At 45.1% G+C, this 124,208-nt stretch overlaps 3 protein-coding genes, 2 non-coding genes and 2 pseudogenes across 14 annotated transcripts; 3 read left to right on the top strand and 4 right to left on the bottom strand.

The window, feature by feature from the left end:
* The first annotated feature begins 2,323 nt into the window (after positions 1-2,323).
* Positions 2,324-116,439, top strand: LOC147340426 (uncharacterized). 8 transcript variants are annotated; one of them, XM_086389038.1, is made up of 5 exons: positions 2,324-2,595; positions 12,574-12,660; positions 37,757-37,865; positions 48,221-48,281; positions 113,226-116,439. In XM_086389038.1, the coding sequence occupies exons 1-5, from the start codon at positions 2,467-2,469 to the stop codon at positions 113,269-113,271; spliced, it is 432 nt and encodes a 143-aa protein (XP_086245164.1). In that variant the 5' UTR covers positions 2,324-2,466; the 3' UTR covers positions 113,272-116,439. The 8 variants fall into 8 exon arrangements, 1 of the variants encoding a protein (XP_086245164.1); XR_015159561.1 differs by lacking the exons at positions 2,324-2,595; positions 12,574-12,660; positions 37,757-37,865; positions 113,226-116,439 and adding exons at positions 38,230-38,445; positions 43,753-43,918; positions 48,568-49,407; XR_015159562.1 differs by lacking the exons at positions 2,324-2,595; positions 12,574-12,660; positions 37,757-37,865; positions 113,226-116,439 and adding exons at positions 38,230-38,445; positions 43,753-43,918; positions 49,097-49,407.
* LOC147340427 (E3 ubiquitin-protein ligase SIAH1-like) lies at positions 16,389-17,248 on the bottom strand (annotated as a pseudogene).
* Positions 66,408-79,282, bottom strand: SUV39H1 (SUV39H1 histone lysine methyltransferase). The gene is made up of 6 exons (XM_086389032.1): positions 79,240-79,282; positions 77,034-77,179; positions 75,017-75,679; positions 69,021-69,167; positions 68,805-68,934; positions 66,408-68,074 (listed from the first exon to the last, which is right to left on the bottom strand). Exons 1-6 carry the CDS (start codon positions 79,256-79,258, stop codon positions 67,941-67,943), a joined length of 1,239 nt encoding a protein of 412 aa, XP_086245158.1. The 5' UTR covers positions 79,259-79,282; the 3' UTR covers positions 66,408-67,940.
* WAS (WASP actin nucleation promoting factor) lies at positions 83,835-96,060 on the bottom strand. Of its 2 annotated transcripts, none has more exons than XR_015159558.1 (12): positions 95,945-96,060; positions 90,936-91,101; positions 90,442-90,582; positions 89,221-89,307; positions 89,016-89,118; positions 88,870-88,911; positions 88,723-88,776; positions 87,751-87,925; positions 86,362-86,760; positions 85,741-86,153; positions 85,367-85,481; positions 83,835-84,143 (listed from the first exon to the last, which is right to left on the bottom strand). XR_015159558.1 is itself a non-coding variant. In XM_086389029.1 (12 exons), the coding sequence occupies exons 1-12, from the start codon at positions 91,065-91,067 to the stop codon at positions 84,088-84,090; spliced, it is 1,515 nt and encodes a 504-aa protein (XP_086245155.1). In that variant the 5' UTR covers positions 91,068-91,101; the 3' UTR covers positions 83,835-84,087. The 2 variants fall into 2 exon arrangements, 1 of the variants encoding a protein (XP_086245155.1); XM_086389029.1 differs by lacking the exon at positions 95,945-96,060 and having other exon boundaries at positions 86,362-86,515; positions 86,718-86,760.
* On the bottom strand, positions 99,381-99,453 carry TRNAE-UUC (transfer RNA glutamic acid (anticodon UUC)). The gene has a single exon. It is a non-coding gene; the product is annotated as a tRNA-Glu (tRNA).
* LOC147340431 (single-stranded DNA-binding protein, mitochondrial pseudogene) lies at positions 107,609-108,240 on the top strand (annotated as a pseudogene). The gene has a single exon (XR_015159559.1). The product of XR_015159559.1 is annotated as a single-stranded DNA-binding protein, mitochondrial pseudogene (transcript).
* LOC147340432 (U6 spliceosomal RNA) lies at positions 114,766-114,872 on the top strand. The gene has a single exon (XR_015160029.1). It is a non-coding gene; the product is annotated as a U6 spliceosomal RNA (small nuclear RNA).
* Positions 116,440-124,208: the final 7,769 nt, after the last annotated feature.

Below are 124,208 nucleotides of genomic sequence, written 5' to 3' on the forward strand. Positions count from 1 at the left end.
AGTCTCTAATGTATTAGGATTCTGTGTGACAGGATGTGAGATCTCTGCTTTGGATTTTCTCTGAATTTGTGAGGTCTGTGAGGTTGGCAGGAGTAGGGGGTGGAGTGAGTGGACCCGGTCCAAAGCTTAAGGCCTCAGAATTGTTTTCTGCTTTGCCCACAGTGTAAGACAAATGAGCTCCTTGGGAATCTGTGTCTCAGGGTGTGAGGTCTCTGCAGTGTTTCTGAATCATTGTCCCAGCCTATGAAATCTCTGAGTTTCTTGGGAATCACTGTCCAAGGCCTCAGAATCATGTTCTGTGTCCAAGTGTGTGAGGTCTTCATGCTTGAATAGTGCGGTACCACAGAATGAGATTGTTGAGGTGTTCATAGTTCTTTTTATTGCAGTGTAAGTTTTCTGAGTTGTTGGAGTGTATTTTCTGCATGCGAGTGAGGATTTGTGCTTTGCGGGGGGATGTGGGTCCAGAGTTTAAGGTTTCTTAACTTTGCGGAAGTCTCTGTCAAAGATATGGGAACTCATAACTCTTATGGGTCTAAATATTACCACATGAAATCTTTGAGCTATTTGGCAGACGTTTTCATGTGTGAGGTCTTTGATGTTTGTGTGGGTCTCAGCTATAGGACAGAGAAGGCAATGGCACCCCACTCCAATATTCTTGCCTGGAAAATCCCATGGATGGAGGAGCCTGGAAGGCTGTGGTCCATGGGCTCTCTGAGGGTTGGACAAGACTGAGCGACTTCACTTTCACTTTTCACGCATTGGAGAAGGAAATGGCAACCCACTCCAGTGTTTTGGCTGGAGAATCCCAGGGACTGGGGAGCCTGGTGGGCTGCCATCTATGGGGTCGCACAGAGTCGGACATGACTGAAGTGACTTAGCAGCAGCAGCAGCAGCTAAGTCACAGCTAAGACACAGCTATCTTTTTTTTGTAAAAAAAAGTTATTGGATTATAGTTGTTTATCATGAGCTTATGGGCTTCCCTGCTGGCTCAGCTGGTAAAGAATCCACTCGCAATACGGGAGATCTGTGTTCGATCCATGGGTTGGGATGATCCCCTGGAGAAGGGAGCGGCTACCAACTCCAGTATTCTGACCTGGAGAATTCCATGGACTGTACAATCCATGGGGTCACAAAGAATCAGACACAACTGAGCAACTATAACTTTCATGTGCTTTTACAGAGCCTCAGCAGAGTGAAGCCACAGTGTACAAGGAGCCTGGGGTCCTCTGCCACTACTTGGAAATCCACCTGTCAACCAGGAACACAGGTATTGGTCTGTGATGTTTATTATTGTGTTGCACCACTGACATTGGGGTGTTGGTTTGTTACTGCAGGAGAAGGCATTCCTGAACACACACACAGTGCTGTGTGGATTGAATCCTCTGTGGAAATGGGCTCTGCAAGCTGAGGAGCTCAAGGACAGGGCAGCCTTCTTCTGGGAGGGCCTCCTAGCTTCTAGGATTTGCTTTTCCTTCCTTAATAGCAGACACAGCTCTGGCCAGGGGGTGGGGATGGGAGAACATTTGCATCTCCAAGTTGGACACCGGCTCTGGGAAACACTGCCAGGGGCAGAGTGACCCTGGACACAGAATGCTGTTCTTCAGAGACGCAGAGGTGAATGAGGCACTGGTGTTCCATAACCATGTTCGGCTTTAATAATGGGTTTCAGGGTCCATCTAGAGTTGGGAGAATTCAGCCACAACTTTCTGTACATACATTAAAGGTAGCTTTGATTTCACTAAATGGCTCCAACAGTGGATTTCTTCTCCTTAGAATGAAGGCACTTTCTGTTGTAAATGAGACCCATCATGCTCCTTTCCAACCCCACCATTGGGCACAGTGCTTCTCCTAGGACAAAGCCCCTGGGGCTAGTGGGGCAGCAGGCATTGTTTCCCCAACTATCAGGGCCATTTGATTGTTATGACACAGGGCCACACAGTTTGCTGTGACAGTTCTTGTTTAGAGATGTCAACTACAAATTGGCATTTACCAAGAGCATTGCCAATGACTGAACAGCAAAGGCATTTGCCATCTGCCTCTATGGAGATTGAACCCCATGCTGCTATAGCTGTTGACCTTCAACAATCCCAGAGGGAGTTCAGGGTGGAGTGAGGCACTCTCTGCTCCAGGGAATCTGGTGGGACAGGTCTTTTGATGGATGTTTTTAGGAACAGATTTTATTATCTCAATCCTTGCATCTCCTCATATCTAGAGAAGCACTAAATCCCTTCATGGTGACATCAGATCCTCATGACTAACAAAAACCCTTTTGTAAAATGAGTGCTCCATGGTATTGAACTCCCCCTTCACCAAAACCTTATATATTGACTTTCCCAACATCTGCCGCTTTGGAGCAGTCTCTCAGAGCTATCTGAGATGCTGCCTCCCGGGCTGCAGTTCTCATTTTGCCCCAAATAAAACTTAACTCACAACTGTCAAGTTGTATATCTTTTTTAGTCAACAGTTATGGCAACCATGAAGGGACCCAGAGTGGACTTCCTTCCTTTGACTGGACTCCACGAGGAACTGGAGCTTTGGTACCAGCAGCGGCCCCTTGCACCCGTCTGCCTCCTCAGGGGGTGCAGACGAATTTGGGTAAGTCTCTCCTGGTTCTTGAATCTACCATATCAGTTGAGATTCTCAGTTTTATTTGGCAGTGGAGCAGGTTACCTGCCCCCTCCCAGTAGGAAAGATACTGGGGCGGGAGCCCAGGTGAAACATCCGGGACATACCCACTCGTGGTCTAGACACTGAGTGGTGCCCTGTTGAAAGATACCAAGGAATTCCCACCCAGTCAAAAGATTCCGGGTGAGGGGCTGGCTGAAAGATGCCAGGAGAATTGCCCACACAGTGAAAAGGTACTGGGTAGAGGGGGCTCGATTGTGAAAAAATTGAGGAATACCCAGGGCTCTGCTGAAAGATACTGAGGTCGCGCCATTGTAGGGGACTGAATGGTCTTGACTGAGTGGTTAAGTAAGAGGCTGATCTGACACTTTTCTTCAACTTGACTGCCTTTATAGAATTTGTCAGGATAAAAGTGAGGAAAATACATGAGAGTTTTGCTCTGAAAAAAAGGGACAAGACTCCTCCCGGCCAGTTTCAGTTTTCTCAGGTGACTGAGAAATTTACAGGAGTGGTGGAGGCCTAGTCCTCATACTGTGCAGTGGTCCCATAGGGAAACCCACTCATTAATTAAAATACTTGCTCATCTGGGGGTCACACCTAAGAACTGGCCATTCATCGACCTGAGCAGCCATGGTGGTCTTAGATTGCTGGAGGCAGGATCCGAGACCTGTAAGACAAGCTGAAACAACTCTGGGGCGACTCCTGGCGGAGTTAAGCTCACAAGAAGCACATGGGTCCACTACACAAGTTCACTAGTGACTTTTCTCCCTGACAAATTCAGCTTAAAACGGGAAACAGAATTTCTCAAAAACAGAAACAAAGGGGTGTTAGAAAGCCAGCATCTTGAGTTACACTCTAGCCAGATTCATGTACAATATGCATGGAACTCATACCTCCAAGTACCTAGTTAATTGGAGAAATTATACTAAAAGAGATCTCAACCTGAAATGGCCAAATTGGGGTTCTTTTGATATTCTAAAAGTGATATTTTTTGCATGCACAATTAGAAAAGGCCGGCCATGCTTTGGTATCTAAAACTTCTAAAACAGGAAATGATAGAGTAACTTCTTCGCAGAAAATCAACAAGAAATTGCTTGAAACTATATCAAAACTGAAAAAAGGCTGTTAGCACTGACTTTGCCAGGTTGCAGGTCTAGTCGAACTGGGAAGTCATGTTTGACATTTATGCCATTTGGTTTTTTATTTCTGGGCATCACTTAACCATGTTTTGGGGGCACTCTTGCCACTTGGCTTTTGATTTCTGGGCATCTCTTTGCCTTTTGTTTCATTTGGAGTGTGACTCCTGCCTGGTGAAGTTCTGGTTTGGTTTTGTTTTGTTGGTTTGGTTTGAGTGCACAGACATCTGGTACAAACTGTTTGAGCTAATGTGGGAATTGCTCACTATAAGGTTCCACACTCCCCCTGGGAACCCCTTGGGGAAAAAAAATTTTTTTTGACTGGCCAATCTATAGCTATGATCCAATGATAAGAAAAATAGCCTAAAATATTAGATCTTTATTGACATAGGATAGGAAAATGGGCTGAAGTTCCCTTATGTCCAAGACTTCCTCCTGTAATCAACAGGCTGGGGCTGATCAAACTAAGACCCCTACTTCCCCAGAGGGACAATCCCTGCTGGGACCAATCTGCCCTTGTTATCAGGGCCAAGGTAAGCACTATCTGGTCTAAATTTTGGCTATAAAACTATGGTCACACACACAAAAAATACAATTTTTGACAATGTGGTCACTATATTATTTAGACTCCAGATGAAGCCTGAAGAAAAAATTCTCTGTTTAAGAATTCTTACCCTGAGGAAGTAACTCCTCCTATACCTTTAGACCAGAGCTCTCTGGATCACTTATCTAGACCATATCTAATTCCTGAAACCAAAAGGAAAAAAGCCTTTTAAAAGGGGGGAACAAAGCCTTTTAAAATCTTGTTCCAACCATTTTTTATTCATAACTAAGTTTGGAAAACAAAGCTATAGGATCTCTTGTGTCTATTTGGATATATGTATGTCTCAGTGTGTGTCTTTGTTTTTTTTTTTTTGATAATATTGCTGATTGCTGAGATCAGTTTGTAAATGAGTTCTAATCTAATTGGCCTTTAAAAAGTAAGCACTTACAAATCAAATAATTCTAAATGCAAGAGAAATTAACTTAAATGAATTTCAGGTTCATGTGAACTGAGAAATATTCAGTATTAAATACCTGATATTAATGTTTATTTGTTGATCTAAATAATGTAGACATGTCTAAGAGTAATTTTCATTAAGCAGAATATTTTCATTGTACCTAGGTTAATATAAGTTAAATATTATTATATCTGTTACAAGTTTGTCAGCAAGGAAATTACCTTGAGTGAAGAAACTTCTAAAAAATATAAATGTAATATGAGCCTTTAGATAAACTTTATTAAGAATAATTATGCTTTAGGAATGTCTGTCTAAAATAGTCTCTCCAGACTGAGGTAACTTTAACTTCTAAGGGTTGTGCTAAACTAAGTGTTGGAAGTCTATTGAATAGCTAAGTCATTTCCAAATAAAATAAGATTTTGAAACATTTACTACTAAACACTTATTACCTCTTACAGAGAAACTAAAGAGATTTGGGATTAAAAATGATGTTTGGTGCCATCCTAAAATGTTCTAAGAAAACAAAGATTTTAGAAATAATCACTGATATTTATGCTCACCAATCTATAAAATGCTAACATAAAAGTCAGTTCTTGGTTGCTTAAGGGAAGTAGGAAGTGTGTTTTGGGTAAAGAAGGTATGAGGAATGGAATTGCATTTTGTGAATGGAAAAGGAGGTAAGCCTGACTTACAGGTGCCTTTTTAGGATGGAAGAACATAATAATGGGTACAGAAAGTGATAAGGTTTGTGAAAAGTGAACCATGAGGAAAGAGTTTTGTATATGGTTAGGACTAAGAAAAACATCTATTTCTGCTTTATTGACTATGCCAAAGCCTTTGACTGTGTGGATCATAATAAACTGTGGACAATTCTGAAAGAGATGGGAATACCAGACCACCTGATCTGCCTCTTGAGAAACCTGTATGCAGGTCAGGAAGCAACAGTTAGAACTGGACATGGAACAACAGACTGGTTCCAAATAGGAAAAGGAGTACGTCAAGGCTGTATATTGTCACCCTGTTTATTTAACTTATATGCAGAGTACATCATGAGAAATGCTGGGATGGAAGAAGCACAAGCTGGAATCAAGATTGCTGGGAGAAATATCAGTAACCACAGATATGCAGATGACACCACCCTTATGGCAGAAGTGAAGAGGAACTAAAAAGCCTCTTGATGAAAGTGAAAGTGGAGAGTGAAAAAGTTGGCTTAAAGCTCAACATTCAGAAAACGAAGATCATGGCATCTGGTCCCATCACTTCATGGGAAATAGATGGGGAAACAGTGGAAACAGTGTCAGACTTTACTTTTTGGGGGTCAAAAATCACTGCAGATGGTGGCTGCAGCCATGAAATTAAAAGACGCTTACTCCTTGGAAGGAAACTTATGACCAACCTAGACAGCATATTCAAAAGCAGAGACATTACATTGCCAACAAAGGTCCATCTAGTCAAGGCTATGGTTTTTCCAGTGGTCATGTATGGATGTGAGGGTTGGACTGTGAACAAGGCTGAGCACCGAAGAATTGATGCTTTTGAACTGTGGTGTTGGAGAAGACTCTTGAGAGTCCCTTGGACTGCAAGGAAATCCAACCAGTCCATCCTAAAGGAGATCAGTCCTGGGTGTTCTTTGGAAGGAATGATGCTAAAGCTGAAACTCCAATACTTTGGCCACCTCACGCAAAGAGGTGACTCATTGGAAAAGACTCTGACGCTGGGAGGGATTGGGGATAGGAGGAGAAGGGGACGACAGAGGATGAGATGGCTGGATGGCATCACGGACTCGATGGACATGAGTTTGAGTGAACTCTGGGAGTTGGTGATGGACAGGGAGGCCTGGTGTGCTGCGATTCATGGGGTTGCAAAGAGTTGGACACGACTGAGCAACTGAGCTGAACTGAACTTAGGACTAAGTTTAAAATAAAGTTAATTAAGTTTACCTTTTAAGTAAAGTAAGATGGTGCAAAAACTTGAATTTAGCTTTTCTTTCTGTTAAGAAGACACCTTTTCTTCAGATATTGAACTGCCTATGATCGTAGATTTAAGTTTCTTTATCTTTTAAATGACATGTTCTGAAATCCCTTATTGTTATTTTGGCTAAGTGAATAGCTGTTGTTTCACAATGACCTATAATCCTATCTGACTGAGTGTTCTAAACCTTTTGATACTTGTTGAAAAAACTTCCTAAATCATTCTAATGTAGATTTCTAGCTAACTTTGTGGTCCACTGAAGAAGGGAATGGCAAACCACTTCTTGCCTTGAGAACCCCATGAACAGTATGAAAAGGCAAAATGATAGGATACTGAAAGAGAAACTCCCCAGGTCAGTAGGTGCCCAATATGGTACTGGAGATCAGTGGAGAAATAACTCCAGAAAGAATGAAGGGATGGAGCCAAAGCAAAAACAATACCCAGATGTGGATGTGACTGGTGATAGAAGCAAGGTCTGATGCTATAAAGAGCAATATTGCATAGGAACTTGGAATGTCAGGTCCACGAATCAAGGCAAATTGGAAGTGGTCAAACAAGAGATGGCAAGAGTGAATGTCAACATTCTAGGAATCAGCGAACTGAAATGGACTGGAATGGGTGAATTTAACTCAGATGACCATTATATCTACTACTGCGGGCAGGAATCCTTCAGAAGAAAGGAGTAGCCATCATGGTCAACAAAAGAGTCCGAAATGCAGTACTTGGATGCAATCTCAAAAATGACAGAATGATCTCTGAAGGCAAACCATTCAGTATCACAGTAATCCAAGTCTATGCCCCAACCAGTAATGCTGAACAAGCTGAAGTTGAACGGTTCTATGAAGACCTACAAGACCTTTTAGAACTAACACCCAAAAGAGATGTCCTTTTCATTATAGGGGACTGGAATGCAAAAGTAGGAAGTCAAGAAACACCTGGAGTAACAGGCAAATTTGGCATTGGAATACGGAATGAAGCAGGGCAAAGACTAATAGAGTTTTGCCAAGAAAATGCACTGGTCATAACAAACACCCTCTTCCAACAACACAAGAGAAGACTCTATACATGGACATCACCAGATGGTCAACACCGAAATCAGATTGATTATATTCTTTGCAGCCAAAGATGGAGAAGCTCTATACAGTCAGCAAAAACAAGACCAGGAGCTGACTGTGGCTCAGACCATGAACTCCTTATTGCCAAATTCAGACTGAAATTGAAGAAAGTAGGGAAAACCACTAGACCATTCAGGTATGACCTAAATCAAATCCCTTATGATTATACAGTGGAAGTGAGAAATAGATTTAAGGGCCTAGATCTGATAGATAGAGTGCCTGATGAACTATGGAATGAGGTTCATGACATTGTACAGGAGACAGGGATCAAGACCATCCCCATGGAAAAGAAACGCAAAAAAGCAAAATGGCTGTCTGGGGAGGCCTTACAAATAGCTGAGAAAAGAAGAGAAGCAAAAAGCAAAGGAGAAAAGGAAAGATATAAACATCTGAATGCAGAGTTCCAAAGAATAGCAAGGAGAGATAAGAAAGCCTTCTTCAGTGAACAATGCAAAGAAATAGAGGAAAACAACAGAATGGGAAAGACTAGAGATCTCTTCAAGAAAATCAGAGATACCAAAGGAACATTTCATGCAAAGATGAGCTCAATAAAGGACAGAAATGGTATGGACCTAACAGAAGCAGAAGATATTAAGAGATGGCAAGAATACACAGAAGAACTGTACAAAAAAGATCTTCACGACCCAGATAATCACGATGGTGTGATCACTGACCTAGAGCCAGACACCCTGGAACGTGAAGTCAAGTGGGCCTTAGAAAGCATCACTACGAACAAAGCTAGTGGAGATGATGGAATTCCAGTTGAGCTATTCCAAATCCTGAAAGATGATGCTGTGAAAGTGCCACACTCAATATGCCAGCAAATTTGGAAAACTCAGCAGTGGCCATGGAACTGGAAAATGTCAGTTTTCATTCCAATCCCAAAGAAAGGCAATGCCAAAGAATGCTCAAACTACCGCACAATTGCACTCATCTCACATGCTAGTAAAGTAATACTCAAAATTCTCCAAGCCAGGCTTCAGCAATATGTGAACCGTGAACTTCCTGATGTTCAAGCTGGTTTTAGAAAAGGCAGAGGAACCAGAGATCAAATTGCAAACATCCGCTGGATCACAGAAAAAGCAAGAGAGTTCCAGAAAAACATCTATTTCTGCTTTATTGACTATGCCCAAAGCCTTTGACTGTGTGGATCACAATAAACTGTGGACAATTCTGAAAGAGATGGGAATACCAGACCACCTGATCTGCCTCTTGAGAAACCTATATGCAGGTCAGGAAGCAACAGTGAGAACTGGACATGGAACAACAAACTGGTTCCAAATAGGAAAAAGAGTTTGTCAAGGCTGTATATTGTCACCCTGTTTATTTAACTTATATGCAGAGTACATCATGAGAAACGCTGGACTGGAAGACACACAAACTGGAATCAAGATTGCTGGGAGAAATATCAATAACCTCAGATATGCAGATGATACCACGCTTATGGCAGAAAGTGAAGAGGAACTAAAAAGCCTGTTGATGAAAGTGAAAGCAGAGAGTGAAAAAGTTGGCTTAAAGCTCAACATTCAGAAAACGAAGATCATGGCATCTGGTCCCACCACTTCATGGGAAATAGATGGAGAAACAGTGGAAACAGTGCCAGACTTTATTTTTCTGGGCTCCAAAATCACTGTAGATGGTGACTGCAGCCATGAAATTAAAAGATGCTTACTCCTTGGAAGGAAAGTTATGACCAACCTAGACAGCATATTAAAAAGCAGAGACATTACTTTGCCAACAAAGGTCCGTCTAGTCAAGGCTATGGTTTTTCCAGTGGTCATGTATGGATGTGAGAGTTGGACTGTGAAGAAAGCTGAGTGCTGAAGAATTGATGCTTTTGAACTGTGGTGTTGAAGACTCTTGAGAGTCCCTTGGACTGCAAGGAGATCCAACCAGTCCATTCTGAAGGAGATCTGCCCTGGGATTTCTTTGGAAGGAATGATGCTGAAGCTGAAACTCCAGTATTTTGGCCACCTCACGCAAAGAGTTGACTCATTGGAAAAGACTCTGATGCTGGGAGGGATTGGGGCCAAGAGGAGAAGGGGACGACAGAGGATGAGATGGCTGGATGGCATCACGGACTCGACGGACGTGAGTCTGAGTGAAGTCTAGGAGTTGGTGATGGACAGGGAGGCCTGGCGTGCTGCGATTCATGGGGTCGCAAAGAGTCGGACACGACTGAGCGACTGATCTGATCTGATCTGATCTGAGAGGGCCCCTGAAATATCCCAAAGAGAGAGATTACACTAATTAGGTTCATATTGTATACAGAATTACATGAGATGTATTGTCAAGTGAGTAATAAGTCTCAGGTTATGTTGTATAGTAAATTTTATTAATCTAGATATCCTAGAAACTGTATGAAGTTCCTAAAATCTGGTATGTTTGGGTAAAATTTTATCAGGCATAATTCTAGTTACTATCTCAAAATATTCTCATAGCATTAAACAAGTTTCGCCTCTTCAAGAAGATTTATAAAAAGGACTTTTGGATAAATACCAGTTTCTGAATTGGGTAAAAGATTCTAATAGAAAACCTAATGACTTCACAAAGGTTAACAAATGGACTGAAGTAAGTGGTGAATATGCTTATAACTTTTATGGTTTCTATCTGAAAAATTACTGATTTGAATCTGTGCTTTCCAGGTGTAAGGAAAAAAACCCTTCCCCTCAAACTAATTATGACAGTAATTTGGTAAAATTGTATTTTATAAACAAATTGAAACATTTATCTTTTCTCTATATCTGAACCCTCCAGAGACTGGAAGCTCTTAGTTTCCAGTAACTTTCAGATCAGATCAGATCAGACACGACTGAGTGACTTCACTTTCACTTTTCACTTTCATGCATTGGAGGAGGAAATGGCAACCCACTCCAGTGTTCTTGCCTGGAGAATCCCAGGGACGGCAGGGCCTGGTGGGCTGCTGTCTATGGGGTTGCCCAGAGTCGGACACGACTGAAGCAACTTAGCAGCAGCAGCAACAACAGCTGTTTGAGGATATGAGCTGCTTGAAGGGTATGAGGCATCTGAGTTCTTTTAGGTGTGTGTTCCATGACATAAAACCACTGTGTCACTTGGGGTATACTCACAGATTTGGTGGTTTCTGTGTAAGGGTGTGATGCCTCTGACTAATAATTGGTGTGTTAGAATTTGATCAGGTTTATGTTTCAAGTTGGAGTTGTCTTGGCCAGTTGGTTTCCATGAAGTCTGTGAGTCTGTTTGAAATCTGTTCCCAATTTAGGAGTTTTCTGAACAGTTGTTTTTTTTTTTTTTTTTTTTGGTGGTGGTCTGTGTCCAAGGTGTGATATATCTGAACACTCTAGGTGAATTTAGACTCTCTGGTGACTATGTCTAGGCTGCAAGAACTCTCTAGGGGACCTGTACCCCATAGTGTGAAATCTCTGGGATATTTTGGATCCTGGTCCCAACACAGGAGGTCTGTGAACTCATGGGCATCTGTGTTCATGGCCTAATGTCTCCAAATTGTTTTCTGGCCTGTGTCCAAGAGTGCGAGTTCTCTGAGCTCTGTGGGGTCTGGGTCCCAGGATGTGAACTTTCTGCAATTTGGGGATCTATGTTCAGTGTATGAAGTCTGTGTTTTTTTGGGTGGGAGGTCCTGTGTCACATGACGGGACTTCTGAGCCATTTGGGATATGTTCCCAGGTGTGAAGAGTCTCTTCCGATGGACAATCACTGATAAGGGTATGATGTCTCTGACCTCTGTTCCATTTCTAAGGGGTGGCGTCTGTTTAGTCATCTGTGTAACTGTGTGGTATCACTGTCCATGGATTGGGGTTCCAGAGTGTGAGTCATCTGAGCTATTTGGGGTTTTGTGTCATGTCCTCTGAACTGTTTTGGAGAGCTGAATCTCAAGGAAATGAGATCGCTGAGGTACTTACCACCAATGCCCCTGAGTGAATAGTTTGAGCCCTTAGGGGGTTGTGCATTCCTAGGGTGTGAATTGCCAGAGCTGTCTGAGGTATGTGTTCAGGTCTGAAGGTCTCCAACGTATTAAGATTCTATGTGATAGGATGTGAGGTCTCTGCTTTAGATTTTCTCTGAACTCGTGAGGTCTGTGAGGTTGGTGAGGAGTAAGGGGTGGAGAGAATGGACCCAGTCCAAAGCTTAAGGCCTCAGAATTGTTTTCTGCTGTGCCCACAGTGTAAGATTGCTGAGCTCTTTGGGACTGTGTCTCAGGATGTGAAGTCTCTGCAGTGTTTCCCAGTCATTGTCTCAGTCTATGAAATCTCTGAGATTCTTGGGAATCATTGTCCATGGCCTCAGAATTGTGTTGTGTCCAAGTGTGTGAGGTCTTCTGAACTTAGCAGAAGTCTCTGTCAAAGATGTGGGAACTCATAACTTTTAATGCTCTAAATCTTATCACATGAAATCTTTGAGCTATTTGGCAGACGTTTTCATGTGTGAGGTCTTTGATGTTTGTGTGGGTCTCAGCTATAGGAAAGAGATTTTTTTGTAAAAAAAAGTTATTGGATTATAGTTGTTTATCATGAGCTTATGGGCTTCCCTGCTGGCTCAGCTGGTAAAGAATCCACTCGCAATACGGGAGATCTGTGTTCGATCCATGGGTTGGGATGATCCCCTGGAGAAGGGAGCGGCTACCAACTCCAGTATTCTGACCTGGAGAATTCCATGGACTGTACAATCCATGGGGTCACAAAGAATCAGACACAACTGAGCAACTATAACTTTCATGTGCTTTTACAGAGCCTCAGCAGAGTGAAGCCACAGTGTACAAGGAGCCTGGGGTCCTCTGCCACTACTTGGAAATCCACCTGTCAACCAGGAACACAGGTATTGGTCTGTGATGTTTATTATTGTGTTGCACCACTGACATTGGGGTGTTGGTTTGTTACTGCAGGAGAAGGCATTCCTGAACACACACACAGTGCTGTGTGGATTGAATCCTCTGTGGAAATGGGCTCTGCAAGCTGAGGAGCTCAAGGACAGGGCAGCCTTCTTCTGGGAGGGCCTCCTAGCTTCTAGGATTTGCTTTTCCTTCCTTAATAGCAGACACAGCTCTGGCCAGGGGGTGGGGATGGGAGAGCATTTGCATCTCCAAGCTGGACACTGCTCTGGGAAACACTGCCAGGGGCAGAGTGACCCTGGACACGGAATGCTGTTCTTCAGAGACTAGAGATGAATGACGTGCTGGTGTTCTATAGCCTGTTTGGCTTTAAAAATGGGTTTCAGGGTCCATCTAGAGTTGGGAGAATTCAGCCACAACTTTCTGTACATACATTAAAGATAGCTTTGATTTCACTAAGTGCCTCCAGCAGTGGATTTCTTCTTCTCCTTAGAATGAAGGCACTTTCTGTTGTAAATGAGACCCATCATGCTCCTTCCCACCCCCACCACTGGATCCAGTGCTTCTCCTAGGACAAAGCCCCTGGGGCTAGTGGGTCAGTGGGCAGGGGTTCCCCAACTGGGCCACCTTCAGGGCCATTTGATGTTCTTATGATACAGGCCCACACAATATGCTGCGATAGTTCTTGTTTAGACAGTATTATTTCTACACCAAAGGAAATGCCTGCCAGAATTCCTAGGCAGTTCCGTGGTTGGGACTCTGCTTTTTCACTGGCAAGGGCTGTGGTTCAATCCCTGATCAGGGAACGAAGATCCCTGAAGCCTTGCAGCAACACCAAAAAAAGAAAAGAAAAATGCTCTTTCCACCAGGTCCAGACATTTAAACCACATAGGCTCTGCAGTTCTGTTTCCTTGTTTATAAAATGGACATGCTAGAACCTAGCCTGGCCATTTCAAAGGGATAGTTAAGAGATTATCTGAAAGGGTTTTCTTTTTTTCAGTAAAGCATTCTTCTCCCTGCAAGTAACAGAAAGTTCTATTAGACAGCCTTCAAGTGGGAAGGCTTTATTTTCTCCCATTACCAGAACATTTGAGGTTGGCAGTCACAGGCTCAATGATACTGTAAACAGATTCGAATATTCTCTCCATCGTTCATCTTGATCATCTTTAAGCACACTGACTTTTATGTTTTCATGTTTATGTCTTGTGGTCCCAAGATGGCTACTGTACCTCCAGCCTTCACATCTATATCCAATCCTGGAAAAAGGCTTTCTAATGAAGACTCAGAAGCTGAGTCTTCCAGCTTCTGGTGGCTGCTAGCAGTTTTTGGCTTTGGCCACATCACTCCAGTCTCTTCCTCCATGGTCATAATGCCACCTCCTCTGTGTGTGCATCTCCTCTACTATCTATCACAAATCTCCCTCAGGCTCCCTCTTATAAGGACACTTGTGGTTACATTTCAGTTCAGTTCAGTTCAGTTGCTCAGTTGTGTCCGACTCTTTGCGACCCCATGAATCACAGCATGCCAGACCTCCCTGTCCATCACTAACTCTCGGAGTTCACCCAAACTCATGTCCATCGAGTCGGTGATGACATCCAGCCATCTCATCCTCTGTCGTCCCCTTCTCCTCCTGCCCCCAATCCCTCCCAACATCAGGGTCTTTTCCAATAAGTCAACTCTTTGCATGAGGTGGTCAAAGTATTAGAGTTTCAGCTTCAGAATCAGTCCTTCCAATGAACACCCAGGACTGATCTCCTTTAGGATGGACTGGTTGGATCTCCTTGCAGTCCAAGGGACTCTCAAGAGGCTTCTCCAACACCACAGTTCAAAAGCATCAATTCTTCAGCACTCAGCTTTCTTCACAGTCCAACTCTCACATCCATACATGGCCACTGGAAAAACCATAGCCTTGACTAGATGGACCTTTGTTGGCAAAGTAATGTCTCTGCTTTTGAATATGCTATCCAGGTTGGTCATAACTTTCCTTCCAAGGAGTAAGCGTCTTTTAATTTCATGGCTGCAATCACCATCTGCAGTGATTTTGGAGCCCCCAAAAATAAAGTCTGACACTGTTTTCACTGTTTCCCCATCTACTTCCCATGAAGTGATGGGACCAGATGCCATGATCTTCGTTTTCTGACTGTTGAGCTTTAAGCCAACTTTTTCACTCTCCGCTTTCACTTTCATCAGGAGGCTTTTTAGTTCCTCTTCACTTTCTGCCATAAGGGTGGTGTCATCTGCATATCTGAGGTTATTGATATTTCTCCTGGCAATCTTGATTCCAGCTTGTGCTTCTTCCAGCCCAGCATTTCTCATGATGTACTCTGCATATAAGTTAAATAAGCAAGGTGACAATATACAACCTTGATGTACTCCTTTTCCTATTTGGAACCAGTCTGTTGTTCCATGCCCAGTTCTAACTGTTGCTTCCTGACCTGCATACAGGTTTCTCAAGAGGCAGGTCAGGTGGTCTGGTATTCCCATCTCTTTCAGAATTTTCCACAGTTTCTTGTGATGCACACAGTCCAAGGCTTTGGCATAGTCAATAAAGCAGAAATAGATGTTTTTCTGGAACTCTCTTGCTTTTTTGATGATCCAGCAGATCTAAATGTAGTTACATTTAGAGCCCGTCAGATAATCAAGATAATCTCCCTGTCTACAGACCCTTCACTTAATCACATCTACAAAGTCTTTTTTTGACATATAAATGAACAGTCACAGGTTTCAAGGATTAGGAGGTGGATAATTTTGTAGGGCTGTTAGTTAGCCTGGACTTTCCAGATGGCAGTAGTCGTAAAGAACTTGTTTGCCAGTGCAGGAGACCTAAGAGATGTAGGTTGGATCCCTGGGTCAGGAAGATCCCCTGAAGAAGGACATGGTAACCCACTCCAGTACTTTTTTACCTGGAAGATCCCGTGGACAGAGGAGCCTGGTGGGCACAGTCCATAGAGTCGCAAAGAGTCAAACACAACTGAAGCGACTTAGCAGGCACACATGTGTTAATTAGCCTTCCACAGTTGAGGATGACAGGAAGGGGCCCTTGAGTAAGTGACATCTTGGTTGAAATGTAAAGGATATTAAGTTAACCAAGCAGAAGAAGGGGAGACAGAATGTGCCAGTGACATGTGTAAAAGCACTTGGAGATGAGAACAGTTAATGTTTTTTTATTTATATAAAAGAAAGTCAAATTTATTTAATGAAAACTAGAATTAATAAAATTAGCAAATACAGACACCAAAAAATCTACACAGACAGCAGCAGCACTATGTATTGCCTCACGTAGGGGAATATCAGAGGTCCAAGGGCGCTCAACACATCTTGTCAGTTAAAGGGAAAAAGTCCAAACACACACACACAGAGGCAAACAAAAAACAAAAAGAAGAACCCAGCATTTTTCAACAGTACATTCAATCTACAGCAAACACAGATTCAGCACTGCTTTACAATGCTTCCTTTTTTAATACAAAAGATGCCCATGTTGCATGTAAATATATCTATATTTTTCAGTGGTTTACTGTTGACTTATTTTTAAATATATTAATGTTATTACATGCAAATTTTCCCTGTATTTAACAGCCTTTCCTTTGATTTACCATCATGTGTCTAGCTTCCACCTAACAAAGGTTTCTGGTTGGTAGGCAGACAAGTGCCTTATTCTCTGGGAAACTGAATGCAGTGGTTTTAAATACTGGCCAGAAAATGTTTGTTTGCCATTTTAACACATGGAAATAGTTACAATGATGCATAAATTGCCATTTTCTGCAAAACGCTGGGCAATGCTGGTGTCAAAGACTAGGCAGTCACTGTTCATAATGGCTGTTGCAGTTCCCTCATGAATAGATCGAGGAGTGGCTTCCCAAGCCAATCGCCACCTATGAGCATTTAGCTCAAGTTGATAAGCAAAATTTTTAGCTTGCTCGCGTGTTCCTATCAGCTGTACAATTGCAAAGAATTGCTGGTGACCATCTTGGTTTTCCTGTTTCTCCAAGACTAGCATGAAGTCAAAGTCAAAACAGGACTGCACTATCACCCAGTCAACAGCACCAGGAAGATTAATGTCTATAGCAAGGAAAACTATTTTCTTTCCCTGTAGGGTTGTCATGGACTCATGGTGATGCATCAGATGTGGCACAACAGCATCCAAAGAGCCTTGCCATTTACAGGCAACACCAGGGAATGGACAGGAACAAGGCCTAAACTCACAGAGCTCTTCCTGGTCTGCCTTTTCTGTGTAGAGTTAGTTCACAGAGTTAGTTCATATCCAGAAGAGGAATATGTACACGGGAAAAGTACTGAATTGGCCACTTTCTCCATAGCCAAGTTGCGAGTGGACCCCAATGGGCCCTGGCAAGTCAGACAACGTGTGAGCTTTGGGCGACAGTTGAGACAAATGAGATGGCCATTCTGACAGGGAAGAATGGGTGGTAACACATAGTCAAAGCAGACTGGACACTCAAAAAGACTTGCCAGGTCATTGTTGGCCACAGCGGTGCCAGTCAGGGCAGGCACGCTCTGGGAGGATGGCATACGTGTTGAGGTTCCAGTAGGTAACGCTGGTGCAGCCTCACGGCTCATTTCTGTGGGCAGAGAGCACGCTGCAGACTCTGGTCCTGGCTCAAACGCGTTTCTTTGCCAACGCCAATCGCTGCCACTACCTCTTCCTCAGGCCACCACTGAAGTGACACTGTCAGAAGCCTTTGTTGGGCCGCAGTTTTGCACATCATCAAACCCCTCCCAGCGCTCCTGCTAAATACCGCACACTAAAGAGAGGCCCCCTTGAGGAGGCTCTACCCGTGCACTGTGCACCAGTGGCCCAGAGGTGGCAAGAACAAATGATATTTTTTTTAAGAATGTTTATTTATTTGGCTGCCCCGGGTCCAAGTTGCATGACAGGCGATCTCTGATCTTCATTGTGGTATGTGGGATCTGTTTAGTTGCATCCTGTGAAATCTAGTTCCCTGAGTAGTGATTGAACCCAGGACCTCTGCTTTAGGAGCAGAGAGTCTTAGCCACTGGACCACCAGGGAAATCCTAAGAACAAACAATTTTAACCTGGGGAAACCAAGCTGTTTAAGGTAGCAGACCAGCCTGTCGAGCAATAGGCACATTGCCAAGGCCCAGATTAGCCCAGCCAGGCAGAGGGAAGAGAAGGAAATAGGCAACCTGGCAATATCCTGGTGCAGCTCCATAGTCGTGTGTAATTGACAGGCTGAGGGCTGGCCTGTGCCTCTCACCAGACCTGGAAACTTGGGCTGCCAGCCTCTACTCACGCACTCAGGAAGGCAGGTCTCTGCACCACAGTGTCCCCACCAGCACAGGTCAGTGAGGACTGACAGTGGTTAAGATACTGGCTTCTAGAGTTGGGTGACCTGGGACCCCTGGCAGGATGGCCTTGTGCAGTTTACTTATCCTCTCTGAAGCCCTCTCCTCTTTCTTGTACTCCAGGTAATAAGTATTTGCAAATGTTAGTAATTATGAATACCAAGAGGTATTATGAGCCTTGGGATATTTCAGGGGAGAGAGGTAAGAAGAATGCGGGGCCACTAGGTCTGTATTCAGGGCGCCAGAGCTCACTTCCTCTTTTGTAAGCTGATTTAGTCTCTTATTGGTCAAGCTGGTTCAAGTTGGTTTCTGTTACTTGTAAACAAAAGCATTTTATCTGATAAAGGTTTTTCTTTTTTCATTTTTTACTTAGAGAATTAAGAAAACAATTTAAAGTGGAGGTGTTGTGATGAAAAATTTAGCTGAAGTTCAGCAGTTTTTGTTTTTGTTTTTTTACATTTTGCATTTGCAGCAAGCAGAAGGATGCCCTTACCCCCCAAAGATGTCCTGGTCCTAATTCCCAGAACCTGTGAATATATTAGGAATTCCCAGGTGGCACTAGTGCCACAGATCCCACCTGCCAGTGCAGGAGATGTAAGAGATGTGGGTTCGATCCCTGGTCGGGAAGATCTCCTGGAGGAGGCATGGCAACCCACTCCAGTATTCTTGCCTGGAGAATCCCGTAGACAGAGGAGCTGGACCGGCAACATTCCATAGGGTCGCACAGAGTCAGACACAACTGAAGGGACTGAGCATGCACGCACGTGCATATGTTACATTACGTGGCAAAAGAAAAATCAAGATTTCAGATGGAATTAAGGTTGTAAATCAAGTGACGTTAAAATAGGGAGAGTATCATGGATTGTCTGGTGGACCCAGTGTAATCACAGGGGTCCTTCAAAGTGAAGAGGGAGTCAGAATCCATAAGATGGGAGAACTCAGCTGAAGTTATTAGCTTTCAAGATGGAGGAAGTAGGTCAGGAACTGAGGAAGGCAGGGGCCTCTGAAAGCTGGAAAAGGCAAGAATACACAATTTCCCTTAGAGCATCTAGAAAGGAACGCAGGCCTGCTAACACCTTGACTGGAGGCTGGTGAGACCCGTGTCAGATTTCTGACCTCCAGAGCTGTAAGGTGTTAATTAGTGTTGCCTTGAGCCACTAGGTTTGTGCTGATTTGTTACAGCAGTGATAGGAGACTCATACAGTATCCTTTTATTTTTTTCCTCTTAATGTCATTGAAGATAAACTCAACACCTTTGACTTCAACTAAGATATGTAGTATATGCCCATTTGTGTAAATTGCTTTTCTTTCTCTCTGTCTCTGCACCCACTAATCTTGCCTTCTAACTCTACATGTGTAGAAAAACATGGTGAGAGAAAATGGTTATTTCTTGGTGGTGAGACTTAGAATAATTTTTTTTATTTCTGGAAGGTTTTTGTTTGTTTTAATTAGAGGATAATTACAATAGTATGACGGTTTTTGCCATACATCAACATGAATCAGCATTAGCTATACATATGTCCCCTCCATCTTGAGCCCCCTAGAGTGATTTTTAAAAAAATGTTTCATCTTTGTGTTTCCTGGAACTTTTGGGGGGCATTCTTTTTAATGAGCAGGCATTACTGTCATTATTTTTAACCAAAATGATAAGGTCATGATTATTTATGTTCATTGCCGAAGCTGTACCCACCATTGAGCAATCTGTGCATCCCAGATGAGGGCTCCTCAGCCAAGCAGCACAGCCCAGATCTAGCCTACTCCTTCCTCCTCTCCCCACATTGTAAACGAATAGATAAAATTTGTGCCTGGCTGTTCTGGGCTGAGCTATTTTCTTCCCAAATTCAGATGTTGAAGCCCTAGTCCCCAGTAGCTCAGAAGGTGACCATAACTGGAGATATGGCCTTTAAAGGGGTGATTAAGTTAAAATGAGGTTGAGTGGGCTCTAATCCACTCTGATTGACATCCTTTTAAGAAGGGCAAGATTAGGACAGCAATAACACAGAAAGACCAGGTGAAGACACAATGAGTAGGTGGCCATTTGCAAGCCAAGGAGAGAGGCCTCAGGGGAAACTAACCAAGCCAGCACTTAGATTTGGGGCTTTTAGCTTCTGGAACTGTGAGAAAATACATTTCTGATGTGTCAGCCACTCATCTGTGATATTCTTTTATGGCAATCTGAGAAGACTAATACACTGACATTACCTTTGCTCCAAAGAAACAACTTCTGTGTGATAGTAATTTCAAAGTATGTTCTGAGAGGGCTGATGTAATTTCTCAAAGATACTTTATTTTCACAGTGTTATAACCTTCAGAAAACCTGTCAACCTGTGACAGATCAGAATGGTGCTTATGACTCCTCATTTGACAGAAAACACAGGCCCATGGGGCACATAGGAGTTGACTGAAGTCCCATGTTATCATGTGGATCTCCAGGCACCAGCCCTGCACGTGGCATAGAAATGCTGAGATCAGGGGCCAAAAAATACATCATCCTGTCTAGAACAGAGTCCATCACATCAACAGTTTTCTTCTGGAAGTATCACATTTGATTTTGGCCCTGATCTCTAAGATGTCCTCATCCTGTTGTTCAGAGAGCCTTTTTAAATTTTATTTTTTTAAATTATTTATTTATTTTTGACTGCACTGGGTCTTTGCTGCTGTGAGGAGACTTTCTCTAGTTGTGAGTGAGGACTACTCTCTAGTTGCGGTGTGCAGGCTCCTCATTCCAGTGGCTTCTCTTGTTGCAGAGCACAGGTTTAGAGCCTGTGGGCTTCAATGGTTGTAGCACATGGGCTTAGTTGCCCAAGAGCATGTGGAATCTTCCCAGACCAGGGTTGGAATCTGTGTCTCCTGCAATGGCAGGTGGACTCTCAACCACTGGACCACCAGAGATATCCAAAAAATGTTATATTATATTGGGCTATAGTTGATTTACAATGCTGTGTTAGTTTCAGGTGTACAGGAAAGAAATTCAGTTACATATTTACATATATTGATTCTTTTTCAAATTCTTTTACCATTTAGGCTGTTAAAGAATATAGAGCAGAGGAGACAGCCTTTTATAAGTTAAAAAAACATTGAAAATCTTTTTTAATAATTTTCTAATGGTAATTTGATGGACACAAAATCAAACTGAACCCTTCCTGGCTCTCCCTCATTAATTCAAGGTATGAAATTTTCATGGATTTTTAAAGCACATTCTTATTAATTAGAATATAGAGTGACTTCACTTTGACTTTTCACTTTCATGCATTGGAGAAGGAAATGGCAACCCACTCCAGTATTCTTGCCTGGAGAATCCCAGGGATGGGGGAGCCTGGTGGGTTGCCGTCTAAGGGGTCACACAGAGTCAGATATGACTGAAGCGACTTAGCAGCAGCAGCTCAAATTTAAAATGAGGATCCAGCTGCCAATATTACTATTAGGACTTTAAGCTGAGAAAATATTCATGAATCATTCTTGAACTTTATAGCTGACTATGCAATGGTGAGGTCAGTGGGCATGCAGGTCCCTGAGGCGTTACCTAGCAAGCCAGGCAGAGAAAGCCTCCAGGACCTGCCTGAGAGCTATTGCTCCATGTTGGGCAAGAAGAACGGGGGACCTTCTAATGAGCAGAGAGCAGTAGAGTAGGGGAACCCAGGAGAACTGCTCGGCGACGTGGCAGGCAGTCTCGATTTTTATGGTGATGGGATTTGTATTTGGGTTGTCTTTAGCCAATCGTTCTGACTCAGAGTCCTTTCTGATGGTGCACGCCTTGTTTGGCCAAGATAGATGCCAGTTAGAAAGATTGTGGGAAGTGGTCGAACATGTGGTGTCTCCTTTTTGACCTTTCCCGAACTCTTCCAGTTGGTGGTGGCTTATTAGTTCTGTGTTCCTTACCAGGACCTCCAATCATAAAACAACTCATGCAAATGGTTACTATGGTGCCTGGCCAGGGTGGGCAGTTTCAGTCCATGTGCTTTCCCTAACAATTTTGTTGGTCTTTATACCACCGTGCAGTGTAAATCTGATGAATCCCATTGTGTGTGTGTAGGTGTGTGTGTGTGTGTGGTGGGGGGTCTGGTCCAACGGTAGGGAGCAGGGTTGCCAGGCATCTTATATATACAGGGCCTGTCCTGTATTTATTTTGTGCTATGTCCCTGCATTGGCTTTGTCAGGATTCCCCAAATCTTGTATTTAGCTTTTTTTCCCCTTATTGACTTACCAACACTGGACGTACATGTCTCTCAGCAAGAATACTGGAGTGGGTTGCCATTTCCAACTCCAAGGGATCTTCCCGCCCATGGATCAGACTCGCATCTCTTGTGTCTCCTGCATTAGCAGGCAGATTCTTTACCACTAGCGCCACCTGGAAAGCCCGCAAAAACTGCACAGTTGGAGCCATTTTTCTGCCACAGTAATTGGTTCTTTGTCTTTTTCCTTGTGTCCCTCAGCCTGTGGGATCTCAGTTTCCCTACCAGGGATCAAACTTGTGTTCCCTACACTGGAAGCATGGAGTCTTAACCACTGGACCACCAGGAAAATTCCAGTATTTGCTTCTTAAATTGATAAAATGGCAACACTACTGAAAATCATACCTCCCCAAATAAAGATATGGAAAACCTCTTACAGTTGCTCCTGCAGGTTTGAGGGAGGAAAGACCAAAAAGGGTGACTGAGAATGGAAAATACACACTGAAGAAAGGAAGAGGCTGTTTTGTGGGCAAAGTCTCAAGTTGTGACCAGGTAATCACCATTTAGATATAACTTCAGCTGTGTGCAGGTGCTTGGAAAATCAGCCAGTCAGGAATAGCCTCACCCCAGGGACTAAATTTATGAGACTTGGCACATCAACGACAGGCCCAAGCTTCAAAAAATGGGCAAACCATCTGAACAGGCAAATTACAGAAGACATTACAAATGTCCAATAAATGTGAAAGGCATTCAACCTCATAAATCACAGGGGAAATGCAAATTAAAACCACAATAAGGAGCATAACATAATATCAGATTGTTAAAAAAGAGAGAAAAGAAAAAAATTCAAGGTAATTCTTTGTGCACTGCTGGTGGGAATGTAAAATGATTGAAGCACTTCAGAAAACCATTTGGAATTGAAACGTTGCTGCTGAACCATGAAAGATGCCAGGAATGCTAGCCTCTGGAGAAGAGGAATTCAATCCATGGCCAGTGACAAGGCTTGATCTCAGAGCTTTTGCACAATAAAGTTTTATTAAAATATAAAAGAGATAGAGAAAGTTTCTGCCATAGACATCAGAAGTTGGCAGAATGAGTGCCCCTCTGCTAATCTTTAGAAGGAAGTTATATACCTACTGAAAGTGAAGTAGCTCAGTCATGTCCAACTCTTTGCAACCCCCGTGGACTGTAGCCTACCAGGCTCCTCCGTCCATGGGATTCTCCAGGCAAGGATACTGGAGTGGGTTGCCATTTCCTTCTCCAGGGTTCTTCCCGACTCAGGGATCGAACCTGGGTCTCCCACATTGCAGGCAGACGCTTTACCGTCTGAGCCACCAGGGAAGCCATATACCTACTAGCAAGCTTCTAATTAGAGAAAGGAAATGTCTCAAAACTCAGAGAGTGACACCAGGCCCCTCACCCACAACATGCATTTTGAGATAACATTGGCACAAGGTGAGTCATCCCAGGCCATAAAATGATTGACATGAATCTTGAAGAAAGGTGGATTTTCAAGCAAATACATAGACTCATTAACATAGAGTAGGAGAACAACTGTATGAGTCAAACATACTGATTTCTTCAGCCATTATGGGTTCTGAGTCTTAGGCAGAACCAATTTGAAGAAAGACAGAGTCTAGGGTAAATACATAGCTCATTAACATAGCTTAAGAAAAACATTTCCATAAGAAACGCATTGGTTAGCTCAAGGTTTGAGAAAAGTTCAGGTGGAACCAGGTGTCATCATGGCAACACAGAATTTTAAAAGAAACCTCCTTTTAATTTTGTATAGAGAAGGGAAAAAATCTATCACTTGTAGTTTGTTGCCTCCATTTGGGGGCCTCTAGCCTTCCTGCCTGTTACCCTCTCAGAATCATTTAAGAAAGTTGAAATATACACGTTTTCTGTGATCCAGAAATTCTGCTTCTTCAGGCACATTGGAGAAAGGATAAACAAACTGGAGTAATACACCCAATTATCCCTTAGTGACTAATGGCCAGTCCTAGAGTCAGCCCGTGGAAAAATCCTCCTGAATATCAGCCAATCAGAGACAACCCCACGCTTCTGTGGAACAGCCAGTCAGCAAGTGCTCACTCCCACAGCCTGTTCTAAAGTGGACAGTTGAGAGCAGCCTTACTCCAGCCATTGCTACAGGCTACAAGTCCACTGATGCTTCCACATTCTTGCTTCTCATGTCTGCCATCCCTAGATGCCCAACTCCTCCAAACCTTCTCAAAACTGGCTTCATTCTGGAAATCTGTGCCTTATAAAGCACAGCTTGCCCTCACAGGTAAATGTGAAGTTCACCTTATTTGAACAAAGCTAGTGTAGGTGATGGAATTCCAGGTGAGCTATTTTAAATCCTAAAAGGTGATGCTGTTAAAGTGCTGCACTCAGTATGCCCACAAATTTGGAAAACTCAGCAGTGGCCACAGGACTGGAAAAGGTCAGTTTTCATTCCAATCCCAAAGAAAAGTAATGCCAAAGAATGTTCAAATTACCGTACAATTGCACTCATTTCATGTGCTAATAAGATTATGCTCAAAAATCCTTCACGCTAGGCTTCAGCAGTACCTGACAGTACCTGAACCAAGAAGTACCAGATGTATAAGCTGGATTTATAAAAGGCAGAGGAACCAGAGATCAAATTGCCAACATGTACTAGATCCTAGAAAAACCATGGGAATTCCCCCAAAATCATCTGCTTCTGCTTCATTGACTACCCTAAAGCCTTTGACTATGTGGATCACAACAAACTGTGGAAAATTCTGAAAGAGATGGGAATACCAGACCACCTTACCTGTTTCCTGAGAAACCTGTATGCAGAAGAAGAAGCAATGGTTAGAGCCGGATGTGCAACAACGGACTGGTTCAAAAGTGTGAAAGGAGTACATCAAGGCTGTATATTGTCACCTCGCTTATTTAACTTATATGCAGAGTGAATCATGCAAAATGCTGGGCTGGATGACTCACAAGCTGGAATCAAGATTGCTGGGAGAAATATCAATAACCTCACATATGCAGATGATACCACCTTAATGGCAGAAAGCGTAAAGAAACTAAAGAGCCTCTTGATGAAAGTGAAAGAGGACATTGAAAAAGCTGGCTTAAAACTCCACACTGAAAAAAAACTAAGATCATGGCATCAGGTCCGATCACTTCCTTGCAAATAGATGAGCAAAAAATGGAAACAGTGACAGACTTTATTATCTTGGGCTCCCAAATCACTGTGGACGTTGACTGCAGCCCTGAAATTAAAACGTGCTCGCTCCTCGGAAGGAAAGCTATGAGAAAGCTAGACAGCATATTAAAAAGAAGAGACATCACTTGACTGACAAAGGTCCATATACTCAAAGAGATGGTTTTCCCAGTAGTGGTGTATGTCCATGTGAGCATTGGACCATAAAGAAGGCTGAGCACTGAAGAATTGATGCTTTCGAACTGTGGTGCTGCAGAAGACTCTTGAGCGTCCATTGGACTGCAAGGAGATCAAACCAGTCAATCTGAAAGGAAATCAATCCTGGATATCCATCATAAGGACTGATGCTGAAGCTGAAGCTCCAGTATTTGGCCACCTGATGGGAAGAGCCAACTCATTGGAAAAGACCCTGATGCTTGGAAAGATTGAGGGCAGGAGGAGAAGGGGATGACAGAGGATGAGATGGTTGCATGGTATCCTTGACTCAATGGACATGAGGTTGAGCAAAGTCCAGGAGACAGTGAAGGACAGGGAAGCCTGGTATGCTGCAGTAAATGGAGTCGCAACGAGTTTGACACAACTGAGTGACTGAAGAACAAAGAGGATTTTAGCTCTGTTTGTAATAATTTTTAGTGGTTGTTCCAGGGATTACAATGAATGTACCTAACCTTTCACAGTCTTTTTAGAGTTGATATTTTAGCACTTCAGGTAAAATGTGGAAGTTTTGCAACCAGGTAGCTCCTTTACTGGAGAAGGCAATGGCACCCCACTCCAGTACTCTTGCCTGGAAAATTCCATGGATGGAGGAGCCTGGTAGGCTGCAGTCCATAGGGTCGCTAAGAGTCAGACATGACTGAGCGACTTCACTTTCACGCATTGGAGAAGGAAATGGCAACCCACTCCAGTGTTCTTGCCTGGAGAATCCCAGGGATGGGGGAGCCTGGTGGGCTGCCGTCTATGGGGTCGCCCAGAGTCAGACATGACTGAAGTGACTTAGCAGCAGCAGCAGCAGCAGCAGCTCCTTTACCCTATGTTCTTCTGTTACATTGTCAATTGTACTACATTTGTATACTCTGAAACATCAAGAGACAATGATAACATTTTTGTTTAGAAAAGTCATTCATATTTTAAAGCATATATGAGGAGAAAAATGGTGTTCTATGTTTACCCAGATATTTACCATTTCTGTTGCTTTTCCTTCATTCCTGAAGTTCCAAGTTTCCCTCTGGTATCATTTTTCTGTATCATTTCTTGTAGAGCAGGTCTGCTGTTGACAAATTCTCATAATTTTGTCATCTGAAAATGTATTTTGTTCTCAGTTCTGAATGTAATTTTTGCTGATTGGAACTCTGGGTGACTGTTAAAATCAAGATGTTCCACTGTCTTTTGGCCATCATATTTTTGATGATAAATATGTGGAATTGTATCCTTTTCCTCCTATGAGTAATGTGTGTTTTTCTCTAATTGCTTTCAAGATACTTCATCTTTTGTTTTTGGCAATTTGACTATGATATTTCTTGATATTATTTTCTTTGAGTTTATGCTGCTTGAAGATCATTGCATTTCTCGAGTCTGTTAATTTATGTCTTTCACCCAAGTCGGAGATGATTTTCCTATTATTTCTTCAATATTTTTTCCTTACCAGTATCATCCTTGGTTTCTGAGACTCCAGTGACATGCATATTAGACCTTTTGATAATTTCCTATAGGTTCCTGAAGTTCTCACTACATTTTTCAATATTTCCTTTCTGTTCTTCAAATTGGATTATTTCTATTCACCTATCTGTAAGTTCACTGACTCCTCTGTCATACCTATTCTTCTATTGAGACTATCTAGATAATTTTAAAATTTCTAATGTTGTATTTTGGGGTTCTAAAATTTCTACATGGTTCTTTGTTATAGTTTCTCTATAGTTTTTACATACTCTGTAGAGTATTAAAAAAAAATTACAGTCTTTAAAACAGGTGCATGCATGCATGTTAAGTTGCTTCAGTCATGTCTGACTCTTTGTGACCCTGTGAACTATAGCCTGCTAGGCTCCTCTGTCCATGGGATTCTCCAGGCAAGAACACTGGAGTAGGTTGCCATTTCCTACTCCAAGGGATCTTCCCGATCCAGGGATCAAACACCCATCTCTTATATTTCCTTCATTGGTTGGGGAGTACCTTACCACAAGTGCCACTTGGGAAGCCCCTTTAAAACTTATTTCTCTCCCAAAACCTTCTAGCATACCGTTCATTTCAGGTGTCTTTTAAAAAAGTTTTGAGAATTCTAACATCTAAATTTTTACATGTTGTTATCTGGGAGGGATTGGGGGCAGGAGGAGAAGGGGACGACAGAGGATGTGATGGCTGGATGGCATCACTGACTCGATGGACGTGAGTCTCAGTGAACTCCGGGAGCTGGTGATGGACAGGGAGGCCTGGCGTGCTGCGATTCATGGGGTCGCAAAGAGTCGGATACGACTGAGCAACTGATTTGATCTGATCTGTTGTCCAGTCTCTGAGAATTGACTGCATTTTCATGGCTCTTTGTATGTATAGGAAGTTTAGGTTATATATTGGATATTTTAAAGCTTGTGTTGTTTAGACTCTAGGTCTTTTTAAGTTCCTGAAAATAATGATTTGTTTTACCAGACAATCCACTTGTTTAGGTTCAAACCACAAGTTTTATCTCGCCTTTTGTGGACTGTAGTATTCAAAGCTTTGCTGTCCTTATGCACGTATAGCTCAGGAGCAAGCCTGAGACTTGTGTCAGTTTATACATGGAATTAGGGGATTCCTTTCTCTAGCTCTCTCTTCTGTGGTATTTCCCTCCCCATTCTGCAGCCTTCAGGAGCTTGTTTCCTTGGTCCTCTGGCCAGAATGGTGTCATTTCTCTTGGGTATTTAGCTGCCTATACTGCTGCCATATGGTTCCGGAGTGCGGCCACCATTTGGGGCAAACCAAGAGAAAAAAAAGAAAAAAAATCCCCAGAGATTCCCCCCACTACTCCCCCCACAGTTTTCAGATTACAGTTTGGTACTGTGGTTCTGGGTGAAAGATCGTTATACTGTTGGAAGTTCATTCTAAAGGATATGCGGTCTCTCAGATCTTTGGGGACTTTATTTGAATTAGAATTTATTTTAACTATTTGGGCACCTATAGCAAAGAATTTGAAAACTCTGGATTATGTGTGAGTGTCTCTGTCCAGTGGGTGACATGTCTTGGAACCATTGGTTTCTATGTCCAATGACCTGAGTTCCCTAAGTTGTTTGTGGGTATATTTCCAAGTGTTAAGTCTCTGTTCCTTGCAGGGGTAGTGGTATCAGTTCCAGTGTGTGATGTTATTGATTTATTAAAGTACTATTTCCAGTAACTGAAGTCTCTAAGCCATTTATGGACCTGAATCCCAAGGAATGAGCGCTCTAAGGTATTCATAGTTCCTGTATTTGAGTGTGAGATCTCTCAGTTGTTTTGGTGTCCACATCTCAGAATGTAAATTCTCAGAACTCTTTTGGCATCTGTCTTGCATGGTACAAGGTTCCTGAACCATTTGAGGTACATTTTTAAGCACAATATATCTGTTCTTTTTGGAAAATCTCAATTCCAAGGTTGATCCTCTGTGCTTTATGGTATGTTGTATCTGAGATCTTTTGGAATGTGTGTCCAGGCTGTGAGAGATCTGAAAAATATATGTATTTTTCTTAAGAATTGAAGTCTTTGAAATGTGTGAGGTATTCTGTCCCATGGTGTGAGGTCTCTAAGGCATTGGGGTGGGGATGTGGGTGGGGGGTGAGGGCTCTGTTCCAAGAAATGAGGTCTCTGAGCTGTTTGAATTATAGTGTCCCTGGGTGTGTTCCTAGTGGCTCAGACAGTAAAGAATCTGCCTGTAATACAAGAGACCCAGGAATGATCCCTGGGTTGAGAAGATGCCCTGGAGAAGGGAATGGCCACCCATTCTGGTATTCCCGCCTGGAGAATCCACATGGACAGGGGAGCCTGGTGGGCTACAGTCCATGAGGTCACAAAGATTCAGACACGACTGAGTGACTAAAACTTTCACTTTCACATTGGGTGTGTTCCACAGTGTGATGTATTGGAGGTGGTTCTATATCTGTACCCCAAAGCTTGAGGCTTTTGAGTTTCTTTGGGATGTTTGGTAGTGGTACAATGGTTATGAATTATTTTTTAGTCAGGGTCCAGGAAATGAGGTCTTTTTTTTTTTCTTTTTTTTAAAATTTTATTTTATTTTTAAACTTTACAAATTGTATTAGTTTTGCCAAATATCAAATTGAATCCACCACAGGTATACATGTGTTCCCCATCCTGAACCCTCCTCCCTCCTCCCTCCCCATACCCTCCCTCTGGGTCGTCCCAGTGCACTAGCCCCAAGCATCCAGTATCGTGCATTGAACCTGGACTGGCAACTCGTTTCATACATGATATTATACATGTTTCAATGCCATTCTCCCAAATCTTCCCACCCTCTCCCTCTGCAACAGAGTCCATAAGACTATTCTATACATCAGTGTCTCTTTTGCTGTCTCGTACACAGGGTTATTGTTAGCATCTTTCTAAATTCCATATATATGTGTTAGTATACTGTATTGCTGTTTTTCTTTCTGGCTTACTTCACTCTGTATAATAGGCTCCAGTTTCATCCACCTCATTAGAACTGATTCAAATGTATTCTTTTTAATGGCTGAGTAATACTCCATTGTATATATGTACCACAGCTTTCTTATCCATTCATCTGCTGATGGACATCTAGGTTGCTTCCATGTCCTGGCTATTATAAACAGTGCTGCGATGAACATTGGGGTACACGTGTCTCTTTCTCTTCTGGTTTCCTCAGTGTGTATGCCTAGCAGTGGGATTGCTGGATCATAAGGCAGTTCAATTTCCAGTTTTTTAAGGAATCTCCACACTGTTCTCCGTAGTGGCTGTACTAGTTTGCATTCCCACCAACAGTGTAAGAGGGTTCCCTTTTCTCCACACCCTCTCCGAAATGAGGTCTTTTAGCTGTTTGAGGATATGAGCTGTCTGAAGGGTATGAGGCATCTGAGTTCTTTTGGGTGTGTGTTCCATGCCATAAAACTCCTGTGTCACTTAGGGTATTCTCACACTTTTGGTGGTTTCTGTGTAAGGGTGTGATACCTATGACTAATAAGTGGTCTGTTAGAAAAAGGATCAGGTTTATGTCTCAAGTTGGAGTTGTCTTTGCCATTTGGTTTCCATGAAGTTTGTGAATCTGTTCGAGATCTGTTATCAAGGTAGGAGGTTTTTGAACAGTTTTTGTTTTGTTTTGTTTTTGGTGTTCTGTGTCCAAGGTGTGAGATGTCTGAACTCTCTAGGTGAATTCACACTCTCTGGTGACTATGATTAAGCTGAAAGGACTTTCTGGGGGACCTATAACCCATAGTGTGAAATCTCTGGGATATTTTGGATCCTGGTCCCAACACAGGAGGTCTGTGAACTCATGGGCATTTGTGTTCATGGCCTGATGTCTCCATTTGTTTCCTGGCCTCTGTCCAAGGGTTCCAGTTCTCTGAGCTCTTTAGGGTCTGGGTCCCAGGATGTGAACTTTCTGCGACTTGGGGATGTATGTTCAGAGTATGAAATCTGTGTGTTTTTTCGGGGGGAGGTTCTGTGTCTCATGATGGGAATTATTAGCCATTTGGATATGTTTCCATGTGAAGTTAAGTGGGCCTTAGAAATCATCACTATGAACAAAGCTAGTGGAGGTGATGGAATTCCAGTGGAGCTATTTCAAATCCTGAAAGATGATGCTATGAAAGTACTGCACTCAATATGCCAGCAAATTTGGTAAACTCAGCAGTGGCCACAGGACTGGAAAAGGTCAGTTTTCATTCCAATCCCAAAGAAAAGCAATGCCAAAGAATGCTCAAATTACCGCACAATTGCACTCATCTCACACACTAGTAAAGTAATGCTCAAAATTCTACAAGCCAGGCTTCAGCAATATGTGAACCGTGAACTTCCAGATGTTCAAGCTGGTTTTAGAAAAGGCAGAGGAACCAGAGATCAAATTGCAAACATCTGCTGGATCATGGAAAATGTTAAGAGAGTTCCAGAAAAACATCTATTTCTTCTTTATTGACTATGCCCAAAGCCTTTGACTGTGTGGATCACAATAAACTGTGGAAAATTCTGAAAGAGATGGGAACACTAGACCGCCTGACCTGCCTCTTGAGAAACCCATATGCAGGTCAGGAAGCAACAGTTAGCACTGGACATGGAACAACAGACTGGTTCCAAATAGGAAAAGGAGTACGTCAAGGCTGTATATTGTCACCCTGCTTACTTAACTTATATGCAGAGTATATCATGAGAAACACTGGGCTGGAAGAAGCACAAGCTGGAATCAAGATTTCTGGGAGAAATATCAATAACCTCAGATATGCAGATGACACCACCCTTATGGCAGAAAGTGAAGAGGAACTAAAAAGCCTCCTGATGAAAGTGAAAGTGGAGAGTGAAAAAGTTGGCTTAAAGCTCAACATTCAGAAAACGAAGATCATGGCATCTGGTCCCATCACTTCATGGGAAATAGATGGGGAAACAGTGTCAGACTTTATTTTTTTGGGCTCCAAAATCACTGCAGATGGTGACTGCAGCCATGAAATTAAAAGATGCTTACTCCTTGGAAGAAAAGTTATGACCAACCTAGATAGCATATTGAAAAGCAGAGACATTACTTTGCCAACAAAGGTCCATCTAGTCAAGGCTATGGATTTTCCAGTGGTCATGTATGGATGTGAGAGTTGGACTGTGAAGAAAGCTGAGCACCGAAGAATTGACTCTTTTGAACTGTGGTGTTGAAGAAGACTCTTGAGAGTCCCTTGGATTACAAGGAGATCCAACCAGTCCATTCTGAAGGAGATCAGCCCTGGGATTTCTTTGGAAGGAATGATGCTAAAGCTGAAACTCCAGTACTTTGGCCACCTCATGTGAAGAGTTGACTCATTGGAAAAAACTCTGATGCTGGGAGGGATTGGGGGCAGGAGGAGAAGGGCACGACAGAGGATGAGATGGCTGGATGGCATCACTGACTCAATGGACGTGAGTCTCAGTGAACTCTGGGAGTTGGTGATGGACAGGGAGGCCTGGCGTGCTGCAATTCATGGGGTCGCGGAGTTGGACACGACTGAGCAACTGAACTGAACTGGATATGTTTCCAGGTGCGTGAAGAGTCTCTTCCGATGGACAATCACTGATAAGGGTATGATGTCTCTGACCTCTGTTCCATTTCTAAGGGGTGGAGTCTGTTAATCATCTGTGTAACTGTGTGTTATCACTGTTTGTCCATGGATTGGGGTTCCAGAGTGTGGGACCTCTGAACTGTTTGGGGTTTTGTGTCATGTCCTCTGAACTGTTTTGGAGAGCTGAATCTCAAGGAGATGAGATCTCTGAGGTACTTGTCACTGATGCCCCTGAGTGAATAGTTTGAGCCCTTAGGGGATTGTGCGTTCCTAGGGTGTGAATTGCCAGAGCTGTCTGGGGTATGTGTTCAGGTCTGAAGGTCTCTGACGTATTAGGATTCTATGTGACAGGATGTGAGGTCTCTGCTTTGGATTTTCTCTGAACTTGTGAGGTCTGTGAGGTTGGTTAGGAGTAAGGGGTGGAGAGAGTGGACCCAGTCCAAAGCTTGAGGCCTCAGAATTGTTTACTGCTGTGCCCACAGTGTAAGATTGCTGAGATCTTTGGGACACTGTGTCTCAGGGTGTGAGGTCTCTGCAGTGTTTCTGAATCATTGTCCTAGCCTATGAAATCTCTGAGTTTCTTGGGAATCACTGTCCAAGGCCTCAGAATCTTCATGCTTGAATAGTGCGGTACCACAGAATGAGATTGTTGAGGTGTTCATAGTTCTTTTTCTTGCAGTGTAAGTTTTCTGAGCTGTTGGAGTGTATTTTCTGCATTTGTGTGAGGATTTGTGCTTTGCAGAGGGATGTGGGTCCAGAGTTTAAAGTTTCTTAACTTTGTGGAAGTCTCTGTCAAAGATGTGGGAACTCATAACTCTTATGGGTCTAAATCTTACCACTTGAAATCTTTGGGCTATTTGGCAGATGTTTTCATGTGTGAGGTCTTTGATGCTTATGTGGGTCTCAGGTACAGGAATGAGGGTTTTTTTGTTAAAAAAAAATTATTGAAGTATAGGAGCCTTATCTTTAGCTCATGGGTTTCCTTGGTGGCTCAGTGGTAAAGAATCCATCTGCCAGTGCAGGAATGAGGGTTCAATCCTTGGGTCAGGATGATGCCCTGGAGAAGGAAATAGCCACCCACTCCAGTATTCTTTTCTGGGAAATCCCATGGGCAGGAGATCCTGGCAGGCTACAGCCCATGGAGTCAAAAACGTGTTGGACATCACTTAGGGACTAAAACAGTAACATCAACAAAACAACAAATAGTTGTTTTACAATGTTGTGTTAGTTTCTGCTGTACAAGAAAGTGAATCAGCTATATATATACATATATCCCCGCTTTTTTGGATTTCCTTCCCATTTGGGTCACCACAGAGCACTGAGTAGAGTTCCTTGTGCTATTCCATAGGTTCTCAAGAATAAGGCTTTTAATTTATTTCTGGGTTCTGTTTGCAGGGTCTGGGTCTCTGAGGTACTTTTGTGAGTGTGTCATGCCATGGTGTTACACCTTTAAGGTGTTTTGGGGTCTGTGTCCTGACGTGTGAGGTCTCTGAGCTGTTTAGGGTCTGTGTCCAGGGTCTCAGTTCCCAGAGCTGTTCCAGCCTTTGTGTTTCAGGGTGGGAGGTATCCAAGCTCTTTGGATTCTGTGCTCCATATGGTGATATCCTTGAGCCGTTTGGAATGTGAAATCTCTTTTCCTTTCATATATGTCAGTCCCAGGATGTGGTGTCTTTATCCTGTTAGAGATTACTTTCTTTCTTTTTTCAATTTAATTAATTTTTTTTTGGCCACTCTGCACAGCATATGGGATCTTAGTTCCCTGACCAGGGATGGAACTCTTGGCCCTGCATTGGAAGCATGGAGTCTTAACCACTGGATTGCCAGAGAAGTCCTCTTTTTAAAAAAATAATTCACTATATTAAAGTATAGTTGATTTACAATGTTGTGTTAATTTTTGCTGTACAGCAAAGTGAATCACTATATATTACTATATATAGTAATATATATATATATGTGTGTGTGTGTGTGTGTGTGTATATATATATACTTTTTCATTCTCTTTTCCATTATGGTTTATCATAGGATATTGAATGTAGTTCCCTGTGCTGTACAGTAGGACCTTGTTGTTTATCCACTGTCTATATAATAGTTTGCATCTGCTAACCCTAAACTCCCAATTCATCCCTCCCCTACCCGCCTCCTCCTTGGCAACCACAAGTCTGATCTCTAGGTCTGTGAGTTTGTTTCTGTTTCATAGACAGGTTCATTTGTGTCATATTTTAGATTCCACATATAAGTGATATCATGTGGTATTTGTCTTTTTTTCTGACTTACTTCACTTAGTATGATAATCTCTAGGTCCATCTATGTTGCTGAAAATGGCATTATTTCATTCTTTTTAACAGCTGAATAATAATCCATTATATATATATATATATATATATATATATCCATTCATCTGTCAATGGAGATTTAGGTTGCCTCCATGTCTTCCATATCTTGGCTATTGTAAATAGTACTGCTATAAACAGAGATTAGGGCTGCATGTATTTCTTTTAATTAGAGTTTTCCCCAGATATATGCCAGGAGTGGGATTGATGGATCATCTGATAACTATTTTTAGTTTTTAGAGGAATCGCCATATCATTTTTCTGTCGTGGCTGCACCAATTTACATTCCCACCAAGTGTGTAGGAGGGTAGGGATTACTTTCTTGATTATGATGTCCCTGCCCTATTTGGGGTCTGTTTCCAAAATTATTTATGGGAATGTGTCACAAAGTAGGACATCGCTATTCTCTTGGCAGGTCTCTATCCCAGAATGTGCAGCCTTGGAAATGTTTTAGAAGTCTGCGTCTAGTGTATAAAGTTTGTCAGGTGCTGGGTACCCATGTCTGGAGATCTGTGAGCGGTTTGGGATTCTTGGTTTTAATGCGCAAGTTGTTTGAGGTCATGTGCATCCTGAGTTATAGGATGTCAGATTTTTGAGTAAGCTGAGTTTTGTTTCCAGGCATGAGGTTTCTGATCGTTTTGGTGATCTCAGTTTCAGAGAGTGATGTGTCTATATTAGGGTCTACGTCCGAACAGTGAGGTCACTGAGTTGTACCAATGTCCCTTTTCCAAGGCATCTGTGTGTTTTGAGTGTCTGAGTTCTTGAGTATGAAGTCTCATACGGTATTTGTGGTTTATTTCTATGAAATCTTCTGTTTTCATTTAACTTGTGTTGTAAGGTCTCTGAACTGTTTTCAGGTCTGCGTCCAAGGTATGAGGCCTCTGTGTTGTTTTGAACTTTGTGTCTTGTGTTTTGGGGTATCTGAGATATTTGGGGGCCTTTGTAACAGAGGGTTACATCTCTGTAGTGTTTTGAAACCTCTCTTCCAGGGTGTAGGGGGTATGAATATTTGGATGTCTGTGTTCCTGAGTATAAAGTCTCATTAGCTGTTTAGAGACCTGTTTCTGGAGTCACAGGTTACTGTACTATATTTATTTATTTGGTCATGCTGCATGGCATAAGGATCTTAGTTCCCCCACTAGGTATTGAACCTGTGCCCTCTGCAGTGGAAGTGTGGAGACTTAACCACTGGACCACTGGGTAAGTCCCCACTATTCTATTTTTTGGGACAAGACACCCTGTCTTGTCCCAGGGTGTGAGAGTCTCCTGAGTTGTTTGGGAACTTATGTGCAAGATGTCACCTTTTTGAGCTCCTTGGGGTCAATATCCTAGGGAGTGTGATCACTGAAGTGATTATGATTTGGGGCACAAGATTTGTGTCTGAGTTGTTTCTCTGAGTTGTATGGCTATAAGATCTTAGAACACTTTGCAGGGCCAGTGCTCATCTCATGTCTTTGAGCATTTTTTTTTCACTTGCATTCCTACTTGCTTTTCCATTAACAGTATGTCTTGTAAATGGTCCCTCCAGCACCCTCATTCTGTTTGTGTCCAGGCCTCTGAATTGTTTTGTGGTCTATGTCAAGAGCCAGAGGTCTTTGCCTAGATTTTTAATGTAAATCTCAGTTGACAAGATCTCTGAGCTATTGGGGGGTCTGTGTTTGTGGTATGAGGTATGTGAGCTATTTGGGGTTTGTGTCCCAGTGTGATGGGTCCCTGAGGCATTTTGGTGTCCCAGGGAGTAAAATCTCTAAGATGTTTGTAGGAGTCTGTGACCAAAGGATGAGATCTATGAACTGGTTATCTATGTCTCATCATGTGAGTTCTCCAAGTTCTTTTGTGCTATGTCCAATGATGTGACATTCCTGAGCCATGTGGGGTATGTTTCCAGTGTTGAGGTCTTATTTTGTCTCACAGCTGATACTCTGTGGTATTAAAGAGGAAAAGTTAAAATTTTACATAACCTCCTGCTCCTTCTGCCTCTGTAACTCAGCTTGCTCCTTGCAAAGTCTGGATCACGTAGGTCACATAGTCTCAGAAAGTGGGGACTTACAATACTAGGAACTGGAGCTTATCTCACTCACCCTTGTACTACTCTTTGCAATCACCCAGTGCCTGCAAACCTGTAAACCCACTTAATCATGCCTGTCCATATATAAAAACTCTGTAACCCCTTTGTTCGGGGCTCAGAGTTTGGGCCCACTCAGCTTATTACTCAGGCATAATAAACCTGAGTTCCCCAATTCTCCGAGTGTGGTGCGTGGTTTCTAGATTACTGGTTTCTGCAACAGTATGACATCAATTACCCTGCGCCCCAGTTTGTGTATCTCATATTCTTGTGCACACAAACCAGTGCATGTGTATTTCCTTAGAACACATATTTAGAAGTGGAACTGCTAGGTCAAAGGACTCAATTTATTCAACAACCCCCCACTCCACTCCCCCCTTTGAGCACCTACTGTGTACAGGGCACAGTTTTAGGTGCTGTGGGGACACAGGGGAACTAGAAATCTATATACACCCTGGTAGTACTGACGTTCTAGTAGGAAGAGGTGTCTTTTTTTTTTAATTTTTATAGATGCTGGCACATAAATTCACACTTCTACCAGTGGCATCAGGGGAACGAATGCCTTTTTATGGGCCAGGGATCTGCAGCAGGGGGTTGGATCCCTCAGCATGGCTCTCAACAAGATCATTAGGCTAGGATGCTCTATTGAGGGACATTTGAGAGGGAGATGGGGGATGGAACATGGGCAAGGGGAGGAAGATATGAAAGAGAGAGAGAGTCTGTAGTTATGTCAGCGTGAATCGAAGTGTGAATGATCCTTAGAGTATTGACATAAAAGAGCTCTTTTTAGGTCACACACACAAAAATCGTGAGGTTTGGGAATGAAGTTACTGACGAGACTCTGCACCTCTGGGACACTCCGTCGCGCGACGCAGAGATGGAACAGTCCACTGTGGGAGGTACCACGGAGGTGGGTGGGTAGTGTACTTTGGAAGAAACCACTTCATGTCTGTGAACACGAAATATCCCGCGCGTGTATTGGCCCCTTCCCCAGACTGAGAATAGCGATGCCCTGACCGACCTCGGCCCTGGGGGCCAGGGTAGGGTAAACTCCACCCTCAGCCACAGCCACGATCTTATGTTTGGTCCCGCTTGAGTTGGCTACCGCTTCTAAGCAACAGCGGGGTGGGTGGAGTGGGGTGGAAGGTCGTGGAGTGGTGATTGGATCCTAGATGAGGAGGGCGGGATCAAATCTTGCCCTGAGCTTTGATTGGCCGCCGCTAGGTTGCCTACAGAAGCTCTTCCAGGGTACTGAGGTTTTCTGGAATCACTTAAAGGCTACGAGCGCGGGGTCCACCGGCTCCGGGATGCCATTGGCTGCTGGATTGGCGCAGGCGCTATGGCTCCCGGGTCGGCGTTCGGAGTTGCTGAGGCAGGGCTTTGGCTACTGGACACTGTAGGTTCGAATCCCATCTAGGAACTTCAGTTTGCGCACCTGTAAAAGAAGCTGGTATTATTGGCTGGCACAGAATGTGTTGGGTAATCTTTTATATTCTCTTCTACCTGTTGTTTCTCTTTTTAGAACAATGCATATTGCATCCCATTATATTGATTTCAGGATCCACTCACCATTCACAACAGCAACTGAGAAAAATTCTTTTCCAGGGTTCCTGACATCACTGTATTAGGCTGCCTTTGTAGGTCTGAGTCCGGCAGAGAAGGTTCAAGGCGATCTCATGATCCTCCTCCAAGCCATCCCCTCCTCCCCCGGGAGAGGATGACTTGGACGTTTCCTACCCCTTCTGGACCAGGCCTGACTCGGGGCGTGTGGCAGTGTGTGTGTGTGTGTGTGTGTGTGTGTGTGGAGGAGTAGGGTGAGGGGCTGGGTCATAAATGACTAGAGAGAGATGCATGATTTCACGCTCTAGGACAGAAGGATGTGTGACAATTAAAGGAGAATTTTGAAGGGGAGAAAGAACTCAAAGGAGTAAACTTTGATGATGGGATTTTAAGCATCAGGCAGGGAAGGTGTTTGGCTGAGTGTAAGTGAGTAGGAGGAAAATGGTTTTTAAGTCAGTCGACTTATAATTATTACATGCTGCGTGCATTTTGGAGGACTGTGTTCAGAATGTGAAATCTCATTGTTTGGAATCTCAGTTCAAGGTATGATGTCTATGGCCCTACAGTGAAGTCTCTCAGCTGTTTTGAGGCTCTTGTCACAGGGGTTGTGGTTTTACAGACGTTTGTGGATCTCTGTCCCAGGGTATAAAGTCCCTAAGCTGTTTGAGGGTCTTTGTCCTTGGGTAAGTGGGGTTTTTTACCTTAAAGTCGAATTCCTTTTTTTTTTTTTTTGGCATTTCTTTGACTACTAGAGGGACATAATGTTGTTTTCTGAGCTTGTGGAACCATGTATTTAAGGTTTATAAATTCCGTTCTATGTCCTTTGATCTTTTTTCCTTTAAAAAGCTTATTTTAAAAATCATTTTAGACTTAGAGAAAAATTGCACAAATAGTGCAGAGTTCTTGTATACCCTTTGCCCAGCTTCCCCTAATGTAAAGCACTTACATAAAGATAATACAGTTTTAGAAGCAGGAAATGAATGATACTATTGTTCTTGAGCTGTTCGCCTATTTGGTGTGTGTTCAAAGTGTGAAATATCTGAGCATTTTGGACCCAGAGCTCTCTCAGGTTTCCTGTCCCATACTTGATGTCTCTGAGCATTTGGTTTCTGTTTCTAGATGCTAGGTTTTTCATCTTCTTGGTGGTCTCTGCCCCAGAGAATAATGTTTTTGACTTATTAGGGGTCTCTTGAAGGCACATCTTCTCTGAGCTGTTTAGGCTTCTGTATTCAGGGTGTGAGGTCTTTGAGCACTTTGAGGGTCTATGTACAAAGCTGTGTGTACTCTGCTACTTTTTATTGGTCTTTATCAGAGATTCTGAGGTTAGTGAGTACTTTTGGGTTCCATGTCTAGGGCAGGATTCTTCAACCTCAGCACTGTTGACAGTTTTTATTTTTTTTTTATATTACTGAAATTTATTATGTAAATGAAAACTCAGACCATGAATCTTAAGATTATGATATTCTACATGAATTTCCCCCAAATCAAGAGTAAGTGGATATGTATAGCATAGGGAACTTTACTCAATATTCTTTAATAACCTATATAGGAAAAGAATCTGAAAAAAGAATGAATATATGTATATGTATAACTGAATCACTTTCTTGTACACTTGAAACTCACACAACATTGTAAATCAACTATACTCCAATATAAAATAAAAGTTAAATTAAAAAATAAATACAATGTGTGAAAGGAAAAAACTGTGTTTTAAGCCAATGCGAGTAGATTTCTGTTATTCATAACAGAATTAAACCAACCATTAAGCTTAAAAATAATAAAAAATAAAGAGGAATACACAGAAAAAATAATAATTGGATAAATAATACATTTTAAATTGAAATATAATTGATCTATGACATGATGTTAATTCCAAGTGCATAGCAGTGATTTGATATTTCTATACATTACAAAATGATCACCACACACTATTGACATTTTGGATTGGAAAATCCTTTATGGAAGGTGTTGTAAGATGTTGTATTCATTTGCTAGAGCTGCTGTAAAAAATAGCACCACATCAAGGGCAGGAACAGAGACACAGATGTAGAGAACCGATGTGTGGACATGGGAGTGAGGGGGAGTAGGATGAATTAGGAGAGTAGAATTGACATATATGCATTACTATGTGTAAAATAGCTAGCTAGTGGGAGCCTGCTGTATAATGCAGGGAGTTCAGCTCAGTCTGTGAGGACTTAGATGGGTGGGATGTGGGTGGGGTGGGAGGGAGGTCCAAGAGGAAGGGGATACATGTGTGTGTGTATATATATATATACACACATATAGCTGATTCACTTCATTGTACAGCAGAAACTAACACAACATTGTAAAGCAACAATAAAAATTTAAAAATAGTATAAAAAACTCGCTATCTCAAACAATTGACATTTATTTTCTCACAGTTCTGAAGGCTGGAAGTCTGAGATCAAGGTGTGAGTCCAGTTGGTTCTTTCTTGGGGATGAGAAGGAGAATTTGTTCCATGCCTCTTTCCTAGCTTCTGGTGGTTTGCTGGCAGTCTGACATTCCTTTGCTTTTGCTGCATCACCCCAATCTCTGCCTTCATCTCCACATGACATTCTCCCTGTGTGTGTCTGTGCCCAAATTTCTCTTTTTGTAAAGACACCAGTCATATTGCATTAGGGGATCACCCTACTGCAGTATGACCTTGTCTTATATTTGTAATGACCCTGTTTCCAAATAAGGTCACATTCTGAGGTCCTAGGGATTAGGACTTCAACATGTGAATTTTGAGGGACACAACTCAACTCATAACAGATGTTTAGCATGAGACAGAAAAGAAAGGAGGGAGAAAGAGAGAGAAGGAGCAGTCCCCAACATCCAGAAGTTGTTCTGACACCCACAGGTAGGCTGTTATTCTCTTATTAGACATAAAAAAATTTCATAGAATACTAACCTCAGACAAGGTTATTCTGAGACCATGCCAAAATGAGACAAAGCCAAGCCATGTTATGTTGTCTAAGCATAGGCAAAAACAAGGTCACTGTGCCATCCACACGATAGCAAACATCCTTCTCTCTTGGTTAAAATCAGTCGGCCCTTCACATCAGGTGGTCAAAGTACTGGAGCATCAGCTCCAGCATCAGTCCTTCCAGTGAATATTCAGGGTTGATTTCCTTTAGGATTGACTGGTTTGATCTCTTTGTAGTCCAAGGGACTCAAGAGTCTTCTCTAGCATCACAGTTTGAAAGTATCAATTCTTTGGTGTTCAGCCTTCTTTATGATCCAACTCTCACATCTGTACAACTACTGGAAAAACCATAGCTTTATACGGACTATATGGAAGAGCTGACTCATTGGAAAAGACCCTGATGCTGGGAAAGATTGAAGGCAAAAGGAGAAGGGGGTGACAGAGGATGAGATGGTTTGATACTACCACTGGCTCAGTGGACATGAATTTGAGCAAACTCCAGGAAATAGTAGAGGACAGAGGAGTCTGGCATGCTGCAGTCCATAAATTCACAAAGTTGGACATGACTAGGGACTGGACAACAATAACAACTTGGTTAAAATGAGTGACTGCTACTTTTATATCAATATCAGCATTATCCTTACTCTAGGCTGCCTTCCCCATAGATTTAAAGGCTTATTGAGATACCAAATAATAAATCTGCTCTCACTTTGTGACAGCATCCAATCTAGAGTGAGCCTGCAGTTCCTTAGACCCTTCCCAAAACCACTCAACTGAAGCCCAGATTCTATGATTTGTTCTCTCTAACACCCTCTTACCTAGATGTCCCACGGTTCCCCACGTTCTTCCTCACTGCAGTGAGTAATAAACCCAACTTGTTTAACTACAGGTATGTTCCTGGGGGTGGGGGGTCTTTGACTAAAGGGCAATGACAAGCAGCATCCTTGATCTCCACCCTCTAGATGCCAGTAGCACCTCTGCCCTCCCAGCTGTCCCTAGATGTTGTCACATGTGGTGGCTCAGACCCTAAAGAATCTGCCTGCAATGCTGGAGACCCATGTTTGATCCCTAGGTTGGGAAGATCCCCTGGCAAAGGAATTGCCTACCCACTCCAGTATTCTTGCCAGAAGAATCCCATGCATAGAAGAGCCTGGCAGGCTACAGTCCATGGGGTTGCAGAGTCGGACATGACGGAGCAACTAACACTTTCACTTCACTTTCAGACCCTGTTTCAGAGTCTGGAACCCCTAAGTCCTGGCTGGATGGTAGGAGAGTCTAACTTTTTGAATCATCTTTCTAAACCTTGATTTACTAAAGTTTTAGAAGACTTAGCTCTGAGTCAATAGGACAATATACAGTCCACACACCTACACTCCCTTGACTTCTGAAAGCAGAATTCAGGGGTAGGGGGAGGAATGCAATCCAGGTAAATGCCATCTCTGGTCAGGGGCCAGTGTGGGTCTGAGATTATCTCAGTTGGAATGTAGGAGTAACATGAACATATTGTTTACTATAAATGTGTGTTGGATTCAAGAAAGAGTAAATACTCGCCAGAATTGTGTCTCCATCTCTACAAAATTCACAATTGTACTTCACTTGTTCTGTTGAGCACAGACATAACAGACTGTATACCATGAGGCAGGGGTACACAATGAGGAAAAAACATTGTTCCTCTTGTGAAAACTGTAAATCTGGTTATAAGACAGACAGGTTTGTGCATTTATGCAAGAGGTATGTTCTGAGCTCTGGAGAAAGGCTTTGGGAGAGGGTGCAGAGGCTTAAGGGGCTTCCCAGGTGGCGCTAGTGGTAAAGAACCCGCCTGCCAATGCAGGAAATGTAAGAGATGCGGGCTTGATCCCTGGGTGGGGAAGATCCCCTGGAGAAGGGTATGGCAACTCACTCCAGTGTTCTTGGCTGGAGAATCCCATGGACAGAGGAACCTGGTGGGCTACAGTCCACAGAGTTGCAAAGAGTTGAATACAACTGAAGTGACTTACCACACATGCACACAGGCTCAATGAGTCAAAGAAGCCTTAAGACAAATTTTTAAAAATAGTTTGAACTAAATAAAAATGAAACTAAAACTCCCTAATTTGTGGAATGCACCAAAGCAATGCTTACTTAGTTGTTGTTCAGTCACTAAGTTCTGTCCGGCTCTGCAACCCCATGGACTGCAGCACACCAGGCTTCCCTGTCCTTCACTATCTCCTGGAGTTTGCTCAAGCTCATGTCTGTTGCTCAGACTTACATCCAGCCATCTCATCCTCTGTTGCCCCCTTCTTCTTCTGCCCTCTAGGGAAGTTTAAAAGGCATTTTGGCTTCTGCCTTGCTTTCTGGGATCTCTTGCTTTAGTGGAAGCCATCCACCATATTGTGAGGATACTCAAGCAGCCCCTTGGGGAGACACCTGTACCACATAACTGAAGTATCTCAGCCAAAAGCCAGCACTAATTCATTAGCCGGGTAAGTGATCCAACCTGCAAGTGGAGCTTCTGGCTTCACTCCAGCCTTCAGATGACTGCAGCCCAAGAGATCCAAAGCCAGAACTGTGCAGCCAAGCTTCTCCTGAGTTCCTGACTCCTCAAAACTGTGTGATATAATTAACATTTACCATTGTTTTAAGCCGCTAAATTTAGGGGAGATTTGTGGTGTTTCTGAGCTCTTTGAGAGTTTTGGTCCAGGGTTCCAGAGTCCTGAGTTTCTTGTAACCTGTATGCATATCTGCATGTTTTAAGCATTCTGTGCTTCACATCTTCAGATCTCTGATCTCTGGGTTCTCTATGTTTTAGATGTCTGAACTAATTGAGGATCTAGGTCTAGAATTATGGGAGTTCTGGGATGTTTTTCTGTTCATGTCCAGAATGTGATCATAACTATTTGGGATTTGTGACCCCAGGGTATAATGTCTCTAAAATACCTTGTATTGGGGTCCAGGATTTGAACTTTCTGAGCCCTCTGGCAGTCTGTGTTCTGGGTGTGAGGACATTGAGGCCTTTAGGAATTTGTGTCTCAGATTTCACAGCCATGAACTCTTTGGAGGATGCGTACAGGTTTTGTTTGTTCTTTGAACTATAGGGATTTTTAGGGTCCAGAAAGATATATCACTGAGGTGACTAGAGTCTGCATCCAGAGTACTGGGTGACAGAACAGTTTGGGCCACCGAGTTCCTGGATATGAAGTTTCTGTGGTGGTTGAGAGTCTGTGTTCAGATATTAATATGACTGATTTTGAGGGCAGGGGGAATCTGTATCCTAGGGTTTCAGCCCCCTAAACTGTTTAAGGGTGTTGTAATGTTCCTTTGCTGTTGTTGGATGTATGTCCCAAATGTGTGGGATCCCTGACATGACTGTGGCTGAATGTTGCAGTATACAAGGTCTCTGTTCATAGGTGTATATACCAGGGTTTGAGGTATCTGAGCTCTTTGAGTGTGTGTCTGAGATCATGAGGGCTCTCTGATATGTTTGGGTGTTGTTTCCCAGGATGAGAGACTTCTGACTTGGTTGTGGGTGTATATTCCAGGATGTGAGTTGTCTGATCTGTTTGGGTGTGAATGTCCAGAGTGTGAGGTTTCTGCTCTGTTGTGGGTATACATCCAATGATAAAAAGTTTTGATCTGCTTGTGGGTATATATCTCAGTGTATGAGTTCTCTGATCTGTTTGTCATTGTATGCTACAGAATTTGAGGTCTTTCTTCTTGGGTGTATGTCAAGAGTATGAAGTCCTTATCTATTTTGGGGGCTTATACCCTTGTTGGCTCAAGTAGTAAATAATCTGCTCACCAATGCAGGAGACACAAGAAGAGATTCAGGTTTGATCCCAGGGTCAGGAAGATCCCCTGGAGGAGGAAATGATAACCCGCTCCAGGATTTTTGTCTGGAGAATCCCATGGACAGGAGCCTAGCAGGCTACAGTGTATAGGGTCACAAAGAGTCAGACATGACTGAAGTGACTGAGCACGCACCCTTGGATATTAGAGCTCTGATCTCTTTGTAGGTGTTTGTGCCTATGTATGAGCTCTCTGATCTGTTTGTGGTATGTGTCCTAAGATATGAGGTCTCTGAGCTCTTTGTGGATATATTGCCCTGGTTATTACACTTCCCAGATTTTTTGTTGTGGTTTTCTGAGAGTATAAGTACTCTGATCTGTTTGTTGGGTGTGTGTTGCATGATGTTAGAACTATTCTATCTGAGGGTGAATGTCCCAGAGTGTGAGGTCTCTGCTTAGTTTGTGAGTGTGGGTGTGAGGTCTCTAAAATGTTTGTGGGTGTGGTTCCCAAGATGTAAGTTCCTTGAAGTCTTTGTGGGTGTATGTCCCACAGTATGAAATCTGTCATCTATTTCTGGGTGTATGTCCCAAAATGAGGTCTCACTTCTCTGTCCTTGTATATGTCTCAGTGTATGAGGTCTCTCTTGACGGGTATATGTCAAGGATATGGGTGTATGTCAAACTCCCTGATATTTTTCTGTTTGTATACCCTGGGGAATGAGGTCTCTGATCTGTGGGGTTTTATTTTGGGGGGGTTGCATAATGTGAGTTTTCAAGTATGTTTGTGACTGCATGACTTATGATGTGGGTCTCTGATCTCTTTGGACATGTGTATCCTATGGTATAAAGTGTCTGAGCTCTTTGTTGGTGTATATCCCAAGTGTGAGGTCTCTGATATGTTGGGTGGTATATTTCCAAGAATGTAAGGTCTCTGATCTCTTTGTTGCTATATACCAGTATGTGAGTCTGTTTTCCTTGGTGTATGTCGAGGCTTGTTTGTGTGTATATTTCCTGGGTTATGAGGTCTCTGATCTGTTTCTGGGTGTATGTCACAGAGTTAGAAGTCCCTGATCTGTTTGTCCACAGAAGTCTCTGTATGTAAGGTCTCTGATCTTTTCATGACTATATCAAGAGTTTGAAGTCTTTCATCTCTTATGGTTATTATTCCAAGGTGTGACGTCTGTGTTGTGTTTGTGGCTTTCTGTCTTGGAATTTTAGGTATCTGGGTTGTTTCTGCAGTATCCCAGGATGTGATGTCTGCTGTTTCATTGTGTGTGTAGGTCTCAGTTGTGAGGTCTTGATCTGTTTATGGGTATATTCATCAGAATGGGAGATCTGTGATATGTTTGTGGGTGTCTGTCCCAGCGCATGAGGTCACTCATTTGTTTGTGCACGTAGCTCCCAGGATCTGAGATCTTCATGTCACTATAATTACCAGTATGTGAGGTATCTTTCATGAGTGTATGCCAAGAATGTAAGTCCTCTGATATGTTTGTGAGTTGAATAAACCTAGTTGTAAGGTTTCTTTCTGTCCGTGGGTTAGGTCTCAGTGTGTGAGGCCCATGAGGTCTTTTGGGGTGTAGGTCCCAAGGTGTGAGGTCTCTTATCGGTTTGGGGGATTATTTAATGGTTTATGACTTTTTTAGGGTTATGATCCTTTTTGTCATTGTATGTTTAAGGGTGTGAGATCTGTGACTGTTTGTCATTGTTTGTTCCAATATGTGAGGTCTCTCACATGGGTGTATGTGAGAAAAATATAGTCTTTGATCTATTTGTGGTAGTATGTCCCTTGATGTTGTTGACGTCCCTTGATGTTCTCCTCTATTCCTTTCTCCAGAGAGAGAGGTAAGTTCTCTCATCTGAGCAACAGTATATGGCCTGTGATATGAGGCCTCAAATTTATTTGTTGGTATAGTCCCAGGATATGCGCTCTCTCCTCTATTTTGAGTGATGTATTCCAATTTGAGAGGACTCTGCTTTGCTTCTGGATGTTTTTCCCAGTATATGGGGTCTCTGATCTGTTTGTGGTGGATACTGCAGGATTTGAGTTCTTTGGTATATTATGTTTGTATGTCTCAGGTTGTGAGGTTCCTAGTCTCTCTGTGGGTGAACATCACAGAAGGGGTTGTCTGATCTGTGTTTGTCAAGGGTGTAATGCATGATCTGATTGTGCATTTATGTCCCAGGATGTAAGGACCACAGCTGTTTGCAGGCATTTGTCCCAGGATGTGAGGTTTCTGATCTGTTGGGGTATGTTTGTCCAGGGGTGAGATTTCTAATCTGTTTTAGGGTACATATTCCAGGATGTAAGGTCTCTGATCTCATTGTGGGTATAATTCCCAGGATTTGATTGAATGATTCTCTGATCATTTGTGACTTTCTCTACCTTTTAATAGGTGTACATCCCAGGCTGTCAGTTCTCTGATCTTCTAGTAGGATTATTTCCCAAGATTTAAAATTTCTTTCTTTCTTTTTGGCTGTGCTGGGTCTTCGTTGCTGCATGCAGGCTTTTCTCTAATTGTGGCAAGCAGGGAGGGGGGCTACTCTCTAGTTGCAGTGCACAAATTTTTCATTGTGGTGGCTTCCCTTGTTATGGAGCACAGGCTCTAGGGCACTCAGGCTTCAGTAGTTGCGGCTCCCAGGCTCTAGAACACAGGCTTCATAGTTGTGGCTCGTGGGCTTATTTGTTCCATGGCATGTGGGATCTTCCCAGATCAGGGATCAAACTCATGTCTCCTGCATTGGCAAATGGATTCTTCACCACTGAACCACCAGGGAAGCCCAGGATTTGAGATTTCTATTTTGTTTGTGGGTACATATGAAGTTTTAGATCTCTTAGGGTGTGTATGACTAGAGAATGGAAGGCTTGTGACCTCTCTGTGGGTGTGTTTCATGGTATGAGGTCTATTCTCTGTTCATTCCTATGTTTCAATGTGTGATGTCTGCTCTTGAATTTTGTCAAGGATGCAAGTGCTCTAATCTGTTTGTTTTATATTCCAGGACTTGAAGACTCTGATCTGCTTGGTGGTGAATATCCCAGAGTGAGGTGTCTGAGCTCTTTGTATGTATATGTCCCAGGGAGGGAGGGTCATGACGGGTTTGTGGGTGTATATTGTGAGGTTTCAGATCTGTTTAGAAGTGAATTCCAGCAGGTGATGTATCTGAACTCATTTTGAGTGTATGTGCCAGGCTTTGAGAGCTCTCACATGTTTTTCAGTATATGTGCTAGTGTGAGAATGCTAATCTGTTTCTGGGTGTACTACCCTACATGTGAGGTCTCTGAACTCTTTGTAGGCTTATGTTGCAGGATTTTAGGTCTATGATTTCTTTATGGCTATATTTTCCAGGTTTTTAGGTCCCTGATCCGTTTGTGGGTATATGAATCACATATGAGTTCCCTGATTAGTTTGTGGGTATGTGTCTCCCAGGACATCATGTCTCGACTGATCTATGCATGTACATCTCTGTTCAGCTGAATACTGGCCCTCAATAATATCCCCGTCTCAGTCCCTAGTGAAAGTGTTAGTCATTGAGTCATGTCTGACTCTGCAACCCCAGGCTCCTCTGTCCTTGGGATTCTTTAGGCAAGAATACTGGAGTGGGTTGCCATTTCCTTCTCCAGGGGATCTTTCTGACCCAGGGATCAAACCTGGGTCTCCTGCACTGCAGGCAGATTCTTTACCATCTGAGCCACCTGGGAAGCCTGTGACTATGTTAACTTTCTGGCAGAAGGGACTTTGCAGATTTGATTAAGTTAATCACCAGGAGGCTGGGAGTTTATCCTGGATTATCCATGTGGGCCCAGTGTAGTCACTAAGGTCCTTACGTGTGGGAGGCACGATGGTGAGAGTCAGAAATGACACTGTGACAATGCAGGCTGTCTAAGAAGGTGATGTAATGATGGAAGCAGAGTTGGAGAAGGAGATTTGACAGCTGAAACAGAGAGAAGAGAGATCAGAGAGACATTTGAAGATGAAACGCTGCTGGCTTTGAAGATGGAGGAAGGGACCATGAACCAAGGACTGCAGACAGCCTCTAAAACTGGAAAATGAAAGGAAGTACATTTTCCTGGAGCTTCCTGGAGGGAAGTAGCTCTGCTGACAACTTGACTTTATCTCTGTAAGACTCAATTTTAGGTCTCTGACCTATAGAAGTGTAAGATAATAAATTAGTGTTGTTTTACAATACCAAGATTTTAGTGATTTGTTATAGGAAATGAAGAGTGTCCTGGGTTGTGATGTCTGTATCTGATTGTCAGTGCCCATCCCAGGATGAGAACTCCATTATCTGTTGGTGAATGTGTGTCAGACGGTGTGAGGGTGTGCCCCCCAATTTTTGGTCTCTGAGCTGCTTGTTCCTGTATGTCTCAGAATGTGAGGTCTCCAATCTGTTTGTATGTTTGTGTCCTAGGATATGAGGTCTTTGAGCTGATTCAGGATGTGTGTCCAGTATTTGAGGTCTATTTTTTGGGGGGTGGGGGTCGTGCCACTTGTGGGATCTTAGTTCCCTGACCAGGGATTGAACCTGGGCTTACAGCAGTGAAAGCACAAAACCTATAACCATTGGACCGTCAGGGAATGCCCATAGTATATGAGCTCTTTAATAAGGTATCTGGGGTTTGCATTCCAGGTTATTAGGTCTCTGGTGTGTTTCAGAGGTATTTCTGATGTTAATGAACTTTCTGCTTTTCTCAGTGATATATCTACCATAATATGAAGTCTCGAACCTATTTTGTTATGAATATCTAGAGTGCGAGGTTTCAAAGAGCTCACTGTGAGTTTATGTCCCTTGGCCTGAATCCTCTGATCTCTTGTGAGTACCTATGCTTGGCTTTGAGCTCTCTGATCTCTTTGTGGGTATATGTCACAAGATATTCGTTCTGTCATCTGTTTCTGGATCTTTTTCATAGTATGTCTTATCTCTGATGTTCTTGTGAATATCTGTTGCAGGATTTGAGATCTCTGATCTAGTTGTGGTTGTATATGGTCTCTGAAGTGTTCTGGAGTATGTCCCATGATGTGAGTCCTCTGATCTGTTTGTTGGTATATTTCTCAGAGTATGAGGTCTCTGGTCTCTTTGAAAGTATAGACTGCAGGGTTCGAGGTCTGTGGTCTCTTTGTGGTTACGTGTCCAGGTTGTGAGGTCTCTAATCTGTTTGTTGAGGTGTACCCCAGGGTGTGAACTCTCTGATCTCTGTGTGTGTTGGGTGGGGGGAGCAGTACATGTCTAATGGTATAAAGATTCAGATCTGTTTTCTGGTAAGTGAACTGGGTTGAAAGGACTCTGATGTGTTTGAGGGTGTTTTCCCAGGACGTGAGTTCTTTGATCTGTTTCTGGACACAGATCTTAGGACGTGTGGTCTCAGAGCCCTTTGTGGATGTACATCCCAGGTGTGAGTTCCCTGAGCTGTTGGAGGGTGTATATCCCAGGGTGTTAGATATTGATACTTTTGGTATTATTTGCAAGCATATGAGATTTCTGATTTGATGCTTTTGAACTGTGGTGTTGGAGAAGACTCTTGAGAGTCCCTTAGATTGCAAGGAGATCCAACCAGTCCATCCTAAAGGAAATCAGTCCTGAGTGTTCATTGGAAGGACTGATGTTGAAGCTGAAACTCCAATACTTTGGCCACCTGATGTGAAGAGCTGACTCATTTGAAAAGACCCTGATGCTGGGAAAGATTGAAGGCAAGAGGAGAAGGGGGTGACAGAGGATGAGGTGGTTGGATGGCATTACCGACTCAATGGAGATGAGTTTGAGTAAACTCTGGGAGTTGGTGATGGACAGGGAGGCATGGCATGCTACAGTCCATGGGGTTGCAAAGTCAGACATGACTGAGTGACTGAACTGAACTGATGCTAAAACATATGATGGGATGAGAGGTGTATTATGTGTTAAAGTGTGTATATCCAAGGTATGAGGTTTCTGAGTTCCTTTTGAGTGTGTATCTCAGAGTTGAGGTCTCTGATCTGTTTGCAGGTATGTGTCCCAGGATTTGAGCTCTCTCATCTCTTTGTGGATGTATGTGCCAAGATGTAAAGTATCTTTAATCACTCTGGGAGTATGTTCCAGGAAATGAGCTCTCTGACATATTGTGGGTTCTTATTGTTGGGTTTGAGGTCTCCAAACCATTTCTGATAGTATTTCTCAGACGAGGTCTTTGATCCATTTGTATGTGTATCATGGTAACTGAAGTTTTTTTCCTAGTCTCTTCTGCTTATTAGGCAAGGGTATGAGGTCTGTTTGAGTGGGAATATGTGTCCCCAATTTGTGAGGTTCCAGACCTATTCCATACACCTGTTTGTGGGTGTATGCCCCACGATGTACATCTCTCTGCTCTCTTTAGATGTCTGTCTGAGGGTCGGAGGTCTCTGATCCCTCTCTAGATGTGTGACTCTGGATGAGGGATGTGAACTATTTCTGGTGTATGCCCCAGGATTTTAGGTCTCTGAGCTTTTTGTAGGTGTGTGTTTTGTGATATGACGTCTCTAATTTTGAATGTCTGTCTCTGCTCTGCTGACTTAAAGCCTTCTCAGTTCAGTTAAGTCGCTCAGTCGTGTCTGACTCTTTGTGACCCCATGAATCACAGCACACCAGGCCTCCCTGTCCATCACCAACTCCCGGAGTTCACTCAGACTCACGTCCATTGAGTCAGTGATGCCTTCCAGCCATCTCATCCTCTGTCGTCCCCTTCTCCTCCTGCCCCCAATCCCTCCCAGCGTCAGAGTCTTTTCCAATGAGTCAACTCTTTGCATGAGGTGGCCAAAGTACTGGAGTTTCAGCTTTAGCATCATTCCTTCCAAAGAAATCCCAGGGCTGATCTCCTTCAGAATGGACTGGTTGGATCTCCTTGCAGTCCAAGGGACTCTCAAGAGTCTTCTCCAACACCACAGTTCAAAAGCATCAATTCTTCGGCGCTCAGCCTTCTTCACAGTCCAACTCTCACATCCATACATGACCACTGGAAAAACCATAGCCTTGACTAGACGGACCTTTGTTGGCAAAGTAATGTCTCTGCTTTTCAATATGCTATCCTTGTCCAATGTCCTCAACCTTGAAAACTATGAAAATGTGACCTTACATGTTAAAAGGTACTTGGCAGATACGATTAAGTTAAGCATTTGCTTTTTAAAATGTATTTTTAATTGAAGTATAGTTGATTTACAATGTTGTGTTAATTCCTGCTGTACAGCACAGTGGCTCCGTTACACACATATATACATTCTTTTTATATTCTTTTCCATTATGATATATGCCAGGATATTGAATATAGTTCTCCATGCTATACAGTAGGACCTTGTTAAATTAACCATCTTGAGATGGGGAGATTTTCTTAGATTGTCTAGGTGGGTCCAATGTAATCGCAACATCCTGAAATGAGGGGGTTGTTGTTGTTCAGTGGCTAAGTTGTGTCCGACTCTTTGCAACCCCATGGACTGCAGCACACCAGGCCTCCCTGTCCCTTTCCATCTCCTGGAATTCACCAAAGTTCATATCCATTGAATCAGTGATGCCATCCAAGCATCTCATTCTCTATCACCCTCTTCTCTTTTTGCCTTCAATCTTTTCCTGCATCAGGGTCTTATATTCCAATGAGTTGGCTGTTTGTGTCAGGTGGCCAAAGTTTTGGAGCTTCAGCTTCAGCATCAGTCCTTCCAGTGAGTATTCAGGGTTGATTTCCCTTAGGATTGACTGGTTTGATCTCCTTGTTGTCCAAGGGACTCTCAAGAGAGGGACAGAGTGGTTATTGTCAGGAATGGAAATGACAAAAGCCAGATCAGACACAGTGATCTGACGTGAAGATGTTTGTGGGTATATGTCCCAGCTTGTGAAGTCTTTGCATTGTTGATGGGAGTCTGTCTTAGGCTGTGACATCTCTAATTGTTTGTACATGCGTCCAGGCAACTAATAGGCTCCAGCAAAGGGCATGTGCCAGGGAGCCCTAATCAAGGAGGAGATAATGAGAGAAGCAGAGACAGAGAAGGAGATGTGATGACCCAAGCAGAGATCAGAGAGATTTGAAGATAAAGTGCTTATGGCTTTGCAGGTGTAGGAAGGGGCCCAGGACCAAGAATCCAGGTGGCTCTGGAAACTGGAAAAGGCAAGGAAATGGATTCACTTTAGAGTCTCCAGAAGGAAGACAGCTCTGTTTACATCTGATTTTAGAACTGACTGGAAGACCCACTTTTGGGTTTCTGACCTACACAAATGTAGTATAATAAATAAATGTGTGTTTTTTCATGACACTAAGATTGTGGTGCTTTGTTAAAACAGCAGTAAGAAAAGGATACAGTGTCCTGGATCACGACACCTCTATCTGGCCATCTGAGGATGTGAGCTCCACGGTGTTTGTGAGTGTATGTCTGATGGCAAGGGTCTTGGATCCGTGTGTGTGAGTGTGTGAGCCCAGGTGAGTGGTCTCTGACCTGTTTGAGAGTGTGTCCCCCTAAAATTGTAGACTCTGAGGTTTTTGTGGGTGTATGTCTCAGAACATGTGGGCTCTGATCTGTTTGCGAGCGTGTGCCCCAGGACATGAGGTCTCTGTACTCATTTTATGTGTACATATATGAGGTCTCTGAGGTGTCTGTGAATTATGTTTAGGTTGCTAGGTCTTGGATGTTTCATAGGTGTTTCTGAAATAGGAGATTTCTGATTAATTTGATGACGTACGTATATATACTTACATATACACATGTACTTACATATACACATGTAGATGTATACATATATGTATGTATCTCTGATATATTTCAGTGTGTATATCCAGGTGTGGGGCTTCCCTGATGGCTCAGCAGGTAAAGAATCTGTCTGCAGTGCTGGACACACAGGAGAAGCTAGTTTGATCCCTAGGTCAGAAAGATCCCTGAAGAAGGAAATGTTAACCCATTCCAGTATTCTTTCCTGAAAAATCCTGTGGACAGAGGATCCTGGCAGGCTAAAGTCCAAAGGGTTGCAAAGAGTTGGACATGACTGAGCGACTAAGCACACAAGCACACACATCCAGGTGTGAGATTTGAAGCTCATTATGGTTGCATTTTGTATGGCTTGAGGTCTCTGATCATTTTGTGGGTCTGGGTCCCAAGATATGAATCCTTGGAACTCTTTGTGGGTGTTTTGTGAAGATGTCAGGTACATAATCAGCCTCAAGCTGGTTTTCCTAGAATGTGAGGTCTCTTCCTTGATTGTGGGTGTGTGCTGCAGGACTTGAGAGCTCTACTATGTTTGTGAGTGTATGTCTTGGGTTGCAGAGAGTCTCTCCTCTGTGTGGGTACATTTGTCAAATGAGGTCTCTGTTCTGTTTTCACCTTTCTATCACAGAATTTGTTTCTGGTTCCTTGTGTGTGTTTGTCAGGGATGTGAGATGTCTTCTATTTGTGGTTATATATTTCAGTTTGTGAGGTCCCTGCCTTGTTTGTGGGTAGATGATGTGCACAGAACATGGGCCTCACTCCTTTTTTGGATGTATGGCCAAGGGTTGGAGATCTCTGACCTCTTTGGAATTATATGGCACGGAATGTGAAGTCTTTGAGCTACTTATTGGTATGTGTCTCAGGATGGGGTGTTTTTAATTGTGTGTGGAGGTATATGTGGGGTTGTTGGAATAAAGGTCCCTAAAGATGTCCATGCCCTAATCTCTGGAACAAGTCAAAAAGTCCTTTGTAGATGTGAAGTAATCATCTTGAGATGAAGGAGGTTGTTCTGAATTTTCCGGGTGTGCACAAGGTAATCACAAGGGTCCTTATAGGAGAGAGGCAGAACAGTTGGTCAGGGAAGATGTCAGATGTAATGACAGCAGTAAAGATCAGAGAGAAAGATTTGAAGATGAAACGCTGCTGGCTTTGAAGATGGAGGAAGGAGTTAAGAGCTAAGGAATGCAGGCATCTTTAGAAACTGGAAAAGGCAAGGAAACATTTGATTCTCCCCGAGGGCCTCCAGGAGTGACACAGCTCTGCCAACAACTTGGGTTTAGCCCTTTGAAACCCATTTTTGGCTTCTATAATAAATGTGTGCTGTTTTATGACACTAAGATTGTGACTTGTTATAGCAGCAATAGGAAATGAAAACAATGTCTCAGGTTACGCTGTCTCTATCTGATTGTCAGGGCACATCCCAGGGTGTGAACTCCATGATCTGTTTGTGAATGTGTGTCTGATGGTGGGAGGTCTCTGATCTGTGGGTAGGTGTATGAACCATGTTGAGAGGTCTTTGAATGTTTGAGGGGGTGTGTCCCAGAACTTGTGGTCTTACAGCTGTTTGTGGAGATATGTCTCAGGATGTGAGGTCTCCACACATTTTTTTTGGTACATGTCCTTGTATGTGAGGTGTCTGACCTAATTTAGAGAGGACATTCCAATATCTAAGGTCTCTGCAATGTTTGTGGGTTGCATTTCAGTTTGTTGGGTCTCTGATATGCTTGGGGGGTAATTCTGGTGATACGAGGTTTTTGATTTGTTTGATCACGTGTTTACCAGAATGTTAGATCTCTGATTTGTTTAGGTTTGTATGTCCAGGGTGTGAGGGAGTCCAGAGCTCTTTGTGGGTGTACGTCCTTGACTTGAGGACTCGGATCTGTTTGCTAGTGTGTCTTAGTACATGAGCTGTCTGATCTGTTAATGGATCTATGTTGAAAGATGTCAGGTCTCTGCTGGTGTTTTCTTAACCTGTAAGGTCTCTGATTGTGGTTGTGCATTGCAGGATTTAAGGTCTCCATTTGTGGGTCTCAGGTACCTATGATCTCAACATTGTTTGTCAAACATATCCCAGGATTTGAACTTTCTGATCTGTTTGTTATATATGAACCAGGGCTTGAGGTTTCTGATCTATTTGTGGGTGTGTGTTGTAGAGTTTGAAGTCTGTGGTCTTTTTGTGACTTCGTGGGAGGGTTGTGAGGCTCTCATCTGTGTGTGGATGTACATCCTAGGATTTCAGGTCCTGGATCTATTTGATAATGTATGTCACATGTGAGGCCTCCAAACTGTGTTTGAGGTCTCTGATCTGTTTATGGCTACATGTCCAGGTGCTGATGTCTGTAATCTCTTTGTTGGTCTGTGTCCCAGGATGTGAATACCCTGATCTGTTGGTAGGTAGCATCTGATGCTATGAAATGTCTGATGTGTTCACTGGCCAGTGAACCAGAGTGTGAAGTCTCCGACCTATGCCAAGGTGTTCTTCCAGGATCTTAGTTCTCTGATCCATTTGCTTTCAGCATGCTCTAGGAAGTATGCAATCTCTGAACTCTTTATGGATATTCATTCCAAGGATATGAGTTCTCTGTGCCATTGGTGTGTGCATGTGCCAGGTTGTCAGATTTCTGAGGTTTGGGGAGGATACTTCCAAGCTTATGAGATTTCTGGTTTGTTTGCCTAGATAGATAGATGGATAGATATATGTCTGTGTCTATGATGCGAAGAGCTGACTCATTTGAAAAGACCCTGATGCTGGGAAAGATTGAGGGCAGGAGGAGGAGGGGACAACAGAGGATAAGATGGTTGGATGGCATCACCGACTCAATGGACATGGGTTTGGGTGGACTCCGGGAGTTGCTGATGGACAGGGAGGCCTGGCATGCTGCAGTTCATGGGGTCACAAAGAGTTGGACACGACTGAGTGACTGAACTGACTGACTGACTGGTGTCTATATCTATATACTGATCTGATCTGAAGGTATGTACTTCCCAGGTGGCACTAGTGGTAAAGAACCCATCCAATGCAGAAGGTGTAACACACGTGGGTTCTATCCCTGAGTCTGAGTCAGGAAGATCCCCTGGAGGAGGGTGTGGCAACCCACTCCAGTATTGTGGCCTGGAGAATCCCATGGACAGAGGAGTCTGGCGGGCTACAGTCCATAGGGTTGCAAAGAGTCAGACATGATGCAGAGTTGAACATGATTGAAGTGACTTAACACATACACACATGTCTATGTCTATGTACTTATCTGATCTAAAGGTATGTGTATCCAGGCTGTGAGGTTGCTGAGCTCTCAGTGGGTTATTTCCTTTGTTTTGAAACCTCTGACCTGTTTGGGAGGAATGTCCCAGAATATAAGCTCTCTGACCTTTTCAGTGTTATATGTTGTAAGCTCTCAGGCCTATGACTGGTTTCTGGCTCTTTTTTCCTAGCATACAAGATCTCTGGGCTTCCCTGGTGGCTCAGTGGTAAAAGAACCCACCTTCCAATGCAGGAGACACAGGTTCAATCCCTGGGTCAGGAAGATCCCCTGGAGAAGGAAATGGCAACCCACTCCGATATTCTTGCTTGGAGAATTCCATGGACAGAGGAGCCTGGCAGGCTACAGTCCATAGGGTAGCAAAGAGTCGGACACGACTGAGCAACAGAGCAAACAAGCAAATGAGGTCTCTGACTTGATGGTGGGTATATATTGCAGGATTTGAGATCTCTGATTTGTCTGTGGGTGTCTGTCTCAGGTTATGAGTTCTCTGATCTGTTTGTGGATGTGCATGTCAAGGCGCCATGTCTCTGTACTCATTCTAGTTGTATTTCCTGTATGTAAGGTAGTTTAATGCTATAGGATTTGAGGGCTCTGATCTCTTTTTGGTGATATTTCTCCCGTAAGGTCTCTGATCTGTTTGTGTTTATCACAGTATGTGAGTGCCTGAGCTCTTTGTGCAGGTTTATCAAGGGTGTGAGATCCATTTAGCTCGCTGCTACATGTCTTGTTTGTGGTTTATGTCTAAGGATGTGTTTCTCTTGACAATTTGTGTGTGTGTGTCCCAGATGGTAAGCTTAATTCCAAGTGATTGAGGACACTGAGCATTTTGGTGGGTATGTGTTCCAAAATGAGTGTCTCTCTGTTCCTGGGTGAATATTAAAGGGTGGGAGGTGTCTCATCTGTTTGGAAGTGTGTGACTCAGAGCGTGAGGTCCATGAACTATTGGTGCATGTTTGTTTTTGGTGACTGAATAACAGCCCTCTAAGAGGTCCACTTTCTAATCCCTGGAACCTATACGTATGTTACTTTATATGGAAAAGGGGGTGTTGCAGGTATGATTATGTTAGGCATCCTGAGATGAGGAAGTTATCCCCGATTACCCAGGTGGGCCCAGTGTAATCACAAGTGTCCTTATAGGAGGGACACATGAAGGTAAGAGTCAGAGAACACAATGTAGTGACAGAAGTGGAGTCAGAAAAGGCAACACGATGACATAAACAGCAATCAAAGAGACATAGAGATATAGATAGATAATAAAAAGAGAGAGAGATTTGGAGATGAAACACTGTTGACTGAAGATGGGAGGAAGGGGCCCGGAGCTTGGGAATACAGGTGGCCTGTAGGGACTAGTTTCTCCCTTCGGAACTCCAGGAGACCAGCTCTGCTGCCACCTTAACTTTGACCTTGTAAGGCTCCTTGCCAGTCTTTTGATCTGCAGAAATGTAAGATAACAAACTTGTTTTATGATAGTAGGATTGTGGTGATTTGTTACAGCAGCAAGTTCTGAGAAGACGAAAGGCCTGCATCTTCAAGAAATGGAATAGGGAATTAATTCCCTGGTGATCCAGTGGTTAGGACTCCATGCTTTCACGGCTGAGGTCCTGGATTCAGTCCCTGGTCGGGGAACTAAGATCCCCACAGGCTGCACAATGTGACCCAAAAAAATTAAAAAAAGAAATGGAGTAAATGTAGCCTTCTTTTCTGGAAGGAAAGAAAGAAGGAAGGAAGGTAGGAAGGATGAGAGGGAGGGGGGAAGAGAGGGAAAAGAGAATACAACGTCCCAGGTTGTGAGGTCTCTGGTTGTTAGTACACACCCAAGAACGTGAATGCCATGATCTGTGAGTGTGTGTCTGCTGATGGAAGGTCTCTGGTTTGTGTTCGAGTATTTGAACCAGGGTGTGAGGTCTCTGTTGTCTTTGATGTTTCATGTCCCAGAATTTGTGGGCCCAGCTGTTTTGGAGTAAGAGAGGAGGCCTCTGATCTGACTTTGTGTACAGGTCCCAGGATGTGAGTTCTCTGAACTGTTGAGGTATGCATGCTCACGGTGTAAGGATGCTGAGCTCGTTGTGGGTAGATTTCCCTTTGATTGAAACCCCAGATCTGTTTCTCGGATTATGTTCCAGGATGTGAGGATTCCTGATCTGCTTTTTGTCTCAATTTTGTGTTGAGAGGCCCCTGGTGTGTTCACTGGCGAATGAAACAGGGAGTGAATCCAGGTGTATATGCCATCATGGGAATTCTCTCATCTGTTTGTGTGTACTTGTCTGATAGTGTAAAGTGTCTGGTCTTTTTATGGGGGAATGAATAAGAGTGTGAGGTCTCTGATGTGCCTGACGGTGTTTTCACAGGAGTTGAGTTCTCTGATCTGTTTCTCAGTGCATGTCCTAGGATATGAGGTCTCCAGTGTTTTGTGAATGTATAATACATCCCAGAGTGTGAGATCTCTGAGCTGTTTGTGGGTATTTATTCCAGGTATCTGATGTCTTATGGGGATAATTTAAGCATTTTTTTACTTGTTTGATGGCATATATGCCATGAAGTGAAAGTCTTATCTATTAAAACCTATCTATATCAATATTCATATCACCATAGATAGATTAAAGTGAAAAGTGAAAGTGTTAGTCACTCAGTCATGTCCGACTCTTTGCAACCCTTTGGTCGGTAGCCCGCCAGGCTCCTCTGTCCATGGATTCTCTAGGCAAGAATACTGGAGTTGCCATTCCCTTCTCCAGGGGATCTTCCCGACCCAAGGATCGAACCTGGGTCTCCTGCATTGCGGGCAGATTTTTTACCATGTAAGCCACTAGGGAAGCCCAGATAAGACAGAGATATATCCAGGATGTGAGATTTCTGAGTTCATTCTGGTTGTGTGTTTTGGGATGTGAGGCCTCTGATCTATTTGTGGGTGCATGTCCCACATTAACAGCCCTCTGAGGTGCTTATGGGTGTATTTCCATGCACTTGTTTCGGGGAGGATCTCTGTAGGTGTGTATCCCAGGATCTGAATTCTCTGATCTCCTTGAGTCTGTGTGCCCAAAGATTTCCAGTGTTTGTATTTATCTGGGTGCATTTATCAGCACGTGAGGTTTGTAACCTGTTTGTCAGTTCATGTTGCAAGATTGAAGGTCTCTGGTGTGATTTGGGTTTTATTTCTCAGACTGAGTCTTTGATCTTTTGTGCATTTATGCCACATGCGAGTGTGTCATCTCTTTGGGTGGGTTTGTAAAAGGGTATATGCAGTCTGTTTCATTTGAGGTTATATGTCCCAGTTTATGAGATCCCTGACCTGTTTGTGTGTATATGTCAGAGAATGTGGGCTTTTTTCTGCCCTTTGTGGGTGTACATATCCCAGAGTCAGAGAGGGTCTATTTGGGTGTCCTAGAATGTGGGTCCCTCTTTGTGGGAGTTTATCCCAGGATGTCAGGTCCCTCTTTTCTTTGGGGGTGTATGTCCCAGAGAGTGCATTCTCTTATGTCTTTGTGGGTCTGATTCTCAGAGTGTGAGGACTCTAAGCATTAATTAGTGAATGTTCCAGAATATCCAGCTCTCTTATCTTTCACAAGTATGTTCCCAGGGTAGAACGTCTCTGAGGTGTGTAACTCCAGATGTGAATTCTTTGAGCATTTCCTGGGTGTATGTACTGGGATGTGAGGCCTCTTTTTGTTTGTGCATGTATATTCTCTTTGGTTGAATAATAGATCAATGTCCTCACCCCATTCCTAGAACTTTTTAATGTGTTATCTTACCTGGAAGAAGGGACTTGGCAAATATGTATTAGTAAGCATCCTGAGATTGGTGCAGTTATCCTGGATTACCTTGGAGGATCCAGTATAGTCACCATATGATCTTTATATGAGGGAGGCAGAACCTTCAGTATCAGAGAGCTTGAAGTAACTGTTTATTGAGACATGGAGGGCTATGTGATGACAGAGGAAAGTCACAAAAAGTGATGTGATGGCAGAAGCTGAGGTGAGAGAGATTTGAACCTACAAATGCTTGGATCCTCTGTCTTCTTTGTGGGTTATGCTACAAAATGTGACATCTACAATCTTGTGTATTTGCTGGATGTATTCTTCAGTACATGGAGTATCTAACTTGATGGTGGATGGGTGTTGCAGGATTTGATGTCTTTCTTTGTTTTGTATGCTCCAGGCTGTAAGGTCTCTGATATTTTTGTCAATGTACACCCCAGGACTTGAGCCCTCCAATCTATTTGTGGATGTATTCCCCCATATATAAGAACCAGTATGTTTCTGTATGTGATTTGTAGGTTTTGATGTGTCTGATCTGTTGGTGAATGTCCAAGGATGTGAAGTCTCTGAGGTGTTTGTGGGTATATTTCCCAATACATGACTTTTTGGGGAGCTCTTTGTGGATGAGTATTCTGGAATGTGTGTCTCTGTCCACTTGGTGTGTCTGTTCTGCTGAATGGAGATCTCTGATCTGTTTGTTGCTGTCTTCCCAGAATTTCAGGTCACTGATAGGTTTTGGATGTCCATCTCAGGATCTGTTATCTGTATCCTCTTTGGTTGCAGGCATCAGATGTGAGGTCTCTGACTTGTTGTATGTTCCAGGATACAAGGTTTGTGAATGGTTTGTGGGTGTGTTTTGCAGGACTTCATGTCTGTGATCTGTTTGAGTGCGTGTTCTAGGATGTAAGGTTTCTGATCTGTTTCTGTATTTCCTAGCATGTGAGGTCTGTGAACATTTTGTTACTCTATGTCCCAGGATGTGATAGCCCTTATATCTTCATGTGTATTGTCAAGCATTTGAGGTCTCTTAATTTGTTTCTTGATGTTTGTTCCAGGATGTGAAATCCCAAGCTGTTTGTGGATATGTGTCCCAGGCTGTGTGGTCTCTGATCTGTTTTGGGGTGCATGTCCCAATGTTTGAGGTTTCTAGTCTCTTTGTGGATCTGTTTCCCAAGATTTAAAGTATATTTCCTAGAATATGTGTCTCTCTCTGGCCTTTTTCAATGTATGTCCCAGGGTGGGAAGTATCTGATCCCTTTGCTGTGTATATTCCATGGTATATGCTCTGTGTGACGCTCTGTGTCTTAGGGTCTGAGGTCTCTGTTGTGATTATGGGCGTATGTCCAAAGACATGAGTTATCTGACCTCTTTGGGGGTTTATGTCCCAGGATGAGAGCTCTTTCATCTAGTTCTGTGTGTATTTCCAGCTTTCAAGGTCTCTTACTTGTCTGTGAGTATATGTCCAAGGGTGTGAAGTCTTTGATCTATGTGAGGACCCGTGTCCCCAGGTATCACATTTATTTGTGGATGTACTTCAACAACTCTAGTGGTGGTGTGTCTCAAGATGTGAGGATATATTCTAGTATATCCATCAACAGTGTGTGGTGTCTCATCTTTCTGGGGCTCTGTGTCCCAGATCACAAGGTTTTAACCTGTCTTTCTTGTCCTAGCATGTGAGGTCCCAAGGTGTTTTGGGTTTATGTTTCAGGATTTGAGTCTCTGGTCTTTTTGTGGGTGCGAATCTCTCATCCATTCTTTGGTTTATTTCCCAGGATATGAGTGCTCTGATCTGTTTGTGAGTATGTATCCCAGGGCTTCCTTGGTGGCCCAGCAGTAGAAGAATCTGCCTGCCAATGCAGGAGATGTGGGTTTGATCCCTGGGTCGGGAAAATCCCCTGGAGAAGGAAATGGCACCCACTCCAGTATTCTTGCCTGGAAAATCCCATGGACAGAGGAGCCTGGCGGGCTATAGTCCATGGGGTTGCAAAAGAGTCAGACATAACTTAGCGACTAAACACCAAATGCCAACATGTGGCATGCCTGTATGTTTATGTGCAAATGTTGCAGGGATTGTGGTCTATGATGTTTGTGGTATATGTCCCTGAATGCTGTTTCTCTGAAATACTTGTGGGTATCTCAGGCTGTGTGGTTTTTGATCTTTTTGTGAGTATGTTACAGGATGTGAGGTCTGGTCTTTCGGGGCTTGTACTTCCTAGAATTTGAATTCTCTGAGCTGTTTTTGTATGTCTGTCCCAGGGTGTGTGTTTCCTGATTTGTTTGGGTGTGTGCGTCCTGCGATTTAAGGTTATTCGATGTTCTACATCCAGCATATTTTCTTTGAATTATATTTTAGGGTCTATATCTTAAGTCTCAGAAGGATTTCTGAATTCTGGACTTGGGGGTTCTGAGCTCTTTATGGTCTACATTCCAGGGGTGAGTTCACTGTGTTTTTTGGGTGACTGTCCTAGAGTCTGTGGTTCCTGAGCTCTTTTGGTTTGAGAGGTTCTTGACTTGTTTGGAACATATTTTCAGGCCTCTTCTTTTGGGGAGGCCTCAATCCCAGGGTGTGAGCTATCTGATTCATTAGGGATTTGTTCCCGGGTCAAGTTTTCTGAACTTTTAATGGGGGAATGGGGGGTGCTGTTTAGTGAGTTTTCTGAGCTATTTGGAGGTCTTTACTAGGTGCATGAAATCTCTCAACTCTGTGGTAGTTTCTGTGCAGAGTATGACATTTCTGAACCATTGAGAAGTCTCTGTTTAGGGGTGAGGTGGCTGAGCTGTTTTGGGTGTCACCCCCTGAACTGTTTTCAGCCCATGTCCCAGGGAATGAGTTCTTGCTGATGTCGGGGGTTTTGTCTTTGGGTGTGATTTTGAGGGGCAGTTTCTGGATACGTTTCTAGAGTTTGGAGTCTTTCTAATGCCTCAGGCCTCGGAGGTGCTTCACCCTCTGTGTCCCAGAGTGTGAGATTTCTGAGCTCTGTATCCCCTTGCTGTTGAGGTCCCTAACTGTTGGGGTGTGTTTCCGAGAGTGAGGTAACTCCTGTTGGAGGAGCCTCCATCCCAGGGAATGGGATCCCTGACTTACTAGGTTTCCAGGGTTTGAGGTCTCTGAGAGGTTTGGGGTTCTTTCAACAGTTTATGGTGTCTCTTGGGTGTTTTGGGGTCCATGTCCTGGTTGTTATGTTTCTGAGTGGTGTAGGGGTCTGTGTCATAGGGCGTGATGTTCATTAATTTTGAGCATTTTGGCATTGTGTATCTGATATGTGAGGTCTCTGGCCTGTTAGCAGGTCTGCTTTCCAGGGCGTGAGGTTAATGAAGTCTGAGAGTTTTTGTCCCACAGTGTGAGTTGCTTGTTTGTGGGCACAGGGAGCCAGGATGTGCTGTGTCTGAGCCGTTTTTGTGTTTGTCTCCCAGGATAGAAGTTCTCTGATGCAAGGTCTGCAAGCTGTTGTGGGTCCATGTCCCAGTTCTGAGGTTTCTCTGCCATGTGTGGCCGACTTTGCCCAGAACGTGAGGTTTCTGGGCTGTTTGGTGATCTGTGTCCATGAGGGTCAGGTGTCTGAAGTCTTCCTGGATACAAGCACAAAGTGCAAGTTCCCTGAGTGCTTTTGAGGTCTGAGTCCAGGGTGTGCTATTTCTCAATCATTTGGCAGTCTGTGTTTTTTGTTGGGGATATTAGCCTAGGGTGTGAGGTTTCTAAGCTGTTTGGGGTCTGTGTCCAGAACATGTGACCTCGGAGTTTTTTGGGGTCTGTATCACAGGACATGAAGCCTAGAAGCTATAGAGGATCCATGTCCAGATTTTCAGGTCTCTGAGCTCTTCTGTGAACTAGAACATGAGGCCTTTGAGCTGTTTGCAGACGTGTCTCAGCGTTGAAGGCTCTGAGCTGTTTGTGGGGAATCTCTGTCCAATTTGTGACATGTCTGAACAGGAATCTGTTGAGTGCGAGGTTGCTGAGCTGGTTTAGTGCCCGTGTCTCAGCAGATGTGGTTTTGGTGTGCCCTACCATCATGTTTGGGATATGAGGTCTCTGAACTGTTTGCCCATCTTTATCCCAGTTTGGAAGTTCTCTGAGAAGTTGCTGGGTCTTTATCCTTGGTTGTGAAGTCTGTGAGTTTTGTGGGGACCTGAAGTCAGACTTTCAGGTCTCTGAGCTCTTTGGGTATGTGGGTTGCAAAGCATGAGGTCTCTTAAATGCTTCAGTATTTCCTAGAATGCCCTGACTCTGAACTGTTTAGAGGTCTGTGTCAGAAGTTGTGGAGTCTCTGAGCTGTGTATAGACGTTTCCCAGGGTCAGAATTCTCTGAACAGGGTCTGTTTCTGGGCCATGGAATCTCCGAGTTCTTTGGAGTCTGTGTCCAAGACATGAGTCTGAGTTGTTTGTGGCACTATATTCTAGGGAATAAGGCCTCTGGAATGTTTAGTGCTGTGTTCCAGGGTGTCTCAGTAACTTGGGGGTCCATGTCTAAAGCATGAGGTTTTAGAACCAGTTAGGGATCTGTGTTCTCTTGGGTGTTTGGGTGGTCCATGTCCAGGGTTTCACAGCTCTGCTGTTTGGGGTGCAGGGGTCTGTCTGGGGCTGTGAGGTCTCTGGGCGGTTTGGGAATAGATGATCAGGGGTGAAGGCTCTGAATAGATTGGGGAACAGTATCGCAGGTTGTGAGGTCTTTGAGATGTTTGTGAATCTCTATCTCCAAAATTGGATGCAGTGTAGGGGGCAGCATTTGCAGCCTCGGGGTTCTTTGGAGTCTGTGTCCTCTAGTTTCAGTGCAGCATGGGTTATATGGGGTTTGTGTCCAGGCAGGATTGCAGAGCTGTAGGGAGATGTGTCCCAAGGTGTGAGGTCCCTGAGGTCCAGGGTCAATGTCCAGGGTGTAATGTCTATGAGCTGTTCGGAGGCCTGTACTTAGATCTCTGAGCTGTTCAGGATCCTGTCGCCTGTGTGCAAGATCTCTGAAATATTTGGGTACCTATGTCACAGCATGTGTGGTCTCTGAGCAGAACCAAAGGGCATGGGTTCACGTTCAGGTTGAAGGATGATGAAGACAAGTATGTATACTTGAAACACCCTTTCTTTCTTATGTTTTATACCCTGGCACATATAGGTGCTCAATAAATATTTGCAGAAAAGCTTCCCTCAGTACATACAGACTTTTCTCTTTGAATGTAGTAAGCAGGCTTTGGGCTCAAAAGTTTGAAAAGCATGGAGGATCCAGCTAGAATTGTGTCATATGTATGGCCAGTGATAATGGTTTGTCCATTTCAACAGCAATGGATTTAGCTTGCTTGTCCAGTGTATGATAACATTTAAGTATAAAGCAAGCTTATCTTAGGTCAGCATGTATGCAGACGGTGGTGCAAGTGGTACACTGCAGGAAATGTTAAATGGCTGAGGTTGGAGGACTGCATTCCTGGGCACCCCTGCTCCCAGCCTCTCATCTCCCCAACCCCCACCTACACAAGGTCTTCAATCCCCACACCTTGGTTTTTTCAGTCAATAACCTGTTTTATTGACGCCCATTCCCAGACTGGGAGGGCCAAGGGGATATACAAGAGGAGAATCAGATTCAGTACAAGCCTGAAGGTCAGTCTGGGGGTGGGGAGCACAGACACACAAAAACAGACACACAGATCTGGCATCTGCTGGCAGGGCACACAGTCTCACGTGGGGACACTGCGCACAGGTAGTCAGGGATGGAAGGCTTCCTAGAGAAGACCTCACAGGGGAAGCAAGGGATGAGGCAGCCATCAGCGCCTTCACCTTTTATACATTTGTGGGCAGGGAACTGAGACCAGAGGACCCAAGGTGAGTGCAAAGGGCTGGAGGGCTAGGAGGCGACAGGGGCTTCCCCTCACCTCGCCACACCCTGGTGGGTAACCCAGCCCCACCCCATTCTTGGTCTGTGCTTTGCCTTCTGCCACACGGGCCCTTTCCTGGGATCCACCTCCATAGTTTTCAAGGCTTCCCTGAGACGATCCACGTGGACCAGGTGCTCAGCCCAGTGCCTGGCACCTCCTCAGCATCCCATCCATGCACATTTTGTCTAAGTGCTGTCTACAGCCTAGCTAGGTCTTGGGCCCAGCTCTGGGTGCTATCAGCAGTCCTCACGCTGCAGGTTAAGGGCTCCCAGCATCCTTTGAGCTCAAGAGCCCTGGGCACCTTCTAGCTGTTGCAAAGGCAGAGCTGAGTCCCAGCCCACCTTAGTGAAGTGAAGTCGCTTAGTCATGTCCAACTCTTTGTGACCCCATGGACTGTAGCCTACCAGGTTCCTCCGTCCATGGGATTTTTCAGGCAAGAATACTGGAGTGGGTTGCCCACCTTAAGGACAGGCAAAGTCTGGGCTGCCTCTCACTGGCCAACAGGCTGTGGGCATCCACTCTCCTCTAGTGGCATGTGGGTGTCTGCTTCTCAGAGGCACAGCTTTGAAAAGGAGACCCTACAGCTGTCAGGCCAACACCAGCCAGCATGCAAGCATGAGCAGGACCCAGCCACAGCCTGCAGCCCTTGAAGACCCCCCCCCCCCCGCCCATTTCACTAGCACATTTCTGTGGCAGGGGAGGTGAATGGACTGGGAATCCTGGGCTCTGGGGTCAGCCTGTCCTGGGAATGCTTCCTCACACCCTTGGGGCAGCAGGGAGAGGGCCTGCAGCAGACCCTTCAAGCTCTGGCCAGAAGCAGGTGCAAAAACAAACGTTTCTACTTTGGGTATGGGCTGAGGCTCAGCCCTCAGACCGCCTTGCTAGGCCATGAATCCCAACTGCAGAAAGTCCTGGTGTTGAAAAATCACTTCTGAAGGTGGGCAGGGGTTTGTAAGTGCAACCCATGGATGGGGCTGGGACAGGGAGAGGGGACTCCTGGAGTCCATCTTCCCCATGGCCATGCAGCCCTGAGCAGGGGGCAGGCGGAGGCAGGCAGGAGGCCCTGGCAGTTGTTCTTCAACAGGAGGGCAGCAGTGGGTAGGTGGGGTGGGCAGCTTTTTAGCCTCCCTTGGTCATTCTGGCCTCAGACTTCACGGGGCTAGAAGAGGTATTTGCGGCAGGATTCAGTCCCACACTTGCATTCAATGCGGACCCGCTTCTTGGGAGAGCCGGGGAGCCCAGCCAGGCCAAAGTTGGAGTCCATGCGTGTGCTCTCCATGTCCACCGGGTCCACTGTGGAGTCACAGCCGGAGGGGGGTACTTGTTAGACAGAAGGCCAAGATGGAGGGGTCCCACTGCCCTTTTTACCACAGGACCCAGGAGTCTGAGGGGCGGGGAGCAGGTCTGAGATCTGAGTCAGGTAGTGGGGCATAGGGTTGGTGGTTTCGGGCAGGGGCCAGGGCTTCCACTAGAGGGGTGTTCAGGTGTTAGGAAGATGGCCAGGAGTGAGGGTTCTCGGAGGAGGCAGGGAACTGTCGGGGTGACCGAGAGGGTTGTGTCAGACAGGGGTCAGGAATGGAGGGTCACTTGGGCATCCAGAGGGGCATCTGAACTCTCCTGCCAAAGATTCCCCTTGAGTGTCTCAGAGGTGGCTAGTTTGTCAAGAAAGGGACTGGCTGGAGGCCACAAGGGTGTCCAGAGGCTTGGAATGAGGAGGTCAAAGGGGGTTAGGAGAGTGAAGGTTGGGGGACTGGGGAAATTCAGACAAGATTGCAATCAGGAGGAGTGTCTCAACTCTTGAGCCAAACATCCTCCCCCAGGAGCCTCAGGAGAAGCTGGTATGAGGGTCTCGGGCTTGGGGTCCAGTGGTTAGGAATGAAGGGATCTGCAAAGGGTAGGCATGAATCCAGGAGTCCAGATAGGAGACTGGGAGTGAGGAAGAGCATCTTAAAGCTCCTTGGGGAGGGGTCCTCATGTCCCATGTCATTGTGTGTCCCTGCCCCCAGTCCCCTGCCACCCCCACCTTGCATGTTGTAATCAAAGGTGAGCTCCTCGCCTGCCCGGATGGTTCTGGTGGCAAAGAAAGCAATGCGGGGCAGCCGCTCATCAAGGTTGTCTATGAAGACGTTGTACACCTGGAGGTTGGGGTCACACTGGGCAAAAAACAAAAAACGGCAGGAGGGTGAGGAGGGGCCCCAGCCTGCTCCTCCCAACCCCCTGCCCACCTGCGGGTACCCACACTGTGGTTGACAAAGTGAGAGATGTTGCCGTAATAGGCGGCGTCCACAGTGTACACATCCTCCACGTAGTCCAGGTCGAAGAGGTAGGTGGCACCCTGGCGGTCATAGATCTGGCCCCGCCGCTCTGCCTCCTCTGAGGTAATGATCTGGGGAGAAGGCCACAGGGGAGAGGAGATTGGCCCAGAAGGTTCAGGAAAGCCAGCAGAGCTCCTGACCCCCATCCTGGCCCCCTGAAGAACAAGGGAGCAAGGAGGCACCCCTGTGGCTGGCTCAGTAGCGACACACAAGGGCTGGCAGCCCTTCTCAGGCCTCTGGATGGTATGGTGAGTCTCTCAATGGTAGGTGGAGGCCGGTCACAAGGTCCAGAAGTGAGAGAGAAACCTCCTTAGTGAGAGACCCACATCAAAGGTGAGGAAGAAAAAGACCCAGGGCTGAATAGAGAAGGGTGGGGAGAGTGGGAGTGAGAGGCTGATCCAGGGCAAGAGAGCCTGAGGCACTGAAGGACCAGCACAAGAGAATCAAGCCAGTGCAGGTCGGTGTGTGCACTGTGTTCTCAGTCGTGTCCAACTCTTTGCAACCCCAAGAACTATAGCCCGCCAGACTCCTCTCTCCATGGGATTCTCCAAGCAAGAATACTGGAGTGGGTTGCCATTCCCTTCTCCAGGGGGTCTTCCTGACCCAGGGATCAAACCCACGTCCCTTATGATTCCTGCACTGGCAGGTGAATTCTTTACCACTGTTCCACCTGGGAAGCCTATGCAGGGCAGTGCAGACAGCAAAAAGCACATAGTGAGCACGAGAGGCCTGGGGAAAGGGAGAATGAATGAGAAAGAGACTCAGATACCAGAGGCAGAGTTAGACACACAGAATCTTAATGCAAAGGTCCCAGGTCCAGAGAAAAGGCCAAGACCCCAGAGTCTGATAGCACAAAAAAGAGGTGGAGGCCAAAAACTCAGACAGAGAAGGAAGAGGAAAGTAAGGAGACCAGAGCACAGATGAGACCACCTCACTCAGGCCTAACACTGTGCACTGCCAACAGCTGGTATTTAAGACAGCAGGAGGCGTATCCTCCTCCCCAGCTGGGTCCCCGCCTGTCCTAGTAACCGGACCACTATCCTAGCCCAGCCTGTCCTTGCCTCCCAAGTGCTGGCGATGGACTCCTCACCCCAACCCCCACCACACACCACCCCTCCTCTCTATCCCTCATGTCACCTCTTCCTGGTCAACCACAGCCTTCTGGTAATCCCCGACCATGCTGCCTCTGGGTGAGGTCCCACCAGTAGCCAAGACTTCCCCTTCCTCAGCCTGGGTGCCCCTAGACCAGGGCCGGCCTCATTCTCCACTCCTGGGTTCTTGCTGCCTATCAGCCACAAGTGCCAGCGCAGTACGCTGCTGACACACAGTAGACACCTGTCATGTGTATTCTGCTCTCTAGCTCAGAGCCCTGACCTCCATCCAGCGGTGGCCCTAAAGGCAGCTCAGGTACTCTCTTCTTGCCATATCCCATCTTCTTCCCTCTCCCTCTGTCAGAGACCACTGCCCAACACTACCCTCCTGCCACACTGGACATAAGCCTGAGACCCACCCCAGCCTCCTTTCTTGCTCATTCTCATGCCAGCCTGTGACCAGCCTCTGTTTTCTCTTGCCTCCTCCATCACCACCTCCAGCCTCTGCTCCATGCTGAAGGCTGATTAACAGCCGATGCAGGCTTATCCCCTGGGTCACGCTGCTTACTGCCCCTTACTCCAGCTCCATTCCTTGAGGAACCTGGCTTCCCCATCGCAATTTCTGTTTGTTCGCTCATTCATTCAGTGGATTTCCATGGGGCCTACCCTGTGCCTGGCCCCAGTACTCAGGGGTCACAGCTGAGTGGGGGAGACACAGGACCAGGCTGGTACTGGCCCTTGGGGGTCACTGCTGGGAGAACACAGGGACCAGGCCCGGTCTGACCTTCATGGATCACAGTCGTTAGTGCTTAGAGCTTGAGGGGCAGTGGAAGAGAGATACCATCTAAAGGGAACTGCAGATCACAAAAGGGCTTTGACCAGATTGAAGAGTGGGGACTCTCTCCTGTGGGACAAAACAGGAGTCACAGAAGTATTCTGAGTAGGAGTACATCAAGGTCAGCTTCCCTCCACCTCCCAGAGAACAGGCTCTTCCTTCTGATGTCAGCTCCCACAGATGTCACTTATCTGTGCAGCCTTCCTGAAGCTCCCGCTCCCCACCCACTGCTGCCTCTAGAAGCCTGGGATCAAAGGGCAGCCTCTCCTGGGCTCATGAGCAGACCAGGTGGTGCCTGGGCTGGTTTTTCCCTTTGGGTCCCTCCCCAGTTTCTATTTTCCTGTCCGTTCTTCCCCTACCTGCTCCCTCAGGCTCCCCATGAGTGAGTCACACTGTAGACCCTGCAGGGCACAAAGGGTTCCTTCTGGCTTCTTTTCAGCCCCACTCTGTAAGGGTTGGTCCACCCCAAAAAAAACCTGGGAGCAAAACAGTCCATGTCCCTGCTCCCTACCAGGGTGACTAGGGAATACAGATGGGCTAGAAGCTGGCAGCTGGGAAAGGATTTTGATGGGAATGGGAACCAGAAGACTCAGAAGCCAGTTGCTGCTCTGCCCCCTCCTGGATATGGGATCCTGAATGTTCTCTCCCTGTGCCTGTTTTCTCAGCCAAATGAAACAAACAAACAAACCCAAACCACAACACTCCACCAGGTCTGGCAGGACACCAGTTTTAGACATTTGGGCCCACTTTACTAGCATGGTGACTCTGAGCACGTTACCTCTCTGTGCCTCAGTTTTCTCATCTGTAGAATGGAGATGACAATAATCCCAACTTGACAGGGGCTGTTGTAAGAATCCAACAAGTTCAGATATGTGAAAGGGGTTTCTGTTTGTTTTCGTGTTAGGAGTGGCTGAGTACTGTAGCTTGTCAAAATCTAACAGGCTCCCATCTTTTGTGTGCCCTTTCCCAAGAAAAAAAAAACTTCTGCTAATTAAATGATGATATGCCATCATTTAATTAAACTAATTAAAGTGAGGTTCACTTTCATTTCAGAGTTGAAAAAAACATGAAGAAAGTGCATGTTTCAGAATGGATAACCTAGGCTATGTTCTCTGGTGGGTTAGGGTGGTGATGTTCTGATGAACGTGGAAGCACAATGGTGTAGGGACTGACAGAGCAGAGGTGGAGAGTGAACTGGGTTCCAGAGTGGAGGGGGTCAGGGGTATGCCCCCGATTATGTAACACCCAGTAGGCCAGCACCACATAATCTAGTAAGATTTCTGCAAAATGATGAATATGCACACCAAGTGGGGTAAACAGACTGCAAATAGGCATATATCTGGTCTGGCTACAGAAATTTTTGGTTTCTGGGCATTTTGGATGTTCTGAATTTTGGACTATAATGGCTAACGTTGTCTGAAGACTTACTGTGTACTGAACACCAAATGCTTCACACATCATAACTCACTTTAGTTCTTGGAACAAGTCTATGAGGTGGGTGCTATTATCATTCCTGTTACACAGATTAGGAGACTAAGACACAAACAGGTTAAGTGACTGCTGATGAGTGGTGGAGCTGGGATTCAGCCTCAGGCACCCAGACTCCATCCTCCTGAGCCCTCTGCCATGCTGCCTTGTCAGAGTGGGATGCAGGGGGGTGGTTTTGGACCTGGCAGTGTTTGGGGGCCTGTGCTGCCATCAGGAGGCCCCATAGGTCTAAGGATGTCAGAGGTGGGCCTGGAAGTCACTGAATGTGGCAGGAGGGAAGCCAAGAAATACCTTGAAGAGAATGTGGGAAGAGTGAGGATAGGGAATGAGAGGGTCCCCAGTAACTGCCATGTTTATAGCATGGAGGAGTAAGGACGGTAAGGAAGAATGGTGTGAAAGGAGTCGGGCTCGTGGGACCTTGGGGTTGCCAATGAGCTGAAGACTCTTCCTCCTCCTCACCTGTCAGCATCTTCCTGTGCTGCTGACAACTCCTCCAGAGACAGCCAGTGCGGTGAAGCTAGGTACACCCCTGCTCTGGACTTCCTCAGGACCGCTGACTCCTGTGGGTGTGAATGCCACCTCCCCTGCATGGCTACGACCCCTCTGGGCTGTGACATCTCTTCCACACTGTTGCTCTCCCTCTAAGACCTAAATATCTCCATTGGAGTGTCAGGGCTCTGAGGGTGTGGACACTCCCTCCAGGCTGTCAGGGCCTCTTTGGTACACCTGAGCTTCTTGACTGTCACTATGCCGCTGGGGTAAGGACACTTCACTTTCCTGTCAGGGCAGCGTGAGCGTGGACACTTCTTAACTCGGACTGCCAGGGTCCTCTGGAGAGCTTGCCCTCTTCCTTGGGTCGTGCTGGGACATAGACACCTCTTCCTACAGACTATCAGGAACGCTCTGAGCTGTGGCCGCCTCCTCCTTCCTCTAGACTGTCAAGTCCTCCGACACATGGACATTTACTCCACCCGACCCCCAGGATTGTCTGGGGTGTGGCTATCTCTTCGTTCAGACTGTCAGGGTCCTCTGAAGTGTGGACTGCTCAGTCTCTAGACAGTTTCTGTTCCCCCCACCCCCTGGGGCTATGACCCTCTCTATAGTTCTCCAGGGCTTTCCAGGTGGTGCTAGTGGTTTAAAAAAAAAAAAAAAAAACCCACCTGCCAATGCAGGAGATGTTAAGAGACATGGCTTTGATCCCTGGGTCAGGAAGATTCCCTGGAGGAGGGCATGGAAACCCACTCAAGTATTCTTGCCTGGAGAATCCCGTGGACAGAGGAGCCTGGCAGGCTACAGTCCGTAGGGTCGCAAAGAGTCAGACATAACTGAAGCAATTAAGCACGCACACATAAATTCCTCAGAACAGGAGCCTCTCCTCTTCATCACTGTTATCACTATAGCCAATGCTGTCACCTCCCAGCTGTATCACACCCCAAGAGACCCACAGAAATACAGAGGTGTTTGGGGCTGTCCCTGTGACAAGGTACACTCTTGGATTTAAATGGTCACGGTCCAGGGATGTTAAATGTTCCCCAACGCATGAGACAGTCCTATGTAACAACTGTCTCACCCCAAATGCCCACCGTGACCCACTTCGGAACTTGCTGTTGCAGACACCTGCTAGTTATTCACCCAACCCCCTTTTGTGTTCCACTTGGGCATATGGCTGAATCATGCTTTGCAGCTGCCTTTGAACTGAAGTAAGGCCCATGACTTGGTTCCAGCCAATAGGTGTGGGCAGACATGATATGCACCATATCCTGGCCCGGCCCATTAGATACCTCCCCTTCTGCCCCGCTCAGCCCACCCACCAGGCAACACTGAGGATCAGAGGCAGCTCAAAGCCACGGTAAAGGCACAAGAGGGAAAGAACCTAGGCAGCCATGCCATTTGGGTGGAAGGATACCACCCAAATGCCCATGTAGACAGTTACAGGAGCAAATGGATTTAGAACATGTGAAGCCCCTAAGATGTTGTCTGGCATGCAGACAGCCTGCCTAACACAGCATCAGCTTTGCCCCAGTGTCCTGCAGTGGCTAGAGGAGGAGGTAGCCAACCCCGCCCCTGCTTCCCGCCCAAGGCAGACTGTGTTCTTTTTGTGCAGATTAGTAAAAAAAAAAAGTGCTCCTGGGCAGACACTGCCTGGTGATAAGCTGGACCCTCATGAAATGAGAAGAGGAAGTGCCTTTTCAGATGATGCAATCCTGTGCAGACCACGTGGCCTGTTAAAAGGAATGCTGCCTGGATTTCAGTTCCCACTTACCTCTTTGCTAGGTACCCTTATGAAGTAAACCCGGTTTGAAGGTATTTCAACATGCCTTTAACTACCAGCGTGGAATATGTGCCCCTGCCAGGATGTCCCTCTCACACTCAGGTTACCCCCTCAACACCTTTCCCCCAGGGAAAGCAGGGGAGCTTCGGGCATACAGCGGGGAGAGGCAGGCGCTCAGGGTGGGAACACACAGTGGGGAGAGCCATACACACCCACCAAGCCCTGTCTCCCTACCTCGCCCACGTACTCCATGACGAAACTGTTCTTGCGGATCTTCTCCAGCGTGCGGACACCCCAGCCGCGTCCATCATCCGTGCGGAAGATGCAGAGGTCGTAGCGGATGCCCTTCTGTACCACGCGGTTGGGGCAGTCATAGCCACAGCGGCAGCGGGAGTTGCACTCATAGATGGGCAGCCCAGCTCGCAGGCGCACCTGGCCCTGGTCATTGTAGGCAAACTTGTGCAGTGACGCCCCAGGGCAGCAGCCTCCGGCCGGTGCCCACAGACAGTCCTGGCACTCGCAGCCCACAGCCACCTGGTTGAGGGTGATGCCCTCACCAACACGGTACTCGTTGATGTACACGAAGGCCCGTGGGGGGCCATCCAGGTCCACTTCGTTCTCCACGGTGATGCGTCCCAGGTGGCTGCGCTTGGCATTGAGCTCCTGCTCCCAGCGCCGGAGTGCCCGCCTCTGCTTGGCCTTCTGCACCAGGTAGTTGGCCAGGCTTGGGTCCAGGTGCCGGGGTGGCTTTGACCGGTGGTGCCGCCGGAGCAGCTCCCTTTCCAAGTCCTTGTGGAACTGCTTGAGAATGCGCACACACTTGAGATTCTGCCGTGGTTCCCAAGTGCTCTCGGAGTCTGGGTACCCACGCCATTTTACCAGGTAATACTCCTGTTCCTGGGGGGGGGTGGGGAAGGGGTGGGGGCACTGTAAGTGACAGACAAGACCCTTGGGCCAGCTCTTGTGGCACTTCCATCCCAATGGCTGTGGGCAACACCCAAACCGCTCCTTTCCTAGAATGACTCTTTGCAGTGATTAAAAAACATGGGCTTTCAGAGTGAGGCTCACTAGGTTCAAATCCCTCTCTCCCCCTTACTATCTGTCTAAATCCAACTTTTAATTTTATCTCCCAAACCTATTCCCTCCTGCTAGCTGTTCAGCCTCACCTCTCAGAGTCATCTTTGACTCCTTTTTCTCACACTCCCCACATCCACCCTCAGGAAATCCTTCAAGCTACATCCAGAACCCTACACTTCAAATCTCTGTCACCACCCTCATTGCTCGCCTGGAGTGCAGCAGCAGCCTCCTCACTTGTCCCTCTGCTTCCACCCTCACCCCTAGGTCTGTTCTCCACACAGCAGCCAGAAGGATCTTTCCTTGCCGAGAGGCACTATAGGATAGAGTTTAACTACACAGATTCTACAACTAAACACGTTGGGTACACATCCTGAATCTGCCGCTCCCTAGTAGTGCAAATTTAGGCAGTTATTTAACTTCACTGGGCCTCAGTTTCCTCATCCTGTAAATAAGAAAAAAAGAGCAGATGTTTTTCTAGCATTCATTATGTAGAAGGTACTGTTCTAAGCAATTTATTTGTATTATTAGCTAATTTAACCCTTACAACTCTATATAAGGTAGATACTGCTAATTATCCCCATTTTATAGATGAGGAAAATGAAGTACAGAGAATTGGGTTAAGTTTTCCAGGGTTACACAGCCTGGATGTGAACTGAAGCATTCTGGCTCCAGGCTGTTCTCCAGTTAAAACAGTTGCCATTTTACAATGTTGCTGGTGGGATTAAATTAGTTTCTAAAAGAAAGTGCCTGGCACACAAAGTGCTCAAAACCATTCAGTTCAGTTCAGTTCAGTCGCTCAGTCGTGTTGGACTCTTTGCGACCCCATGGACTGCAGCATGCCAGGGTTCCCTGTCCATCATCATCAAAACCATTAGCTATCATTATCTCCACTCCTGGGCTCAGCATCCCAATTTTTGCAATTGGTTTGTATTCAGAGGGAGGTGGGAGGAGAGATTTATTTAGGGATTCATTCTGGCTCCTGCCCCTCTCAGAAAGCCACTTCGTTTTCCCACCTGTAAAATGGAGATGATAAGAGGGCCTACTAATCCTACATTTTTAAGATCAGAGGAGAAAACTGCTTTTGGAAACAGATGTGGGTAATGGGGGAGGAGGGGGGCAGGAAGCCAGCTTCCTTGAGTCACCTCTGCCCTGGCCACAGTCACCCCAGACTCACGCGGATCTTTTTGTAATCGCACAGGTACTCGACTTCAAAGTCATAGAGGTTCCTCTTGGAGATGCCAAGGGCAGGGCAGGAGAGCTTGGCCAGGCGGCACAGGTCCTGTAGCTGATTCCAAGAAGATTTGCAACACACACTGCAGCCTAGAACAAAGAGGGCCAGAAAGAACTATTGCTGGGCATCCTGATGAGGCCAGGGGTCAAAGAGGACCCCAAATCATCCCTGGGACTTCCAAAGGACTACCTCAGAGTCAGTGAAATTTAATCCACAGGCCTTCCCAATGCTAAGACCCTTCTACAACAAAGATGTGCCACTCCCATCTACCCCAGTGCCCACTGTCCAAGGCTTACCCTGGAGCAGCAGACTTCCAAGTGGTTTCTGATGCACGGATGGTCGTAAAGGAATCTATTCCCCACCCGGACTCCGGAGCTTTAAGCTCCATCTATACCATTCTTTAAACTGCCTGCAAACCTCCTAGGAGTTCAGGACCTAATTGTCCTTCTCCCCACTTTGCAAAAGAAAGAGCACAATCACCATCTCAGTAGGGTGCACTGTCCCAAGGTGGGTGGGTAGGGATGGGATTAAAGCCTCCAGGGCACCAGACAAAGGCATTAACTGGAAAGACTGGTCCATAATCTCATCTGTAACTCCTGGTGCCAGATGTTTTAGAATCCAAATTCCTTTTGGGGTATTTTACAAGTGAAGTTCTAGGTATATCCCCTACATTCCCTAATACAGCCCTAGTGTGGTCAAGGGCATCAACCCATAATCAAACACATTAACAGTTCTGCAGAAAAAGTGTGAATTTTCACACTGAATAAGAGAAAGATGCAAGATAGTGGCAGTGATAGCCTAATTTTGCCACTGAATGACACCAAATTTAAGGTTTCAGGGCTTTTTGGATTTTGGAATTAAGAATAAGAGACTGTGAAGTGATACTAGATTACAGGAAGCTTCCCCAAATGATTCATGTGGGTGCCTTAAATCCATAAGATATATTTTTTCAGGCTGCATTTTGATTTTCTATCTCATTCATATTTCTCTGAGGGGTAAAGCTCGCCCAAAGGAGTGTGCTCTGAATTCAAGGACAGAACAAATAGGTTGGGGGGGGGGTACCAAAATTTTTCAGGACAGATTTTTTAATTTAAAAGGCTTCTTTTGGTTCAAGGCATATTCTTAATTGCTGTGCTTTAGAAGCCATTTTATCAAATCATTTCACAAAACCCTTGTTCCAAATGTAATCAGTCAGTCCTCATCCTGTTTCATCTTTTAAAAATGTTTAATATTTTCTACCTTCCATTACAAAAACCGAAACTCATGGTTAAATACTCTAGATGTCAACCTACAAATGTACAAGAGCTCTGCAAAATTATTACGTGTGCATTTCCACCCCTCCTCTTAAGACAGGCCTAGTGGAGACTCGGCCTGTGCCCACGCCTTCCTTTCCCTATGATGCCTCTTCCCTTGCAAAGTTGCATTTGAAGCCCCAACTAATGTGATCCCAACTCACATATGTTGCTGTCTCTGCACTGACCACAGGTGGACTCTCCTACCCTCAGAGCTCCCCCTCACACCTGTGGAACCCATCCTCCCCGCAGCTTCCCTCATCCAGAGGGGCCCACCTTCCCCAACACACTGAGTCACCCGTCTTTGCCTGCGCGTGAGGGAGCCCAGCTCTCCCATTAGGGAAGTCCTCTTCCCCTCTTCCTGGGAGAGTTCTCTCTGCCTCAAATCCTTCCCCCGTCACGCTGCGAGCAGATACCCTCCCCCTGAAGAATCCCCTGTCCCCCAACTCTGAAAAGGAGGTCCGTCCCCTTCCCTCCCCTCCCCTTCCGGCGTCTCGCGTGGACACCAAGAGGGTAACGGTCACCGGCGGCCAATTTTCCCGCGCGCGGGCGCGGCCTCCCCCCAACAAGCCCCCGCGCGTGCGCGCACCGTCAGGCCGCAATCTGCGGCGCGCGCCCCCCTCTCGCGTCCCCACTTAGCCCCGCGCCCGCCGTGTTCCAAGGCACGCGCCCCCTCCCCTCAGCCCCGCCCAGCCCCGCGCGCCAGGCCCGCGCGCCTCGAGCCCCAGCCTTTTGGCGCCGACCTTCCGGCTCCCGGCCCGGTGGCCTCGGACGCCGGGGGCCCCGAGTCCGCGACGCCACCCCTCCAGCCCACCCAGCCTGCCAGCGGGCCCGCGTCGCTGCCGCCACTGCTTCACCTTTTAAATTTTCCGCCATCTTTCCCCACGGCTAACGACATTCGGGCCTAACCGGCCTCGCGAGAAGAGAGCTCGCGCGGGCGTGGCCGAGAACGCGCAGCCTATTGGCCGCGCCGCGCAGCGAGCAGCGCCTGCGCGGACCAACCGGCGAGCCGTGACGGGACCCCTCCCAGCCACTCGGCTCGGTCCCGAAGGCGGGTGCTCGCCAGTGCTTTGCGGGAGTGCGTCTGAGGGGCGGCAGCGGCAGCAAGGGCGGCTGAGGTTGCCGGAGGCCGTGCCCGTACGCCGGTCGCCCTGCCCGTACGCCGGTCTGTCTGTCACGCTGTCAGCCAATCACGTTGTCAGCTAGCCTCAAGAGGGGATTCTCCGTCCTGTCAGACCCCCAATTACCGCCGTCAGTCAGTCCGTCACCATATTTTAACCCCAAGCAGTCCGTGACTCCCCAGGTGGACTGCCGCCGCATACAGCTGCTCAGGCAGTCGCCCGACTGAAATCCATTACCACTACCACTGTCTCATCCGACCCCCGCCCGCCATTCATGCTGTCAGTCTGTCAGTAGCAGCATCCATTCTTGATTTCGGGCCAGCTGCCAGGCCCCCGAGGCAGACAAATGGCGTTGACAACAGCTATGCTGCTGTCAGCCAGCCTGCCATTCCCTTCATCACACCATCAGTCTGTCCAGTAGCCAGGCTCTCCATCTACCCTGGCCCTGGGAGCAGCTCCGAATCCCCTGGGGGAAATCATCTGACCACCGCCCAGGAAGCCAGCTTGGGCCCTCTGGCTGGCTGTGATTATGTCAGGACAGGCTGTCATTGTCAACATCGAATGTAGCCCTGTCGTGTGGGCTACACTCTCCACTGTCAGCTGGTCACTCCATAATTCTCTCAGGTTCCTCCTCATTCATGCCATGATCAGGCAGTTTATTACACCAGAGAACGTACTCACAGCAGCTAAAGCCTTCAGGCCACCTGTCAGTGGCCAGCAATCTGTCATTTCTCAGGCAAGGCATACCCTTCATTGGTAGGTCAGTCAGCATTCTCTGACCCCCAGGGCCCTTTAGGGTGGATGTGATTCTGTCTGTGGACAGCCGTGGTTTCAGGCACCTACACTGATTTTTCAGTGGGCCAGCTGGCCTGTGACTCAGTTTGCCTCTCCTATCAGTCAACCAGGTAGCCATTCTCAACATCTGACTGAGCACACGGTCTGTCAAGCGTGCTGTGATTTGTTCACAGTAGACAGTCAGTCACTAGATATAGTTGCCTATCAGGCAGCCACGGATCTGTCCATCAGTCAACCTGAAATTCCCTCAGGGTAGACCTCCTTTAGGAGCTTCCCAGGTGGCTCAGTAGTAAAGAATTTGCCTGCCAAGGCAGGAGATACAGGTTTGATCCCTGGGTTGGGGAGATCCTCTGGAGTAGGAAATGACAACCAACTCTAGTATTCTTGCCTGAAAAATTCCATGGACAGAGGAGTCTGGTGGGCTGCAGTTCATGGGGTCACAAAGAGTAGGACACGACTGAGCAACTGAGCAGATCTCCTTTACACATCCCCAGACAGTGTAACATCCAAACGCGCTCTCTGGCCAGGTGTGATTCCTAGCAATAGTCAGCCCTTCACAACATCTGGCTACCCAGGCAGGCAGCAACAGCACAGGTCATCAGTCAGTCAACCTGTAAGTCCTTCAGGAGGCTGCCTCTCTTTTGCACCATCAGGTCATCAGCCCCAGCCCGTCCCAAGCAGGCTGTAATTCAGTTAGATTTTAAGTAGCTCACAGTGTCAATAAACCACACTGTCAGTTCCTCAAATTGCCCCTCTCCCTGTCGCTCCATGCTTTATGTAGTCAACCAAATAGTTATTCTGTGCCTGCCAGTCTAACTGTGAGCCAGCTGGAGAAATGACTGGTCAGGATGAAGTTCCATTAGCCCCTGCTTGCCATGGGTGGAACAGTTAACAGTGGAAGTCTCACCGTGAATTCTTCTCTCCGTTATTACTTCTAGAACAGTCAAATGCTGGTCCTCACATGACCTCAGTCTCCCCAGGCAGGCAGGACCTTCCCACTCCTAGGAGCCAGGAGGCCTGTCCAACCCACAAAAGTAGTTTAAGGCATGAGCTCTTTCTTTTTCTTTTCTTTTTTTTTTTTTTTTGGCATGACCTCTTTCTGCCTGAATCTGGGGAAGATGTAGTGGTTTACAGGTGTTGGGGACCATCCCTCAGTCTTCCCCAAATAGGATAGTATAGTGGGTAAAGGCTTGGATTTTAGAGCCCAAATACCTGGGCACAATCCAAGCTCAACCCTTCACTAAAGTGTGGGACCTTAGGCAGTTTCTTCATCTGTAAAACCTTGGTTGAGTGACCTTGGGGTAGGTATCTCTTGCTCATCTGGAAAATGAATCTTTCTGGGCTAGCACCTTTTTAGGAGACCTCAAAGTAAGAAACGACCCTATTATTACTGTGTCCTACACCCAGCCGTTCATCTGTTCACTCAGCATTAATTTAGTGCATACTCTACTGTAGACTACATCTCCCAGTGCAGGGCCAATACAAGATTTTATCCTTTCCAAACTGCACAAGTTTGACTGGCTTTTAATATAAACCTCACAATGGAGTGTACCACACATACAGAAAAACAAGGAGACCATGGGTGGTGACCCCGTGTAATGAGTTTCACAAATGAACATACATGTGGAATTGGAATCCAGGTTAAGAAACAACATTGTCAGCCAGGGCCCTAGAAGCACTTAATTGTTTAACATATCCAAAATCAGACTGTCTTAAAAGCACTGATGGGTCATAAGTTAACTGGAAGTACTTTCTTTTGGTCTTTTTAAGTGATATAGAATAATGGTGCGTTTTATAATCAGTGATGACTCAGGATCAGCGATACCCAATAATAACAATAGTAACAACAGCAGAAACAGCATCTCATGTTTATAAATGCCTACAAGGAGCCAGGAACTTTGCACATACTATCTACTTTCATTCTTGTCACAACCCCGTGAAGTAAGCATTTGTATCTTCATTTTAAAGACTGAAGAAACTGAGGCCCAGGGAGCTCAAGCAACTTCCCCATAGTCAACTCTTTTACCCCAGATTTGTGCTTGCTCTAGCCAGTGCTCCTGGGGATTCAGAGGTTGTGTGATGTAAGGTCTTTTCCAGGACAAACCTGCCCAAAGGGTTATAGAATTCTGGGTTTGGCGGGGGTAGAAGTGATATGACAGGCCCTTCCTAGACTCAGTGCTTGCCATGGGAACCCGAGCAGGGTGGGGCGGGAAGTGGAGTAAAGGATGAAGAATAATGAAAGAATTAAAGGGAACCCAGGACTCCCTCCTTCTCCAGCTTCCATGGCTGCGGGGAAATTCTTAAGGGGCAAAGCCAGCTCCTACTCCTTACACCTCCACCCTCTTCTAACCCCTTAAGCTGCCCTTGGATGGTTCAGAAATTCTTGCACTGATCTTGAAGATGGAAGAAGTCTGCCCCCTTTGAATTCCCCCTCACCTTTATTTTCCTCCCTGCTCTCTTCCTCCTCTGAAGGTAGGAAACCTGAGATCTTGTATCCACCAGGTTTCAGAAATGGGAAGGGGTAGGCCCCTCTATTCTAGGCTTTGATGTACAAGAGTTTCTAATTACCCCCTTGAAAACAGGTTTGAACACCAGGGACAGTTTTGAGTTGTGCCTTTTTCCCCCTCTGGAGAGCAAGTTCTAGAGGAGGAGGGTGACCCAGTAGGATCCCAGTTGGAAATAGGTTACATATCTATACAACCCGCATTGTATAGATGAGGAAACTGAGGCTCAGAGGTGAGGCATCTTGCCTGGGATCTAGAGCAGATCTATGTGATTATTAAATCTTTGCCTCTTTCATTGCCATTGGCCAGGACTTAGATTGCACTGGGAACTGGGCAGACTCAAATTTTAGCATTGAGAGGGGGATCCTGCCCAGCAGGATCCTAGTGTGTGTGTTGTGTGCACGGAGAGTGGGAAGTCTGATCATTGAGTGCTCTCTTGATCTAATACTGTGTTGATTGCACTTTTTTTTTAATAAGTGTACAAATAACTCTCTCACTCATTCACCACATTCAGCCTCACACCAAGCTTTTGCCCACCTCAGGGCCTTTGCACTGGCTGTTCCCTCTGCCTGGAAGGCCCTTCCCTCTAAATATTCACCTGGTTGATTCCTTTCTCTTTAGGTCCAGCATAACTGTCACCTCCTCCAAGTAGCTTTCCCTGAACTCTCCATCTTATCATCACTTCCCCTCAGCACAACATAGCTCTTACCACGATCTGTAACTCTGTTTTTATTTAATTCCTTGTTTCTTGTCTATCTCCTGCCCTAGAATGTTGACCTCACAAGACCAAGAATTTTTGTTGTTTGTTTCCCATTGCTTTATCCCTAGCCCCCAAAGTAGTGCCTGGTAATAAATATCTGTGGAAAGAAGGAAGGGCAGAAGGAAACAAAGAAATACAGACTAAATGACTAAGGGAACAAATGAATGAATAAATATACATATGTACGGCTAAACAAATGAAATGGGAATAAAAGGGACTTTGGGGGAAAAATGACCCCAAATTCTCACATTTGGTAGGTAAAGAAACTGAGATTTAAAGAAACAAAAAGACAGTTATTTTATTTTTGTTTAAAAATCCTTGAATGAGGAGAACTGAGACATTTTATATAAAAAGGTCCCTGGCTATTGCTAGGGTGAGTGTGTGTGGGAGGAGGCCAGTCAGAGATAACAGCATTGGAGGGGTGGGTGGGAAAGAAAAGGGGCTTGGGGGCCTGGAAGTTAAGTGGAGGGTGGCGAGGAGGGCTGCCAGGGGAGCCCAGCACAGAACAGCAGAGGTGGTGGTGATTCAGTCGTCCCATTCATCATCATCATCATCATCCCCGGCCTGGTCCTCCCCTTCGTCTGGAGGGAGAGAGAAAGAGTGGAACTCAGGATGGGTAGGAGGGTTCAAAGGCCCTGGAGAGAGGAGTTACTAGGGTCTGGGAGGTTGGGATTACTAAACCCTGGGGGCTGAGATCTCCCACTTGGAAGTTATATCTGAGGTTTGTGTGTTGGATAAAGAGACCTCTTAAGAGGAAGGAGAGTTAGGGGCAAGATAGGGACTATAGCTGGGGTCTAGGTTCTAGTTGGAGGTGAGGTTAATATTATTATAAAAAATGTGTGGTTAGTTGGGATATTATTGTCACACAAAGGGTTACTGTTAACAGGCTTGTCACTCAGTGGAGCTGATTTAAATATTAGCAAAGGTGGAGGAAGTTACAATGTTGTTTTTTCATAGTGTGTTAATGTTAACATTGTTGACACAGAATGGGGTTAGTGATGTCATGGTCAAAAGATGAGGTTTGTTATAATTCTGTCATATAATGGATTCCTGTTGATCTGTGAACAGACTCCTGGGTTGATGTCAGTATTATTGTCAAAGCTGAACTTTAATTATATTATTGTCACACAGTAGGTTGAGGCTAATACTCTCTCTTTCTCTGCTCTGCTCAGTCGTGTCCAACTCTTTGCGACCCTTTGGACTGTAGCACACCAGGCTCCTCTGTCCGTAGGATTTCCCAGGCAAGAATACTGGAGTGGGTTGCCATTTCCTCCTCCAGGGGCTCCTCCTGATCCAGGGATCGAACCCACGTGCCCTGCATCTTCTGCATTGGCAGGCAGATTCTTTATCACTGAGCCACCTGGGAAGCCCTAATGACAATGTTGTTGATACATTAAGGGACTAACTTTAACACTATTGTAAAAGATTGAATTAGTTATAATATTGTCACTTAATGAGTTAATCTTTTGACACATGACATTAGAGTTAACATTAGTGTCAAAGAAAGGGTTCTTTGTAATATTATCATCACATAGTGGGCTAATGTTAATACTATTGAACATATGGGATTAATGTTAATATCACTGTCAAAGAGAGTTAATCATATTACTGTTACATAATGACAGTTAACACTGTCAAAAAAGAGACTGCTACAGATTCATGTTCATTCTCACATCAACAGATGGGCCTAATTGCTGGAGGCTGTTGGGGGTGTTTTTAGGTCAACACTAGCTGGGAACCAGAGCCACAGGTCCTGGCAGGATGGGCTCTGAATGGCAGGCTCACGGGGAGGGTGCACTCTCACCAGAGGAATGGATGGCTTTGCTTCTCTTCTGCATCACGTGCATCAGGGCACCCACCAGCCCCTCTGAGCTCTGAGGTGGTGGCTGCAGCGCTGAGCTCTCTGGGGCCCCAGGGGTCTGCAGCAAGCAGGATCCAGCACAGAGGGCTCAGGGCCTGTGAGAGGAGCACTTCTCCCCACCCCTTCATCATTCTTTCTCCTTCCACATACTATAGTCGCCTTGAAACTCACCTCTCCCCACCAGCCTCCCAACTCTATCAGTGAACCCCCAAATCGTGGGACCCCCATCACTCTCAGCCCCAGCCCCCTACCATCCTCACTTGCACAGCACACCCCAGAGTCCCAGTTCCTCAATCCTCCATCACACTGGTCCTCACCTTGTTCAGCTGAATTCCCTGCCGGATTTGATCCAAAAGTGCCCCCCGACCCCCACCAGGGGCGGGGCCCCCCACAAGCCCCAGAGAAGGAGGGGGTGGGGGAGGGATTGGTCCATCCCCAGAGCTGGGTGGTGGCGGCGGCGGAGGCGGTGGTGGCGGAGGCATGGGTGGTCCACCCCCAGCTCCAGGGGGTGGAGGGGGCGGTGGCACAGAGCGTCCAGTGGCTGGAGGGGGTGGTGGCGGAGGGCCCCCTCGGCCCGGGGGTGGGGGTCCCCGGGGAGTTGGTGGGGGAGGAGCACCTCCCGAAGGTACAGGGGGCAGAGGGCCAGAGCGACCCTTGTTACTCCCCACAGTTGGGGGCCGGGGGGGCTGGTTCCCTCCTCGGGATGGCGGTGGGGGCGGTGGAAGTGGTTCTGAGGGGAAAGACAACACATAGCTATTATTATAGTTTTCTTCAGAGCCTCAGTTTTACTCACTTGTAAAATGGGTACCCCAACCGACCAACTCCTGATTCAAGCAGTATAGGGGTTTCTATGAGGACTGAGAGCCTGCAAGGTATCTCTTAGAAATCAGCTACCAGGGTTGGAGAAGAAGAGGTGATCCAGAAAGCGGGGGGCTCACCCTGGCGCCTCATCTCCTTCCGTACAGCTTCCATCCCACCCTGGTTCTCAATGAAGTCATAGATAAATTTGGAGGTCTCAGCATCGGTGAGCTGGGCATCACTGATTCCTGCCCTTGAGAACAGGCTCCGCAGATCTGGGTCCAGGTTGTTCACCTTCCCAGGAGGAAAAAGGCCCCGGCAAGGGTCGGGGAATAAGGTGGGGAGGGGAGGGGCACAGATTATCATGGGGTCCACCCCAGAGAGGGATCTGAGAGGAGGGTGGGAAGGATGGGGTCTGGGGGTAGATCTGGAGCTCTGGACTATGGAAGGGTAGGCAGGAGTTGAGTGGAGTCCAGGGGACTCTGGAGTTACTCACGTCAAATCCATTCTGGGGATCCCACCCCACGTGGCTGACATGTCTGAGGGAGGTGAGGAGACCCCAGTGAATCGCCATGGCTGTTCCTTCCCTCCCTTCCTAGTGAAGCTCTCTTGCCCTCCCCTGCCCAGAGGGACTCTCAGGAGCCAGAATTAATGAATGAGTCTTAAGTGAATAAATGAGTGAGAGTAGTAGTTATGGAACTAAAGAGGGTTCACAGTTTGTGGTGCCTATCTGTCTGCCCATCCCTCTTTCCACCACCCATCCACCCATCTATTTGTCCACCTAGCTGTTCACATTCACCTGTCAGACCACTGATCTATATAAATTTGTCTCCCCATTTATCTGTCCACACACATTTATTTACCCATTTGTCCACCAGTCTGTCTTAACCCATACTTATCCATCCACCCATCCATCTACCCATATGCCCATCTTTCCATTCATTCACTCACTTGACTACCCATTCAATCACACACTTCTATGTAGCCACTGAATTGTCCTTCATCCACATATGTGGCAACCTGTCCATCCCCATCCACCTTGTATATGAACCCATTGGCCTGTATATCATTCTGTCCACATACTCATCCACTCACCCACCCATCTACCTACCCACTTCCCATTTACCCATCCGTTCGTTCTCCAACCCAACCATTCATTCATCCATCTATATATCTACCCATCCATCCATTCACCCACCAGCCTAACCAGGGAGGGACTAGGTTGAGTGGAATGCCTAGGGAGCAAAATTTAAAGAGGCACTCACTCTTGGAGTCCTGGATTATAGTTGGGTGATGTGGTGGAGAGTGACTGCCTGTGTAAAATTTGCAATCTTGGTGCCTTTGGTATCTCTCCCTAGTCCTGGCTTTGCACTCCCCCCGCCCGCCCCCCACCCATCCACTCATCTGCCTAATCTCTCACCTACCCATCCATTTTTCCATCCTTCCATTCACTCAGCTCTCCTCCTATCCACCTGATCTCTGCTCCCCCACCCCCAGGATCCATGGGCCCACTGGAGAGAGGTTCTCACTTGAATCCACTGGGTGCACCAATATCAGACTTGCTGATCTTTTTCTTCCCTGAGCGTTTCTTATCACTTGGGCTAGGCCCAGGTGCTGGGAGCGAACGGTATCGTGAATTCGTGATGTCTGGGTTCTGGATGTCCACTGTCACCAGCCCCAGAGACACTGGGCTGGCTGCTGGGCCTGTGGGGAAAATGGGTGACTGGGCCATTGACCTATTTACCTACCAACCAGAGCATAAGAGTTAGAGACAGGAAGACGGTTGGGGGAATCAGTGTGTTAGATGGTCATGGAAGGAGTGGGTGAGGGGTCCAAGTAGGTTTTATGGAGAAGTGGGTGGGTAGGTCCTGCACACCATCCATACATTCACTGATTCATTAATTAATTTACTCACACTTAAGTATTGACTTATCTATTCACTGGCTCATTGACTAATTTGTTAAATTATTCATTCACTCATTCAATCATTGCTTTCTCCATTGATTGAAATTTAGTCACTTATTCATTTATTCACTGTTGAATTCATTCCATCACTCATTCATTAATTTACTCAATCATCCATCCATCTATTCATCCATTCACCCACATACCCATTCACCTACATCTATATACCCACCTGTACATCTACATCCTTCCATCAATTCATGCCCCCATTTAACCATCTGTCCACCACCAATCCATCCACCCACACATCTATCCACCTATTCATTCACCTATTTATCACTGCACCCACCCATCTACTCATTTATCTACCCACGCCCCACCTGTGTATCTATTCACTCTCCCACTCCTTCCATGACCATCTAACACACTGATTCTCCCAACCACCTTCCTGTCTCTAACTCTTATGCTCTGGTTGGTAGGTAAATGGGTCAATGGCCCAGTCACCCATTTTCCCCACAGGCCCAGCAGCCAGTCCAGTGTCTCTGGGGCTGGTGACACCTGCCCACCCAGAGACACAGGGAATATTCAGCACTCACCCCCTTGGTCTCCACCTGGGTGAGGGGGCAGGGGTGGGAGTCCTCCTCTTCTCTCTGGGAAGATAGAATGAATAGAGAACTATCACAACCCTGCCTCAGTTTTCTGCGCTAGCCCCTTATTACTCCTCCTTGCACTAGAGGACTCACCTTCACTGACTGGCACTGGTGGAGGCGGGAGCTGGCGCCTGTCTGTGGAGAGACAGGAAATCAGAATCAGGAGAGGGGCTTTTCCAGCTCCCCACTCTTGCCCTCACTTCTGCTCAACCTCTTTCCCTTCCCCAAGGCCTCCTTACCCCCGCTTTGCCTCTGATTCCGTTTTTGTATCTTCTCCTGCACCAGGTTCCGGAAGGCCTCGGCCTCGCCCTCGTTTGCAAAGTTCAGCCCCGCTTGGCAGTCCTGCACATGCCTGGGGGGTCAGCTGCCTTCCAGACCTCCCCACACCTTTCCCCACTCCTCCTTGCACCCCAACTGAGGCCCAGGGTTTAGGTGGTCACTTACATCTCCAGCAAAGGTGTGGAAAAAGGGGGTGGGAGCAGAGTAGACCAGCTGTGAGTACAGCTCCTGTTCCCACAGCAGCCGGCCAGCCTGGAGAGGGGGGAGCACACTGACACCGAGGCATGCCCTGGGTGGAGGGCCTCTGTTTTCCAGATAGGGAGCATGGTATACAAATCTGGGGCCCCAAAATCTGATTTGGAGATTTCCAGCTCAGAACTGGAGAGTTGGGAATCTAGAAGTCAGAAGTGGAGGACTGGGGTACAGAATGGGAGTCAGACCCTTCAGCGAGAAACTTGGATTTGGGGTCCAGATGTGGAATAAGGGGACTTGAATTTGAGGATTTTGGACTCTAGTTCTAGGAAACTGAGTCCATTCAGAGAATCTGTCCCAAATCCCCCCCTTATATGGGGGCCTTCATTAGAGCAGGTAGGGTTCCAGTATTAGGAGTTGGGATTGAGATTTGAGGTTCAGACACACAGACTTGGGAAGGTTTTTTTGGAGGCAGTTGAGCCAATTTCAGGTTTGTAGAGCAGAGTTATGAATTAGGAGTTTGGTCAATATTTGATGACCCTGGGATCTTGATGTGGTTCTACTGGATCTATCTTTATCGGTTTAGTGGGATGACTTTGGGGTTTATGCTTGGAAAATTTAGGTTAAGGGTTTGTGGAATAGGTTTTTGACTTAAGAGCTACCTCAATATTTAGGTGATTAGGAGTTTTCATATAGGAATTCTGGGATCCAATGCTGTGGGCTTAAAAGGACAGATTTGGGGTTGAAGATTCAATGGCATACTTAGGTTTGGGATTTGTGGAATATATTTATGACTTAAAAGCTAGGCAAAATTCTGGAGTTCAGGAGTACTGATGGGAGGTTTCTGAGACCTAAAATGTGGAGTTTCAAATAGATATGAGGTTCAGGTAAAAATATAGTGTGTGTGTGTGTGTGTGTGTGTGTGTGTGTGTGTGTGTATGGAGTTTGTGGAACAGATTAGATTTAGGGGGTATACTAATATTGGGGGTTATAGACCTTGACACAAAGACTCTGGGGTCAGTCATCACAGGCTTAGAAAGACAAACCAGAGGCTGGCATCTGGATAAAGTCTTTGGTTCTAGGGCTCAGGGGCTTCACTGATCTGTCTGAGGGCTCAGGGTTATGGACACAGATCTAGGTTTATGGGTTGAAAACTGGGTTGTCTGTCCAGTGTGGGGGGGGGGCAGGGATCACCTGAAGGCCATAAAGGCGGATGAAGTAAGACTTCTTGGGATTATCCTTCACGAAGCACACAGCCCCACAGTGTCCCTTGGTCCAGTGCTCGGCTCCAGGGGGCAGCGCCAGGTACAGCTGAACAACCGCAGTGGCCAGCGTCTGGGAGGGGAGAGTAGGACTCGTTGGAATCCGGTCAGGGGCAGCCAGAGGGTCTGGGAACCAGACCTGGTCCTTTCTTGCCCATGGCCATCATGGCTCCAAAGGAAGAGCCACAACCAGAGGGAAAGTGAATGAACATTGAGTTCTTCCTGGGATTGGTGAATGGGGTTAAGTGGATTCTGAAAGGAGATGATGGAGAGGAAGAGGAGGAGAAGGAGAGGAAGATGGGAAAGATGAGGAGAGAGGAAGGGGAGGAAAGGAGGAGAGGGAGAGGATGGGGAAGATGAAGAGGACGAAGAGGAGGAGAAGAGGAGGAGAGGGAGACAGGAAGGGCCAGAAGATCCCCAGCTCACCCAGCACTTCCGTCCGAGCATCTCAAAGAGTTGTTGGTTCTCATGGTCCTGGAGGAGGGTGGACGGGATGTTCTGCTGAACCCCTTGTCCTCCGCGGCCCCCAGGCCTGCCTCCCGAAGGGCCCCCACTCATGGTGCCTCCTGCCCTTGTCCTCTCCGGCTGGGCTCTGAGTGCAGGGTAAGAAGAGGAACTTCCGCAGTGAGCGGGGGAACAGGAAGTGCAAAAAACCACAAGGGAAACAAGTCCTCTAGGGGCCCCTCGGTAGGCCTGGCCTCCTCCCTTAGACTGGGGCCCTCCTCCATTTGACTGGTTAGATCCATCTTTTGGACCAGCTTTTGTCCTCCTTTCTTACTCTCTGGGGCCCATCTCCCTCTGACTTGTTTGGACCCTCCTCCCTCTGGTTGGCTGGCAGTGAGGGATAGGCCACTACAGCATTTCTGCAGTGCCACGGTGGGCAGTCATGGGCTGAGTGGCCTTCTTCCTCCCCAAAGCATCCAGTTACTCTGGGCCCAAGGTCCAAGGCTCTGGTGCTGAAGGGTTATTGCAGTAAAGATTGTCCTTTAATTACACAGCAAGCACCTGGGACCCCACCTGTCTCCTGAGACCCCAACTTGCTCACATCTGGCTCAACTTCCCCATCCCTACCACACCATCTCATTTAGTTGCTCTTGCTTCTGAACTTTTGAAAGTGTGTAATCTTTGGAGTCTTGTCTTTTCCCCCGCTCAATATTCTATGTTTTATTTACTTATTTAGGCTCTTTGCAGTACAAGGGTTTCTCTTGTTGCAGTGCAAGGGTTTCTCCTTGTGGTGTTTGGGATTCTCTTGTGATGCGAGTGCTTAGTTGCCCCTTGGCATGTCAGATCTGAGTTCCCCAACCAGGGATCAAACTCGCATCTCCTGCATTGGAAGGCAGATTCTTAACCACTGGACCACCAGGGAAGTCCCTCAACATTCTATTTTTATCTAACAAACATTCATGTAGCACTGAACATGTGTGCCAGGCACTCTTCTGACCTCTTTGAAAATATTGACTCATATAAATCCTCCTATTGGCCTGGGGGACACTCACTATTTTTACCATTTGATGGAGGGAAACTGAGGCCCAGAGTGGTTAAATGATTTCCCCAGTAGCTCTGAGCTAGCATGCCAGGCAGGTTGGTTAGTGTGCACTGTTCATCAAGATGCTCCACAGCCTGCTCTGTTACTAAGATTCATATTTGCCTGTAGCAGTAGTTGTTACTGCTATATAGCATTCTATTGTGTTACTATGTGTGCGTGTGCGTGCTAAGTCGCTTCAGTTGTGTCTGACTCTTTGTGACCACTTGGACTGTAGCCTGCCAGGCTCCTCTGTCCATGGGATTCTCCAGGCAAGAATACTGGAGTGGGTTGCCATGCCCTCCTCCAGGGGATCTTCCCAACTCCCGCAGGGATCAAACTAGCATCTCCTGTGTCTCCTGCATTGCAGGAGACATTGCAGGCAGATTCTTTATCGCTGAGCCACCAGGGAAGCCTGCATTGTGTTACTAGACAATTTGTTTATTCATATTCTCCTGTTAACAGATATCTGAGCTGTTTCTGGCTTTCATGGTTGGCAGCGATGCTGCCTTATTTGCTCCTATATGCATCTCCTGTTCCAAATAGGCAAGCACACTCTCAGGAGGGCAATTGGGGCATTGTAGGGCTTGCATAGCTCGAACTTTGACAGACTGTTTCCCCAAGAGAATGGCAGCTCAGTCCCCACCCCTCCCTGGACCTATTTCCCATTTGGAGATGTGAAGTTTTCAGGTACACATACAGCAGCTTGAGGGGAGCTGAGCATATCTGGGTTGTGTCTGGCATTCCCATGTACCTGGAGGAAAACAGCACATGTCAACTTGGGACCCACAGTCCTACCTGGAAACCTGTATGGCTCCCATGCCTGCAGGTGCCAAGCTTCTCTCCTAAGCCAAGGCTCAAACCCACTTGTGTTAGTTGCTCAGTCGTGTCCAACTCTGCGACCCCATCCATGGACTGTGTAGCCCGCCAGGCTCCTCTATCCATGGAATTCTCCAGGCAAGAATACTGGAGTGGGTAGCCATTCTCTTCTCCAGGGGATATTCCCAATCCAGGGATCAAACCTGGGTCTCCTGCATTGCAGGTGGATTCTTTACTGTCTGAGCCGCCAGGGAAGCACCATCAAAGCCACTTCTGGTGTGGCAATTCCAACCTCCCTCCCTCCTTTCTTTGCTCACCAACCAGCATATGGTGCTTCCAAGTCACTGGGCAGTTTCATACCTCCTGGTCTGGAGTCCCTTCCAGCCTGTTCACTAGGGCAAGCACCTGTTTTTTCCTTAGAAAGTCACTGCATTCATTCATGTTGACATTGTTTGTTGAGCTCTCACTGTGTGCCAGGCACAAACTAGACACTCAATAAATGTTTCTTGAAGGAATGAGTGAGGGATTCATATCTAATTTGATTTAGTGTTTTCTGATATTTTTCTAAGTGCCTCACACTTATGTACTTATTTCACATGCACAGACGACCCAAGGAGGTGAGAGCTTCAACTGTTTACATTTTACTGATAGGGAAGCAGTGGCCCAGAGTAGCTTTGCTAAGTTGCCCGAGGTCACACAGCTTGTGAGAGTTGAAGCTGAGGCCAGTTTTGTGAGAAATGGTTCCTAAACTCTAAAATGCCACATGGGGCCTAGGATGAAATTCTTCTGCTACTTTGGTCTTTTGTTTTCCTTCTTTCTCTGCTCCTAGATCTATCCCCTTTAAGTCTATTTCAGGGGGTTTTAAACCTCTGCTACATTTGCTGGTGATTTTGTAAATTAACATGTAAAAGTTGTATATTTCATGTTCTTACTTCTAAGGAGCAGACAAGTTTAAAATTTGTATTTTTCTCCAAATAAAAAACCTAAGTAGATTTATTTTTATTATTTTTGTCCCTGATACAATGAGTTTCCTCAGCCTGGAATACAGTGATTCATTAATCATTTTATGATCATTTTAAATCTTTTTCAGATTATTGAATTGCTCTGTTGACCTGCATTAATAATTTGGAGCTGGTTTAGTTTACTGTTATGTGTTCCCTTCGACACTTGCTTCTCTGCACTGGATGACAGTATTTGGTGAGGTGATGACCTCAAAGGTAATTTGCTCACCTGGGACTTCAAATAGATTTAAAAAACCCCAAAAACCCTAATCAAGCTTTTCCAGTTGTTCCCAGCAGGAAAGTGGATTGAATACTTACCACACAAGTCAGTCTACTGCAGCAGGAAGCAGACGTTCTAACTTACTTCTCAGTAATCCAGTGAATACCCAGGAACCCCCAAGAACCATGATAAGCCCAATGACTTGCACCCACCTGATGCTCTCCCATCAACCCCAAACTCTGTCAAACTCCCAGGGATCACCATATGAAGAGATATTTCCTGTTTATATCTTGTGCATATTTTACTTTATTTTGAGGGGATATTGCTTTTTTTTAAAGTTTTTTTTTTAACGTGGACCATTTTAAGTCTTTTTGAATTTGTTACAATATTGCCTCTGTTTTTTACGTTTTGGTTTTTTTGGCCAAGAGGCATGTGGAATCTTAGCTCCCCAACCAAGGATTGAACTTGCACCCCCTGCACTGGAAAGTGAAGTCTTAACCACTGAACCGCCAGGGAAGTCTCAAGGCAGGGGGAGCGGGGGGATCCAATATTGCTTAAAGATCCCCATTGCCATGCCTAAGTCCTGAGTAGGTAATAAGACACTGTCAGTGAAAAGACATGAGGGTTTTCTTCCACACCCTGGTCCTATTCTCCCCTTTCCTTCCTGCCCCTTGTGGTCCTCCCTACCCTTGACTGAGGGGTGTTTCCTGGGACTAGCTTAAGGAAACAGCAGTTCCCAACCCTTGGATACAATGCACCCTTTCCATAAGAAACATTTTGGGAAGCCTCTTTTTACCACCTTAGAATGACATTCATGGATGTTACAAGTCTTGGTGGTGTGGGGCTATCCCCCAGCATCTCAGGCCCCTGCCTGTTTAATGCCAAAACATCCCCATCATTGTGATAACCAAAGTCTGCCTACCAGCAATTCCCAAAACACACTCCTAGGGCAGGCAGGAACCAGACTCTTGTCTGTCTTGTTCATTGCTATATCCTTACCACCTAGCACAAGACCCTGCATGCAGAAGCTCAATCAGTATCTGTTGAATAATCACTGTATGGTCTAGTTACCTATGCTGTGACCTATTGCTCTCTTCTCACTGCCCCCACCTCCTCTCTTCACCTCCCTGCCTGGGGGGAGAGAAGAAAAACAGCTTCGAGTGTGCAAGAACCAGGCCCTCCCACAGAGATGTCTACACTGTTCACTGATGCTACAGCCAAAGGGATGTTTTAGGAGAGGGGCTGATTTCTAGTCCTGGTTGGGGTTGATTGAGGAAAGGGCGTGCACAGAAAAGCAGAGATGCCTGTAGGGATAAGAACTGCTCAGTGGATAGAGCCAAATTCTCGAGCCTTATAACCTGGCTCTGGCACTTATCAGCTGTTTATTTATTTATTTTTTTAATCTTTTTTTTATCAGCTGTTTAAAGTCTGGTAACCTCTCAGTGCCTTAGTTCTCTCATCCATAAAGTGGATAACAATAGCAGTTAAGACTGTTGTGAAGATTTAAATGAGATAATTCATGTCAAGTGACGAGGACAGAGCTTAACATGTTATAATTATGCATTGTTTGTTTTCATGAAATGGCTGAATAACTTGGATAAAGGCACTATCCTTCCCTCAGCCTAGCATTCTCCCCATTCCTGCTCCAATCCTTTTCTCACCCTCCTCCATTAGACATTTAAGTCCCACCACCATTGGTGGATATTTAGAGACCCAGAACATGGCCACCTTCTCTCTGCCCTTTCCCTACTTTTCCGTGCTGCAAAGCCCATGTCGGAGATCCATTGTGTGGGCCCAGTCACACTATTCTAGGGCTCTTCCCCATCAACCTCGGAGGTCCCACCCACCACGTTTCCTGCCCTACTCCTCTCACCTGCATGGGAAAACACGGTGCCAGCCAGCTCTCTCCATCCCTTCTAGGTTTGCGCTACTCATCTCGGACCAGCCAGGCAGCCAAAGGTCCCCTCCTAGTCCCTACACTGATCACAGCCTCAGAATCACCACCAACTTTCCCTAAATGGGTCCTTCCTAACCCCTACCCTGATCTGTGACCCCAACTATTTCCCGCTCTGTAACACCAGAAGGGTCCACAACCGAGTCTGTGTGAGACTCTCAAGAGAGTCCACCTTCTGGTCAGTGGGTCCCAAGGGCCGCCCACACCTTAACAGTGTGAGCCCAGGGGGGTTAGCGAGGCAGTCTGGAATGGACGACTGCGGGAAAGGGGAGGAACGCAAAATGGAGCAGTCCGTCCAGGATCGTACCACTGTGGAGAGGGTGGCCGTCTTGCAACATACCATTTTGCTTGTGGGGGAGGGATACGATGGCTGCCTCGTTCCCTAACGGAGAGTGGAGTGTCGCAATCCTGCTAGTCCCAAGATTTCCTGATTCTCACCCACTTTGGGCGAGCCTCTCTCTGGGTTCCCACCCTCAGCCTCTCTCGTATCAGCCATCTTAACTACTGTCACCACCACCCCCCCCCCCCAGCCGCCCCGCTCCATTTCTTAATTTCGTAGCCGCTCGCAATGCACCGGAGCTGGCAATTGGCCTACGGGTGGGGAGAGCAGGACCGCTACGGGCTCTGATTGGTCGATGACCGGATTCTCGTCCTTGCTATTCTTTGAAGCTGCAGGGGTTCAGCGAATAACATGGCCCCACCTCCGCTCCCGCGCTCGGGGCTCCCATTGGTCATCGTTCCGTGACATGCGCAGTGGATGCCAGACCAGTGTGCCGAGCCGCTTAAGCCGGCTTTGAGGATTTCGGATGATGGGTTCGAATACCGCCCCAGAGGTTCAGATTGCTCAAGTGTAGAAGGGTAGAAGGTGGTGTTTACTGCTGGAGGGTTAGTAAGATCACGCATCAGGACGCCTGCTGCACTGGGTGATACAATCGTAAATTCTGTAGCTCACCCACTAGGGTTTTCCATGGGCTTCCCTAAGTAGCTCAGTTGGTAAAGAATCTGCCTGTGATGCAGGAGACCGCAGTTCGATTCCTGAGTAGGAAAGATCCGCTGGAGAAGGGATAGGCTACCCACTCCAGTATTCCTCGGCTTCCCTGGTGGCTCAACTGGTAAAGAATCCGCCTGCAATGTGGGAGAGCTGGGTTCGATCCCTGGGTTGGGAAGATCCCTTGGAGAAGGGAAGGGCTACTCACTTCAGTATTCTGGCCTGGAGAATGCCGTGAACTGTATAGTCAATGGGATCACACAGACACGACTGAGTGACTGTCACTTTCAGGGTTTTCAGTGCGTGTACCAAGTGGTTCTGCATCCCTTTATTCTCTGCTGCTGCTAAGTCGCTTCAGTCGTGTCCGACTCTGCGACCCCTTAGACGGCAGCCCACCAGGCTCCCCCGTCCCTGGGATTCTCCAGGCAAGAACAATGGAGTGGGTTGCCATTTCCTTCTCCAATGCATGAAAGTGAAAAGTGAAAGTGAAGTCGCTTAGTCGTGTCCGACTCTTAGCGACCCCATGGACTGCAGCCTACCAGGCTCCTCCATCCATGGGATTTGCCAGGCAAGAGTACTAGAGTGGGTTACCATTGCCTTCTCCCTTTATTCTCTAGTGTACTCAAAATAGAAACCGTTCTATGGGTTTAGGAAAACTCTCAGAAGTTACTTTAATAAAATTAAGTTCTGCCACAGTGTCTGGCTCTCCCAAGACTATAAATTACAGAGCAATATCTTGTAGTTTTTGAGTGTGATGTACTAAAATCACTAACTTTACTCCTGACAAAACTGGTACAAAGTTTGAAACTGTGTTCAAGCCTCTATGGCCTTGTCTTTTGAAGTAAAATGCTGACTTGAGGCAATGATTGGGAAATGTGAAGATTTAGAAACAAAGGATAGCTGTTGGGCTAAGGAACTGGTAACAATGTAGACTGTAATTCTGCCACATAACAGAATCACCCGAACTCCCAGTTCCCTGAAGGATATAGATAAAGGCCTGATACACATTCCTAAGTTGTTTTTACAGAAAGCAGACACCGCCCCCCCCCCCCCCGCCCCCGCCCTCCAACCAGATGGAAACTGCTAACTGCAAGAACACAGGCCCTAGACTGGCTGAAACCAGAAGGTTGATAATGCTTGAAATGTTACCTTGATGCCAACCAATCCAAGAACTGTCCACGAGCTGATCATGCCCTGCTCCTTGAACACTATAGAACTCCTTACTACCCTCTCCAGGCTGGGTCACAGGGTCTTCAGGGCATTAGCCCACTGTGGCCCCCTTTGCCTGGCAAAGCAATAAAAAAAAACTATTCTTTCCTCAGTTCAGTTCAGTTCAGTCGCTCAGTCGTATCCGACTCTTTGCGACCCCATGAATCACAGCACGCCAGGCCTCCCTGTCCATCACAAACTCCCGGAGTTCACCCAGACTCACGTCCATCGAGTCCGTGATGCCATCCAGCCATCTCATCCTCTGTCGTCCCCTTCTCCTCCTGCCCCCAATCCCTCCCAGCATCAGAGTCTTTTCCAATGAGTCAGCTCTTCGTATGAGGTGGCCAAAGTACTGGAGTTTCAGCTTTAGCATCATTCCCTCCAAAGAAATCCCAGGGCTGATCTCCTTCAGAATGCCTACTTCACCCAAAACTCTGTCTCCCTGTTCCTATTTGGCACCGGTGAACAGAGGCTGAGTTTCAGCAACAAGTTTACAGCAGTTACAAGCCCTAACATAAGATATGTAAGAGAATACACTTTATCCAGTATTCAACGTGCAAAGTGATGGTTTTGGAGCATTAGGCCTTCTCAGACGGGACAGGATTGCTATGATTGATGTGTTATTTAATATACGTCATAGGCTGTATAGCCAGTTACCTACTTTAAAATCTGCAATTTTTACATTATATACGTAAGTTAAGGGCTTCCCAGGTGGCACAGTGGTAAAGAATCCACCTGCCAGTGCAGGAGACGCAGGACACATGGGTTCAATCCATGAGTGGGCAAGAATCCCTTGGAGGAAGAAATGGCAACCCACTCCAATATCTTGCCTGGAAAATACCATGGACAGCAGAGCCTAGTGAGCTACAGTCCACGGGGTCTCAAAGAATCAGACATGACTGAGCATGCATGCACACATATAAATTAAAATATAAATATAGATTGGTGGTTTAGTCACTAAGTTACACACATTATAAATATATAGGATATCTATAAATAAGTACATGGTTCATAAGGGTATAGATATGGATGATATAGATGGAGTAGTGAGGCCCCAGTTCACTGCTCTTGGTCAGTCACATGCTTAAAGAGATGGGACTGTTTTTATGTTTTTTTATTAATTAATTTATTGTTTTGCTGCACTTAGTGGCTAGCAGGATTCCCTGGCAGGGATTGAACCTGGGCCCTCAGCAGTGAAAGTGCAGAGTCCTAACCACTGGACCACAGAGGAATTCCCAGGAGAAGACTGTTGCTAATTTTACATAGTGCTCCCAATTTTAGCAAGGCTGAGCTCTGAGTCGTCTGCTTTCACCAAATAGGAAAAATTTCCCTTAATTTGCTTGGAAACTCTAAGTCTATGTCCAGCACTGCCTCCACTGCTGAAAACACAAGCTGGTCTTTGTATCCGTTCTGATCCTGGAAAGATTGTTATTTTAAGTGTGTGTATGGGTGTTTGGGGTGCTGGGTAGAACAAATGAAAAGCTTGGTTGAAGTATGGGCACTTGGTCATCCCTGAATGCTTCTTTCTGATAGTGGCTGGATTTGTAATATATGTACTTCAATTTAGTATCTCCACTCAGGTTAGTGATGGGTGCATTGTCTTTGTTTGGGATCTTGCAGTAATAGTATAACCCAACATGTAATAAACTATATAGTCTCTATTACAGAAATGTACCCCAAAATGATATAATTAAAGAAGACAGAAATCTCTAGCTTATGAATAAAAGGATGAGCTTATTTGAATAAAATAAAGTGCTTTTTTATTAAAAAAAACTCCAAAAATATAGCATGCACTATGTGTATAGCCCTTTAATTTTTCCAATTCCATCATTATCAACTCGTTTATGCCTTGACTACAGGCAACTTGAAGAGAAAAGCTTTTGTTTTTTTATTTAATTGGCTAAGTTCGGCAACTACGGGAGAACCCAATGTGTGTGTTTACAATCTTATGATCAATAGAGCGTTCAGAAAACTGGGCGATAAAGATGCACATATGCATAGTGTTAGCATAACTTGTGTGTTAGAAGTTGGACAGGAGGCTTTAAAAAGTTATTCGTTACCAACAATAGACTTTCGAAATCAAAGCAAAATCTTTTTTTGTTGTTGTTTTTTGGCTGCCGTGCATGGCATGTGGGATCTTAATTCTGCCACCAGGGATTGAACCCGCACACCCTACAGTGGAAGCATGGCGTCTTAACCACTGGACTGCCAGGGAAGTCCCCTCTAAATCTTTCAAAGAAATAAAGCTTTTTTATCTTCTTTGATTTATGATTGCAAGGTACTTTGTCAATGTTTAAAAATAGTTAGGCAGCTGGGTGTGGGGGCAAGTGGAATGTGGTGGCAAGTTGCAGGCCCAGGACACTGTGGGGGGCAGGGATTAAAAAGAGAGAAAAACACTAATCTTTTCAAAGTTTTTTCCTAATAACTAGTAATAGTCTTATCAAAGATAGATGAACTCCTTGTGTAAATTTTTAATTATAAAATAATTATAGCAGTGCCAGATATTTGGCAATGAGTGAGACCAGTTACTTAACAGAATCTCTCCTCCCTCCATAAAGTTCTATCTGTGATACCCCTGAAGGTCCTGTGAGCTTTGGCGTTCAGTTCACTTCAGTTCAGTCGCTCAGTGGTGTCTGACTCTTCACTACCCCATGGACCACAGCACACCAGGCCTCCCTGTCCATCACCAACTCCCAGAGTCTACTCAAACTCATCTTCATTGAGTTGGTGATGCCATCCAACCATCTTATCCTCTGTCGTCCCCTTCTCCTCCTGCCTTCAATTTTTCCCAGCATCAGGGTCTTTTCAAGTGAGTCAGCTCTTTGCTTCAGGTGGGCAAAGTATTGGAATTTCAGCTTCAGCATCAGTCCTACCAATGAACAGTCAGGACTGATCTCCTTTAGGTTGGACTGGTTGGATCTCCTTGCAGTCCAAGGGACTCTCAAGAGTCTTCTCCAACACTACAGTTCAAAAGCATCAATTCTTCGGTGCTCAGCTTTCTTTATAGTCCAAATCTCACATCTATACATGACTACTGGAAAAACCATAGGCTTGACAAGACGGACCTTTGTTGGAAAAGCAATGTCTCTACTTTTTAATATGCTACTCAGTCATGTTTTATTCCTAAGCACATGTGCATGCTAAGTCACTTCAGTCATGTCCGACTCTTTGCAATCCCATGGACTGTAGCCCACCAGGCTCCTCTTGTCTATGGGATTCTCCAGGCAAGAATACTGGAGTGGGTTGCCATGCCCTCTTCCAGGGGATCTTCCCCACCCAGGAATCGAACCTAGGTCTTCCACAATGCAGGCAGACTCTCTACCATCTAAGCCACCAGGGAAGTCCCCAGGGAAGCCCACAAGGAAGGTCCCCAAGGGAAGCCTCCCTGAAAGTCCTAGCGGTTTAGATTTCACAAAGAGTAAAAAGAGATGCTAGGCTACAGTGCAATTAGTGGCCAGACAACATCTGAGCCTCATCCCAAAATTTATTCTCCCAAAAGGAATAAACCATGTCAGGAAACAAAACAAGTAAATGGAGAGTTAGAGGCAGCTATGGGTGAAATTGGAAGCTCATGCTTTGGGGTAGTCATGTGTCTCCAATATTACTTCAATGAGCAGGGAGACTGGGTCTACAAACTGATAAATCTTGACCCTGTGGGACAACAGATCTGCTCAGCCCCCTCAGCTCAGCTTTTCCCAGACAACAAATACTCTTGACACAGAATCATGATCAACAAATGCTTCAAGGTGTCAGTTCAGTTCAGTTGCTCAGTCGTGTCCAACTCTTTGTGACCCCATGAATCACAGCATGCCAGGCCTCCCTGTCCATCACAAACTCCCGGAGTTCACTCAGACTCAAGTCCATCGAGTCAGTGATGCCATCAAGCCATCTCATCCTCTGCCGTCCCCTTCTCCTCCTGCCCCCAATCCCTCCCAGCATCAGAGTCTTTTCCAATGAGTCAACTCTTCGCAGGACGTGGCCAAAGTACTGGAGTTACAGCTTCAGCATCATTCCCTCTGAAGAAATCCCAGGGCTGATCTCCTTCAGAATGGACTGGTTGGATCTCCTTGCAGTCCAAGGGACTCTCAAGAGTCTTCTCCAACACCACAGTTCAAAAGCATCAATTCTTTGGTGCTCAGCCTTCTTCACAGTCCAACTCTCACATCCATACACGACCACAGGAAAAACCATAGCCTTGACTAGACGGACCTTTGTTAGCAAAGTAACGTCTCTGCTTTTGAATATGCTATCTAGGTTGGTCATAACTTTCCTTCCAAGGAGTAAGCATCTTTTAATTTCATGGCTGCAATCACTATCTGCAGTGATTTTTGAGCCCCCCAAAAATAAAGTCTGACACTGTTTCCACTGTTTCCCCATCTATTTCCCATGAAGTGATGGGACTGGATGCCATGATCTTAGTTTTCTGAATGTTGAGCTTTAAGCCAACTTTTTCACTCTCCTCTTTCACCTTCATCAAGAGGCTTTTTAGTTCCTCTTCACTTTCTTCCATAAGGGTGGTGTCATCTGCATATCTGAGGTTATTGCTATTTCTCCCAGCAATCTTGATTCCAGCTTGTGTTTCTTCCAGTCCAGCATTTCTCATGATGTACTCTGCATATAAGTTAAATAAACAGGGTGACAATATACAGCCTTGACGAAATCCTTTTCCTATTTGGAACCAGTGTGTTGTTCCATGTCCAGTTCTAACTGTTGCTTCCTGACCTGCATACAGATTTCTCAAGAGGCAGATCAGGTGGTCTGGTACTCCCATCTCTTTCAGAATTTTCCACAGTTTATTGTGATCCACACAGTCAAAGGCTTTGGCATAGTCAATAAAGCAGAAATAGATGTTTTTCTGGAACTCTCTTGCTTTTTCCATGATCCAGCGGATGTTTGCTATTTGATCTCTGGTTCCTCTGCCTTTTCTAAAACCAGCTTGAATATCAGGAAGTTCATGGTTCATGTATTGCTGAAGCCTGGCTTGGAGAATTTTGAGCATCACTTTACTAGCATGTGAGATGAGTGCAATTGTGCAGTAGTTTGAGCATTCAAGGTGTCAGGATCCAGCAACTGCATCCTATCCTCTAAGGATCTCTTGAAATTTCATGTCTCTTCTACTGCCTGCTAGCCCTAAAGAGACTTTCTGAAACCAAGCTCTTCAATCTTGAGCCTTGAAGCCTTCCTATGACCCTTGCTCCTTGAATCTGGTCTCATCTTTGCCTCTGGTCATGCTTGTTGTGAGGCAGTCAAGGAAGCATCCCCTTTAAGAGGAAGATGTTTGAATCTTTTTTCCTACTTTGAATTACTGCCATATTAAAATGATTTGAAGGAAAAAAAAATAGATAATTGGAGTAAAATATCTTGTAATTGGTTTGTAACTCAATGCATTGGGTAGACTGTTTGCAAAGATGATGTTATGGACCCAATTGTGACTCTTCAAAATTCATATATTGAAGTCCTAACCTCTCAGTTCACTTCAGCCACTCAGTCGTGTCCAATCTTTGCAAGCCCCATGGACTGCAGAACACCAGGCTTCCCTATCCATCACCAACTCCCAGAGCTTGCTCAAACTCATGTCCATCAAGTCGGTGACGCCATCCAACCATCTCACCCTCTGTCATCCCCTTCTTCTCCCACCTTCAATCTTTCCCAGCATCAGGGTCTTTTCCAATGAGTCAGTTCTTCCCATCAGGTGACCAAAGTATTGGACCTTCAGCTTCAACATCAGTCCTTCCAATGAATATTCAGGACTGATTTCCCCTAGTGTGACTGTATTTGGAGATGGGGCCTTTAAGAAGGTAATTAAGAGATGGGAATACCAGACCACCTGACCTGCCTCTTGAGAAATGTGTATGCAGGTCAGGAAGCAACAGTTAGAACTGGATATGGAACAACAGACTGGTTCCAAATAGGAGCAGGAGTACGTTAAGGCTGTATATTGTCACTCTGCTTATTAACTTATATGCAGAGTACATCATGAGAAACACTGGAAGAAGCACAAGCTGGAATCAAGATCGCCAGGAGAAATATCAATAACCTCAGATATGCAGATGACACCACCCTTATGGCAGAAAGTGAAGAGGAACTCAAAAGCCTCTTGATGAAAGTGAAAGAGGAGAGTGAAAAAGTTGGCTTAAAGCTCAACATTCAGAAAACTAAGATCATGGCATCTGGTCCCATCGCTTCATGGGAAATAGATGGGGAAACAGTGTCAGACTTTATTTTTTAGGGCTCCAAAATCACTGCAGATGGTGACTGCAGCCATGAAATTAAAAGAAGCAACACAGTCGAGCTGGGCGCGGTCTTTCCAGGTCCAGCCACGACATGGCCACCGCCCTCCTAAGGAGAGTGGCCTCCGCCGTGGGCCCGCTGCTGCAGCTGGGGGGCCGCCCGCTTTCCGCGCTCGCGCAGGGCCCCCCGCGCGCCGGCCCTGCCAGAAAAAAAAAAAAAAGAAAGAAAAAAAAAAATAAAAAAATAAAAGAAGCTTACTCCTTGGAAGGAAAGTTATGACCAACATAGATAGCATGTTGAAAAGCAGAGACGTTACTTTGCTAACAAAGGTCCGTCTAGTCAAGGCTATGGTTTTTCCTGTGGTCATGTATGGATGTGAGAGTTGGACTGTGAAGAAGGCTGAGCGCCGAAGAATTGATGCTTTTGAACTGTGGTGTTGGGACTCTTGAGAGTCCCTTGGACTGCAAGGAGATCCAACCAGTCCATTCTAAAGGAGATCAGCCCTGGGATTTCTTTGGAAGGAATGATGCTGAAGCTGTAACTCCAGTACTTTGGCCACGTCCTGCGAAGAGTTGACTCATTGGAAAAGACTCTGATGCTGGGAGGGATTGGGGACAGGAGGAGAAGGGGACGGCAGAGGATGAGATTGCTGGATGGCATCACGGACTCGATGGACGTGAGTTTGAGTGAACTCCAGGAGTTTGTGATGGACAGGGAGGCCTGGCGTGCTGTGATTCATGGGGTCGCAAACAGTCAGATACGACTGAGTGACTGAACTGAACTGAAGGTTAAATGTAATCTTGCTGCTGCTAAGTCGCTTCAGTCGTGTCCAACTCTGTGTGACCCCAGAGACGGCAGCCCACCAGGCTCCCCCGTCCCTGGGATTCTCCAGGCAAGAACACTGGAGTGGGTTGCCATTTCCTTCTCCAGTGCATGAAATTGAAAAGTGAAAGTGAAGTCGCTCAATCGTGTCCGACCCTCAGTGACCCCATGGACTGCCTCCTACCAGGCTCCTCCATCCATGGGATTTTCCAGGCAAGAGTACTGGAGTGGGGTGCCATTGCATTCTCCGGGAATGGAACCCTAATCCAATAGAACTGGTGTTTTTATAAGAAGAGGGAGAGACACTAGAGATGCATGTACACGGAGAATAGGCCACGTGAGGGAACGGTAAAGAGGCAGCCATCGTTAAAGGAGGCAGCCTTTCAAGGAGAGAGGCCTCAGGAACCAAACCTGCCAACATCTTAATCTTGGACTTCAAACCTCCAAAACTGAGAAAATACATTTCTGCTGTTTAAGCCAACTAGTCCATGGTACTCCATTATGATAGCCCAAGCAGATAAATACAGATGGCTGCCAACATTCCTCCCTTGTCTGTTGTTATGTCCTCTGGCAATGGGACTTTGCACCTCCCCACCCAGAGGCAGAGTCTATTTCCTCACCCCTTGAGCCTGTGCTTTGGCCAACAGCATGCAACAGAACTGCCATCACATGAAATCTAGAGCCTAGGCCTCAAGTGACCTTGCAGCATCTGTCTGGGCCCCAGTGCAATGCTGCACTGAGCCCTCCATGTGAGGAAGCTGGTCTGGAGAATAAGAGGGAGTGGACAGAGACCCAAAGCACCCCTGCTGACAGCTGGCACCAACGCCAGACATGTGATCAAGGCCATTGAAACTTCCAGCCCAGCCTATCCTCCAGTTCACTGCGGCAACATGGTTGAGCAGAGGAAAGTCCAAGAGTGGAACCACCAGCCATTCCCAGCTCAAATCGCCTACCTACAGGATTGTGAGCAAATACACTGTTGTAATTCAAAGCTGCTATGTTTTACAGTCCTTTGCTTTGAATTAGTAACCAAGCTGACACAGCATTCTTCTCTCCCTGGCTAGGGCTGAGTGAACCCGACGATATTCCTAAAGGGCAAATTCTGTTTGGGCAGCCAAAGGACCAGTTCTTGTCCCTAGGCCAGGGAGCTCCCACACACAGGCAGAGAAGACACTCCAGGCTCATGACTGGGAGCTTTCCCCAGATCCAAAGTCAATAGTCTATCACTACCCCTGTCTCTTAATGTTTTTGATTATCAAGATCATTTTACATATTACTGAAGTATATAATCTTTTAATATTTTGGTTCATGATGAAAATCAATCATGCATTTATTAAGTTTTTAACAGAAAATCGCTTTATAATCCTACAACTCTCAAACAACTTACTGTTTATTATTATAGTCACTCATTATTATTTTAAAACACACAAATAGGGAGTTCCCTGGTGCCTGTGGTTAGGATTCTGGGCTTTCACTGATAGGGCCTGGGTTCAACCCCTGGTCAGGGAACTGAGATACCACAAGCTGTGCAGCATGGCCAAAAACAAAACAAAAAACCACAATCAGTTGTGATGAAAAATGCACAAAAAATTTCCTGGGTATTTTAAGATATTTGCCCAAGCTATTACAGAATTCTTTCCACTGCCAAGAGTAGTCAGATTTTTCACTTGATTTTAAACCAAATCCATATTGTTAATCTCCATCAGTAATTTGTGGGCATTGTGTGAGAGGAAATCCCTTCGTATGACTTCTGCTGAACTTTCAAAAACATTCTCTAATGAATGTTATTTAAAAGGTCTTTTATCTCTCTGCCCAAATGAGCACTGAATTTCAGGCTAGCATTTTCCATGTCATATTTTGATTAAGCAGTGAATAGGTGTGTTTTTGATCAACATAAAGGCTTACATGCTAACAATACTGTCTTGAGATATAAACTCTCAGCTTCCAGGCTTTAGATTCCTCAAATTTATTCCCTGTGGTCAAGTGACATTTTTCATTTGGGAAAGTGATATCATAGTAATCCTTGTAAAACCTTCACTGAAATAGGAAACTGAAACACATTTCCACTTGACAGAGGAAAAGCTGAACCACAAGGATAAGAAACCTCCAGAAACTCAGCTAATGCTATGAGATCTTTATATGGCTCTTCTCAGACAAACGTGTGTGTGTATATACTTTACAGGCACACTCACACAGATAGATGTGTGTATATTTGTGTGAATGTAGAACCATAGATTGGTCAGGGGCCTCAAGCCTAATTTTGTGGACTGATCAAAGTGATTGGACACCCCATCCTCGATACCAAATTATTCTTTTAAAATAATTCAGGAGGCTGTGCGGACCAGAGTCTCAGGAAAAGACTAAAGATTAGATTGGAAGAAGAGAGAGTAGAAGCCATGTTTTGAAGACCTGTAGTACAGGTACTTCGTCAGTTTGTAGGGCATGAGTCTGAAGTAGCTAGCAGTTTGGTTCTCGAAAGATCTCTGAATCGCGTGCAGTTACTTGGTCGAGTAGGTCAGGACCCTGTCATGAGACAGGTAGAAGGAAAAAACCCAGTCACGATATTTTCCCTAGCAACAAATGAGATGTGGCGATCAGGGGAAAACGAAACCTACCAAATGGGTGATGTCAGTCAGAAGACAACATGGCATAGAATTTCAGTGTTCCAACCAGGCCTCAGAGATGTGGCGTATCAGTATGTGAAAAAGGGGTCTCGAATTTATGTGGAAGGGAAAGTAGACTATGGTGAATATACGGATAAAAATAATGTCAGATGACAAGCAACAACAATTATAGCTGATAATATTATATTTCTGAGTGACCATGAAAGAGAAGCCGTAGACTGGATGATTCTTCTCTGGCTGGTGTTTGGTACAGTCTCATTTCCAAATCATGCTAGTGTTTATAGTTTCTAATGACAAGAATTAAAAAACTCTTAGTTGTAAAAAAAAAAAAAAGAAAGAAAGAATTCAATGAGGATTTCACACAAGAGTTTGAGATTCCATCTTAGGCAGGAGAGGAACACCTGTAAAATTTATAGACTGTATTAGATCTGTCCAATCAGAATTCATTTATTCAAGAAACATTTTTATTAAGATATAATTGACATATAACATATTATTTTCAGGCATACAATATAATGATTGGATATTTGTATACATTGAAAAATAATCACCACAATAAATCTAGTTACCATCTGTCACCATATAAAATTATGAAATGCTTTTTCTTGGGATGAGAACTTCTAAGATTTACTTTTAGCAACTCTCAAACATGCAATACAATATTATTGATAAGTCACCATGCTGTACGTTATATCCCCATGACTTATTTATTTTATAACCGAAGTTTATACCTCTTGGCCTCCTTCGTCCACCCTCCAACCTCCAGTCCCTCTGGCAACCACTTATCTATTCTCTGTATCTGTGAGTTTAGTCTGGTTTAGTTTGTTCATTTTGTTTTTCAGACTCCACATATATGGGAAGTCATATAGTATTTGTCTTTCTCTGTCTGACTTTTTTAACTTAGCATAATACCCTTACGGTCCATCCATGTTGTTGCAAATAGCAAGATTTCATTCTTCATGGCTGAGTAGTAGTCCATTGTGTATATATATTTACCACATCTTCTGTATCCATTCATCCATCAATAGACACCTAGACTGTTTCCATGTCTTGGCTATTGCAAATAATGCTGCAGTTAATAGAGGCACGTATATATCTTTTCAAATCAGTGTTCTCATTTAGGAATTACTGGTTCTATTTTTTTGAGAAACTTCTATATGATTTTCCATAGTGGCTGCACCAATTTACATTCCCACCAACAGAGCACGACAGTTCCCTTTTTTCTACATCCTCACCAACACTTTTCTTTCTTGTCTTTAATTTTTTTTTTTTTTTGGTGGGATCTTAGTTCCCTGATCAGGGAAGGGAAGGGATCTTAGTTCCCTTCCACCCCCTGCAGTGGAAGGGCAGAGTCTTAACTACTGGACTGCCAGGGAAGTCCCTATTTCTTGTTTTTTTTTTTTTTTGATGATAAGCATTCTGACAGATGTGAGTGAGGTAGTATCTCATTATGGCTTTGATTTGCATTTCCCTGATGATTAGTGACGTTGAGCATCCTTTCATGAACCTGTTGGCCATCTGTATCTCTTCTTTAGAAAAACGTCTATTCAGATCCTCTTCCCATTTTTAAATTGGATTGTTTGGTGTTTTGCTATTGAGTTGTATAAATTATTTATATATTTGGGTATTAACCCTTTATCAGATATGTACTTTGCAAATATTTTCTCCCATTCCATAGGCTGACTTTTTCATTTTGTCAATGGTTTCCTTTATTGTGCAGAAGCTTTTTAGTTTGATGTAGTCCCACTTGTTTATTTTTGCTTTTGGAGTCAGATCCAAAAAATCATTTCCAAGACTGATGTCAAGGACTTACTACCTTTGTTTTCTTCTAGGAGTTTTATGGTTTCAGGCCTTACATGTCTTCAATCCATTTGAGTTAATTTTTGTGTGTAGTGTAAGATATTGGTCTAGTTTCATCTTTTACTTGTAGATATCCAGTTTTCCCAACACCATTTACTGAAGAGACTGTCCTTTCCCCATTTTATATTCTTAGTTCCTTTGTCATGAATTAATTGAGTGTATATGTGTGGGTTTATTTCCAGGCTCGCTATTCTGTTTCATTGATCTATGCCTCTATTTTATATCACACTCAAGTTAGGTAACGCACTCATCACCTAATAGAAGTTACCCTGTGTGTGTGTATCTGTGTGTGGTGAGAATATTTAAGATCTACTCTCTTAGTAAATTTCAAGTATTACAATACAGTGTTACTATAGCCACCACACCACTGTACATTAGATCTCTAGAACTTATTCATCTCATAATTGGACATTTGTACCCTTTGACCAACATCTCCCCATTTTTCTCAGTGGCCCTTTCCCTCCCTCCAGCCCCTAGCAACTACTATCTCATTCTAAAAACATCATTACAGCATTGTGTCTTTTCAAATACAGTTAATGGGACATCCCTGATGGTCTAGTGGTTAAGACTGCATGCTTCCAATGCAGGGGGCTCAGGTTCAGTCCCTGGTCGGGGAACTAAAATCCCACATGCCACGTGGTGTGGCAAAAAAGAAGAAGGCAAGTTCTAAAATCCAGTTAACATGTTTCCTAAACTCGGCTAACTCAGCAAAAATGAGGGATTTCTGAATCTCAATAACTTGATTCTATTTTAGGCACTGAATTGAGCATTTCCCAGCTTGAGTAGATCTGATCTGGTCACTTGCACACAGGGAAATTTAGGACCTTAAACACCAAATCTGCCCTTTTATTAGAACATGAATCTTCAGCCGGTGAGGGGAGGTGTAACTAAACCAACCAGAGCACCATCAGCCTCACTTTCCCAAGTCTCATGGTAGAGGTTTCTGGAGTGCGTCCCTGTAGCCATGAATTCGAAATTTCAGGATGAGTTTCCCTTTTGGTCATTTCTGAGACAAAATTATTTGACATCCGATGGCCTGCAACTATAGTTACCATCTATTGGTTTGGTCAGTCATCACCAATAGCTGAACACTCAATGCCGTCTTGGTTCACCCTTAGTTGACTCAAGTTTGCAGAGCCAAAGTGAACTGGATCTCAGACTGAGTCTTTGCCCCCATATAACAGCTCTGTCCCCGCTTTAATACAGGGGATTGAGCTGATGAATTACTCAGACATCTCTACTCCCCAAGATGTCTCTTGAACATGTTGTTCAAAGTGTTCTGCCTCATATGTTATATACATTCTCTCATTTTACCCTCACAACCAACCCACAAGGTAGCTACTTTTGTCCACATATTACTAATGAGGAAACTGAAATTCAGAGAATTTAGGGGACCGGTTTGCTAAAGGTCACACAGCTAATGCAAATAAGGCTGAGCAGTGTCTTATAAAATGTTGTCCCCAGTTCCCCTATCCCCTCACCTCATTTGTCTATCAACCTCCTATTGATCCTTTGGATTTTAGCTGAAACATCTCTTTCCTTCCTTGACACCCTGAGTTCAGTTTCTGAGCTTCTCCTGTGGGCTCCCGTGGCCCCCAGACTTACCCCATCATCCCTCCTCTGTAATCCCTAAGTGGCCAAGAGATTTGTGGCTTGATTTTACAGTTTTAAGCATGTAGGAGATGTTCAAGAAATAGCTGTAGGGACTTGGAAAACAAACTCATGGTTGCCAGGGGGAAGGGATAGTTAAGGACTTTGGGAAGGTCATGTGTATATTGCCATATTTAAAATGGATGACCAACAAGGACCTATTGTATAGCACAGAGAACTCTGCTCAATGTTATGTGCCAACCTGGATGGGAGGGGGCTTGGGAGAGAATGGATACATGTGTGTGTATGGCTGAGTCCCTTCCCTGTTCACCTAAAACTATCATAACATTGTTAATCAGCTATACCCCAACACAAAATGTTTTTGGTCTTAAAAAATAATAAAATTTAAAAACAGAAATGTGAAAAAAAAAAAAGAGAGAGAAATAGCTGTGGGATGAGTAAATAAACAAATGCACAAGCAGGCCAATCCCCATGTTTCCACAAAACCCCATCATCTCCCATAAGCCACAGTAAGCCCAGTGCTGAACCCTCTAGGGTAGGGGGAAATGTCCAGAGGTGAATGAGTTCTGCCTTTGTGGCTTTACTGCTAGTTAGAGAGACAATCCAGAAAACAATAATTGGTAACGCAGTGTCCTCTGAGCTAGAGGTGGAGTGGATAGAGGCCAGCTGAGGCAGGAAAATCAACTGATGTCATTGGCAAAGAGGCAAATAGAAGTCTGGTTCATCCAAGTTCATTTTTCAGTCCAAATATGAAAACAATCACATGAATATAAAGTATGAACTTAGGGGGTGGGGTTTTCCTGGTGACTCAGTGGTAAAAAGTTTTCCTGCCAGTGTAGAAGACACAGGTTCAATCCCTGGTCTGGGAAGATGCCACATGTTATGGAGCAACTAAGCCCATGCACCACAACTATTGAACCCACACTCTACATCCTGGGAGCTGCAACTACCGAGCCCATGTCCCAACTACTGAAGCCCATGCACGCTAGAGCCCATGCTCCACAACAAGAGAAGCCACCACGATGAGAAGCCCACACACCACAACTAGAGTAGCCCCCACTCTCCAAAATGAGAGAAAAGCCCTCACAGCAACAAAGACCCTGCACAGCCACAAATACATAAAAATTTTTACAAATATTTTAAAAAATTCTGAACTGGGCAATCAAGCCTTTATAGTCAGATGTACCTTTACAGTCAGATGTGGATGAATAGGCTAAATACACTCTTACCTGTGAGTGATGTATTATCTATTGTACGGTGTGTGTGTGCTCAGTCATGTCCAACTCTGTGCAACCCCATGGACTGTAGCCCACCCGGCTCCTCTGTTCATGGGATTCTCCAGGCAAGAATACTGGAGTGGGTTGCCATGCCCTCCTCTAGGAGATCTTCCCTGACCCAAGGATCAAACCCACTTCTCTTCAGTCTCCTGCATCAGCAGGTGGGTTCTTTACCAGGCAATGGCATGCCACTCCAGTACTTTTGCCTAGAAAATCCCATGGACAGAGGAGCCTGGTAGGCTGCAGTCCATGGGGTCGCTAGAGTCGGACACGACTGAGCAACTTCACTTTCACTTTTCACTTTCCTGCATTGGAGAAGGAAATGGCAACCCACTCCAGTGTTCTTGCCTGGAGAATCCCAGGGACGGGAAGCCTGGTGGGCTGCCGTCTATGGGGTTGTACAGAGTCAGACACGACTGAAGTGACGCAGCAGCAGCACCACCTGGGAAGCCCTTATCTCCCACACAGATGAGCAATTCTTAAATTGTCTTTGATGGTATTTGTTTGGCACAAGTAATTCTTGTCATTCAACATTTTTTCTTTTTTTTTTTCTCTTTTGGTTCTTTGTATGGGCAAAGAGGAGACATGAAGACTACCCCAGACCTGACCCTAGCCTGCTGGTAAGACACTGGCTTTCTGGTTTGTGTGACAGCTGCAGATAAGTCTCACTGCTCCTCCTGCTTGCCAAGGCCCTATGCCCTTCATACTATGATAAGAGAGAAGAAATGAGCGCCTCTGAGCCAAGGCTGAAGCTCTGTAATTGGTGACTGTCATTACCTTTTTCAGAGTGACCTCCTAATAGGTGCCTCTTGGCAATGCCTGGGCTTAAGAAGAGATTCCTGCTGCCACTTTCTGGGAAAATGAATAACCAAAGTCAGTGTTTGATTGGAATTCAAGGGGAAACCGAATTGGGACCTTGCTGAAGATTTATCCTTTTGATTAATTCCTTTACTCACCATTGAACCTTTGTTTGATATCTTCACAGTAGAAATAGCATCCATTTCAGGCCTTCATCAGACACTTCATTCAACCTCTCAGTTCTTCAATGATTCTGAAGAGATTAGAAGTTGCTTTTCAAAATATTTATTAAATACCTTTTTGCACATGCCAGTTTTCCAGGCAATGCAGAAGGATAATGAAACAGGCCTGGCCTCTCTTCTCCAGAAATTTCTCATTGAGAAAAGGGCCCAGGGGTACAAGATACAGGACAGAACCAAGGTGAACCGATACAGGTACAAGGTTATTTCCCTTTAACATATTATGACCAGAGACACATATATTTTGAAAACAAGGTGAAGAAAGGGTAGAAAGCAAGGAACGAGGCCATCAGAAAACAAAATTTAATGGAAGCAGTTGAGGTGAAATCCCATGTAGTTTACTAAACAAGGCCCCCTTAGGCAAGAGTCCAGGTTTTCCTACATTGTGTTTTTTCTGTCATCATCATCATCTTTTTTTTTTTTTTACTTTTATATTACATGTTATTTACTTCTTGGCAGCTGCTACCTAAATAATGTCTTGGTAGCTGCCCCTGGCTCTGATTCCTCTGTATCCAGAATTATTGTTCCTTTTTCTATGTGGGGACACAGGAGAAGGATAACCCTGGGCTAGTACCTGAAAACAAATTGAACACATAAATTCTACTTTCTTAGGAGTCCCCTCAGTCCTGGGAGGGAGGTTGCTGCTGCCCCCAGGACACTTTGGTAGGGCGCTGGGTACCTCCTGGCCCAATTTCTTCTTCTTTTCCCATTTCTTCTTCACTTCACTCTTCCAAGATTGCCTCTTGTCATTTCATTTAAGCAATGGCACAAAACCAAACTTTCAGCTATTATTACTATTTTTCCTATTGGTCTTTTAGCAGAATCCAGCCTTCTGCAAAGTTTGCCATTTTTTAGACACAATATGGAGACTATTGGTGACTTTTTAAAATAAATGTTATAATTTATTTATGATAAATTTTATGTACATTTTAAAGTATAATTTAAATATATAACATGGACTCTAGTCAAATTTTTGATGGACTAATGAATCTCCTCCTCCCCTCCCCCCAAAACAGGTATGGCCATGTATGTACACATGTGACAGGGGAAGAGGTTGGCCAGCTTTCAATTTACCAAGTTAGTGCTCGCTTTGGCAGCACATATACTAAAACTGGAATAATGCAGAGAAGATTAGCATGGCCCCTGCTCAAGAATTACATGCAAATTCATGAAGCAGTCCATATTTTTTTTTTGTATGTGCCATTAAACCACCTCTGGATGAGATGGGGGAACACTCGTTCTTTAATTTTGAAATTGTATTTGGAATTTATTGTTGCTGTGTACTAAGAACTTGGCCTAAATAAAATCCTACAAGATATATTCACACAAAAAATTTTTTTACCAAAAAAATTGCTAAGGTTTTAGAACCTTAGCAATCTAACAGAGCCTCAACTTCGAACTATTCTTGCCATCTTTTTGTGAAAAAAGAAAAAATTTTCACATTAGAAACAAAAGGAGAAATGACCTAATCTCAGAATCTAGCCATGTCATCCTCCGGAGTTCCAGAAATCCAGAGAAGGAAGCGAGAATGGGGGTAAAGATGTCAAAGACTGAGCAGGAAGGAGAGAAGAAAAGTAAAGAAAATTCCATTTTTCCAGATCTTGGAGTACCAGATCATCTGCTAGAAAGATAAAGGAAATAAGCCTGGGGGGTAGTCATAAAACTTTGGAAGATCTTTTGAGGGAAATGGGAATTTCTTCCCAAAGGCAAACAAAAGGTCTTCTGGATAGTAGTAAGGCCCAACAGCACCTGTGATCCCTTCTTGTTTATTTATTTTTTATTTATTTATTTATTTATTTTTATTTTATTTTATTTTTAAACTTTACATAATTGTATTAGTTTTGCCAAATATCAAAATGAATCCACCACAGGTATACATGTGTTCCCCATCTTGAACCCTCCTCCCTCCTCCCTCCCCATACCATCCAGAGGGAGAGGGTGGGAAGATTTGGGAAAATGGCATTGAAACATGTAAAATATCATGTATGAAACGAGATGCCAGTCCAGGTTTGATGCCCTTCTTGTTTAAGAAATTGCTGCGGCTGCACCTCCTATCAGAGAAAGCGATGGCACCCCATTCCAGTACTCTTGCCTGGAAAATGCCATGGACGGAGGAGCCTGGTGGGCTGCAGTCCATGGGGTCGCTAAGAGTCAGACACGACTGAACGACTTCACTTTCACTTTTCACTTTCATGCATTGGAGAAGGAAATGGCAACCCACTCCAGTGTTCTTGCCTAGAGAATCTCAGGGATGGGGGAGCCTGGTGGGCTGCCATCTATGTGGTTGCACAGAGTCGGATACGACTGAAGCGACTTAGCAGCAGCAGCAGCAGCAGCACCTTACTAGTTATTGGTGATGATTTGGAGGGAAACGAGAGCGCAGAAACCATGGCCTGGAAAAGTCTGATTTCAAGTCAAGAAAATGAAATATTTTTTTGTGAAGAACCCTAGAAGAGCATCTCACAATGCTAATAGCAGGTCCTTGAGGAAGTCACCAGTTTTGGTCAAGAGAACTGTGGTGGCTGCACTATGCCCTCGGCCCTGGTTTCTCATCTGGTTTATCTTCCAAGCACACACTGTGGTTGGTGTTGCTATGGCTGCCAGGGCAAGATAATAAAGCCCGTCTGTCTCTCCTGAGTCTGTACATGTATTTTATAGCTTCATCAAGGTATAATTTATATATCATAAAATTCACCTATTGTAAGTATACAATTCAATGATTTTTAAATAAATTGACAGAATCATACAACTATCATCACGAACCAGTTTCAGAAGTTTTTCATCAAATCTAAAATTTCCCTCAAGCCCACCTGTAGTCACTTTCCACTCCTGATGCCCAGCCCTAGGCAAGTCCCTGTGGATACTTTTTCTGGACATTTCACATAAATGGAATCTTACAATGTGTAGGCCTTTCTGTCTGGCTCCCTTCACTCTGTATAAGACTTTTGAGGTTCATCAATGTTGTAGTATGTATCAGTATTGTGTTCCTTTTTATTGCTGACAGTAATCCATTGCTTGGATATACCATGTTTTGTTTATCCATTCACCAGTATTGGACATATGGATACTTCCTAGACTTTCATTATTATGAATCAGTTCAGTTCAGTTCAGTTACTCAGTTGTGTCTGATTCTGCGACCCCATGGACTGCAGCATGCCAGGCTTCCCTGTCCATCACCAACTCCCAGAGCGTGCTCAAACTCATGTTCATCGAGTCAGTGATGCCATCCAGCCATTTTATCCTCCGTCGTCCCTTTTTCCTCCTGCCTTCAATCTTTCCCAGCATCAGGGTCTTTTCCAATGAGTCAGTTCTTTGCATCGGATGGCCAAAGTATTGGAGTTTCAGCTTCAGCATCAGTCCTTCCAATGAATATTCAGGACTGATTTCCTTTAGGGACTCTCAAGAATCCTCTCCAACACCACAGTTCAAAAGTGTATGTATGAATAATGCTGCTATAAATAATGGACTTCCTGGGTGGTCCAGTGGTAAAGAATCTGCCTGCCAATACAGGGACACAAGTTTGAACCCTGGTCCAAGAAGATTCTGAGTGCCATAGGGCTGTTTGCCATGACTAGAGAGTCCTTGAGCAGCAATAAAACTAAGACTCCAAGCAACAAAATAAATAAATAGTAAAAAAAAAAAAAAAAAAAGTTAAAAAATATTAACATACAAGTCTTTGTGTGAACATATTTTTATTCTCTTGAGTAGATTCCTAGGAGCGAAATTGCTGGGTTGTATGAGAGTAGCTCAGCTGGTAAAGAATCTGCCTGGAATGCAAGAGACCCTGGTTCGATTCCTGAGTTGGGAAGTTCCCCTGGAGAAGGACATGGCAACCCACTCCAGTACTGTTGCCTGGAGAATCCCCATGGACAGAGGAGCCTTGTGGGCTACAGTCCATGGGATTGCAAAGAGTCGGACATGACAGAGTCACTAAGCACAACAACAACATGATTAGTTTATTGATAAATTTTCAAGAAACCTGTCAAACTCCTTTACAAATGACTGTACTATTTAAAATTCCCATCAGCCACACATGAGGGTTCTAGTTTCTCCACATTTGTGTCAACACTTGGATCTGCCTTTTTGGTAATAGCCATTCAATAGCCATTTGGAATGTAGTGACATCTTATTGGGGTTTTAATTTGCATTTCATTTCCTTAATGACTAATGATGCTGAGTATCTACATTTTCATTTGCTTCTTAGCCATTTCTATACCTTCTTTGGTGAAATGTGTACTCAAATCCTTTGCCAATTTTTAAATTGGCCTGTCTTCTTACTAAGTTTGAAGAGTTCTTTGTATTTTTCAGATATAAGTCCTTTATTAGACTTGTGATTTGAAAATATTTTCTTCCAGTCTATGGTTTGTCTTTTTTTTGAGAAAAGTTTATTTTTATTTTATAATATTCATTGGAAATACACTGGAAGAGTATATATCAAGTCTTCAACAGTGGTTATTCTGGGGCAATAGAAATTTTAGGTAGTAAGCTTTTTACTCTTCTTGCTAAATATTTCTGTAATTAATTTTTTTCATTTTAATGGGTATTATTTTTTATTTTTTAAATTTATATTTAATTGGAAGATAATTGCTTTACAATGTTGTGTTGGTTTCTGCCATACAACTACATGAATCATTCGTAAGTATACAGATGTCCCCTCCCTCTTGAACCTCCCTCCCAATCCCCACCCCATCTCACCCTTCTAGGTTGTCACAGAGCACAGGGTTGAGCTCCTTGAGACTCTCAAGAGTCTTCTTCAACAACACAGTTCAAAAGCATCAATTCTTTGGCACTCGGCTTTCTTTATAGTCCAACTCTCACATCCATACATGACTACTGGAAAAAACCACAGCTTTGACTAGAAGGACCTTTGTTGGCAAAGTAATGTCTCTGCTTTTTAATACACTGTTGCAGTGCATGGGCTTAGTTGTCCTGCAGCGTGTGGAATCTTCCCAGAGCAGGGATTGAATCGGTGCCCCCTGCATTGGCAGGTGGATTCTTAACCGCTGGGCCACCAGGGAAGTCCTCTAGCAGTTATTTTTAAAAGGATTTCTTAGGATACTATTTTCTACATATAGGACCATATTGTTTATGAATGAAGATAGCTTTACTTGGTGTTGTTGTTGATTGTACTAGCTAGAATCTCCACTACAGTGTTAAATGGAGATGGCAAGAGCAGACATCTTCACCTTATTCCTGACACTAAAGAATTGATGCTTTTGAACTGTGGTGTTGGAGAAAACTCTCGAGAGTCCCTTGGACTGCAAGGAGGTCCAACCAGTCCATCCTAAAGGAGATCAGTCCTGGGTGTTCTTTGGAAGGAATGATGCTAAAGCTGAAACTCCAGTACTTTGGCCACCTCATGCGAAGTGTTGACTCATTGGAAAAGACTCTGATGCTGGGAGGGATTGGGGACAGGAGGAGAAGGGGACGACAGAGGATAAGATGGCTGGATGGCATCACTGACTCGATGGATGTGAGTCTCAGTGAACTCCGGGAGTTGGTGATGGACAGGGAGGGCTGGCACGCTGCGATTCATGGGGTCACAAAGAGTCGGACACGACTGAGCGACTGAACTGAACTGAATGAAATGCTTAGTGACTTCCCTGGTGGTCCAGTGGTTAAGACTCCACACTTCCAGTGAAAACGATGTGGGTTCAATTCCTGGTTAGGAAAGTAAGATCCCACAGGCTGCAAGGTACAGCCAAAAGAAAAGAAGCTCTACTCAAAGATACTTTTGAATATGCTTGCACAGTGACAAGGGGTTTGTTAAAAATATCTTTTTCCATTTTTATGTTAGTATTTAGAAATCATTTTAAGAATTGCATATTAGTTGACTTCTGCTGCATAAGAAACAGCCCCAAAACGTAGTGACTTAAAACAGTAAACATTAAATTACTTCCCAAGATTCTGTGGGTCAGCTGGGTGGTTGTTCTGGTGTAGGTAGGCCAACTCAGTTGGTGTTGGAGGGTACCAGATGGTGTCGCTCACACATGTAGCAGTTGGCAGGCTGGTAGGTATAAGAGAGGCCTCTGCTGACCTGGCTCACCTCCATTCTGGTAGGCTAGCCTGGGTTTAGGGTTCCCAAGAACAGCATATGTAAGCACACCTCAAGCCTCTGTTTTCATCACATTTGCTACTGTCCTATGGGCCAGAGCAGAGAAGGCAATGGCACCCCACTCCAGTACTCTTGCTTGGAAAATCCCATGGACGGAGGAGCCTGGTGGGCTGCAGCCCATGGGGTCGCTGAGGGTCGGACACGACTGAACGACTTCACTTTCACTTTTCACTTTCATGCATTGGAGAAGGAAATGGCAACCCACTCCAGTGTTCTTGCCTGGAGAATCCCAGGGATGGGGGAACCTGGTGGGCTGCCATCTATGGGGTCGCACAGAGTCCGACACGACTGAAGCGACTTAGCAGCAGCAGCAGCAGCAGCAGCAGGTCGAGTAGAAATGGAATTCTAGAAGATGTCAGATTTGCAGCTTAGACTTCAGATTTATTTCAGATTCATCAAAGGAGAAAGATGGGCAGTACTGCCGCAGTGAGTGGGTTTCCCGCAAACACGGCAGCAAGCAGCTTCCTTCCCAATCGCCAAAGGGCTCTGCTGCGTTTTTTTCAGACGCGAAAGGCGGGTGAAGAGGCAGTGTAGATGGGGGTGGGGGTGAGGAATTAAGGGCTTCTTGGCATTTCTGGAGCAACATTGCCACCAAGAGGAAAATGTAACAAAGCCTCAAGCCATGTGAGCAAACAAAAGGAGGCTGTTGTTCAGTTGCTCAGTTGTGTCTGACTCTTTGCAATCCCATGGATTGCGACACACCAGGTTCCCCTGTCCTTCACTATCTCCTGGAGTCTGCTCAAACTCATGTCCATTGTGTGGATAATGCCATCCAATCATCTCATCCTTTGTTGCTCCCTTCTCCTCTTACCCTCAATCTTTCTACAATACCAGAAAGAAAGGAACGCTTTGGTGGAACAGAAAATCCAGAAGTCACGAGTGACTGACTCAGAAGCCAAATTGAAGATAATCCCAGGGATTTGTCGATGGGACAATTTGAGCATCAACAAGGTTGCAATGGTTTGAAATACATGAAATATAAACCTGGGTTTTTTTGTTTTCTTTTTTCCCCTGCATCATGTGGCCAGTGGGATACGTTTTTCCACCAGGGGAACCTGTGGTCCCTGCAGGAACCTGCAGTCCCTGTGGACTCCTGCAGGGAGTCTTAATCCCTGGACCACCAGGGAAGTCTTGGAAAACAGCTCTTTATGTTGGAAACTGATAAATACAGGGAAAGAATCAAGTATCAAGTATTGATCCTGTTTTTCTTATACAAGCAAAGAGTTGGGGGGGGAGATCCTTTTATAAATATATTTGGGCTAATAAATGAAAGAATAAGAGAATCAAAATATTCTACTTTTTCACCCTCTTGTAAATAAATGGATCCAGTCACTGCTCATCAATGCCTGGTGACATCATAAAAAGAGACAACCAACAGTATGTGCCTAATTATGGGGGTGCAAAGCATTCACACTGACAAACCTAGACAGTGTGTTGAAAAGCAGAGACATTACTGTGCTGACAAAGGTCCATATAGTTAAGGCTATGGTCTTCCCAGTGGTCACATACAGTTGTGAGAGCTGGACCTTAAGGAAGGCCAAATGCCAAAGAACTGATGCCTTCAAACTATGATGCTGGAGAAGACTCCTGAGAGTTCCTTGGATGGCAAGGAGATCAAACCAATCCATCTTAATGGATATCAACCCTGAATATTCATTGGAAGGACTGATGCTGAAGCTGAAGCTCCAATACTTTGGCCACCTGATGCGAACATCTATGGTCATCTGATACAGACAGACAGCTGACTGACTGGAAAAGTCCCTGACGCTAGGAAAGATTGAGGGCAGAAGGAGAAGAGGGCGTCAGAAGATGAGATGGCTGAATGGCATCACCCATGCAATGGACATGAACTTAGGCAAACTTCGGGAGATGGTGAGGGACAGGGAGGCCTGGCATGCTGTAGTCCATGGGGTCGAAAAGAGTTGAACACGACTGGATGACTGAACAACAACAACAATAAAGCATCCATATAAAGCCATCTTGAATATATATTAAAAAATTAGGGTAATATGAGGGCTGAATGGATATTTGAAACTATTTAGGATTTCTTATTATTGTTTTAAATGAGAAAATGGTATTGAGGTTAGATTTTCTAATGAGTCCTTATCTTTCAGATACACATACTGACCTATTGTACATTCAAAAATATGATGTCTGAGATTTGCTTCAAAATAATCTGAAGGGTACATAGTCGATGGGATATGTAGATGATTGGCCATGAGCTTATGAATGTTGGAGCTGGATGTGGTACAGAATGTTCATTTTGCTGTTCTCTAGATTTTTGTGTAAGTTTCTAATATGCCCTGCCTCTGCTGCTGCTGCTACTAAGTCACTTCAGTCGTGTCCGACTCTGTGCGACCCCATAGACAGCAGCCAACCAGGCTCCCCCGTCCCTGGGATTCTCCAGGCAAGAACACTGGAGTGGGTTGCCATTTCCTTCTCCAATGCATGAAAGTGAAAAGGGAAAGTGAAGTCGCTCAGTCGTGTCCGACTCTTTGCGACCCCATGGACTACAGCCTACCAGGCTCCTCCACCCTTGGGCTTTTCCAGGCAAGAGTACTGGAGTGGGTTTCCATTGCCTTCTCTTAATACACTGTCAAAATAAAATTAGATTGCTGGAATTATGCCTTTTATAAGCACAGTGCCCTTAATTCAGATCTAGCTTTGAATACACTCTTAGCACATACTCTATTTATATAATTTGTATACATACAGCTTGTATGAAATGAGACTTAATAAAGTTTTAGATGGCCTAGTTTCATACAGTCCTGAGTCATCTCACAATTTATGAGTCATTTCCAAAATCCACGACACCTACTTCCGGTTAAGGAAGTAGCAGTTCAATCCATGTTTAGCTTTTCTTTTTTCTGGTAAACACATGCATGAATTCACATGGTACTGCATTTTATGTGTATTTAATACATGGAATTATTGTATGTACATGAGGTCTAGTAAATACAGTCAGAGGGTCTCAACTTGCCCTGATCCATTTCATAGTGAATTGCATGTCTGAAATCCTTGTTTTTGCCACTTGTGAGAAATGAAGCTTCTCTCAGTCAGCAGTGTTAGCTGTTAGTGTTACTCAAAACCCTGCAATGACTCCCTGCTAAATAAAGGACACATTCTGTCCTTTACCTGTAGGGATGCCTTCTGCTCTTACATCTACTTCTGGTTTCGTCAGCGGTGACCAAGCTGGCAAGAAGGTACTCCACACACAGTGAAGGAGTCATTGTAACCTGGACCACAGCACCGAATGGGGCCCACTTCCTCCCAGGGAACAATGTGATTGACAGCCATTTCAAGGCTTCCAGAACTGGGTTTGGAGCCTGTGCTGAAAAGATGTAGCACAGAAGGCCTGTGACTGCTGTCCTTAGGAAGGCCTGTTTGAAAACTTGGACACTGGTTAGTGTAAGAGACTGAATTGTGCCCCCACCCCAAAGTCCTATGTTGCAACCCTTTACCCAAAGTGAATGTATTTGGAGATAGGGCCTTTAAGGAGGTAATCAAGGTTAAATGAGGCCATAAGTGTGGGGTCCCACCACCTAATGAGGCCATAAGGGTGGTGTCCTTAGATGAAGAGGAAGAGACCCTAGAAATTTCTCTCTCTTGGTGCACGCACAGATAAAAAGCCATGTGAGGGCCTAGCAAGAAGGCAGCTATCTACAGGCCAGGAAGAGAGTCCTTACCAGAAACCAACCCTAGTGGCACCTTGATCTTGGACTTCCAGGCTTCAGAACTGTGAGAACAGAAATTTCTATGGTTTAAGCCACCCAGTCTGCAGTAACTCGTACGGCAGCCCGAGCTGACTAATATAGCTGCCATCTGGGAACTCAGATTTCGGGAGAATTCCCAGCACTCTCTAAATGACAAGTAGGTGACTGTGCTTAAATAGTTTGGACAAATTCTGTGGTTTATGCCTAACACCTGCTTTCCTTCTGGGGATCTACCATTCTGGTGCCTGTTAACCAGGGGGTACCTACATGACTGGCCTCTGAGAAAAATCTTAGACTCTTACCCCAGGTGAATTCCTCTGTGATAGCATTTCAGATGCTTTGTCACTGGTCATTGCTGGAGGAATTAAGCGTGTCCCGTGGGACTCCCCCAGGACAGGAGCCTAAGAAGCTTGTTCGTGTTTCCCTCCCCGCTTCACCTCATGTGCCTTTTCCCTGTGCTGACTGTGTTTTGTGTCCTTTCACTGTAACAAATCATCACCGTGAGTATGACTCCACAGAGTCTGGAGTCCTCAGAGTGAATTATCAAACTTAGGGACTTGAGGCACAGAGCCTCTTCCCCACAGTCTCATGCCATCATTCTCAGAGCCCCTTTGTTCATTGCTTTGTTGTTGTTGTTGTTCAGTCCCTAAATTCTGTCCAATTCTTTGCTACCCCATGGACAGCAGCATGCCAGGC

The sequence above is a fragment of the Bos grunniens genome, chromosome X (genome assembly GCF_055505025.1).
Source record: "Bos grunniens cultivar Pamir isolate PY7600 chromosome X, Bosgru_T2T1.0, whole genome shotgun sequence".
Taxonomy (NCBI): Eukaryota; Metazoa; Chordata; class Mammalia; order Artiodactyla; family Bovidae; genus Bos; species Bos grunniens.

Excerpts from the sequence above, each read along its gene's own strand:
- LOC147340426 (XM_086389038.1), top strand. The coding sequence starts at position 2,467 with ATGGCAACCATGAAGGGACCCAGAGTGGACTTCCTTCCTTTGACTGGA. Across the intron at positions 37,866-48,220 it reads GGAACAGTCCACTGTGGGAG|GACTTGAAGACTCTGATCTG; the intron begins GTACCACGGAGG and ends TTTATATTCCAG. Across the intron at positions 48,282-113,225 it reads GTGAGGTGTCTGAGCTCTTT|AGGAGACATGAAGACTACCC; the intron begins GTATGTATATGT and ends GTATGGGCAAAG.
- SUV39H1 (XM_086389032.1), bottom strand. Across the intron at positions 69,168-75,016 it reads TCATGGAGTACGTGGGCGAG|ATCATTACCTCAGAGGAGGC; the intron begins GTAGGGAGACAG and ends CCTTCTCCCCAG. Across the intron at positions 68,075-68,804 it reads CTTTGATTACAACATGCAAG|TGGACCCGGTGGACATGGAG; the intron begins GTGGGGGTGGCA and ends GTGACTCCACAG.
- WAS (XM_086389029.1), bottom strand. The coding sequence starts at position 91,067 with ATGAGTGGGGGCCCTTCGGGAGGCAGGCCTGGGGGCCGCGGAGGACAA. Across the intron at positions 87,926-88,722 it reads CCCAGGTGGAGACCAAGGGG|GCCCAGCAGCCAGCCCAGTG; the intron begins GTGAGTGCTGAA and ends TTTTCCCCACAG. Across the intron at positions 85,482-85,740 it reads AGGGAATTCAGCTGAACAAG|ACCCCTGGGGCCCCAGAGAG; the intron begins GTGAGGACCAGT and ends TGCTTGCTGCAG.